General features: G+C 39.7%; 7 protein-coding genes, 1 long non-coding RNA gene and 2 other non-coding genes across 13 annotated transcripts; 3 read left to right on the top strand and 7 right to left on the bottom strand.

The window, feature by feature from the left end:
- Positions 1 to 12,399: 12,399 nt before the first annotated feature.
- Positions 12,400 to 25,357, bottom strand: rbm26 (RNA binding motif protein 26). 3 transcript variants are annotated; one of them, XM_084714918.1, is made up of 22 exons: positions 24,874 to 25,349; positions 24,593 to 24,711; positions 24,341 to 24,459; positions 23,595 to 23,686; positions 23,231 to 23,502; positions 22,076 to 22,348; positions 21,736 to 21,978; positions 20,808 to 20,948; positions 20,553 to 20,693; positions 20,205 to 20,313; positions 19,914 to 20,070; positions 19,209 to 19,406; positions 18,374 to 18,475; positions 18,203 to 18,271; positions 18,004 to 18,102; positions 17,814 to 17,888; positions 16,957 to 17,124; positions 15,890 to 15,994; positions 15,478 to 15,681; positions 14,341 to 14,427; positions 13,708 to 13,821; positions 12,400 to 13,016 (listed from the first exon to the last, which is right to left on the bottom strand). In XM_084714918.1, exons 1-22 carry the CDS (start codon positions 24,930 to 24,932, stop codon positions 12,927 to 12,929), a joined length of 3,036 nt encoding a protein of 1,011 aa, XP_084571044.1. In that variant the 5' UTR covers positions 24,933 to 25,349; the 3' UTR covers positions 12,400 to 12,926. The 3 variants fall into 3 exon arrangements, with proteins under 3 accessions (XP_084571044.1, XP_084571030.1, XP_084571037.1); XM_084714904.1 differs by lacking the exon at positions 12,400 to 13,016 and having other exon boundaries at positions 13,635 to 13,821; positions 24,874 to 25,000; positions 25,205 to 25,357; XM_084714911.1 differs by lacking the exon at positions 12,400 to 13,016 and having other exon boundaries at positions 13,635 to 13,821; positions 18,374 to 18,472.
- Positions 25,358 to 27,677: 2,320 nt separating this feature from the next.
- On the bottom strand, positions 27,678 to 38,994 carry cyp27c1 (cytochrome P450, family 27, subfamily C, polypeptide 1). The gene is made up of 9 exons (XM_084714893.1): positions 38,548 to 38,994; positions 36,841 to 37,031; positions 36,279 to 36,478; positions 34,957 to 35,166; positions 33,358 to 33,521; positions 28,908 to 29,074; positions 28,553 to 28,631; positions 28,157 to 28,360; positions 27,678 to 27,869 (listed from the first exon to the last, which is right to left on the bottom strand). The coding sequence occupies exons 1-9, from the start codon at positions 38,836 to 38,838 to the stop codon at positions 27,750 to 27,752; spliced, it is 1,626 nt and encodes a 541-aa protein (XP_084571019.1). The 5' UTR covers positions 38,839 to 38,994; the 3' UTR covers positions 27,678 to 27,749.
- Positions 38,995 to 42,125: 3,131 nt separating this feature from the next.
- Positions 42,126 to 50,856, bottom strand: ercc3 (excision repair cross-complementation group 3). Its single transcript, XM_084714882.1, has 15 exons — positions 50,691 to 50,856; positions 49,982 to 50,181; positions 49,614 to 49,850; positions 49,454 to 49,503; positions 49,225 to 49,360; positions 48,436 to 48,606; positions 47,647 to 47,851; positions 47,074 to 47,388; positions 45,876 to 46,060; positions 44,912 to 45,114; positions 44,704 to 44,800; positions 43,506 to 43,623; positions 43,266 to 43,384; positions 42,658 to 42,807; positions 42,126 to 42,547 (listed from the first exon to the last, which is right to left on the bottom strand). Exons 1-15 carry the CDS (start codon positions 50,716 to 50,718, stop codon positions 42,410 to 42,412), a joined length of 2,352 nt encoding a protein of 783 aa, XP_084571008.1. The 5' UTR covers positions 50,719 to 50,856; the 3' UTR covers positions 42,126 to 42,409.
- Positions 50,857 to 51,658: 802 nt separating this feature from the next.
- On the top strand, positions 51,659 to 54,064 carry gpalpp1 (GPALPP motifs containing 1). The gene is made up of 7 exons (XM_084714849.1): positions 51,659 to 51,883; positions 51,998 to 52,115; positions 52,197 to 52,301; positions 52,395 to 52,653; positions 53,026 to 53,190; positions 53,312 to 53,413; positions 53,550 to 54,064. Exons 1-7 carry the CDS (start codon positions 51,796 to 51,798, stop codon positions 53,766 to 53,768), a joined length of 1,056 nt encoding a protein of 351 aa, XP_084570975.1. The 5' UTR covers positions 51,659 to 51,795; the 3' UTR covers positions 53,769 to 54,064.
- Positions 54,065 to 54,808: 744 nt separating this feature from the next.
- Positions 54,809 to 62,049, top strand: LOC146332751 (general transcription factor IIF subunit 2-like). 2 transcript variants are annotated; one of them, XM_084714862.1, is made up of 9 exons: positions 54,809 to 54,957; positions 55,676 to 55,749; positions 56,209 to 56,233; positions 56,625 to 56,763; positions 58,754 to 58,813; positions 60,132 to 60,213; positions 60,380 to 60,479; positions 60,895 to 61,038; positions 61,221 to 62,049. In XM_084714862.1, exons 1-9 carry the CDS (start codon positions 54,892 to 54,894, stop codon positions 61,341 to 61,343), a joined length of 813 nt encoding a protein of 270 aa, XP_084570988.1. In that variant the 5' UTR covers positions 54,809 to 54,891; the 3' UTR covers positions 61,344 to 62,049. The 2 variants fall into 2 exon arrangements, with proteins under 2 accessions (XP_084570988.1, XP_084570997.1); XM_084714871.1 differs by lacking the exon at positions 58,754 to 58,813.
- A 1,245-nt stretch (positions 62,050 to 63,294) lies between these two features.
- Positions 63,295 to 65,349, bottom strand: LOC146332748 (uncharacterized). Its single transcript, XR_014771252.1, has 3 exons — positions 65,215 to 65,349; positions 63,904 to 64,098; positions 63,295 to 63,566 (listed from the first exon to the last, which is right to left on the bottom strand). It is a non-coding gene; the product is annotated as an uncharacterized LOC146332748 (long non-coding RNA).
- LOC146332750 (small nucleolar RNA SNORA31) lies at positions 63,298 to 63,430 on the bottom strand. The gene has a single exon (XR_014771360.1). It is a non-coding gene; the product is annotated as a small nucleolar RNA SNORA31 (small nucleolar RNA).
- On the bottom strand, positions 63,684 to 63,820 carry LOC146332749 (small nucleolar RNA SNORA31). The gene has a single exon (XR_014771350.1). It is a non-coding gene; the product is annotated as a small nucleolar RNA SNORA31 (small nucleolar RNA).
- Positions 65,350 to 72,078: 6,729 nt separating the features above from the next.
- Positions 72,079 to 124,931, top strand: LOC146332747 (protein TANC1-like). The gene is made up of 26 exons (XM_084714838.1): positions 72,079 to 72,172; positions 73,677 to 73,807; positions 80,169 to 80,469; positions 81,523 to 81,804; positions 91,317 to 91,436; positions 92,259 to 92,549; positions 94,750 to 94,877; positions 100,384 to 100,615; positions 101,480 to 101,646; positions 105,853 to 106,161; positions 108,665 to 108,865; positions 109,091 to 109,194; positions 110,117 to 110,225; positions 110,593 to 110,715; positions 111,835 to 112,071; positions 113,069 to 113,281; positions 113,487 to 113,568; positions 116,297 to 116,430; positions 116,506 to 116,629; positions 116,722 to 116,897; positions 117,754 to 117,886; positions 118,305 to 118,334; positions 118,419 to 118,510; positions 119,563 to 119,709; positions 121,870 to 121,970; positions 122,137 to 124,931. The coding sequence occupies exons 2-26, from the start codon at positions 73,727 to 73,729 to the stop codon at positions 123,500 to 123,502; spliced, it is 5,283 nt and encodes a 1,760-aa protein (XP_084570964.1). The 5' UTR covers positions 72,079 to 72,172; positions 73,677 to 73,726; the 3' UTR covers positions 123,503 to 124,931.
- A 1,037-nt stretch (positions 124,932 to 125,968) lies between these two features.
- On the bottom strand, positions 125,969 to 141,498 carry wdsub1 (WD repeat, sterile alpha motif and U-box domain containing 1). The gene is made up of 12 exons (XM_084714826.1): positions 140,956 to 141,498; positions 138,723 to 138,910; positions 136,921 to 137,007; positions 135,395 to 135,488; positions 134,488 to 134,521; positions 134,343 to 134,383; positions 131,096 to 131,202; positions 130,945 to 130,962; positions 130,400 to 130,426; positions 129,430 to 129,609; positions 127,631 to 127,765; positions 125,969 to 126,637 (listed from the first exon to the last, which is right to left on the bottom strand). Exons 1-12 carry the CDS (start codon positions 141,351 to 141,353, stop codon positions 126,486 to 126,488), a joined length of 1,461 nt encoding a protein of 486 aa, XP_084570952.1. The 5' UTR covers positions 141,354 to 141,498; the 3' UTR covers positions 125,969 to 126,485.
- Between the last annotated feature and the right edge of the window lie 1,593 nt (positions 141,499 to 143,091).

Genomic DNA, 143,091 nt, shown 5'->3' with positions numbered 1-143,091 from the left:
TAAAGCATCAACACCATTTCATTAGACATGATGGTTAGAGGAGGGTAGAGGAAAGTGCCTTTGGCAGGGGACAGATGTCTCATGAACTAATAATACATATTACTCAATGCTTAATTCCCAAAATTCTCCATAAGGTTTGGTCACATTTCGAATGGATCAGTTCACCCAATTTAGTAAAAAGCATCCACTTCCACTGACTTTAGCCATTCAAGTACTTTTGGTTTTGGTTGCCCAGATTTTGAGATATGTCTGAGACTTCTGCGACCAGACCAATGTAATGGAAGTGAATGTAATTTAATTTGTGGTGCTCACAGAGCACAAGAATAAAAGTCTACAGCATTGGTCGTTGGTCTGTGAGCCTGTACTGATCCTTTGAGCTAACATGCTGATGATAAACAATAATGTTAGTTCAGTCAATGTAACTCAAAAAAGGGTTCAACCTAGAAGAAACTGCAATAGTAACATTTCATAGTTTTTATCAGACCTAATACTCTCCTGCATCATATATTAAAAGTATAACTTCAGGGTTTTAATGGAACATCCTTTTTTGAAGGGAAAAATCAAAATTTCAATGTTTTAGAGTGATATGGTCTGGGAAAATGGTGTTAATATTGGAGGGTCAGTTTACATCTATCCAGCATATTTGGTGCCTTGTTTTTGGGATTAGTCTTCCCAATAAAAACACTTTTCAGAGGATATTCTACTGTCTTGTGTTTGGCTTACTACTACCCTCTCAACACTCAATTTGTTTCCATATTCACCACTTAGTTTGTGCCACATTGTTCCTATGGGTGTATCTGCATCTAATCTGGGTGTAAATTGTTCCTTAGAGCCATATCTATGACTTTGATTTTCTCTGCCATCTATCTAGGTGACCTATGGTTTTACCTATAAAGAGGCTAAATAATGCTCCAAGGTAAGGCTACATTTTGGCAAGGGGAAAAATGGCATTGCCAGTGGGTCCCTTGACCTCTCACTTCAAGATATGTGAATGAGAATGGGTTCTATGGGTACCCAAGAGCCTCTACAGACATGCACACTTTGTGCTAATCCCATGCAGTCATGGGCAAAAACCATACAGTTTTTTCATGCAGGATAAATGTTAGCATTGTATATTTGAATATTCCTGCATATTGGGGCCTCACCAACAGTATCTTGATATGTTAACTGTGTTCACCATCTTCATTTAGCATGTTAGCATGCATTCCTTGCTAATCAGCATTCAACATAAAGTCAATCTGATGGGAATGTCATTACCTTTGCAGGTATTAAGTCCTAAACCTAAGTTTTAGACATATTTGTATTTTGATTTGAAGACGGTGGCTAATGAAACTTTTAGGACAGTAGATTTATTATCAGTCTGATGGGACCATGAATGTGGGTACCAAATTTCATGGCAATCCAGTTGTTGTTGAGGCATTTTATTCAAAACACAAAAGATGAAAAGCCCTAGTGGCTTTGGTGATCCTTTGGTGACCCAACCAACAGGCCAGCAATGCCACACATAAAGCCATGCAACTACCATGGATAAAAAATGTTTGCAGCAAGGTCTTTAGAGTATCCAGATACTTTTTTTTTTTTTTTTTTTGGCATATAGAGATACTGATTAAACAGCATGATTATTACACAGGTGTGCTTTGGACTGGTCACAATTAAAGGCCACTCTAAAATGTGCAGTTTTATCTTGAAAAAAGACATTTATTAAGCACTGAACTATCAGTATTTCACAAAGGGTTGCATATACTATTTTTTTCCCAGGGGGGAATGACACACACTACTCTGCCTCTGACTGGCCAGGACTTATTGCCTTTGGATTGGTTGAGGCATGAGAAGTGTTTGGTTAGGGTAAGATTATCAGGATATACTAACCAGAGGCAGAGTAGAAATAAATCTTTTGTGCATAGAAGTCATAGATCTTTTTTTTTTACTTCAACTAATGATGACGTGAGCAAAAACAAAAGGGTAGTGTTTATATTTCTGTTAAGCGTAGATGTTAAATTATATTTTTTAAAATGTAATGTTTTAATGCTGTGAAGACCCTAAATGAAATGTCACCGCCACTGAAGGCCTTCTGTAGCAGAAATCTAGATATCTCAAAACCTGTGCAAATATAGCCAAAACTATTGGAATGGATAGATGCCATTCTGGGTTACAATGGGGGTTTGTTTTGCAATTTTGTGAACTTACCCTTTAAAAAAAAGACAAGACAAATGTTCAGAGTTCAGAGTTTGTTACAAATCATGCAGGTCTTTAAGTCAGGATTATGTTCAGTTTTCACAGGACGATGGGTAGCTGTTATTTTTGTTATTTTAAATGCTGTAAGCAGTGAAGTGTGTTGCTCCTCTTTCCCCCGGGGCTTAGCAGAGACAGCTAGCACACCATACCCCACCACATCTGACAACTTTCCTTTATTAACCTCATATTTTGCAGATTGGCGCCGTATACATTTGACTTGTAAAACAGACCTAATTACAGGGCCTGTAGTATGCAAGCCACACATCAAACAGTAAGTTACAGTAAAAGCCTATGATCTCAGTCGCCGGCTCTCCCTTTTTTTCTCTCCTCCCTTGCCTCCACACACCAGAAACACTGATTATAACAGGGACATTAAAAGGGAATTACAGCGAAACAATTTACATTTAATGTAGCAGTCATATGAACAGGGAAGAAGGATGGACAAAGATATAGCAGTATTAATAATACATGCTTTAATTAAGCAGCTGGGAATGCATAGAGCGGGATCAAGGCACGGGGAAAGACGTGAAAGAAGACGGGGGACGCAGTGAGAGAAAGACAGCTGAAGGAAAAGAAGAAGTGAGAATAAGAGGCCGAGTGACAGAGAAAGTGTAAAACAGAAGAAGAGGGTGAAACACAGAGGAGGGAGGAGGATCGGAATATGTTGCTGTGGGTTTTCTGCGCGCTGTGATTCATGGGCAGTAAATATGCAAAGCCTGATGGCCATAAGGCAATCAGAGGAGCGCCACTCATCTACATGTTGCACAGTGGGCTATAATCCATCTGAGGGGCAAGGAATAATGATAGCAGGAAGCAGGAATAAGAGCAGGGTCTGTTTATTACCTCAGACAGATCCATAATGCATACAGATGTGAGGGCGGCACACAGCAGCCTCTGGCCACAGAACTCCATTGAAAAGTACAGACAGTAATATTGTTTTTAGTGTAATGAAACAATCTGATTTAAGCACCTATTAAGGCTTATAAGTCTGCTGTCATATAAAGTTTTAAAACATGTGCTAGAACTATAATTATCACTGACAGAGAGCAGGACATACAGAGAGTAGGAAGAGTTAATCTGACACCTCAAAGGGAGTGAGGTCACCTAAAACACTGGTTCCCAACCTGGGGGTGAGGAGCTCAACCAGGGGTCGCCAAAGCTTCACTGGGAGATCGCAAGGCCTTCTTGATTTTGAGGGATGTGAGAAATCTTTTATAAATATACAGTAGGCATATATCTTAGCAGCACATATGGAACTGGATGATGTAAGAACTCACCAAAAGTGACACTAAAGTATCTTGATCTGGTGACCTGGTGGCTGATGCTTTATAGGTCATGAACCCCGCCTCATCCATTTCGTTAGATAGGACATGGACCAAACTAAAACATCAAAGAACTCGTCCAATAAATTTTTCCCAAAGATGTGTTGTCATTTTATCTAAGTCTTCATGCTGATGTTTGTTCAAGTGTTGATTTTTCTGATAAGTTTGGTTTTAATTAGTTTTCATGTAATATAAGCAGGTTTTACATCATGATTGACAGCTGAGCTCTGATCACAGTCAAGTGGAGCAGCTGTGTGGGCGGGAACTCAAAAGCATGGCTCCAACTCTGTGCAGACATTGTCTCCAAATGACACCAGTGCAAAATGGCAGCACTTGTGTCTGGGATATTTTGGCTTCAGTTGGGGCACAGCGTCCATCTTTATTTATGTCAATGATCTCAGCAATTCATTCAATTGTTTTACTTAGATTGAAGGCAGTGTGCCAGGAGTCTAGCTTGGAGCATATTTGCATTGTATAACATAACGAATATTTTTCAAAAGACTCATGAGTGACATGGATCAAGACAGCAACAGAAACTGCTTATGTACTGGGCCTAGAATTTTGTGCTACACTCCTGCATTATCTATTTGGGTAAGTTGTACAGTTCTGTACTGTTAATGCATTAAATATAATATGAAATATCTAAAATATGTCACTGATTAGTCAGGGATTATCATTTTACTCAATGATAGAAAAGGGGTCCCTTAAGAAAAAAGGTTGGGAACCACTGACCTAAATGATATGAATACTGCAATATTTGATCTACACTCATGTATAGTGAAATGTGAGGTTATAATTTGGTCCAGATATGCACATAAAAGACCACAGCCTTCATTAAGACTAGACCTGTATGGATAAAATATACCTCTGACAATAAAACTGTAATTTCACTTCTTGGTGTCATTGTGTTTACTTTTCTTTATTTGCAAAGAGAAACACATAAACACACACATACACACATACACACATACACTCCAACACAAAGACCCTGCTTCCCTGTCTCCTCACAGAGGACATTAACACCAGGATCCTACTGGCGCTGGAGTATGTAATAAATTGTGGTGAACATTGATAAACTAATGCAATTACCTGCAGGGCAAGCAAGTCAGCTAATTTAAAGATACCAGGTTTGTTCATGTGGTGGGAGGCCCCGAATAGGCCCCAAGGGTGAGAGATGGCACCTTTATTACATCTGAGAGGTCAGCCTGGTAGCACTGTATTAGGATTGATCTTTTGATCCCTGCCTGGAACCCCCCATACTGTACCAGCCCCATCTGGCTGAGAAAAAAAAACGCTTATCTGGCGCAAAGGGTTAACTCTGCTAGCCAGGCAGCCTAATTGAGCACCACACATCTCAGCTACACAGCAGAAACAGGAACCTAGAGGGTCGTAACAAGCCAGGCGTGACTTATTCACATAATAAACCGAGCAGATATCTAAATGAGCCATTGAGCTAGCCAGAGGGAGGGAGGCCATTAGGGCGCGTGGACCATGGGTACATATTTGTATATCTACAATTGCCCTATCATTTGCATATGTGGCCGGCTATAGAAATGTTAGTCGGTGCTTGTACCCGTGGGCCTAATGACACAACAGAACAACTTTGTACTCATTCATGGCATCATAAACAAGTCAGAGACACATTACTTTTATCCAAAAACAGAAAGAGATGTATGCAAGGAATCATTTAGGTTATATTGAAAACAAAGCAGCTGGAGGTCTGCAGTGCTCAAATACCCTCAGCATGCTGTGAATGTTGAGGAAAAAGAAGAAATTTAGAAAGGAGAGAGGTTTGAGTGGATTCTTCGGTGTGCATGCTTATTTATTTATTTAGTTAGTTAGTTATTTTCATTTAAGTGACTAGGAAAGGGTAAGAAGGCAGAACATCTGTATATATATATATATATGTATGTATACAGATGTGGTGATATAAATAAATGAAAAGCTAGTTAGGATGCTTGACTTCTGATTTCAGAAACAACTGATCCTGTGTCAGTTACCTGTTATCCTGCACTCATATTTGTGTGTTCAGTTTTTGTTCATCTCAAAGAATAACACAGTGTTGTCCCTAATCAGCAGAGTCTTGTGGTAACGGGTCAAGGGTCAGCCTTTAATGTGACCTCTGACACATAATTAAATTGCCATCTTTAACCTCAGTTACAGCTTGTCACAGAGCATTGGATTACATGCTGCAAATCACTCCACCAATCAATGACAGGAGGGAGGGGCCTGCTGCGTCCAGCCGTGTCTGCACAGAGATTATCTTTAATGAAGTTGAACTGTACAGTGATCATGTTAGTGTATAGGCTAATTCAATTCTGAATGACGAACAGCAATAACGCACACTCGATCTAAAAGGAAAGACGAGACTGTAGATAAGGTATCAGAGAGCCACTCGCACTGTCCAGTCACATGACTTGTTTCCACTTGAGCTGTAAGTCATGGAAATATATATGTATATGTGAAAGAAGATACTTCAAACATAAGTCAAAGGAAGGCTGCTGCATCTCTGGTCAGCAGATTTGTCTTTATACCGTGTACTTCATACCACAAACAGAGTATTACTTTCAGCTCTTGTTTTGATTGATAAGGCTTCTTCACTGAAATGTTACAGTAGGAGCAAATGATAAAATTAATGATGGTTGAACTACGTGTCGCTGCTTTACTTTCAGGTTACTGGGGCACTTGGTAGCACACACCTGCGCTTTTCCTAGTATGCTGATAAAAATGCCAGTTTAGTCAGCAGTAAACCTGCAATAACTTATTTTCACACTTGGGGTAGGGAAACAAGCTCTGAACACAACATTGACATACTGTCACCTTTGCAGTTGATATGGTAAATTTGTCAGCAAACAGTTGTTTATTCACACATCCAGCAGTTATGGAGCAACAGTATCATTCATTTAGAGCATGGGTCTTCAACGGGGGGTTCACGGCCCTTAGATTTACTGCATGGGCGGCTCCAAATTATTGATAATTTGATAAGTTTTTTTGCAACAAAATTGAAATACGTCTGAAATGACACATTAATATAATTCTACCATACTATTAGCAATGATAAACTGGCATATTTGTTTAAAAACAACAACAAAAATAATAATTTACACAACACTGACAAACAGCTGCCCATAAATCCTTGTGCAATCTTATCCATAGCAGTGAGCACGAGGAAGAGACTCTGATATATCCTCCAGGTAAAGCAAGTAAGTGCAAATGAGAGAAAACCTAAAAATATTCAGTGCAATATATATAAGAGGGAGTCACGGAAGATGTAGATTGATTGGACTGATAAAGTCCAATACTCACTGTATTTTAGCACTGCTTTTGTTTTCCACCAACTTCTGAGGGAAATATCTGTCTCTTTAGCTGCTCTGTGCTCCATTATGTTCATCAGCTAGATGCTAACTTTGTTTGCCTGCTGTTTAGTGTTGAGCAGGTAGTGTACAGTGGGTTCTAGAGTTTTTTTCACAGGTAAGGTCTGCCTGAAAACAACACTGAGAGTGGTGACAGTGAACCAAAACAGTGAAGTTTCAGTCTGCACAGCTAAACAGTAAGCAGGAGCTGCAGATTCAGGTGATAATTCACCTTTCACATCGTCACATTGTTATTTTAAAAAAATAACAAATTATAGCAACTTTAAGTATAAATTTGAAGTACTAATTTATTTGAGCAGTTAAAATTTTGTGCCACTGCATTAATATAACTGTTTTGGTTACTTTTCAGTTTCAGATTTTTAGATCTGTGGGTTCTACAAATATTTATCCAATGAAAAATAGTATTAAAGTATGAAAAGACCTTGTGACTAAACCTCTTAACTCCTCTGGACCCTCAAATTGTCGGCAAAGCATCATAACCTAACCGCACCTTAAGTGCCACACACAGGAGTTGGTTAGCCTTCAGAGCTTTCTGCCAGAGAGACTTCCTGACACTTTGTAGTAGCTGTTTGTAAATGCACCAGAAAATAGTTAGTTGTCATTCCCAAGAGGTCAAACACCAACATTTTGGATTGGTAGCGTGTCCTGAGCACAATAAGATAATGAGAAAATAAGGCCTCTGCACTTCTGGTGGGTTGTGAGTGATGATTGAGAGGGACACTATGTGTTGCATTTTGGGTGAAATCCAGCATAATATGCCTTCAAAGTATATTTTGCGTATATTGTTGTTGTCATTATTTATTTTAGGTCATAAATTTAGATATAAATTGGTCAGTGGTTGTGAAACTGAACTATTTCTCAATTTCCTTGGGGCCTGTCTGGAAACAGCCAACTTACATACAGCAGCGTGCATATTGCAAGAGAGTCAGAGATAAGGAGAGTAAAATCCCCTCCAAAAAATAAAAGAAGAAGAAAAGAATAAAGTAAAAGAACTAAGTATATTCCAGTGAGACTGAAGACAAAAAGTACAAATTCTAGAAGAATTGGCTCCGAGCGTTGCCATGTTTTCAGTCGTAAACAGATTATCTGCAGCTCGCTGGTTGCAGCATCATGACTGAAAGAGATTTATTGTGATCTACAGGTTCAGGGTGTCCATGTCTTGATTTATTGATGGAATTTCCCTGCGAGCAGGGTTAGCTGGGATCTGTGGTCGGTAGACAAGGTTAAAGGGCTTTGTTATATCTAACACAGCAGTATTTCCTGACAAACTGAGGATGACGGAGTGGCTTTTTAGAAGAAACAAGAGTGTTTTTGTCTGGTGGCTGAGTGATAACAAAGATTTCTTTTATGCAACACTAAATTTTACTGGTAAAGCTTTACAACCATCCTCACCTAGGCACCGACTCCACACCAAAACTGCAGCTGGTGTTACAGAAAAAAATGCGTCCCCAAACTCAAATGATCCTGAATGACTATGCTGATTATGATGTAGAGGCTGCTAGTTTTGTTTCAAACTGTGCCTTGCTTTGTGGCCGGGGGCCCTGTGTTGTTTAAAGGGTTGTCGGGGTATAAATACTAAATTAATCATGCTTTGGCTCAACTTGCTGGGGACTGAAATTTGCTTATGGAGGCCCATGATCACATAAAATATTAATGGCTTTACGGGGAACTGGCATTGTAGCGATGGGGGCAAGGCATGTGAGAGCGAGGAGCAGCGTGCAGGGAGGGGTCACTGCTGATGTGAGATCACAAACACCTTCCTTATATATATCTTCACCTTAAATAGTAAAGTGACGTACAGCAAGTGACCAAAACACTGTGTTGTTGCACATTATCCATCCATTAAGATGGATTTTGTACACATTATTCTACAAAATTGGTTAAGTGGTAATTGGTATTAATTGGCATGCAGCGATGTTTTTGTGTTGTGAAAATGTGGGGTTAATATTCAAATGAATCTGAATGAATACATTAGAAGTGTGTAATGATATGCATTTTCCTAGTTGTTGCATATCCATATGACCGACTTCTTGAGGCCCCAAGGGCGTCTGAAAGAAACTACGATCATTTTCAGACAGACAGCAAGTCTCAAAGTAAACTAAAGTGAGAAGCTGAACACACACGTTTTGTGTGTGTGTGTGTGTGTGTGTGTGTGTGTGTTTCCAGAGGAAAACTGATTGGACTAATTTCAATTTCAATTGTATAGAAGCCCATTTCTGCCAATGTGATGAAAGAAAGTTCCTGTAGGCCATTATAATGATAATAATAATCAAATAATGTGTCTATCTCAAAATAATGAGTTAGTTTCTTAAAATGATAAGTAGATTTTTCAAAATAAGGAGTTAGTTTCTTAAAATTAGTTAGTTTCTTAAAGTAATGAGTTAATTTCTCATTATTCTGAGATACTAACTCATTCTTAAGTTTCTCATTATAATGGATTACAGGATACTAAGTCAAATTAGTAAATTCCTAAGCCATTATTTATAGTAAATTATTTTGATCAAATCAGTGTTCCCCAAGACAGTGGGCCCTGAGGACCGGGATTGGGAAACACTGGATTAAATATTTTGAGATACTAATTCATTCTTTTGAGAAAGTTTCTCATTGTAGTGGCTTACAGGATCTTCATTCATGATCACATTGGTGCAAATGGGCTTCCATACATCTGCCTAGTTTATACACAAAAGAGAGGGGAAAGAAAGTCAACATTATTACGGCTCATTCCTAAATTTCATGCCATTTGTCTCCTTGACACAAATCAGAAAGTAAGGATTTATATAATGGATGACACAGATGTTTTAAACTTGTTAGCCCATATTTTCTGAGCTCACACAGAGCATATAAACATCCTCTGCCCACTGAGACACAAAGGGGGGCAGGCAGAGCTCTCAGACAGTCCTGCATGCTGGTCACATCGCCACTGAAGACAACGTGCTGCCCAGTCTTAAATTTTCTGTTAGACTTTTATTTGTGTAGTCGTTGCACAAAATGCCGCTAAACAATTGTCAGGAAACGTGGGTATTTGTGTCAATCAAACCAGCAACATGACAAATAAAACTGTGCAGGTAAAACTGCAACAGCTTGTTTGATCACAAACGATGCCGGTGTGAGTTGTGTGAGTTTGGGGGCACCACAGGAGGTAAATGAGGTGGCAGGAGGGGGCATTTAACACTCCCACACTGAGAGACGGAGGGATGAGGGTATTTTTGGTGGCAGTGGCGCAGGGGAAAAGGGCTTAAATGATAAACAGCAGATATTCTACAAGAGCAAATCTGATTCCTCACAATTATCTCTGCAAGCCTGACAGGCACCAGAGGTGGGCCAGGAACACTGAACTGGTAGACACTGATTGGGTTATTTGTCCTCTCTTATTCGAGACTGAGGGATTGTGGGAGCTGAACTGAGGAGAGCCTCTCTGCAGGTGTATACCAACCCCTTACAGAAATCAAAACCCCCTTTACCTAAACACCAGAAAGCAAAGAGTGACCAAGGTGTATGTTAAAGGTCCAGTGTGTATAAGGGAGATCTATTGGAAGAATATGGCAGAAACCGAATGTAATATTCACTTTTTAAAAAAATTATTATTAGTGTATTATCACCTGAAAACTAGACTTGTGTTTTAATTACCTTGAATGAGTTGTTTATATCTACAGAGGCCACCATGTTTCTGCAGCAGAACAGAACAGCTAACGTAGGTTTTCCTACATGCTTGGAAGGGGAGACTGAGGCAAGCAGCATTCAGTTGGTTGCAATCTGCAACCTCACCACTAGATGTCTCTAAATCCTACATGCTGATTCTTAAAACCCACGTTATACTGGTAGGCAGTGACAGCTCAGAATTAAGAGACAAGTCTTTTACATTGGAGATATAACGATCATTCACCTCGTAAAGATGTCTGTATGATTGGCTCAGTGAAGATTAAAACACTATTTATTGAGAATAAAACATTCTCATTAAATTTGGGTTGAATCACATCAAACAGTGGTCTTTGTCTGATGTGAGGCACCCATATATTTTGTTTTCAGAGACCTTTCTATAGACAGTGCCAAGTCAGATAAGCAAATAACTCAGAAAACTCACTTCCCTAGTCGTAATTACTAAATGCTGGGTTAAAAATTGACCCAGTGGGATCGATATAGCATCAGTCCAGTACAGACAGGATGTTTTGACCCAGTGTTAGTGATATTAACCAACTGTTGGATCAACAGATCAAAACAACTCTTCTGTTGGGTGGTTTTCTACCCACTGGTACTGGGTAAAATTTACCCAATATTGTGATGGTCCTATATTGACTTGTAATTATAATAACTCCAGTAGAAAGTTTTAAAGGCCCTGAAAACGTCTTGTTAATCAATTAATAATTTTCTGCCTAAGTTTAAACATGTTTGTTTGCTTCTCATAAGTTGATTTTCATGATGTCTGTTTTTGTCACTGGATTCAAGTTGGTGGGGTTCAGAAACAGTGATGTCAAGTTACTGTATATCCCTGCACCAATCAGGATTTTGGCCACTGGTTTGGGGTTGCTGGCTTATGCTGCCTGGTTGCTGTCAAACAAATCTGATCAAACCCCTCCTACATGGTCCCGATGACAACGACCAGCTGAGTTTGTAACTGTTTAACTCACAAGAATTAGTTAAAATAGATCTCAGCTTTGATTTGTGCTTATTCAGTCTCCAGTGCTTCATGTTTAGAGAGAAACACATTTCAGAAAAAAATATTTGGGGGTCAGAAGGATCGACAAGGATCCATCTTACCTGATTTGTCACCAAGCTTAAATCACCAAGACAGAAACCTTTAGACATTCTGTCTAAATGTAGAAAAAGATGTTCATTATCTTAAATAACAAGTTATTGTTGCATTTCATTAACCCACAAGTACAAGACGGCTGAATAACTTGTGTTGGACAACTTTCACACAGCAAAAAGATGATTAAAAATATCTTTTAATACAGCAGCATTTAGTTTGGCACCACATAAATAGTTACAGTGAATACATGATTATATTGTAATTATGAAATGTTGAAGCCTCTTGGAGAAATGAGTTGATGATGGGACACTCTGGACAGACGGCTCCTGTAACAAAAAGAACACAAGTGGTCTTAGTTATTGCTGTATTAGTACATTTATCAAATATATTACAGTCAAGTTACATAAATAAAGATTATGGTTAAGCTATGCAATAATTAGACCTCATTTTAATATTCAGCAAAAAATATGTAAATAATATCACAGTCTTACCTCAGCATGGATATCAGAGTTATACATTAGGTTACCTTACCGATCCACCAAAAAAAAAAAAAAGGTAGGAACTTTTTTTTTAGGAACTTTGCTCTTTAGGGGAAGAGGAAGGTTTTTTGTTTTTTGAAATGGTCTTTTCTTTCAGCTCTTTTAGGAGTGATTTTTTTTCACTGCCACAACATTTTCTTTTCATTTTTTTTCTTTTTTTTGTCTTTTTTTTGGTTTTTGGCAGGATGTTTTCAGACCATTTCAATTCTTTATTTTTTGTACAATCCAAAGTAAAGCCAAGAACTGAGAAGCCAAGCTTTCATACAAATCATTTAAACTCAGACATAAAATATTTACACATGAGCATTTAAACCAGTCAAACTAATACTATTCTGCAAAAGCTACAGTCTGTCATTCAGTTAAATTACAACACAGGTTTTGTTTTCTTAAACTGACAGTTCAACAAGTGATCATCTGTCACATGTCCAGACAAACTATTCGTGAACCAAAAATAAAAATAAAAAAAAAATACAGAACTATTTCTACATTAAGAGCATTAAAAAAATTCACCATTGTTAAATTGTTAAAACAATGAATCAAACTTGCACATGGTTCTTCTGCCAGTTACACATTTGTGAGGGAAAAAAAGTCTAGCCAAAGTGAAATGTGCCTTGTTGATTTATAAACAGGCATTGAAATCTTATAAAGTTGCTGGATTGTTGGTTGTCCTCCGCAGCAGTGCAACCTGGGAAGAGCGGCAGACTGATCTTCATCTGCGCCAAGAGCGAGGCTCGTTGTCATCTTCTTCCTCGTCGTCGTCCTGCAGCAACGCATCGTCACTCAGGGACTCATCCGGGTACTGAGAGAGAAGAAAACAAAACACTGAGATTAGTGACTCTGTAGATGATTAAAAAGTGAACAAAAGTGGAGAGAACTTCTATTTTGAGCATCATCGGAACTCAACTTGCACCATAAAAGGTCTCAAGGGGAACTAAATCTTCAGCATGAGAGTATAATGCTGCACACAGACAAAATATTTAATGAAAGTGATCATGCAAAAGCCACATAAAGGTAGTCCTTCCTGTAATGTGTAATAGCTCCCTCTTGTGTTCTCTAAACATAACACAACAGGAAAGAAGAAATTTGTAAGCCTTTCTGATGTGATTTCTAAAGTAAGCATTTCCCAGTGGATCTTTATTCAAGGATCAATGATAGTGCTGAAAAAAAAATAAAAAAATAAGAACAACCCTACCGTACCTACCTAAACCTCTTTCCACTCCTTTAAAAGAATGCCAAAAACACCTATCCAAGACATATCCAGAGTAGACTGAAAACTGTTCTTGAACCATTTGACTAAAAGAAGTTTCAACATACTAAATACATTTTTTTAGGTGGAAAGCCCAATGGGACTACCTATTTCAAAATTCAAATATGAAAACAAGATAGCCACAGAAAATTATTATTTACATGTTTTTCGTTCTGTCACTGGCTACACAAAGTGCCAGTCATCCATACAATCTGTTAAGAAAAAGCACAGAACGTCTACAAACCTCATCCTCCTCTGGCTCCGCCTCATCAGTATCTGCAGTACTGAGAGTCATGGCAGCCTTATGCCAGGCCAGGCGTAAAGTCTGGTTGTTGAACCTCACTCCATGGAGTGCCGCCTACAGGTGGACAGAACACAGAGAGCAGAGGGGAAAATGCAGAGTTAGAAGTCAAAATACCGAACACATATATTTGTACAGCAAATATATGACACGACTGTACACAAGCTGCGACAGAAACTCTTTCAACTGTTCCAGGCTCATAAATAAGTCACTTATAACATTTCTGGAGTCTTAAGAAATCCAAGAAGGGGAAAGTATTGAAAAATTCTTTTATAACAATTAAAATGCCTTTATTATCATGGTATGGTCGTGTTAGATCTTAAAACAAACTTTAAGACATTTTTTCTCTCATTCCAAACACATTGAGGACACAAAATCCATTGAATTTCCTTGTGTTGCAATTTGTATGAGGTTAACTCACACTTTTGGGTAAAATTCCTGAACTATAGACAGCATACTGTATATGCACATGAGTCCAAAAACTTCTAAATAGGTTTTACTGTTTGAGTCTAGAGAGAAACAACATTTCTGTGTGTGTGTGTGTGTGTGTGTGTGTGTGGCTGGTGGTTGACTCACCTGTTCTGCCTCTGCTCGAGACTTGTACGTGATGACTGCAGACAGGTTGTTTTCATCAATCTGACAATCTTCAATCTCTCCAAATTGCTTCAAAATCGTGAACAAACAAAATGTTGGTCAATTAACAGCTCACTCCTGTGCAATTCCTGAATTCTCGTATGTTATGCAACTTCTGTCACTGCAAGCACCTAATTAACAATTACTGCACAAATTTTAGGGGATATCTTTTTTGAGGTTCTGTTTTTTGACACGTTGCTTTTAGTACTGTAGCTGCCTGACCTCATCCTTATTAAGTTTAATGTGACATGACGTGATTGTTGTCAGTATCATAGCTGTTAAACTCAGCTGTATTTATAGTACTTATACTCAAACATACTCAGAATTCTGGATGGACTAAGATGAACTGGTACACATTATGCAAAAGCACACATAAATTACATTTTAAGTGTTACTGTTGATGGTTATAGTATTTTTTTCTTGAGGTGAAGGAGCAGTACGTGTGTCACTTTATCACTGTTTAATTTGTATTTAGACAAACTGAACTGCAACTATGTGTTGTGGCACCACTGGTGGTCAGTCGCATTTTGCAGTTGTAACCACCAGAGGACACCATTGATTCTTTTTGCTACAGTGAACAACAGTAATAACTCAATGGACATGGTACTGTTTTACTGTGTGTAATAGAAAATTAATATTAGAGGAGTTTAATTATAGGTTATTTCTTAATTATGAAGTTAGTTCTAGAATGTTTATTGTTTTTAATCAAATCCTTGGTTTTGTTATCACTTTGGGGTTTTAATCCAATTATATTGTACATGTGTAGTAAAAAATGTATATGCGTATAATATTCAGGCTGTTGATGTTTAGATGTTGTATTTTTTTTTGTTTCTATAAAACCTCACCATACACAGCCTTCATCCAAAGTAAGATGTGAGAACAGCTGTAAGTTTTATTTATCATGTCCTGACTGACCGGTGAGCAATGAGACTTTCCACCCCCTCGACAGTCAAGCTAGCAGTGCCCTTTAACACAGAGTCGTCTGATCTCCCACCTACAGCCTCCATCAAAAGGTCACATCGGTTCAGTTTTGGATAGCAAATCCACTTTTCTCTGTCATTTCGTTTGTGGCTGACTTACAGCAAAGTGTGGCAGCAGGTCTACACGGTCCGTCTCAGCGAATCCAGAAATCTCCAGCGCTCGTGGTCGATGGTCCACGACTGCGTGCAGCGGCACGCCTCTCCCCCGTCCTCTGGCGCCCCTTCCCCGTGCCCTGAGAGCACCACGGCCCCGAGGGTGGACGCCCCTGCCTCGCCCTGGTGACAGGATTCCCCTTTTAGCTGCCTGGGTAAAAACAAATACAGGGGTGGAAAGAAGTCAAGTGGGGAAACAAAAATTTGGCTGATACACCAAAACACATAATTAGAGTTGAAGAGATAAAACTCCAACAGAGCATTTTAAGTTACAAGAGCACAAGAGCCCTCAAGTGGCAGGGAGCATTTTAGAACTTGATTTTAAAAGACAGTATTCTCTTTCAAGATCAAGTCATTACCTCAATCTGCAGCTGGGTGTACTTGATCTTCAGCATGGCAGTGTCCTCTCCAGCCTGAGTCTTCTTGTACAGGTCCAGCTCAGCATCCAGCAGCTCCTTCTGTGCCTGAACAAGTTATTAACTCACATCAGTAAAGACGCTTAAGATTACAAGTTGGAAATAAGAAGCCAAAGGCAACTGGATCGACTGAACAACAGACAGATCAGCTGCATCTGACTTAGTACAATTAGATGAAAAAAAAGAAAAAAAAAAGTAGAATGAAAGCAAGTTAAATACAAATCTAGAGCTATAAACCAATCACTGGTTACCTGCCACTAACTAAAAGTACAAGGGAAAGCAAAGAAGCATATACTGTGTATAACTGATTGTGAGAGGACGTGTGGGTGTCTGTTACGGCTGCACAATTGATCAAACATTAATCTTGATTAGCCTCCCAAATTTAACTAAACATGATCAACTGTGATATTGGCATTCAAAATGCTTCACTCACAGAAAACACTAAATCATGCATTTCCTTAACTAACCACACATAACAGTGCAAAATTTATTGGATGTTGCAGGTGGCACCCATAGTAGGAGAGTAATATAAAACAGCAGGTGGGCAAAACAAAAATCAAATGTCTGGAGTAGATGGTTAGTCTCTCAGAAGAGATCATCACCCTTTTAGAAATATGTTGGATTTGGTGCAAGTGATGTGATCATATGTCAAGAGTGCATGAGATGTGTCTGAGTCGCAAAGCAACACAACAAACTTGTTCAAACACATGGGAAAAAAACTCAACAAACTGCAGTAAGACAAACGCAAAGAAGAGTAACGTTAATAATGTTACCTCACTGCATCCCTGTCCTTTCAGTACAATTTTATTTCTATTTTGCTTTAACAAGCACATGCACTGTGAATAAGGACCAGTGTTATTGTGATGCACAGATTTGTACATTATTAGGAAAGTAGCAATTAATAATCGTGATCTCAATGTTTAAAATAATCAATCAATCATAACCATTATTATTTTGACCACAATTATGCAGCCCTAGTGTCTGTGTGTTACATCATGTCAAAGCTCTACCTGGGCCTTGCTCTTGGCTGTGCGGAGTGGGTTGTTGCTGCTTGAGATTCCCTTTATCTCCTCTTGCAGTTTGGTGATGCTCTTGGTTAACATGCCTAAAGTTTCCATGATCTTGGATTTGTCCTCTGCCTTCATTGCTTTGTTCTTCTCAAGTTTGGATATCAGAAGCTGCAGAGCAGGAAAAAACACACACACAAAGAATCACAAGTTTAGCTACTGTTTGTGCCACTTACAATAGAGTACTTGAATAATTACAAAAAACACTGTCAGCCACAAGTCACACAGGACGGGAGACGGAAAGATTACAACTGTGATGACAACCTGGATCATTTTACTTAAAACATTAAACTGCTTTATTTCCTGTCATCCTCAAAATGTAGAAATAATAAAGCATGTTGATACATGATCTCCAACCTCTGACTAAGATTACACAGTAAATGAGTCACAGATCTAACACAAAGCTTTCAAATACTGTTGGTACATTTACACAAAACACTGACCACATGCTGTTCACACAGTGAATCAGAACTCTTTTACAGCTCTCTCACACACACACACACACACACACACACACACACACACACAAAATAAATGGTTAGAAGGTGGGTTCATTATTAAGTTTCGAGTTGCCAGGTCTATCAAACATCCCCTACGCTTATCCCAACAACTGTAGCTGATGTCCACAGACCAGCTGCTGCTATTTATAGCTGACACCTTCAGTTTATAAAACCACGTACACTGTTTAAGTACTGATAATGGCAGGATGATGGGTAAGTAATGGTGTATGTCTGAACACTGTGTAACATCAGTAACACCTACTACTACTGCTGCTACAAACCTTTTCCAGATTATCTTACCTTCTGAGTCTCAATGTGCTTCTCCAGTATTTCCTGCTTCTTCTTCCTTACATCCTGCTGTAGCTTTAGAGCTTCCTGTGAAAGGAATTATGGGAAATTATTATACCATGCCTTCTGTTCTTAACATTGGAATCCAATTTACTTGCTATCCATGTATCCAGTCCCGTTTTTCTACCATTCCCTCCATCACCTGCTTCTTCTTCAGGGCTTCCTCTGAGGTTTTCTGAGCTGCTTTCAGGGCAGCAGGATTATACACAGTCTTTGTGAGGCCCATTGATGTCGAAAACACCTGAAAAGGGGAATAAGGTAATAAAAATGTACATTATTTTAAAGAGAAGGAGAAAATCCAAAAGTAAATCAGTAATTCTGAACAGAGAGTGGACCCTTACTTTTTCAACAGGAGCTGCTGGTTTGGCAGAGAAACCCAAACGGTCCTTCACTGACACTTTGGAAGGATTCTGTACCAATGGGGGAAAAATACGTAATGTTTATACACACCTTCTGCAGATTTGGTCAAGTATATGCGAAAAAGCACACCCTCTGCACCATCACACACATACCTGAGAGGCTACACTTGAGTCTTGGGAGGGCTCAGAGTTCGCAGTGAGCAGGGGTCCGAGACGATCTTTGACAGACTGCTTCAGAGACGTGGCTGACGGCTGCTGAACGACAGAAGATAACAATCCCATCATGTCAGGGTTAATGCATTAGTGTATGTCAACATATTAGCAACTGTCAGACGACAATTATTAAAATAGCCTACGACGACTTCAGACAAGAGACAGACATCAGACGCAAAGTAGGCTTACTACTTACTTTAACCCTAAACCTAGCCCTTTTTCCTTTATCCAAAAAATTATCTAATCTGTGACTTAAAACCATGATACTATCTCAACCATACAGCTTAAATTGTATGTAAACCTTTTAAAACGACTCTCCAACTAGTAGATGTGTTTAATTCTGCATCAGAAAAAACAATTAACACTGTTAAAACAGGAATGTTAGTAAACTGGTCTGATGGTGCAAGATCAAACACGCATGATGTTATTCACATTTGGCTAGTTATCCATTCGCTTGAGTACAACACCACAAATAACAAAATGTTGCCAGAAATGCAAGGCTCTTTGCAAAAAAAAAAGTTTAAAAAAGGACAGTTTTCAAAACCAATTTAGTCTCTCATTTGTTTTCTTTTAACAAGACAAAAAAATTCTCAAATACAAATAAACAAGTTTCAAGAATCACAACAAATTGACTTGTTCATTGTAAGGCACATCTTATTTCAAGATATTTACCATTACTGGGAAATTTGACTCAAGTGAATACTAATAATTGTTTGGGTTAAAACAAATTGAGAACCACATGTTATGAAAGACAGTTTTAATTTTTTGTTTCTACCATAGCTGGCTGTGTCTGAGGCTGCTGCTGTGAGTGAGCCTGGCCCTGGCTCTGTGCATCACCCCCATCATCACGAAACCAGTGCACCCTGATGAAGCGGTTGTTGAGAACAGCCTCAGTGCTTTGCATAGCCCGCTTGGCCTCGTCCGGAGAGGCAAACTGGATGAGTGCACCTTCTGGGTCATTGTGGTAGGCAACCTGGAAAATGAAATAAAAATTGTACAATGAGACAGTGGTGCATATGCTGTAAATCCTGCAGTTGATAGTGGGATAAATAAATTATATACTTGAAAATATTTATTTAATAGAAGTTGATTCTACTTTTGATTCACATATAAACACAACACTTTTTGAAGGTTTTGTTTATATCCTCTCCTATTTATCCAGCTCAGTCATCTGAACAGAACTTTAATATGAATAATTCACATAACCTGAGCTGAGTTATGGTCAAATGATCATTTTTAAAAACATTAAGCATTCAATCTGAGCAGATAAGTTTTTTTTTTTTGCTGTGGTACTGAAAGAGGTATTGAGTATTGCTTTTTTTAATTCTAGTGTTGTATCAAAGATTAAAATTCTGGTATTGTGACAACTCTCAATTTAAACATTCCTCAACTTTTGACTTTAAGTTAATGGCTTGTCAGATGGTATAAGCCCTAGTACCCGTCAAACTTTTATATCTTACAGCACAACATGGGGACTGACCTGTAGGTTGACGATGGTGCCAAACTTGCTGAAATGTTCATTGAGTTTGCTGATGTTGTTGAGCTCGGGGGGAATTTGCCGAACCAGCAGCTTGGTGTTAGGAGAGAATGGGGCTCTTTTGTGGTAGCCCTGGTGGTTGGGTTTGTTGAAGTTGGGCCTGAGAAGAGAAGAGAAATCATTCCACAATTCAGTGGGGATGGTATTAAAAATACTTCTGTCAAATCTGCTTAATCCATGAGTTTAAAGACAGCATATTACTTATTTTTACATTACAGGAAAAGGATTTCTTACTTGTCCAACCAAGGCTTCTTGGAGGGGAGGCCTCCATCATGGGAAACAGCTGATCTCTTCCTCGAATCAGACTCCATAACAATCCTCATGCTGTTGTTGGGAACCTTGTCTGGTGAGGGACAAACACTGACAGGTCAGTTCAGAGACTACAGCAAACAGCTCAGAAAAAAATATTTAAACAAGTAGCATGTTGTACTAAACCACTGGTATTCTCCTTGTTTCTAAAGCAGCAACCAGCCATCACATTGGCCAGAGTACCAAAGCATGTTAATGGCAGGATGGACAGTATGTGCCTATTTTAAGACAATCTATTCAGAGCTCAGATTGTTCAGTTGATGTGAACAATACCTCTCTGTGGCTGGTCCACCTCCCCCATTGTGAGGCCAATCAGGTTGGGTCTCTGGGCATTGACCCGGTGGCGGTAGATCGGTCTAGAAGTATTAGTGATGCTGGGAGCCTCAGGATTGTACACATCTGTCTCATAATTGTCTGGTCAGGAGAGAGAGGATACCTTAACTCATAAAACAGCACAGCAAGGTACAGTTACATTGATTTATAAAGACAAAATTAAAACTGTAACATTAAGAAACACAAAGCCATTACCGGAGGTGAAGAGTGGCACTGAGGCCTGGGGAATTGAGGAGCGCATCCCCGAGGTGACAATGGTGGGAACAGAGCTGGTGATGGAATTGGGAGGAGCATCCATGCCTGACGGTTGCAGCAGAGGAAGCGGAGGAGGAGGACCTGTGTCAGACAAAAGAAAACAAAATACAGAATCTTATACTGGAGCTGAATCTGTGAAAAAGAAAACCTCAAGACTCACATTTTGCATGTTCTTCTTAGCTGGCTGCTCTTTTGTTGAAGTCATTTCTGTCTTGTAAGTTCTACCTTCTTGCTTGGTTCTTTTCAGCCTGTTTGGTATTTTTGTGCAAAATGCTTTTACTGTCAGGCACTGCAACTTCTTCTTTGTTTTAAAAGCTTATATACTCATAATCTCATTGAGAGGATGTGAAGACATGCAACAGGATCGCCTCAGTGTGCAAACTCTTCCCACAAACTAGCTTAGGTTAAACACAAGTTACAGCAGCACAGCTGACCTATTCAACATCCATTTTACACAACACCACCACTTTGTTAACATTTTCTTTTTCCTAATTAATCTTGTCTTTTAACAATTTCCTGTCATCTATATTTGAAATAGTTGCAATATTTTAAAACCAATTTGCAATATTCCTCTTATAAACTCATTGTTGTATAACTCACCTGTAAAAAACATGCCTTTAAAAAAATGTTTTGTTTTCATGTCTGATCTCATTTATTTTTTTTATTTTTTTGCACTAGCTGAACTTTTCCCCATATTCACTGGATGATTAACTCTGAAACCCCCAATGAAAACAGCTGCAAATAAAAAAAGTAGATATACTTAACGTTTTATTAAGCCCAAATCCACGTGTAAGAAAAAAATGCACTTAAATTTCAGATAACTGTCAAAAAATACATTTGAATTTCAGAGAAATTTCTGAATTCTTACCTGCAACAGGTGGAAGGCTGGGTGGGAGGGTGCCTGGTGGGGGCACAGGGGGCCGAAGGTTCACGGGTGGGGGGTTCATGAGAGGAGGTGGTGGTGGGAGGCCTGGGGGTGGCGGTGGGTCCACGCCTGGGATCGGTGGAGGTTGGAAGGGCAGCATATTGGGCAAATTGACATCCTCAACTACAACTGGGTCACTTCCATGGTCGAAAGGACACATGTCCCCGCTCATGCAGAAGCCTTTTTCTGGAAAAGACAGCAGACACGTGGAGAACATCACATATACAAAAATACAACAATAAAAATCTACCAGTCTAAGAAAAAAATAATCAGCTTTCCTTACCATCATAATCCCGACATCTCTTCCTCTGCTGAGGGGGTGGTCCCCTAATAAAAGGCCCATGATCCACAGGGTGCTCAGAGCGGAAGTCTGACCAGCTCTCAGTGGTGTTGTTACTGTGGTGATGTGTGGGGGCGATGACTGTAATAGTGCTGCTCAGCGTTGGCACGGGGAAGTGTGTCGTGGCGGCAGTGGAGACAAGGGCTGCTGGGGTGTAGCCATCGCCACTCTCTGACCTGTGATCGTGATCGTACTTCAATTTCCCAGAGTCTCGTTCTGCAAACAGACAAGAACGACAATTAATAAAAGTAAAGTAATTGTCATTATGGCATGTACCTGTGGCAGGACATTACACATTCATCCATTCTTTGTTTGTCTGCGTTGTGTACTTATGATCAGCTGTCTGAGGTGCTATCACAATCAGCTGCAAGTGTCACAATTCTCCAAATACACAATCCAATCTCACTTTTTATTCTAAGAATTTTCTACTTTTCTTTAGCACTGGTAAGCCGTTTTAAAACTATGAAGTCTTGAGTTGTAAAAATCAACAGATCATTGGTTCTATGCCATGAAAACGGCCATTTACATTTTTAAATTGTTCTTTAGCAGATTGCATATATGGTATAAAGTGAGACATAATAGCCAGTAAACTACGCTGTGTCACATTTGAGGAGTTAATATTTATTTTATAAATTCTGGCACCCCTACTGTTGGGCTGTGTCAGCTCAATGCTCATAATGTGCAGTAACTATTTGACCAAACCAGAGCTGGTGATTGTTGGAAAAATGTTAACACGAACCAGGATGATTTTAGTGAGTTTTATTTTGTTTCTGCCAAGTCTGAATGTGTGTTTTATGATCAGAAAAATGCTGTTTCTGTGAACAGAGTCTGGTAGCTTTGAGGAGAGCAATAAATCTGCAATTTCTGGCTAAACAAAAAGGGTCTTCTGGTCAGCTGTAATCTGTCTGGACACACAAAACAGGGCCATAGTTCAAACAAAGTGAACTTTGAGCACATTTCCAGGTGTAAATATGTTTCAAAACCCAAGTTTTGGCATCACTGTTCTCTCAACAGAAAAACAATGATAAACTTGCATTAAGTAATCCTGCCTATGCAGACCGTCTTAGATAATTTTAGATCTGTCAGTAAGGTTCTTACCTCTGCTCCTGCTTCTAGACCGACTCCTGCTGTGTGACCGGCTCCTGCTGCGATCTCGATCCCTGTCTCTGTCCCTGTCTCTATCCCGATCCCTCTCTCTATCGCGGTCTCGGATGCGATCCTTGCTCCAACTCCGGCTGCGGCTACGACTGTAACTCCGACTGCGGCCTCTCCTGCGATTGTAGCGCTCTCGGTATGAGTCCCTCCTTGGTGGGTTGCGGTCATAGTCCCTCTTCCTAGTACGGTCGTCCCTCTTACGATCATCCCCTCTCCTAAAAATGGGGGCAAACGAGGACATGATAATTAGTGACACTGCTGTACAGACAAAATGAAAGAGAAAGTGGAAACAGGAAGTTTCACACACCTGCCATCTCTGCTGTAGCGAGAGCTTGATTGCGGAGGGCTGTGATTCACTCGGCGAGAAAACTTCTTCTCCCGTTCTTCTTCACGATTTGGCTGAACAAAGAAAAAAGTAAATTCAAATAAATACGGTTTATCTAAGATGACCTCTGAAATGGCAGGTCTTCCATTTTGTTAGGTACCGTTTGGTGCACGTGATGGAACTACAACATTATTTAAATAGTTATCCTGTGAACAGAAGTGAGAAGTAAAGAAATGCAAATACTCTGTCAGAGTTCTTAAGTAGAGTTTTCAGGTATCTGTACTTCACTTGAGTATCCATTTTTCTGACTTTTACCTTCTGCATTTTAACAGAAATATCTGACTTTCCACTCCTCATTACAGTCATTTTGATGCATTTGCAAAGAATTCTTGATTATTTTTTACTGTGCATTATTGCACACCGTTTTCCCAACACAAAGACCAACTTCAACTGAAATGGATGGGACAATAACATAGATGATTCCTTGGTGTATCCATGAGTGCACATCCCGCACGACAGACATAAGATAAAAACAACACACTTTTTTATATTTATACATTTCAGAACTTGCCCTTTTTACCTTTTTCTTGAACGAATTAGTTGAATCAGCTTATCTATTACTACCAGGCTTTCGTAACACAAATATCTGTACTTCTACTTGAATAATGAATGTGTATACTTTTGCCACCTTTGCATGCTAGATATTCTTGACCTTTAAAGAAGATTACCTCATCTTTTTTTGTCTCTTCTTTCTCAGCTTTGACCACAGGGGCTGGTTGCTCTGGCTGCGGGAGGTAGCTTTTGTTGTTAATGGCTTCAAAAAGCTTATCCACAAATGGCTGGGTCTCTGAAAAAAGGTAATGGTGTAAAACTAAGATTATATATCAATACACAGATGAATAACAACACATGCAGGATGACAAGATATAAGAAACAAGACTTGAAAAATAAAGATTTCATGCAAGAGGTGGATTAATTACCTTTCTGAAGAAATACATCCAACTGGTCTATACACAGTGCTTTAAGTTCCTTCTCACTTTTGTCTTTCTTCACCAAAGCAACAACATACTTGGCGAGGGCAGAAGGGTCTGCATCACAGCTGGAAATATTAAGGGAAAAAAAGACAAACGTAAAAAAAAAAATTCCTCAGTCACGGATAAAGAGTGTCAGATAATTGCTGTCACCCGTGCACTGGGTGAACTGTGTGTTTGCTTGACTAACATTAGCTTTAGTTGTGTCGCTAACAGCTAACGATACTTACATAGGCTCGAGGGTGTCAGACAGCCATGTTTTCAAGGCATCAAGGTTTTCAATGATCATTTTAGATCCAGCCGAACTTCTCCTCCACCACGGCCAGAGTTTACGCTAGCTGGGGCGACGTTATTGGTCTGTTCGTAAAAGGACAGCCGAGATTAGCAGATGAAACCAGCCACTTGTGGTCTTTGGCTAGCAACGTTAGCGAAACAGCCGCGTTAACGGTGGCCAGGTTAGCCACGTTAGCATACGTCTTTCCAGGCCCCAAACGTGCTGCACGATTCCTCTGCTCTCGAAATGTGTTTACTGTGGAAATGCACTCGGAGCGAGTCTTTTACCTCTTAACGTTTAACCAACGAGACCTGAAGGCTGCAGATTATTTTTATCCGTTAAACTTTGAGGAGCATCCACGCTTCACTTGCTATTTTATCCCCTCTTACTAGCTAACCATGCCATGGCGACTATTTACTTCCGCTTGTGCTCTCGTTGGCAAAATATCGCGAGAGGGTGATGTACAGTCTGTACTCATACGGTATAGTCTGTACTGCTGTACCACAGACTTAAAATAGGCTCACAAGTTTCTTTATAGTAGCTCGACAACAACCAAGGCCAGATATTATTCTCATTTATAATCAGAAGTTTACTAAATACACAACAATGACGCGAAGTTATTACAGTTTTTTTTTTCTCACATTTAGACATCCCAGTCTCAGTACACATATTCACCAATGTCTCCTCATGCTTGTTGTGTTGACAAATTTGACCACATTGACAGAGACTAAACTTTACTGTCTTTATTTTGTTTATTAAGTGTAAAATATAGTTTCAATTAGTTTTTCTCCTAAAGTCTAGTTTTTATATTTCAGTTAAGTAAAATGTGTGGGAGTTTTTTCTATTGTGTCACACCTAGTTTTAGCTTTTAGTGTAGTTTTAGTCAACTATAACAACCTTGCTAATATAAACTAAAATGGACTATGGACAGTGCTATATTTTCATTGAAACTAAATCTAAAGACCATTCACATAAAAATGAAAGAAAAAGGATAAACATGCACCAATAATAAGGCAAAATGTACAAACTTTTAATTAAAGGTAATTATATCTTTTTTTAAAATCAGTGACTGAGTTGTGATTCAAAATCATATTTTAACAAATATTCCAGGGACTGTTTCCAAAAAGCATTTTATGACTGGGATACCCTTATCTTTGTCCCATTCTATGTTCATCGGTTAAGATCAATTTAGCTTAAAGATGCAAACTATTAACATCCCAGCAACTAAAGTTGGATTAAAAAATAACAACCATTAGTTTGACAGTACAGTTTCTTTTTCTATCAAGCTACTGAGTGAACTATTTAAATCAGAGACATGATATTATGTGGTATCGTTGGACACCATGGGATCTTCACAAGGAAGTGAAATGAAAAAGCTGTGGTTTTGAACAATTCTTGGTTGCACAATATTTTGAGTCACTGAAATAATTCATTTATTGGCAAAATCAGTATGAATTTACATGTACCTAATGCACCCAGGAACTTAACTCTCAAAAACTATTCAAAGTATTTAGCTTATTTAGTTATCCCTTGTTTTCTTCCATTCCTTTGTTTGCAGCACCTGTAAATGTCTTATGAGCATGAAGGACTTAAAGGCCTTGACAAAGGACAGCACACAAACAATGTTTAAAATAATAATTTGATCATTTTATTGTTTTCCAGTTTCACTGGAACTACAGTAAAAAGGTACAGAAAGACAAAAGAGCAGATAAATACAAAGATATAAAATGTTTCCTTTTTCCTCCATGCAAACCAGTGTGATCTTTCATAATAATACAATCCATCCACTGACATCCAACAACTTGTCTCTTCCCCTTGCAAGAACTTTTCTGTAACATACATGATCTTTCTCAACAAAATCACAATGTAACTTATGTTCCGGTAAAAATATTTCACACAAACAGCATATAAACCAAAAATACTTAACACATTTTTTGGATCCAAACATATTGTGTGTAAAAATAGATATACATTCCATTACTTGAACAAATATTCTACTTTTAGATTAACTTCTTGGTGTTAAGTTCCACAGGATGATCAAATTACTTTATTTAAAAAAAAAGCTGAAAGCCCTCTTCTTAAAATTATACATTTAAATTTGACAATATTATACACAGTTTTTTTTCTAATTAATGTTTCATGGATATACAGTACATGGATTAAAATCATGTAATGCCACTTCAGTGATGTAAATGTTCTTCCTCGGTGTGAATAAAAACATTGTGGTGGCAGAAAAAAAGAGCGACCTGCAACAAAATTTTGTTTTGTGATGCAATCTTAAAATAAAGCTCATTATATACATACTGTACCTCTTAGAACTTTTTTTTTCCCAGTACATTCATGGTTGCCCTTCAACATTCTCAGTGAATTTCTCTCTCAAACGTAGGGAGGAAACAGTGTGATTATGTATTAAAGTGTGTGCACACATTATACATGCATACATGCATGCACATGAATATAAAATAATATAGTTTGAGTACATAGATTATGTTCATATTTCCCACTCACTATTTTGAATAGAATGAATGGAAGGAGTAACAGTCCAAACTGCAGTGGTTTTCACAAAGTACAATCAATATACATAAAAGAACAGCTTTTATCTTTACATCCTCAGTCCAGTACTATTTTTGTGTCCTCATCACTAACCAACGGGAGAAGATGAGACATTTCTTGCCTGAGTAAAACCTCAGTCTCTGCTCACTATCTACAGTCTAACAGTGGAAGGTGTACTAAAAGCAGTGTATTTAAAAACAAAAAACAAAAAAAAACTAATAATGAACCAGCGCTTTAAAAACATACAGTACAGTAGACCTTATGGAGAGGAGTCTGTGTCTAGATTTCCCTGTCGATGAACTGCAGGTGGATGGGGGCAGCAGGGCAAAGCAGACCGTGGGTTTTGGCTTTGACATCATCAGTTAAAGGAGACACATCGATGTGGAACCTCTGAATGAGCTGCACAAGGAGGAAAAAAGACAGACAGAGCTAAGTTGTATGCATGCCACAACAATAAAAAAAACTTCATTCATTCATGAAAGTGGATATATTTACACTCAATGCCCACTTTACATATAATTAAATTCACACATCACCAAACACTGAATAAACTTTGAGTAAGTAAAATTTACAGCAGTTCCGTTGTGCAGAATTGCATTAATTGTACAGGTGTACCTAATAAAGTGACTGCTGAATGTATATCAGTAAGTTTGAAGACAGCCTCTAACTGTGGATTAATCCCATACCCTTGTGAGAACTAGATGCATCTCTAACTCTGCTATCCTCCTGCCGATGCAGCTCCTGATGCCGTAGCCAAATGGAATGGAGCCAAAGTTGTCGACGCGATCTGTGGAATCTTTCCTTATCCAGCGGTCCGGCCGGAAGTCTGAGGCATCAGGGAAGTTCTCCTCATCCAGAGATGTGGAGTAGTGACACAGGGCCAACTGAGTCTAACAGTGTGAGAAAACAAAAGAATGTCAGTTGTGTAATGAAAACAGCTGGGCTATTGTACATGCATCTGTACAACAGAGAGATGAGTAATGCAGGATCATGTTACATCTGGTTTCACTGTAATGTTTTTGGCTTATGCTTTTTCTTCAGCACATGCACACTCGCATCTATTATGTCTCCATCAGTCTTACCCCTTTGGGGATGAAGTATCCGCCCACTACCAAGTCATCCTGGGTAATCCGTCCGTTGCCTGGGAGAACTGGAAAAAGCCTGCTCCCAGGGAGGGGCGCACAAAGACTGTTATTCAACAGCACTATACGTTAATCTTCTAACAAAGTTTAATTCTAAGATAATTGGACAAGTGACAGCCACACACTGAGAAAGATAATGAACAAATTAAGGATACTCAAAGATGACCCCTACTTTTAAAAGTATATTAAAATATTGCAGAGCTGTTTCTCACATTGCAAGTAACAGCAAACCAAAAATTATCAACAGCTAGACAAGAAAAAGCTGGGAGAGTGTAAATATCTATGCAGTCTGCACCTGAGTGTCTCTTTGACCAGCCCTCTGATGAGAGGCAGACGAGGGATATCGTCAGCTGTGGCAACTGTTCCAGGTCCCAGAGTTCTCGTCACCTCTGTAAAGATTTGCTGCTGTATATGAGGGTGCCGCGCTAACAGGTAGGAGGCCCATGAAAGGGTGAAGGATGTCTAGGAGAAGAGAAATGGGTACATTTTAAAAATAACTCTTACATAAAATCTCTGTGGAGATGTTGCCTTTTTTTTCTTGATGTTTTGCAACAGGTTTGACTGCAATGCTCACTGATATAAGTGTGTCTGTGATGTTGCGCAAGTGTTGGGAAACAGTGAGGGGCTTTGAGGGAGAGGGGGCTAATTCCACGTGCTGAGCAGGCACTCGAGGCCACACCACCACCAGCTGCACTCTCAGCCCTCTACCGCATCTTACTTCACTCAATCCTTTCATCCATTCTCATCCAACCATAACTTGATTAAAGGGACAGTTCGGATTTTCTGAAGTGGGGACTGCTTATAAATAGTCAATGCATTACCTACAGCAGATGGTGCTACATGCTCCCAGTTTGGAGAAGCAGCAGGGGTACTAATACTGTAAGCTAAGCAAGGTCTGGCTGTGGACATTACAAGTGTACTCTATATTCAATACTTCTGTTGTTTCATTTCGCTGTCAGCTTTTTCTGACTGGAAATTGCCATTATATAAGCCAAATACCACTTTTTCCAAAGCAACTCCTTTGGCAAAAATAGAATTGTACCTTGCAGAACAAGAACAGCTGCCTCGATCAGTTAGTTTGTTTGTGTTACTGTCCCACTGAGCAAAGATACTTCCAAAAGATGTCTTTTGAACATCTTGTCATACAATGAAAAGACATCCCCTGAAGAGTGAGAGTTACAGTTTTTATGATGTCTTGTCTTCCGCACATAAAACTTTTGCACATGCACTTTCTCTATCTATCATTCATGACTGTCTTGGCAGTCTTGCATGTCTACAGACCAATGTCCACTGTCAATGCCCAGGAGGGTCTTTGTCAGACGTCCAGATAATGAACCTGATTCGCACGTCACGCAGACATACACATATGGTGCTGGAACAGTGCAGTATGGACATGATCAGCATGTCTGGCACATGTCTCATGTTTGCAGGGCTGTGACTTCAGTGAATCCAAAGTAAGCCTTGAAAACCAACAAACCAACCGATTGACGCAGCGACAGACCAGGAACTCCAGTGTTCTATGAGGTAAAATTACTGTTTTGCCAATGGAGTAGACCGGCAGTTTCCTGTTGGAAAAGGCTGTCTGATGGCAATGTCAAGCAGTGAAAATATTCTAAATATGGTGTACACCTTAAACTGATATTGATTTTCTTAGGTGGGTCTTTTTTTAGATGGATGAAATATGTTTTGCTGTTGGCCCTGTTCGCAGCAGGGGCTGTATGTTGTACATTGCTTAGTTTCCTACACTAGTACTCCTGCTGCCTCTCCAAAGTTGGGGAGTGTTCACCACCATCCAACATAGGTAATACAAAAACAATGGATAAGTACATCATACAACCCCACTTCAAAAAATCCAAACTATTCCTTTTAAATTCACGCAATTGTGCCCCACACTGAGTAGCATTGCAGTTTGCAGTTTACCCCAAATTTAATGAGGATACACAATTTATAATTTAGTAAATCAGACAAATGAAATGGAATTTGAAGTTGGTTCTCCCTCCCTCTAGTTTTAAAATTTCAGATGTATTAGTGCTCAGTCTCTTCCTCCTCAGTGATCTCCCTCTGCCCACACATCTTGTGACACACCCTGATCATTTTCATTTCCTCTTTCCTTTATTGCAACCACCCCATGTACTCATCTCAGTCATCCCCTGCTCTCAGTCGCCCCAACTCTTCCTTTTTCTTGCACGTCATTGACATTTTCATTGCAATGACGTGGGCAGATGAGCAAATGATATGAAAATAGGTTTTGTTTTTCCTGTATTCACATCATATCTTGTCTGTAACTGGCTGTACTGCCGTGCTATCCAAACCCAGACTTTACTTCTTTCCCTGGCATCCTCTCCATCTTTCCGTCCTGCCTTCTCATTTTGATACCCACACATGTTATGAAATGCATCAGTGGAAGAGGGGCTGCCATGTTTTTGCTAACCTCACACTGAACATACAATCAGTCTAAGGTCAGTATCTCTGAGTGGACTAACTAATGAGTGAAAGAGTCTCTATCCTTGTATAAGCCCTGTCACCCCGCCCCTGTTACCATCTCCCACCTCCTTCTTCCCTTACTTCTTCCTCAGATTCACCCTCTTCCCGCACCTAATCAACCCCAGCTGGGACAGATGCTGGCAACACCTCAGACAAAGCCAGCGAGGAATCATATGACAAAACCTCATCCAAACACTGCTCTTAAAGGCTCAGGCCTCTCCCCTCTACGCCCCCCCCCCCCCCCCCCCAACCCCCCCCCCCCCCACATCTTCTCTTCATTTTCTAACATCCATCGTTCACCCACTTCTTCTTTCCTCCCCCTTTGTGACGCCAGTTCCCTGATCTTTTGCCATTTCATGACAGCGTCCCTCTTCCTCAGGCCCAGCCCCCTTTATTCTCCCCCTCGTCTCACCTCTGCCCGGTCTGTGCTATAACTCTGGCTGTGGCTAACGTGTCTTGACAGCTCTTGTGTGTGCTGAGTAAAGGCAAATGCACCACAAGGTCAGGTAATGGCTCAGCTAAGTCCACCCCCTGCTAAGACGTGGCCGTTGCAACAAGTTCAACAAAAACACACACACCCTTTTATCCTGTGGCCCCCAGCCCAGAACAAAACACTCTACAGCCATAATTCTCATTAATCTGACAGCACCCCAAACAAATTAGGCAGTAGCTGTGCACATGTGCACACAGTGCGCACACAGATGCAAATACATGCACATGCATGTACCAGACAAGTATGAAACACTTGGAAAATAATTCTTAAGGGGTACTGTACCTTATCTAATATTAATGAGTTTAATTTAAAAAAAAGATAAAAAGAATTGGGTCAGATTTTTTAGTATAAGACTTGCATACTCAGCATTTACAGCTGGTCGAATCAAATTACCCTCACAAAAACAGCACTGGCACAAACTACATGTCTACTACATGTGGGATGCTATTTCTTTTGCACATGTTTTTGTTGTTGCTGTTTTATTCAAATGAAGTTAAAACATTAATAATTATTATAATCATCACTATTGTTATTTTTACTATTAAACTGGAGAACTTTTGTTACACAAGAACCCTTGCTGCACAATAAGTGTCCCTGAGGGAACTATAAAGTTAACCTTGATCCTTCACCTTGAGTTGACTGATACCAAACAATACTAATATTTATTTAACTTTTTATTTTATTTTTATTTATTCTTTATTTTCTTGGTGTTCATTTCTAGAATTGGTTGACATGGGATGTGTTTAATTATTTAACATGTTAAATAAAATATTTAAAATGTTTAAAAATATTCCATAATAAATTAATTTGTTTAAGAGAACAACCTTCTGAGTATAGTTACATTGTCATATCAGTGTAAAATTGGTGCATAATCCAGATAGAAAGGTCTATTTTTATTCCAGCTCACAATATTGGTAATCTGTTATTTTTTCCCCCTCTAAAATTGTATTGTATCTGTCTCAAAAATCCTGCATCAGTCAGACTCTAATGAAAATATTCAACATATTCAGAAAATCTAACTGCACTCTAATTACACATTTTTTCAAAAGCAATCGGGGATGATTATAGTTACTCAATCATACAATCTGATTAAGAAATCCTGATTACATCTAACACATTACTCCCATCCCTGTTTTTTCTGAACATCTTTCTTTTTCTGCTTGAATTGTGTCATGTAGGGGTGTCTAATGACTCAGCGGGCTGAGGCGTCAGCCATGTAAAAGTAACATCCAAATCTGACCCATGATCTTTGTGGTATTTCATGCAATCACCCTCTTCCAGTGTTTCCTTTTTTCGGATTATTTAATCTGCCAATTACAAGGTATAAAATTCCCCCCAAAAACGATACTTCGGTGACATTAAACCAACCGTCTTAGTTATTTGCAAGGGCCATCTAATTAAGTTCTAATGTGGAAACACATGAAGACACAACACAGATGTCTAGCAGAGGGGGAAAAAGACAAAAGCCCCCCTGTGTAGATCTAACAGACAGAGACAAATGACAAGAAACTAAATCTGAGTGAGAACAAGTTTGTCAGTGGGACACTGTGTAACCCCCCGATTCACTGCTCTGACCTGACGCTGGCACAGCTACACAGGCACGGATGTGGCGCCAGAAACCCAACCCTTGAAACTCAACACTGATTCAAACACACACAGACACTGACACACACATGCAACTCCCTCCACCTCCTGCTAAAGCCACACTCACTGCACCCCTACGCTACTCAGATCTCTCCCTGAGACACACACACACACACACACACACCGTGTCGACCCCGGCCAGTAGCATCTCTGTTACGTTGGCGTAGATCTCTTCTATGCTCATCTCCTTGGTAATGAGCATGTGTGTGAGCACGCCTCCTTTCACTTCCTCTCCTCGTTCCAGCTGGGACTTGATCTCCGTGAGCCTCTTATCAATGTGAATACAGCCTGAGATGAGACAGACACAGAAAAGGTGGGATGAATGGAAGGGGGGGTGGTGTTTAAGATGAGGGGAGGTGAGGAGGGAAGGGGAGGTGAAGGAGGGTAGTGAAGGAAAGGAAAGAAAGAACTGGTTATGTAACAGAGGGACCCCATACTCCCACAGCCCCTTGGTACAGCAGCAGAGATTTATATGCAAATCAACATTCCTTTCTACTGATGCCAGGCCATTTATACAAAAAAAGAAGTTTGCAAATAGTTCACCAGACCTATGCTTTACTATTTTGTACTTTAAAAAGCACCACAGAGAAAGAGCTGTCTAACAAGTGTACAACTTTGAAGGCTTCGATTTGACATCCAGCAATTCCAGAAAACCTGTAACATGGTACTTTACTTTTTTGGATAATGCAAAAAAACAAAAACAAATCAAAACTTTTTATGTCACAATTTCATTAAAAACCCCTGTGGTCACTTAAAAAAAGGACAGCATTACATTACTCCTAAGTCTGTGAAAACAATAACTCCAGAAGCTTTCTGGTTGTCTCGACTTGTGCTTGGAGACTACAAATACATCATAAGGCCTCCATAGCATCCGGTGTTTTGGAGCTTGAGCCTCACTAGGGACAATAACTCAGGAGAACTCTGCCTCCTCTGCTTTAATTTCCATTTTTAAAGATGGAGTTGGTGACACCGGAGAAACCAGCAAGAGTAAGCTAGATTTTTTAAGTATCCAACCAAAAAAATCCCCCTTCTTCCCTTCAGGCCTCCCTTCAAAGACACTCCCCCCAAAACACCCGCTAAGTTGGGCCAGTATCACAGTAAACTGGGGTACTAAGACATCCATACACATTATTTTCAATACCAAAAAAATGTCTATTAAACTGATCTGGATATGCTGTATTGTAGTGCACAGTTCATGCCACCAGAGGTCAGTCTCTCTTCTGGTGGACAAGGTAGAGCAGATGAGTAGAGAAACATGGCATCTGAAGGACTCCAGATCTCAGGACTAACTACTAAAAAAGAAACTGCCTTTGTCCAGGGAGTATTTTGGGTTTAATCTGCATTTTCTCTCCTCTGCAACTAACTCCTTAGAGCTTTAATAGTACATCTGCATAGCTTTGTGGCAGACTCTGGTCATGTGCAATGAAGGCAATGGCAGAGTGCACACAGGTAGATAGGCAGGTAAGCCATCCAGTCATTTCATTTGGCCAAATGAACTGAACCAAATATACAAAAATGCTTCTAAAATACAAAATAAATTTGAATCTTTCTTTTTCTAGTCCACCAATTTTTTGAAAGAGCAGTACTTCATTGCTAGAATAGCGATTTTATATAAAAGTACCCTAGTTACTGCAGGCAGACAGTTCATTAGAACATACAAGTATACCAAAAAGTATTTATGTGTCCCCCCATGGTCAAAAACTACAGGCTTTAAACCACTTACTGAATCTGAAGAGACCATCCCAGGACAGACAGAACTCCTCCCATGGTTTGGGGATGACTGGTCGGAGCCACTTGGGGATTGCCCCGGCATACATGGTTGTCTTGAAGGAGCTGAACATGAGGTGCAGTGCATTGATGTAGTCTTGGGTTTCCTGGGGAACCTCATTTTCCAAACAGCCTAGTCGGCACTCATATAAAATTGCTGCCACACCTGTAAAGACAAAGGCAAGGAAGAAGACAGAGTTTCAACAACATTTTCTGTACAGTTGAAAAGCTGAGATAAAGATTCATTACCTACCACTTGTTTCTTGTTGCACTAGAACGTAACAAAGCTGTGCATCAATGGTTTGTACATTTTAGCACAGTGGCAACTTCAGTTGCTGTTGATGGATTGTCAGGACTTGACAAGAGCACCTTGTGGCAAATATAAATTTAAGAGGATTAAAAAATATAGTTTACATATTGTTCTTTTTCCGCTCTATTTTCTCTCTGCAGGTCTAGACTGTACTCTTTATAATGCTATTTGCACACCCAACAATTGACTTTTCCTAAGTCCCGCCCCTTTTTGCTTTGTGTTCAGTTGAGCAAGCTTGGTACACAGTGGAACCTCAGTCAACTCTCAAAATAATTTTAGCAAAATGCTAGCTAATAATTTATGTTGATTTGCTGGGTAGCTAGTTAGCATGCATTTGGTTAATATTAGCTACCAGATGTAACTAGCTAGCTAATGACTGATGTATATTAGCTAGTTATTTAGCTAACATGTTGCTGACATTAGCTAACTTAAGATGTGACTGCGTATTGCTTTCACAGGTCCCCCAACAACATCTTTTAACCATCTTCAAAGTTTGGTTTTCTTTTCGACATAGACAAGCCTATCACTTTCTTTCTCAGGAGAGAAAAGTCATCATCCTGACTCTGATTTTCTAGTACTTGTGGCCCTTGTGTAGTATGGGTCTTTTAGGTTGGATAGGTTTTGGAATATGGAGTGAGACTGGGTAGATTTAGGGTAAGAATATCAGGGTAAACTAATGAGGCCAAGTAGGGCGGGTCATGCCACCATCCTGGGGAGAAAATGTTGCACACAGGAAAAAGGAAAGGAGAAAGCTGATCAAGGTTCCACAAAAAGGTGTCCTAACAAGTACTTGGCAATGGTGGCAAGGAAAAACTCCCTTTAAACAGGCAGAAACCTTGAGCAGAACTGGACTCTGGACTGGGTACATGAACATCTGCCTCAACCAGTTGAGTTGAGAGAGAAAGAAAGCTCCAACCTGCCCAACTTTCAACTCCTTCACAAACAACTTCTGTAGGATCTTCACCAACCTTCCATGGCATATTTGAAGAAGAGGTCATTCACATTGAAGACAGTCGCTCTGTCAGACCCCTGGGTGCGCAGGATACAAACTCTCTTGATCAGGTCGTCTACCACTTTGTTCACGTCATCAGAGAAGACTGCCACGTCACGTGGACGCATGATGAGCTGTCTGAGCACGCTCCTCATCTTCAGCCAATCTTCTCCCTCACTGGAAAACAGGAGACAAGGTGAATTTTTGGCATTCCCTTGTATTGTCTCATCTTAATATAAGACATTCACAGACATATAAAGGAAACAGCCTTGTTTTTATGAAGAATGATAGCAGTGAAGCTGTTGACAAATGGCTAGTATTGATGTCAAATGGGGCAGGTACAGTATTTCAGATTTTATAGACAGAAGCAGGCTACTGAGAAGTAAAGAGAATGCAAACTAGATGTAGCCTTGACACTAAGTTTTGTTTTCTGCCCATCTACATGTGAAAACTGAAGTGATTATCCTGTCAACATCAAAGTCAATTATTTCAGGAGTTCCTTGTCCAGTCTCAAAAGTCAAAGGTTGAAGTGGACTCACGCTGAGATGAGGCCAGTGGAACGACCTCTCATGTCTCTGTACTCCTTCCAGGACTCCATGTTTGCTCTCTGAGGGGCCACGCCCTCGGCCCGCAGCACCTCAGCCACCAGGTCACGGCCCGCCACCGAGACCACCAGCTGGGGCCCAAAACGGGATTTGAAAATTTTGCCAAACTTCTTCCTGTGGTCCATCTACAAAGCAGTAATGACACCCATAAATTATTATACTTATTTCTTGTTAGACCTGTAATGTAATGCAGTTCATACTGGCCATTAGTTTAAATCTATGATTTAACTTAGAAATGTACAAAAATATTCTAATAAAAACACATTTTGGATTTTATCTTATTGATGCAGATCAAATAATTGTAATGGCATACATTTCAGCAGAATGGTGTTGTATACCAGCCATGCCAGTCGTGTCACATCTTCAGAAGAACCAGTCTGTAACAATGGCATCATTTAAATCTTCAATTACCCGCCACTCAGAAATAGGCTAGCTTTATTTATCACTAAAAGAGGATATGTATATTTGAATGCCGGCTGCAGTTCTTGCTGTCAATCAAATTAACCACTACTACTAAAAGTACTATTAAAGTACTGTTGAAGAAGACTGCTTATGTGCCATAATCTATTTTTGCTCTGATCCTCAGTTATGACTTTTCTCATTTAATGATGATTTAAGTGGAATTTCTTTAGATATATAAAATTTATTAATAAGCAACTATCCAATCTTATGACTTGTGACTAATTTGTAGATCAAATTAATTAACTATCTCTAAAGGAAGTATAAAAAAAATCCTATGGTAACATGACTATGCATTTTCTATTTTTAAATGACCGTATGTAGTTTGTAAACAAGAATATTCACTTGAAGAGCTGGAAGTAACAAAGAGTGTTGAAGAGATTTTAATAGAGACAATTAAGTAAAACTTTTCTTAAATGATCATGAAGATGAATGAACACAAGATCATTCACAATTAGGCTACTCGTTCTAATGTAAAAAAAAAATACACACAGGGACTTATTTTGTCTTGTAGTTTTAGGGCTGGGCAATATATTGATAATATATCAATATGAAATTAGACATCTTCTCAGACAGACTGTTCTAGCTGTTCTATCATTTGCATTTGCCCACTTAGTCATTACTTCCACATTACTGATGACTATTTATCAAAATCCTCATTGGATGAAAGCATCCATGTCCATATCACACAGCCTGAGATACTTTGTATACTGTGGGGTAGTTTAATCTACCTCAATGCATCATATTCTATAAGATCATAATATGTTTTGCACTATTTGAGAATTCATGGTATGTTATTTTAGAAAAAAATGTGTCTCTGGAGATATATATTGTATAACCAAAAAGTAAATGATTAATTTTGCACATCCAGTGTCTTAAATTCAAACATTTAAAAATTTCTACAAAGAATTCTGTAACAAGATTATCTGCTGAGTTTTCAGTCACAGAAAAAAATAATTTTAGAGTGCCCTGTAACTCACGTGAGGACGATTACAAAACTCACATCTTGGAGTGGAAAGCTGACCAGCAGCCAAACCCCTGGTGCGCCTTTACGCAACAGCCTGTGCCATTTTACGCATAGGTGGCAAATTTGGCTGACGCTGACAAGATATGGGCTGACTGCCATTAGTGGGAAACACCAAGAGATGATTCCATCGGCCAAGTAAATAATTACATAATTACCTGAATTTCATGAATTCTGCTAAAGCCGTCTCTCCAGAAGAACTCGACCAGGTTGGATAGGGTGCTGGGTCCAGGCATCTCGCTCAGGCTCTTGATCCTGGGTTTCTCGCCGACATCCGCCGGTGTGATCAGTCTTTCGGGCATAGCTTCCTCTCCAGCAGCGGAGATCCCGAAAGCCTCGCTGGCTGCCGACTTGTGTAAAGCGCGAAAAATGAAGAACAGCTGCTTGTTTAGCCGGTCGCCCTGAAGATTCCTCCAGCACGCTGTCGTAAAGTTACTCAGCTTAGCCATTGTTTGGATACTTTTCGGCGTTAACTTGAGCAAAAACGATATGTGAGTCTTCTGCAAAGTCTAAACGAGGCGCAGAGTTCACATCTGCAAATGCACGTTCCTGGCATGTGCAGAGCGCAGTGTGTGGTAATGTAATGTTAGATGGGATTGTATTGTGGAACGCTTTTAAATAGTTTGCTTGTACAACCTCAGAAGTGGAAGAGGATTGGATGTTCGCTTCAAAGGAAGGGAGGGATAACTCTGTATTCGGCTGTGGGCGTTTCCCCCAAAAATGCTGCTGGGATTGACAAAGAGCGCATTACAATGTGCCAAAACACAGTTACATCACACCAATCAATCAGCCTGCAAACACACGCACACAGGCACTGAATGATTAATGTTACATGAAGCCACATTCCATGTTTACATTAGCCATAAAACAAAGGAAAACCACTCCCACATTTTGTCTCATGTAACCATGTGCACAAATTATCAGCTGTTTACACCTACACATGTAAGAGCTCTGGTTTGTTAACGTTCAGCAGTTATATATTAAGAAGTACTGACAGACTGTGGAGACAAAGTAAAGTTATCCAAGTCTGGAGCTCACAGAGACACGAGATTTATATTTCTCTTGATCTTGAGAGGTAATTAAACCTTTCCAAAAAGATAAATGGTATGCTCGGGCAAGATGGCAGCTCAGCAAATGCGAAATATTTGCTCATAATTTATGCCTCCGTTTCAGAGAGTACTCAGAACATACTAAACTTTTTGCTGTAAAAATAAATAAATAAATACAGAAATATATTTGAATCAACTAATCTTCATTTTTTCCTTTAACTTAATGTAAATATACAAGTTGTATTTGAACAGAACTCCCTCTGCAGAGCCAGTCTCAAGGATCAGGTGCTGGTCGGCCTCAGATAAAATCATCAACATAATCCACTGCACACTGAACAACACACAGCTCAGTGTCCAATGCTTTACGTTGATGATTTATACAAGTTGTATTTATCTGAGTTAATCAAACATAAAATTTCTCTCTGTTTTCAGAGCCAGAAATCAGAATTATAGACTTGAGTCCTCTTAACGTGAGGTCTTTTGGCTTTAAATTATGATGACTCAGCTCATTAAATTATGTTACTAAAGAAACAGGATCAACATTTTAGCAAACTTCTGTGCATGAATTATTTGAGTGTTTCTGAGACCCTTTTCTCTTATTGTCTGAAGAAAACGTGTAGAGAACGTGCTGTGTGTCTCTAAAACACATAAATGAAGGGCAGTTCCGTTCAACTTTCCTGCGATACATCTTTTTATAGTTTGAAGAAAACATACTAAAACCTGCAGTGTTGGTGTTGATCTTCTTGTCCTTAACATATCTTGAAGTGGAGGTTCAAACCTCAAACTCATTACTCTTTCAAATTTATGATTTTCTTTTCCATCTCTCCCAGAAATTAAAACACTAAGCTAAAGCAGCCATTTTTGGGTGTATTTGTAGAGAGGTTACAGTTACTGAACTCACAAACCATCCATCAATCATAAAGATATGAATCAGCACACTTCATATCCTGATGTGTATATTTTTTTCCCTTCTCCAGTGTGATAAGATATACTCTCTCTTGCTCTTCTGATCTCAGCAGACATGTGAATTCAAATTATCTTCACTACTTTTGGGTCCTTCCGAGGCAATAAGCCTCAAATCTCTAGCGGACACAAAACAGGGATTAAACCGTCCAGGCCACAGATGGGGCCACTCAGAGGGAATAGTGCCCTGTGGTCTGGTGAAGGGTGGCTGGGCAGAGGTGGGTATTTTCCCACACTCACCACTTTGGCAGCTCACACAAGGCACCAAGCTCTGCATGTCGTTTTTTTGGAATATCTTCAAGTCAAGTGGAGGAAGTAGACCCCCAACCCCTCATCCTTCTCTAGCCCTGGCTTCTACTTGTGCCAAGTCCAAATAAAGCTCAAAGTTTCCCTCCTTTCAGTCTTCAAGAGGGACGAACCTTGCAGCTACGCGTTCTTTATTTGGCCAAACCAAAATAAACTGGTTTACTGGGAAACAAAATGTGACTTTAGCCAATAGTGACTATAGTCTTTATTAATTGCTGACAGGAACAAGTATTTATGCATCTTGTGTAGTTTTACTGTAGTTCTGCACCAAATGCTTTCATATTGCAAGAATGTTCATGTTTATGTTTTATATTTATAGTCAGTGCCTCCTATAGCTTGGCAAGGCACACTAAATTTCATTGTACATGTACAATGACAATAAAGGTATTTGAAAACATAATTTCAATGCTGTCATGATCAAATTCGCCATATTGTTGTGTGTTATCTACCACTGTACTAAATCATTATTAATTTCCTAGGAGCCTAATGTTCATTTCAGCCTCCTGCAGTTACTGATAGGGCAGGGCAATATGGGTTAAAAGTAATATTTCAATATTTTTAGGCTATTTTGTAAAATAAAATCTTCTCTAATAATGCAAATACATGATCATCTTATGATGCATTGCTGGAAATTAAAACTACACAATAGTAGGGTAGAAAGATACAGACAAAATCAAATGTGACCATATGTTTAACTAAATTCCTTGAAATTGTCAAAATATTGTAAAGACAGTCACCAGTAATGAGAATATACCAACTAAGTGGGTTAAGGAAAATAATGCAACAGTTAGAACAGTCTGGGCAACACCTATGCCATATTATGATATAACGATATCCAAAATCTAAAACGCTATTTAGTCTCATATCACCATATTGAGATAATATCAACATATTGCCCAGCCCGAGATACTGATGTAAACAGCTTTTCCCTTATGGCTTGCAAAAAAAACCCAAAACAAAATATTTTTTCCATTCTTTGAGAATCAGAGCTGGAATCAGGAAAAGGACATTTCAAAAACATTTCTTTTACTAAACAAATTTAGTAACATTTTAAAGAAGGTAAATCGAGAATGAAAAACACAACTGAAAACTGTGGTCAGTGAGGCTATCATGAACAGATTAATGTCCACTCATTATGTGGGTTTAATCTGCCATGTTTTACATTTACAAAAATCAAATATACATCCTTGATTTTCCTCCTCACGTACAGGTGTCAGTGAAGTAACCATTAACAGTACATAAGACATGTTGTTCTTGTCCAGCCAAATGACTGAGAGCTGATCTTCAGCTACTTAAATTACAAATCTGTCATGGTCCAGCACCTCCAGATACAGACGTTCGTGGCTGAAATGAACTGATAGAGTTTGCATTTCATCTGCAAATGTTGTACATGTAGGTGTTTGAGGAAGCTGGAGCTGAAACATTCAAATTTATCACATAGGTCAGTCGAGTCCTGCAGGCCTCATTCACTGTATTATTAACTAGATGAAGGGGTCATTTAAAACATCTTCAGGTGCAGCTACCAAGAGGAAGCCATGTACAGTATATCATCATTAGAGTCAGTCACTGCTCTGCTCTCCACAACAGCTAGAATAGCTGAACCTGCTGCTGGTAGCCCGGCCCTCAGCTTCAGTATACAGTTTTGTGCACCAACTTTGTCCTGTTGCTGCAAAGTACGTTTTCAGGGTTCGAGTCAGTGCATCTACTTTCTGAAGCGCTTGAACAATGGATGAACGCCCTTGTTTGCTGCGGCTTGTTTGCTGCCTCGACTCTGATATTCCATGTAGACGGTGTCGTCTGCACCTGACATGGAGCTCATGGTGCCTGCTCGCCTTTGGAACTGGTAAGGAGAGAGACAAAATGCGAGAATATTTAAATATGCAATAGAACAATTGTTAACATGCAAAGGCAATTATGTATATATGCGCCAAGTTTGGCTTAAATCCTCACCTGTGGCCGTGCGCCTATCTCCCCTGCCACCACTTCCTCCTCAGCATCCATGTCTGAAGCAGCGAGGACCTTCTGAAGCAACTGCTGTTGATCATCTCTGGAGGAGAACATCAAGTCCTCTTCTTCCATACCCGCCAACTTTGTGATCACCTATGGAAAAGGAACATGACAACTTAGAGATGGCATTTGAAAATAGGAACATTTTATGTGCTTGATCCTCGGTCTTCATTTATGTTACACCTGATTCTTTTTCTGTTTGTTCTGAAGGATTTGTCACAGAAAAAGTATCTACAAAAGACCAGATGGAGTACTGTGACTGGAAGATGCATTTATGAGACCAGTTTCTTTTCTGGCTTTTTCTTTGTTTTCTCCTTGTAAAGCAAACTTCAGCTGTTGCCAGAATAACTCTCAGATTCCAATGTTGGTGCGTCTTGGACCGCTTCACATCACACAACGCCAGCCAGACTGGATCTAATGAAACCAAACACTTTTGAGTACATAATATCAGGGTCTAACTAGGGCCAGGGCATCCAGAAACAAACCTAACACTTTTCACAAATAAAGGGAAATGGTGTAGAGAAGATAAGATGCTGCAGGAGTGAACAAACCTTAAAGCTGTATCCCTGGTCCACCAGGAACCTCTGCCTTTTGGTGGAGTAAGCCATCTCCTGGGTGTCCTGGGACACCAGTGAATAGAAGTATGCATTGTACTCCTCTGCTACCATTCCTAAACAAGCACACAGGTGGAGTGAGGGTAACTGTTTTTATTCATGAATGGAGGTAGGCAAGACAGTTACATCAGCGTGTGTCACACATAAGCAAAGTGTTTTTTTAGCAGACAGACAGACCTTTCTTGGCTCTTAAAACTCTTCCAAGCCTCTGGGCTTCCTGTCTGCGTGATCCACCATGGGAGGAGATCTGTATCAGGACATTGGCTTCTGGCAAGTCAAATGAGGTGTCTCCGACCTGTTTAGCAGAAGGGATGTGGCGCAAATTCCCAGACATGAAATATTACTACCATATCACTGTTTCAGCATGCCTTTACTGTTCTCTGACACAAAGATCCGAATCCCTGACAAGGTGCAAACTGAAGACGAAGAAAAAATAAAATGTCAATATGAACACAGAATGAAAAAAACACCATGGCATACTGTCAACCAGTACAATATATTTACATGCACACTATGTGCAGACGAGATTATTGCACAGAACCTTATTCTGGTAAAGCTTTGATTTTAATATGGTTAGTTAGTTGTCCAGAAAAACTGATGTGCCCCCTACTGGCCACAAGGGGGCGCATGTTGCCTGAATGAGTACAGACGAGACAGAGAGGGGGACATTACAGTGGCTCATTTGTATCATACCGTAGCCTAAATGAGAATCTGAACAATGTGACCAAACTTTAAAACTGTTTAAAATTCATGATGATATGCTACTTTGTTTCTTATGAAGAGTGCAGTTGTTCTGATCGAATTTGACCGCATACAGGAACAGTGATGATACGTGCTAACTGGTCTCCCAGTGTCATGACATCTCTGCGGGTCGGGCGACATGTGGCTCTGTACTCTGCTGTCTGACATGTTTTGGATAAATGATTTGCAGCAGTGTTTCTCTTCTTTCTTATGAAACCCAACACAGTTGCCTGTTACGAAAGGCGGTATGACACGGTGTGATGTCAATTTTTTTACTGTCTGTTTTGAGGAAATGAAGAGGAGAGACGGGGGTTGGGGGGCTTGTTTTGTGTGAGTTAGGCAGCAGGCATCCAGCGAGAGCGGTGCAGACAGAGGCAGGGGGAGATAAAACAGAGGAAAGTCACAGTGGCAATTCCTTTATGCCAAAAATGAAACAAAAGCACATCCCAATGAGATGTATTGACATGCTAGTGCTGCATCGAGTTTTTTCCCCGATTCAAATTCAGCTGATACAGGCCGTCTGAATCGGTGCACTCATCTTACACACTAAGGCTGATGCATTGGATGCATGAGTGAATTGTTACACCTCTAACATATAACATGCAGGAAATCCATTATAGATTGATTGATTTACCTTGGAGATGAAAATAGTGTTGATCTTGGGGTTGTGTTTGAAGTTCTGTAAAATTTGCATACGTTCCCCCTGAGAGGTTGGACCGTAGATGTAAGGCCTTGAGAGGATAATGAGAGAGTAGAATTAAAAACATAATAAAATCTTATCTGAACAGGCAATTTGCTCAAACATTCAAGGCACTGCTCTTTTAAAAAAATAAATAACTTACTTGTTGAGGCGAATGGCGTATTCCTTCAAGGCAAACACGTTGTCAGCAAAGACAATAATCTTGTCGTTACGCCGTTCGTGGAAGCGAATGAGAAACTGGCAAGCACGGAACTTATTAGGGTTCATCGTGTAAAGCAGGATGCGTTTCTTCGTCTTAATGGCCACATACTCTCTGTAAAACTCTGGAGACATCGGGCACCACACCTGAAACACAGACATGGGTAAAATATTCAATTAGCTTCATCAATGTGGAAAATGCTCACTTGGTAATGTGGCAACATTAAAACAATGGAAATAAGAAACAAGAGGGGAAGTTGTCCTTACAATCTTTAACCATTAATACAATGTGACAAGAATAAAACACTATACTCAAGTTGATCTATAAAAATATTAGATTATTCATAAGTACATATCCCAGTAGATTTTAACAATATATTAAGTTTGATTTGTGCTCTGTGTAGTACAGTTCAGAGGGCTGCATTAAATTGCATAAATGTTTAAAATGATTAAAAAGATAACCTAAAATAATCAAAGCAAGCTCATTAACATGTTAAATTGACCTTTGACAAATAAAGGTCACCTTTCAGATCTCTATGAGGTATGAGGTCAATAATGGAGGCTTGTCTGCAGCTGCAATAAAAAAACCTTGACATAATATTACAATCATATGATATTAAGTCTTATACAACCACAGTGCTACACTCTTTGTTCACAAAGAAATCACTTGTGCATTGAGTTGAGGCTACATGTGAGGGTCCAACATGTCCAAATGATTAACTCTTTGCACGTGGCTTTACACAACTCTGCAAGCTGCTGCCTGACTTCAGTGACATAAGACAGTTCAACATCTCACACGAACTTAGTCTACATAGACAGAGGGACACACAATCAAAGCTGTCTAATTCATGATATATGGTGTTTATGTCCCTTTATCTTATTTTCTGGTAGAATACTGAGAGACTCACCTCTGCACACTGGACTTTGGCGATGTAGCCGTTGTTCTGCAGTTCCATCCAGTTGGCCTCAAACAGCTTCGGCCCGATCAGGAAGTTGAGGTCCACAATCTTGTCATCCTCCCTGACCAGTGTGGCAGTGAGCCCCAGTTTGCAGTGTGCCTGGACAATGGTCAGAACACGACGAAACATCTTGGCTACAGAGAAAACACAGAATTATTATGTTAGCATGTAGATTAAAGGGATAGTTTGGATTATTTGATCTGGGGTTATATGCAGTACTTATTAATAGTTAATGTATGCAATGTATACGTTACAGTAGATGGTGGTTGGTGTGCCCCTAGTTAGGAGAAGCAAAGAGGAGTATTACCATGGGAGCTGGGCAATGAATTCCTGCGAATGGGCTCAACAACTAAATGTATTTCAGCCACTTAAAAAAAAGGTCCATCAAAAAATAGAAAATCATCAATAGTTTAAGTGTATGCTTAAGTGTATTATAATATTTTCACAGCTTTATTTTGCTGTCAGTCAGCTTTTTCTGACAGCAAACTACCGTTATAAAAGCCAAATACTGCTCTCTCCAAACTCCATAGGTGAAATCAATCATTTTATCTTGCAGAACACCAGAGTTTCTGGTCTTCCACTGCCTTGATCTGTTAGATGTTTTTGTTATTGTGTGACCTCTGTGAATCCGAACTATCCTTTTAAAACACAGAACTCACAGAATAGCACAAACAAACGGACAGATTGTGGCAGCAGTTGGTAAGAAACTCCTGTGCAAGATAAAATCATCGATTTTGCTTATGGAGTTTGGTTGATTTGAAGAGAGCCATAATTTGGCTGATATAATGGTGGTTTCCAAAAAGAAAAGGCTGTCTGAGGGCAAAGTAAACCAGTGAAAAATGCTAACACTTAAAATGATAGTTTTTTTGTGGACCTTTTTTAAGCTAAAATCCTCTTCTTGCTGACCCTGTTTACAGCAGCACATTACAAGGCTGGTGCTGCTCGCTGCTTGTCCAAACTAGGGGTGCATCAACCATCATCTACTGAAGGCGATACACTGACTACTGAGAAGAACATTTTAAAACCCCATCTCAAATAATCTGAACTATCACTTTGATATTGCCCAAAATATGTGCCTATGTGTAAATCCAATTGTATGCTAATGCATTACTTCAAAACAGTCATTCAGTGTACTATAACAGCTCACCAGGGATTGTGTGCACCTCATCCAGGATAATGAGTCCCCACTCCTGGCTCCGCATCCACTCCATCACCCTCTCAGCCTCCCAGGAGCGCTTGGTGGTGTGTCCAAGCATAGAGTAGGTGCTGATTGCCACCGAGCAGCCGATGGGCTTGTCCTTGGCGTCGGAGGTGAAGCGGCAGATCTGGGAGTCGTCGATGGTGGACCACATTTTGAACTGAGCCTTCCACTGCTCCACTGACACTGAGGAGTTACCCAACACCAGGCAGCGTTTACGCACTGTGCAAGCTGCTGTCACACCCACCAGAGATTTTCCCGCTCCTGGAGGCCAAAGGGGAGATGAAATAATTAAAACACATAAGATTTATGCTATAAAAGAATTACTAGAAGCAAGTAATATTTTTAAAGATAAAAAAAAATCTAATATACACAATGTCTGTTTAAGATTTGATATCATTCATCCTTTCATATTTAGATTCTACCACTTTGTCATCTTAAGCTTGTGTTTTTATTAGGATGAAAAGCGTTGGTGGTCTACTTTCTGTTTTATCCTTCCATGTTCCAAACCAGCTGTCTCACCGCAGGGCAGCACGATGACCCCGGAGCGAGCACGTCCATTTCCAAACATCTTGCGCAGACTCTTTTCCTGGTAGGGCCGCAGCACAGCGGTGGGCTTCAGGTCTATGTTGATGTCTGGGTTCACTGTATCGTTGCGAAAGTCGTACTCTGCCAGGAGGGGGTACTCCAGCTGAATACAGCGCTTCTGCAGCTCTTCGATCATCTCCTACACCACATCAGAGAAGGATACAACAGTTTAGAGACACTCAACTTCAGACTACACCAAATACATAAAAAAGGCATTAATTAGCTTCTGACTCTGGAAAAGACAGCAAATTCTCTGTGTCTTTTTAACCAAATCATACACAGTCAAGCTATTCTGTGAGATTTCCTTTTGATAAATAATGTAATATTCATTTCCATTCACTGAGCATTCCCTGAAACTGTTTGGAGCCCCCCGGTACCTCCCACTTTGAAAAGCTCTGATGTAAGCCATTTATCAAGCAAAACTGCAGGACATTTACTGCCATTTTTCCTCTCTAATGTGAGGATTTGCTTCTTTTCTTTGTTTAATATCCTTAAATTAAATATCCGTCATGCTTTAGGCTGTTACAAAGTTAAAACAACAAGTTGAGGATGTTACCAACAAACAGATTAATCAATAATAATCAATTAAAAACAAATGATTGCTGTAATGACCTGCTAAACTGAAGTCTGTTTAATGCTGTGTGCTTTAAAATGGTCAGCAGTATTGTGAACTAAGTAGAAGTGAAAAAGCAAAAACAAAACAGAAATAAATCATGTATGTACCTGACGAATCTCAAAGGACACTGTCTGAGTCTCCTCCTCCTCCTCTTCTTCTTTATCCATCTGCTCATAGTAGCTGAAGATGTCCTCGGGGACCTGCTGGGTGGACGTTTGTCCATCGCCGGGCTGCTGTGAGGTGGAGGTGCCTCCCTTTTCCTGAATGGACTTAGAGATCTGTCAGAAGGAGATACAAAGGGACATTTATAATTGTATGACTAAAAAAATTTACAACTCCTGCTGGGCCTCATTAAAGTTATTTCCAAAATTTGACTTGTTACTGCTTTTCAGGTAGATGGAAGTGTCATTTATTTAAAGGGCTTATATGACTGTTCTGCTCCTGCATAACAAGACATCTGACTACACACAGGTTGAAAATCCTGCTTGTGCTGCCATCTAGCTGTAGCTGCACGATCTCCCCAACCTGTGAAGTACAGCACATTGCAATACACTATGGTGCAACTCTACATCACACTTCAGTGTGATTTTAACTGCAATATCAGGTGTTGCCAGACGTGTAACAGACACTTCTGAATGTTTAGGGGTCTCTCCAATAATGCCTCTCACTCAAAGAAGAATTATAGTGGCGTTGGGAGTAACATAACGTCATAATTATCTTAATGATCTGGTTGAAAGGTTTAAGTCTTTTGCACCTGTGCCTTGACACATCATTGAGCAGGAAATACAAATATTTAGGTCTTTAAAATGTGCTCAAATTAATTGATTTTCTAAAATTAAAAACAACACATGATTTTATAGGTTTGTGTAAGTAAAGAATTATGTTGGATCACATACTGCTGACTTGCTATGGATGACTTCAGTAATAAGCTCCGTGTCCGCTCCGTCTGCAGTACGGAGACGACATTCACGGATCACGCTGTCCTGCAGAAGGCGCTGGATCACATCAGGGAAGGCGCTCTCAACAAAATACCTGAGGGAAAATAGGCAGCATAGTTTAAGAAGAGTGCTGAAGGTATGATTAATGATGCCAAGACGGAACTGATGGTTGTTGAAATGACTTTACCTGTTGTGCTTGAGCACCAGCTTTACTTTGCCATAGCTGACTGTGCAGAGCTGAGAGAGGGACGCAGATTAAATGCAGTGATTAAAAAAAACAGATTTTACACATGACATTGATCTTCCAGTCTCTTCCCCCAATCCACCAGTTACTCTCTCATTCAGACCTTAATGAACTGCACGATTCCTTCAGGAACAGATGTCTTGCTGAGTTTCTGCAGGTACTCCACTATATCAGAGGTCTGCAGCCCCACACTGACGGCCGCATACAGGGAATAGGCTGTCAGCTTGTACTCATGGATGTGGTTGGGCCTGCACACTGGCTCTGCAATGGCCACCAAGAAATCCTGGGCGTACTTATATACTGGTGAGAAGGCTTCCAGAAAGATGTGTCCATCTGGAGCCTGCAGGAAGATGAGAAAGAAATATTAAGAGACATATCTTGTAATATCGTGTAAAATCAGGAAGAGCATCAGAACTCTTAAATGTGTAAAGTGTCTTGAGTGAGGAAAGCAACTATCTAAACATGTCTTACCACCCAGAGGGGTCGTGAAGCGTGATCATTCTTCAGCAGCATCTGAACACGGTAGTCTTTGGCTCCATACTCGTCCAGTTTTGTACTGGACTCATCCACCTGTTTCCCCGCAGCAGCAGGTATGGCCTCCTGAGACTCGCTGCCCCCCACTTCGTCATCATCTTCATCTTCTTCATAGAAACGCTTTTTGGACTTCTTGTCTGTAGAAAAATAGTATGAGTTACAAAACATTCTCAGTAATACAGGTGGACAAATAACTGCCAGAAATATAACATTGTAAATGATCTTGTTTTAGGAATTTAACACTCTGCAGACAATATTACAGTTTATATTGACTCTTTTTCAAACAAATACATTAGATGTTTTTTTTTTTTTTTTTTTTTTGCCTTTTTGCGAGAATGTATATGGCATTTTATCATTCATCTGAATGCAATGACAGTACAAGAGACACAATGAATGGCTAAACACGTCATAATATATTATCAAAAGAAGTACATGATAAGTTTTTAGTAAGAGGAAACAGCCAAGATCTGTCATTCCTCCATAAACTACCCTTTCACTACTGTAACTAAGACATAGAGTAAACAAACTAAAGTCAAGTGAAATACTCCAGTGTGGTTAGTAGCACACAGCAGGGAAATGTGTCAGTTTGTCTCAGTTAGCTCATAGCTAACGGTAGCTAAGTTAAACCGTAACATTAGCAACTCACCCCGATCTCCTTTATCCCGTTTACCCATTTCACAGTTTCTTCAACAGGTATTATCTTTCCAAACACATCGGGTATGTCTTCTTCTGCCTGGTGTCCTCCTGAAATCTCCCAAACAGAGAGCGTGTGTAGTTTGACTGTGATGCGAAAGTTGCTACGACACAGTGAGTGTCGGTGTCGAGTACGATAAAAGAACATAGGAACAAAACTTCCGGCCTCAGCCTTCAAAATAAAATCTCGCTTCAGGAAGATAAATTTTAGGCGCACTATCATTGGAAAAAACATGTATTTGAGGGGTCTGGAGCCATAAGATGGTCATAAAAAAATAAGAATAAAGCTGGACAAGAATAAGAAAATAACTGTATACATTTAGAGAGTAAACACAAATTAAAAAGGAAATCTAAAAAATAAACAAAATGATGAATAAGTAAATAAAAATGTGAAGTTATAATGATAAAAAAATGAACAAATAATAAATGTGGAAATATTATAATTATGAATAAATATATATCCTTTTATGACACTCCTGTGACTACATATTGGGACCGTCTGAGATGAAGTTTGTAAAAATTCGTTTTTTTAATGTTTTTCACAGAATATGTTGGCAAAAAAAAAAACAACTTGTGCACTTGTATGAAAATGCATTTGCTCTGTTTTATAAGCAAAAACTAGAGTGTTCTTTATTCGGTTATTTATTTGACAGAACAAAGATGTATTACAAATAAAGGCTAATTCTGAAATTTGATAAACATGACATTGTCAAACACACTAACTTGTCCCACATATTAACCTGTAATGGACACCAGAAATTCACTACATGGCTGCTTGTCGAACAGAAACTGGCAACCGTCTCATGGTAAGTTATAATATTATCAAATACAACAAATAGCATTTCTTGTGCTTTTATTCTTGTAGCACTACAGCTTACTTCCTTTTGTCGTGCGGCTAACTCTAGCTAGCTTGACAGAAGACACGGACACTTCACTGTTTACATCCGGGGGGGAAAGGTCAAATTCGTCCATCGAGCTCCCTCTTGTTCATGGGACAGCTTTTTGTTATTTTGATATAAATTGCTGAAACTACGTGACTGAAGTCATCAGTGTCAAATATGTCGTCTGATAAACTAATCGGACCTGCCTTACCCCCGATGTTCAGGAAGAAGGAGAGTGATGAAGACTCTGATAATGAAGAAGGGTGTAAGTATAAGACAATCAACCACCTTTACTTTCAGTCAAACACAATATAAATCAGTAATATTCGTATAAGGTTATTTATTCCTCGGTAGTTAATAGTTTTTCTTCTTGTGTCAGTCTCTGGCCCTGCTCTCCCTCCCGGTTATAAACGGGCAGAACCGTCGAGCTCCTCGGATGAGAGTGATCAGGGGTTGGCGGTCAAAAGAGCAAAGACAGGACACACAGCTGCAGAAAAGTAGGTTCATTAATGGACTAAAAGTTACAGAAAAAATATCTCAACAAACAAACAAACAGTAACAGGTATCTTTTTAAACAGGACAAAGGAAAAAGATGATGATGATGATGATGATGATGATGATGATGGTTTCTTTGGACCAGCTCTGCCTCCGGGATTTAAGAAACAACAGAGTTCACCAGAAAGGTGAGCATATTAATTCCAGTTCACTTTAATAAGTGTAAACAAGTAGGTAAAACAGTTAATTATGGAGGCTGTAACTTCATAGTGTTTCCTCAGGCCACCTGTGCTGGGACCAGCTTTGCCTCCTGGGTTTCGCAGAGCAGCTTATGATGATGATGATGATGATAATGATGGTGAAGATGGAGAGGGTCTCCCAGGTCCTGCCCTACCTCCAGGATACCAGCGAGCTGAGTCATCCAGCAGTGAGGACGAGGATGTGATCGGACCCATGCCGCCAAAAGGGCCCGTTGAAAACTCTGTGGCTCAGGACTTTGAACGTAGAGCCCAAAGAATGAAAGAGAAGCTGACAGGAGACGTGAGTCCTCATTTTCCCACAAGTTTTGTCTGCATAGTCTTTATTTTACAAACACATTAGTCAAATGTTTACCTCTCAACAGAGATGATCTTATAGGTTAAAATGTACCAGTGCTTGGTTGCGAGGGCGGGAGCATATGACCATCTGCATACAGATGATACTTGCAGAATTTGAGTTTGTCACAAATATTGTCCATGTAAACTAGAAAGAGCAGGGGTCCCAACACTGATCCTTGTGGAACACCCTTATTATCAATAACTGGATGGCATTTCCATGAAATTTCTGGTGCTGTTGCCTTTTTATTTAAAAACATGGTATGTTTTCCTCCCCTGCTGTCTGGCTTTATTCTCGTCTGTTTTTCTGTGTAATCAGGACACTCCTGAGGTGCTGACCAGGGAAACATGGATGACAGAGCTCCCACCTGAACTGCAGCACATTGGCTTGGGGGCTCGAACTTTCAAGAAGAGGTCGGGCCCAGAGAATCGGGACCGCTCAGTTTGGACGGATACACCAGCAGACAGAGAGCGCAAGATGAAGGTGATTACTGAAAGATAAATTCTCTTTACAGTTATTGTTGTTAATTCTTATCAAAATGTTGTAACCTATATATATTTATTATGTATTATATGTATTCCATGGGTGTATTCTCGCCCAATAGGAACGCCTAGAGGGAAAGAAGAAGGGTGAGGCAGAGAAAGACGATGGTCCAAAACTCTCCCGGAAGGACTTGGAAATGGCAGAGAAAGTGTCAAAGTATAATGTAAGTGATTTTACCTTGTGATTCTTTTTTTCCCCTAAAAGTCAAAATATCTAATCAATTTCAGATATAATGCACATTTCACAAGTGTTCAGATTAAACTCAGGACTAAAATGTCTCACCCACTCCCTGTTATCAGGACTCTAAACGTGCTGAGTCTTTGATGAGTTTGCACACAAAGACGATGAAGGAAAAAGCAAAGGAGAAGGCTGACAAACCAGTGGAGAGGAGACCATTTGATCGGGATGCAGACCTGCAGGTGAATCGCTTCGATGACGCGCAGAAGCAGCGGCTGCTGAAGAAATCTCAGGAACTGAACACACGGTTCTCCCACAGCAAGGACCGAATGTTCCTGTAAAAGTGTGTTAGAACGTGCAAATTTCCTTTTACAGCTGGGGACGTTTCCATTCAGGGTTTGTAAAATATGGACTATGTTTCTACGGATGTGTCACACATTGAATTTTATGTTGGTCTATGAGGTAAACTAAACTGGACATGGAAAACATGCCTATTTAAGGGAGTTCATGTCATTGACTGGGTGCAAATGTTTTGAACAAAGGAGCAGTCGGTGGAGCATGTATTTTTTTAGAGACACTGTATTAAGGCTGATGATACAGAAATATTCAAATAAATGAAATATTTTGCCTACATTGATATACAGTTTATTAAGTTATCTTTTAAGATTCATAAAACCATTTGATAAATTTAAGTTGATATTCATGCTGTTGGGGGTCACATTGGAAGTAATTTTCTTCTGGTATATTAAAATAATTAAGCATTTACACCAAGAAAACAGCAATCGCTAAGCATTGTTATTTTAGATATAATTGGCATTACAATTCATAATATAAAACAATCCCACTACACAATTATGATAAACAATAACCAAATGGTATCAAAATGCTAGTTTTTAATAATATTTAACAAGCCTGTCAAAGTTCAAATTGTTATTCTTATTCATGAAGCTACAACACTGATGTATAATATATGAAAACTTTGGAAACAATGCTTTTTTTTTTTTTTTTTAAAGAACCTGATTGTTGTTTGGCCAACCAGATCAATAAAAAAAACTTTGTCCCTCAGTGCTCAGCCCTGCTTATAATGTAGGTCTTTTTAAAAGTGGTTGATGTATTTGATTTTATGTAAAGTCTTTTTCACAGATTGCTGTGAAATACATTGTTATGTTGCGTTACCATGAAGTTTTGCATCTCATGTATCCAATAATCTCATTTTTCCTCTCTTTTTTTTTAAAGTTGATTAAACATTTTTTTTTAGCCTAAATGTGTTATTGTCGTATCCATGAATTCGTATTTTTTATGCGCATATTGTTCAAATTTTATTAATTATTAATTATCATTCGTCAGCAGCGACTGTACGGACGGGTATGGACCTTCAGAGTCGCCGTACATTTGAGTTTCTTTTGCGCGTGCGTGTGGCGGTTGTATTGCACTGATAAGCTAACAGAAGCATCACTTCAAAACATGTCAGAGAAAGGAGAAGTGGATTTAACTGGTGCCAAACAGAACACGGGTGTGTGGCTTGTAAAGGTGCGTATATAACCCTTTTACTAACGCTAGTTCATGAACTACAGGAGCACTTCATAATTTAAACACAACTAATAGTAATGTAGCTTAGCATGTACCGCTACAATGAGAGAAACCGTGCGTTGTAGCTAATGTAGGCTAACTATTAGCTTGCTACAACTACTACTCATAACGTCTGTTTTGATGTACAACGCGCCATAACTGTTTGATACAGCCAGTTAGAGACCATCGTTTGGCAACAGAAACAGAATAAAGAAAGCGTAGTCAGAGTGATAGTGAAAGCGATGTCGAGAGAAAGATGCACTTTGTATGGAAATATGTTTGGCAATTGTCTGTATAGAACTAGCTAGCTAGTAACTGTTTGCACAGCCAAAGCAGCTGCTAAAGTAATTTTTTTTTACCTAATGGTGGTGATGTCCTTAAATTCTTTTGAAGTTAATGTCATGTTATAGTGCCAACACTTGGAGTAAGGTGAATTAGTGTATCCTCAGACACATAACACAAATATATAGCTCTACATACCATCACTTAGGCACTTAGGGTTACAGTATGTTTAACACGTGTAGGATTATTTACACAATATTATCATGAGTATTATTAACATGATATCAATATTTCAGGGCTTTTTTCAAGAGAGATTTTGGTTATTGTTCCGGTATATCACGACACCACTTTTGTGAATACAGCCCTTATAAAAATATACCCATGTGTTTTTACGCAGGTGCCCAAATACCTCTCTCAGCAATGGGCAAAAGCCACTGGCAGAGGCGAGGTCGGGAAACTCCGAATCTGCAAGTATGTGAAACAACTGAGCATCAATAAAATGGCAGAGGCCAGCTAGTTTAAGCTGTTTATATGAATGGATGGACTTTATTGGTTTCAAATTGGGGAATTCTTGTGTTGCAGCAGCAGGTTGTTCACCTATTGCACGGGAACAGTAAATGCAGACTAATAATATATGTAAACATAAAAAAAGAGAAATGTATATCAAAATAAACACAAGTAACAAAATGAAATCATAGAAAGGGTTTAGCATACCCTATAGATAAGAAGACAAACATTTATAGATTATCTGTCTATTTATGTCTATGTCTGTCATAAATGCAAGTGGTGTAATCTGTGCAGGAAGTGGTAGACTGAAAATTGATTTTTTTTTTTTTTTTGCCTTTAAAGGGTAAAATTATTGTGCTGAACTAGTGTTTTATTATCCTTGCCAATCAGTTAATCCTACTTTTGCTCATTTTTATCTCTAAGGAAAGGAACGCAAGGAAAAGCAGAGGTAAGTGTTATGTTTTTTAATGATGAGTTATGACATGTGATATTATTGCATACATGTAGCAAGTCATTTTACTTGTCCAATGAAATTCTGCTATTTCTAAACTCTTGGCAGTCTTTGAGAATTAATTATTTTGAATATGATATATAACAAAACTTAGTTTTGAGAGTATTTCACCTTAATATATAGTCATATTCTCAATTCTTAAAATAAAAAAATGCATTCGCCTGTTTGGTGATTTGTACTGTACAGATTTTTGCCACCTTCATAAGTAGAATAAGTGAATATATACTATTTGCATGTCCTGTTAAACTGCTGTACTCAGTACAGGATAATAACTGTAAGATTAAAAAGTTGGGAAAGGGGCTGAAAAGATTAAATGTGCTCTCTACAGGTGTCTTTCACTTTGAACGAAGAGCTGACTGTGATTGAGGGTATAGAAGATAAGACGGTGTCTGCACCTCGGGAGCACCCATTCACCATGCAGTCGGTGGGAGGTCAGACGCTGGCGGTTTTTACAGAGACTTCCTCAGGTGAGTTTCTCTTCTCATCTGCTAAGTGTCTGCCACGGCTGCAAGATGAAATGCTCATAACAATCCACAAACTTTGTCTGTGATGTGAAATATCTGTGCGAAAGCCCCGAGGTAAGTTCTGTGTGGTCGAGTGGTGGAGGCGCCCGTCCTGCTGCTCTTTGTACAGCTTGCTGTCTTCTTCTTGCCTGCCCTGCTTGTCTCTGTGTGTTGTGAGGTTGCCCTAACACAGTACATAAGAAATGTACAGTTCACAGTGAATAAGTGAATACTCAATGGCAAATTGAGGAGAGCTGTGGTCTGTTGGAAATTTGTCTGGTCTATTTCTTTCTCTGTGTATGAGGGAATTTTATTTTCAGTGTTTTTATCCTCTGTCAATCATTTGTTTGTGGTTTGACCTTTTCAGTCCCTTGCCAATCACCTCAGCAAATTGGGCATCTGATTCGGCACTAATGCCCCATGTAACATAGAGTAGATTAATATCAACACAAATCATTGCTGAATTTGGCGTTGATTTAATTTGTGCATGTGTTTCTTCTGGTTTGGTTTGAATTTCACCAACCCCGTCTGCCCTCTGAATGTAATGTAGGTGTTTTGTTGCTCTGGGTGCTGGTGAGCTTGTGCTACTGTGCTTACTTTGGGATACCAATTTGTGTATGAGTGAGTGTGTGTGTTAGGGCTGCACAGTTGATTTTTCTTTTTAACCATAGACATTTAAGTAGTACAACTTCATATGAAACCTCTTGGGTTTGGGGACCTGGGCCTTGTACTACTAAGCAAGTTCAATATACCCAGGGTATCTTTTTGTTAACTGGATTCACCAAACCAAGAAAAGCAATCAGGCTATTCAGTTGCATGATTGTGGTTATCAACTCAGTACATCAATCCAGGGTTTCCCAGTCTAGTTATAAGCACATAAAAGGGGTGGTCTTTGCAGGATATGACCAATCCAGCATACACAAGTCCACTAGCAGCAGAGTGGCATATTTTCCAAATGAAGAGCAAACTGTAATATTAGACAAAAAAAACAAACCAGCTAAACACATAATCCAGGTTTAAAACAGCAGCACAATTGAAACTGCCAAAGGCTTATTTTCATATTTTACCTTACTACAAGTACAAGGCTTTAATGCTTTAATCAGTCTCTGAAGGATATCATGTAAGCTGGCCTCAAGTTGGAATGGAACCCATGCTACTGTTCAGGCCTCAGTACATGAGGTGGATGCTTTACCAAGTGAGGGCAGTGTGACACACCTCAGGGTCACACTATTTTCAGATTTACCTTGTCTGCGTTTTTTTACCAAGATATCGCCTTCACTTTGTTAATTGCAGCAGTGTTGGCCTTTTTTCATGATGAACCCTTTATATTCTTTATATAGTTTGATCTGATGGATTTGTTCTGCAGCTGAGAGGAAAACTGCTCTTGTATTCTCTTCATTTTGTTACATCTTATCCTCTTTTCGATAATCTGCTATTCTGGGCTGCTTCTGTTCTCTGTGCATGCTCACAGTAGCAGTGGAACGGCTTAAGCCTCAAGTGGAAGTTGAAGTTAAGCCAGACTCTTTCCACTTAAGCACAGACTTAAGCTGCGTTCAGCACAAGTTACCACGGTGATGTGCTGTGCTGTGAACCACTGTCATATGACTGAAACTGTGTCATATTCTTAGTACAGGCCCCTGGTCAAGAAGGCATCTGCTTTATTTTTAAGCAGATGCTTATTATTATTTCAAATAATAAGTTCAGTGTTTGTGCAGCCCTGTTATGGAAATCTATTTGTGGTGGGACAGGGGGTATCTGTGCTCGCTTGTTGTAAGGACATGCTTGCTTTGCTCAAACGCACGCGTGTGTAATTGTGCAGAGAAGCTCTGTGTGGTCAAACATTTATCGTGTGCGACTAAACCCTGGGTGTGGTTCTTATTGTTCGATCCCCTCCTCCCTCCGTCTTCCATCCCCTGTATTTTCATGTTCACCATCCCTCCCTCCCTTCCTGTAGGCCAGTCAGAAGAGAGATCTGATGGCAGCAGCTCAGGTTCGGGGGCAGGGTCGGGTCCAGGTGAGTCCTCCGTTTCACCAGTGAGTGACCAAGTTGCACCACTAGGAATTCGGACACACTGACGTGTCTGTTATTTTTATTACTAAAAAATAAATGGTGTTTGTAGTGTCATAATAGTAACCCGCATACATGCTTTGGAAGATGCATGTATTGGTATCAAAAAGGTAAACACATTCTCCTCATGTGGCGCCGACTTGTGCACTGACGCAGTACATGGGCCTCTGTGTATCATTCATATGGAGATTCTACACTTAGTTTGCACCATCTTGGCTGGAGGATGAAAATAAGAGTCAGACCATGGTCTGACAGGTCGACACTGCGCTTGAGCAGAGTGTTACCTGCTCGTGGTGATGATTGTAAAGCCAGTGCAGTTGAAATGTTGGCAAAGAGAATTAATATCTGACTGTTCTAAATGTTAGCTCATTCACTTTAAGTTTTGAAGGAAACTTGCTAATGTACTGTAAAGTAGATCTAAACTAAGATTATGTGATCGAATGACACTTTAAATGATGTGGTAATGAACTGGGGAATTTGACTGATTTGATTCTTTTTTGTCTTTTATCTACTAAGTGTATTTAAGCCCAATATGTGTAGAATCATCATTCACATGGTTTTCTTTTCAATTGAATCTAATAAAATCGTTTATTTCCGCAAATGCACAATAACAAATAAACAGCTTCACATGATGCATATACAGAAGCAGTATGAAAGAAATTGCAGAAACAAATTTTGAAATATTATGTAATTTAGTTTATGTAGAGTGGGACAGTGCAAATTAATAAGTACATATGATAAATACACAAGAACAATGCCAGAATTAGCCAAAAGACAAATTTACTGTCTGTAGTCCCCTAGCCAAGGTGTTAAAAGGCTTCATGAAATAGTAAAATAGTTATTTGCTAGATTTATAGCATTTATAGAGAAAAGGACAATTGTTCTGTAATTGGGAGACTTTGGTAGAAATTCACTGACTCAATAAGAATCAACTGTGGAAAGAATAATGTTTATAGCGCACTCTATTATGGAGTTTCAGAAACCCTTGGTTGCTTTAACATCTTTCTTTTAACTTTAGGAGGGAGCCTGGACTGAACTAGATTCATGTAACTAGCAAAAGAAAACTGTTCCATCGGTGTACTGTTTTTCTCTACACACATTACCCAGTTGCTCACTAATAGTGTCTTCTGTCATCCCTTCTTTTTTACACACACGTGCAACCATTCTCCTCTTCCTTTTCCAAAGAAGTAACCATGCACTAAAAATGAACTGGGACATGTGGATTTGAATTGAGTTTGTAATTAACTCCTCTTTTCTTTTCTAGATAAAATAGCCTTGGAGGGAGTCGTAGTGCAGAGAGCAGAGTGCAGACCTGCTGTTAGTGAAAACTATATGAGGCTGAAGAGGTGAGTATTTTTTCAAAACTGTCCATTTGCAATGTTAGATGCATGAAAGTAGATAATGTTGAGTCTATATTATATATATATATATACATGCATGCATGCATGCATACATACATGTGTGTGTCATGTATTGTAATTTGCAAGTAAAGTAACTGTCCTTGTCTAACAGGATACAAATTGAAGAGTCTTCCAAGCCAGTCAGGCTGTCACAGCAGTTGCAGAGTCCTGTCACCAACAACTACAAACCTGTGGCCAACCATACATACAATGTAAGAAGTACATCATGTACAGGATTGTCTTGTTTCATTATTTTGTCAGTGTAGCCTGCACATAAAACAGTTTATTGATGTGTATTTATCATAAATCCAAAAGCTCATGGAAATTCTGTTGTATGTTTATAACTTCTTATTACAAATCATGTATACTTCATGTTACTACTAATCATATTTTTGTCCAAGGGATGATTACCTATTTCAAGCAAATGTCTAGTGTTTTCATATTTACATTTCTACAAAATGAAAATGATTGCAAACTTAAGGGACTTAACTTTGTTTTATTCATTAGAAAATGATTGTCATTAATTCTAATGAAAGAGTTGTTACCTGCAAAGCCACCAGTGTAGCTCTGTGATGCGTAGGCCTATGTGTGACACCTGACCTGTGTCCGTTTACTTTTTTTCTGCAGCTTGAGTATGAGAGGAAGAAGAAGGAGGAGGGCAAAAGAGCAAGAGCCGACAAACAGCAGGTGTTGGACATGTTGTTTTCTGCTTTTGAGAAGCACCAGTACTACAACATCAAAGACCTGGTGGACATCACCAAACAGCCTGTGGTAAGACCAGAGGGCAACATGAGGGCTTTGGTTAAAATGGACTGATTTCAAACAGTGCTAATGGCCTCTATGTGCTGCAGCTTTTTTGTGATAAATTGTTTATTATATGCAGTTATGCTAGTTTTGAGTCACACAGAACAAGACCATTATATTAATCTTTTCTCATATTTGTTTTCTTCCAGATTTACTTGAAGGAAATATTGCGTGACATCGGCATCTACAATGTGAAGGGAACACACAAGAATACCTGGGAGCTCAGGCCAGAATACCGACATTACCAAGGCGAGGAAAAGACTGACGAATAGTTTCTGACCCTCCCAAGGCCGATAACACCACCTTTTCATTGCTCAGGTGATCCCTCCCTGACCAGGCCTTGGTTGGACCTCAGAGCTCTCGCCTGATTTCCCGTCATCAGGTCTCAAGACACACTGGATCATGAGGTCCAGGAAAGGTCGACTTTTACAGGGAGAGGTTGTTGTATCTTGTTATTTTGTAGGACAAGAAGTGGCATTGGGAAATAATGAGGTTTTATGCTCAAGTGTGCACCATCTCTTTTTGATGTCGTTTCTGAAAGAACTCCAGCACACCCTTAAGGAAAAACCCACCTGCGTTTGAATTAGTTGTTCTATCCATCAGAGGCACCAAGTGTAGCACTCTGCTTCTTAGCAATGAGTTATTTTAATGTTTTGAAGCATATCCTTAGGTAGGGATGTGACATGGTTAACGGTTCACACCTCCTAAGTGGTATGTGTTGAACAAGTTTTCTTTTTGTAGACATTTTATAATCTTGACTTTTTTGAAATGACAGAGGTGGTGCCGTTTTTAAAAACTGAACAGGTTTCTGAGCCATGACTTGGGGAAAATTCAGCCCGAACTTGTGTTGATAAAATTTTAAGTGCGCCACCATTTTTATCATCATTTCTAAATTTGTTTCGGTTGTCTCCGCGTTCACTCATCTTCACTGTAATTTTTAATTGTCAAATTAAATAAAGGTGTTACAATGGGAAAAAATTGAAACTTTTACTTTGTACTAGAGTAGCATGACGAAACAACAACAGCAAAGAAAATCACAGAAAAGTAGTTATAACCAGCCATGCTTTAAAATCTGCGGTTTGAGTCCATACTGCTTTGTTAAATGTGTTACTTCCTCCAATTATGCTGATTGAGACAGCATCAGAGGTTGAAATTTCCTGCCTGTAAAAAAAATAATTTCACTAGCAACAACTGAACCCTCAGCAGTTCAATCTCCTTGCATAAAGAACACAGAAGAATAAAACCAAAGTGAGAAAGGGGACATATTTTATGATTGTGTAGTACAATGCAATGATTCTGTGTTCTAGGCTACACTTAAGTTATTTTAATGTTGCATTGAAAAACTTCTAGAACTACAATGCTATTGCTATTTAATTCTGTTGTATTGTTTATTATAGACCTTTAGTCGTCTTATGAATTTTGGTGTATTTTGAGCAGCAACACTGAGTAGCATTCCATTTAATTTTTTCTAGTAGAGAAAAGACAGAAATTTGAAGTCGCAGTTGTCTTACTTTTCAGCCAACTGTACCACATTGCATGAATATGCGTATTTACCACTGCTTTAAACAAATTATTGATCTGCACAGTGTTATGGTTTCAAGTATCGTGTGACAGAGTGTATTCTGATGGCAAAAGTAGCTGAAAATAGGCACCAAGTTTCCTTGAGCTGCTTATTGTAACACGTTTTAATTACAGGGTTCAACATTATGAAACAAATTCAAAATTCACAAATGCTTCTTGGACAAAATCATGTCAGCTTTACAAACTGTGTCCACAGAATGACAATTCATACAACTTGGATGTACTATGTGCAAGACAAATGCTGCTGGCAGGTGAAACCTGTCAGATACAGCAAACTAAATACAAACAAGACAAGTTTGTTTGGCAACAGGAGAACAGAAACAGTATTCCACTGGTCCAATCTCAGACGTTTGTAGTTTTGCTTATTACCTGCAAGTCAATGAAAAAAAACACATTAAGAACAAGGCAACACAGCATGTGCATGTCACAAACAGTCCAGAAACAGTTAAGTTGTAAAATATCTTTATAAACTGCCAGCTAAAAATTGACACAAATATTTGACAATGTTTTGACTAAACCTCTTCAGACTGGAACATTAGTTTGATGTACTAATACTCTAAATTTCTGCTGTCTTGAATGCAAGAGCAGTGCGCAGGAAGCAACTTCTAAATTTAGTGGATCAAGCAAAAACATCCAGCCAGGTTAACATGTATTCCTCAATTCAATCTGTGCTGCTATAGAATTTAGCAGACAGAAAGCGCGAGGAAAGCTCAGTCTAGCATCTCTATGCAAACCCAAAAGCCAATGCAGCCTGCTTCAGGTCTATCAGTGGATGCAATCTCAAGTCAACCCCAACTGTAGACAACATGTCATGCTTACCTGCAAAGTCTGACCAACACTGCTCAAACAGGGTCCGTTACTGCTGCTGGAATATCTTCTCTACAGTTTCATTTCCCCAAGGTTGGATTTTGAGACTGGAAGAAGGAGAAAAATACATTCAGGCTTGTGTCTGGTGTAGTTGATACAGATAAAAATGTCTCATGTCTAGAAGCAAGTGATGCAATATGAAGCAGTTCAGATTGCTATTTTGGGCTTATTCTCCCCTATTCAATCCGAGACGCCATGGAAAAGAGGCGGGCAGAAAGCGCAGGGACATTTTAATATTGCATCTGAAATAGTAAAACCCAGGATATCTCACAGCAGAGAGCCCAGGCTGTCAAAGATGCAGCTTGTGACCAGGCTAAAAGGCTTGATCAGTCAATTGGTTGGACTTAAACATGTGTCACCACAAATTAAACACATTTTACTCACTTTTTCCACATGACTTGATGCAGATGGTAGCTGTCCTCTTGTTTCTCAGAGCCATTTTCTCAACTAATTACACTGCCATGGCAGACTGGTGTTGGCAATGACACTGTCATCATTGGGGCTTTCTGTGGAAGCTCAAACACAGCCATCATCCTCCATCTGGCTCATACAGGTGTCCACCACATGGCAGATGATCTGCTAGGAAAAGAAGTGCAGAAGGGGGGTTATTTGCCAGTTCTGCCTAAATAAAGCAGATATTTGTGTAGGGGTAGATGATTTGGTATGAAAGTCATATTGCAACTATTTTGACTAACACTGTGATACAATTAGTGGAAATAATCAGTTTTGCAGTACATTATTCATGTTAACTGATACCCCCCCCCCCATCAAATCATAATGATATGGCATTTATTGAGGTCTGTACCAAATAAACATGTTTTCTTTTATCCGTAGAAAAAGATTTTCTATGCATCACTGGAGTACCTCATTTATGCAACTGAGAATCTAAGACTATGGCATAAATTGAGTTACAAGTTATTTACATTTTTTTAATTAGTTATCACATTGGTGAATAAATTGCTGAATTCATTGACATAGTATAGTAGTTAGTATACAGTATAGGCTACTAACGTTAAGGATGATTTGAGAAACAATGTGTCAGCCTTGTTAAACCTCAAATGTACGTTAACGCAAAAAAAAGCTAATGTCAAGCCCAAGTTTCTCATTGAAATGGTATGACCAACTGTGCAACTTGATTGAATTAAAAGGGAGTCCTAGACTTGGTGGACTCTCGCGATATTTGTATGTAGATTTTTTTTTAATAGTTAAGGCTGTTCAAATACCTCATGTTTTATATCGAGATATCGCTCTAGTCAGTATCGAACTGGGTTTCGTGACAAAAAAACAACTTCCGGTTATGGTTAGGAAAAGACCATTGTTCATGAGTCAAACCGATCACTCTCGCGAGATCTTCTGCGGGTCTGAGGTTCCCTTCTAGACACGAGTCACTGGCAACCGAGTGAAATCAAACAAACCATTTCAAACAGCTAGTGTTAAGATATCAGGTTAACATCAATTTCTCAGATGGCGTCGTGTATGATTATCTACTTCGCTAACATAACGCGTACTGTTAAGGCGGGCTAATGTTCCAACGCTAGTAAGGTGTACGAGACACATTCAGACGGTGACACAAAATGGCACCAGCCCATTTACACGTGTCTATAGATTGAGGCTTTACATTTAAAACTTAAAAACGCTCCGTTAACGGTTACTTTTGTTTCTCTTAACAGTGTCAGACGTAGCGAAAATACTTACAATTGAGCATGACGGTTGAGATGATTGAGCCGCTGAGGTTGTTCTGCATTATGTGCTACAGATGACTCCGTATCCCCTTCCAGTGAGAGTACCGCCGGTGAAAAGACTGCTAAGACTTCTGTCTCCAGATTAAATAGGTTATGACTCATTACCGCCCCCTCGAGGACAAAGAGAAAAGGGCCGCGCTGTCGCCCTCTGGTGGTCGCAGCTGGAAATGTCTCGGTACAAGTCGCGCAGGTAACCTGTTCCCCATGGAAAACAGTGTTAATGTTTGGATTCAGCGTATATTTTTGTCAAGCGTAGATGCAAAAAATGTAATAGTAGGTCTATATGGTTTATTTGCACTAACAATAATAAATGAGAGCCACCTTTTGTGTAGCCTACACGGGATTTCGTTGTTCTCAGTATACTTACACACAACTTTGCGAGAACAATTTACAGGATAGACAGAGACATACAACTAAAATCACGAATAACAAAGCAAAACAAATATATGTAAACAGAAACACGATTTAAGGTGTAGCATACAATAGATGAAAAAACAGCAATGTACAATAACATACAGGTCAACTCATACTCAACTAGTTTTTGTAAACTTCAAACAACAATACAGTAATAAGCTGCGATGGTGCAGAGTGGGCCTGCTGAAAAAACAATCTGGAGTGATGAATGTAAACGGGTTACTTTACATTTGCAAATAAATAGTATTTAACCCTTGAACAGATTTGTTACGTTGCTACATGTTAAAAACAGTATTTAAACTGTGAAATATATCATTTCTATGCTAATTTATTGTAAGTATTTTAGGCAAGTATGTCGGTATTTGTTTTTTCAACACTTTCTAAAACAAACATTACATATTAATAAAATGGTCAGCAGCAGATGCCTACAGATGTTACAATAATCACAATTTACAAAAAACAAACAAACAAAATTCTTATTTCAGTTGCCCCGCCCTGCCCGTACCCAGTCTTTGGTTGTATTGATCATTACCAACATTTTATTTCAAAAACTCCAAGCTTTCCTTTGATAATGTAAGTTAGCTTTTCCATGGCAAGTATGTTAATGTTGTCATTTAAAAAGGCTACTATAGGTCAAAAGAAATGAACGGGTTGATTAAATATTAAATCATGAAGGGCACATCATCAGATGTGGAACATAAGGCAGACAAACACGCATGTGCACGACGCGCGCCCCCGACTCTTCCTCCAACACTGCGAGTGACTGAGGAGCTGCAGCACTTCTTAATTGGACTCCTCGAGTTTAAATGGTCTCCTTCCATCAGACTCCTGTGGATTTATGTGCAGACATGCAGGCATCAAAGAACACTTAAGAACAGGTAACTTCAGGTTTCATTTTAAGATAACATCATGTTTTTATGTGTGATTACCCTTATTTGTATTAATGTTTAATGTAAAGAAATGACTCATTACCATAAATAGTTATTATAGTCTAAAAAAAAATGGTAATTAACTCTGGTTCTCCAGCAGCTGAATTAAGAACTAACAGTGGGGGTAATGGTGCCTGAAATAATGTGCTCCTAATTCAAATTAACATTTTGCTTATGGTCTTCCACAGGCGGCAGATAGTGAAGCAACAGCCCAGCTATGTTCAGAGCAGTGTTTGGAAACAGGAGAGAGGGAGGAGGGAAACGAGGAGACAAGAAGAACCAGAGGCTTCCAGGTGAGAAGAAAACTACCTGTGCAACAAAATGTGGAATGCATCAGCTTCCTGATAAACCAATATTTTATCTTTAGTTTGCTTTAATGACATTTTATGGCAGTTTTTTAGCATATGGATTATGCTTTTTTTGGTTCCTTGTTACAATTATGTATAAATTATGTTTTGTGCACACATTAGGTCTTGCATTATTTGATGGCAATATTCAGGTTCTCTTCTCTGGGGTGATTTAAGTAGAGCCATTTCAATTAGCCTAATTCATCAGTGTGTTCTGTCCTTCACACAGTGTCCCGCTGCTTGCATTTAAAGTGTGTCAGGAGAAGTTAGAGTGGGTTAGGCAAACACCCTGACCTACTAAAAAACATACTGAATTTCACATGAATTTAGGCTATGAGTGGGCTTCGACTGACTGAGATGAATCTGCACATTTATTAGAAATGTGTTTGCTCTGAACAAAATGCACATTTTGTAGTATTGTCTGTGAGAAGTGAACTGAAGTGTTTGCTGAACAACTGGAGCGTTTTGCTGTTGAAATGAAGCTTAAGATGTGTGTATTTTTCACAGGGGCAAACTTGTCAACTTGCTGCAGCAGTACAGAGGAGATTTCAGACTACGCAGTGGAGATAGATGAACATAAGTAGAGCTCAGTATTAGAGCAACCATGTTGCTCATTAATATTTAATAATTTGCTGCTCTGGGAAGCAAGAACAGAGAGGAAAGATGGAGAAGTGTGTCAGTCTCATTAAAGTGATATAGTATGTTTACAGTACATCGGGACGGCTCTGATCATTTGCAGGGAAGTATCACTTCTCCTCAAATGCTTATCATGAAAGGTTTCAAGGCAATGATTCCTCTATGCTTTGGGGAATTATTCAGTAGTATATCATGTGGATTTGCAATATTAGATCATGGACCTCTGAGTTCTTGCAAAAACAGACTCATTTGAGGTAGAAGAAAGTGAACGACTGAATCATACCACAGGGAAAACTACTGCAATCAGCTCCAACCAATATAAGTGGCAATAAGGTCTCTGCAGTAACGTGGCTTTGTGAGTTCTGATGCATAACGTTTGTTTAAAGACATGGTTGCAGTGACACTTTATTTTTCAGTACGCTAATAAGATGAAACAAGATGTACTTTGTATTAAATTACACCAAAACTAGAAATAATGTGTTCTTTATCAGACAGTAGTAGACTCTTATTAGACTTTATTAGAGGGTAATTTGGGACACATCACAAGAGAACTGCACTGTAAACTTAAGTGTGTTATTTCCCACTGTTAGACCCTTATTAGACTTTCTTACAGTGTAATTAGGGACACATTACAAAGGAACTGTAAAGTGTATTTTTTCCAACTGTTATAAAGTAATTTGACTTTCGTAGAGAGTGATTTGGGTTACAACAGAACTGCACCATAAACTTAAGTGAAACCACATAGCTGCTACTTCCCCGTTTAAAAAAAACAATATTAAAATTACAGAGGTACAGGAATATTTTATCCATGGGTGACTTATTATAATACTGTAGGAATATAATGTGATTTAATACACTCTAGTTTACAGTACAATGTGTCCCTAATTACACACCATTAAAGTATAATAAGGGTTTGATGAAGGGTTTAACACTGTCTAATAAAGAACATATCATTTCTAGTTTTTGTCTAATGTACTGTATAGTCTTAGTATGATATCAGACTGAATTGTCAACTAGTTACACTTTGATTTCCATATTCTGCCAACTCAGTGGGCGAATTCGAAGGTCTGGATCCAGGCTAGTATAGTATACTGTAAAATAAAGTGTAACCATGGCTGCACTGAGAGTGAACGTGAAAATGGTTCAAATATTGAATTGAAATATAATAAGTGCAGCCTCTTTATTGAGTGTGATCCCATTCCTTTAAATAGATGTTCTGGCATCGACAACTTTCCATTACCTCATTCAGCAATATGCCTCCAAGACAAGATATGTTCACTCTGTCGCAGCCTTATGTGAGACATATTTTATACAGCTCTCCCTGTGATATGGTACGTCTGCTGTGGAGCTGCAGCTCTGTTGAACAACTCAGTCTTTTTTATCTCTGCTGAAGCTTTTTAAATCATGTTTCTTTAACCTGAACACACTCCCATCTTTTCATGTGCCGCAGGTGGTGAGGTGTACACTCACAGCACCTTGCAGAGGGGAAGCGGCGGCCGCGCCAAACACTTCCAGGGCCATGACAGTGGCTACACCAACAGCCCACTAAAGCTGATGAGACTGACTAAGGGCATGTCCATCTCTTTGCCATCCTCCCCACTTCTCCCCCGCCAGGCCGACATAGTCCCCTCCCAGTCGTGCATCAGGTTCACAGGTGGGTTCAAGTGAAGTACTGATAAAAAGAAATCACGGTCTCATTATGAACAGCTGAGAGTGATAAGAAGCAGTCATGCATCAGGGAATATGGCTGCAAAAATAGCAGAATGCTTTCATGGGTTTGCCTTGATTAGCTGAGAGCTTCTGTGCGTTCAGCTGTTCCATACATGTGACAGCAAATACAAGAGCATACAGACTGTACCCCCTGGGCCCAAAACCATGTGACAGATTGTCAGAGTAAATGATTAAACAAAATATCTTAAGGGAAGAAACCCCAGTTAGGAGGAACGATTCTGAAACATTGTATTAATCTGGATAAAGTCGTCATCAAAGATAACTGCTAATAATATAAAATAACTCAAGGTCGACTTTCTAGCTTTTTTTCTTTTTTTCTTTTTTTTTTTTTACACCATTTGTGCCAGGTTTCTCAAACCAAATGCTGTCATGCTCGAGGTTTTAGATGTATCCATGCAAGTGTGCCATGATGCTTTTACCTACACAAATAGTCACAGATTGCTGATTCTCTGCAGTCAACTGTTGAATAAACTCAGAATGACAAAAAAGGGATCATAAAAAAATTGATTACCTATAGTCAAACATCACATCTAATGCCTCTCCCTCATTAAATTGAAAAGGCACCATTTTTATGTGGAAGTCCAATCAGTGTTGATGGGATGTATGGTCAATTTAAGCAATAAATTCCTTATTGTGTATATTGACCGGGAAAGTTTAATTGCTACAAAATCTGTTGTTTTTACTCCAGTGTTGTCACAGTGATGTAACTGGTGTAAAGGAAGAACTACAGGTTATTTCAGTTTGGATTTCTCTCTGCCTCTGGATAGACAGAGGGTGTCCTAGATGAGTATTTTTGTTTCCCAATTCTATGTTTTGGCCAACAAAGTAATAGCTAATGGCTAGGGTGGTGATACATGGCAAAATGGGCACGGGGATACTAGGAAGCTTTATGCATCCAGGCACTGCCACCACACTTTTAACAATCCACAGTCTATGAATATGCAAATATTATTAATTTCAAAAGTTTTACTGCTGGACTCCTTAGATCTCCTACTCCACCAAAATAGTCCATTCTCAGTGTATGTGCACTGGATGTTTCATGTGTTCACATCACACGTCTGAAAGTTGTATTCTGGACCATGACTTGTCTCCAGACTAGTTATAAGTAAGTCCACACAACCTCAAAACAAGGTCTTGGGTCCCAGTCCCAGTTCCGGTATGGCGTTTATGTGTGGAGTTTGCATGTTCTCTCCACATTTGCATTGGCCTCCTCAGGCTGCTCCAGTTTCCCCCTCCATAAACACACACACACACACACACACACACACACACACACACACACACACACACACACACACACACACACACACACACACACACACACACACATAGAAAAAACATGTATATTAGGTTAATTTCTCCTGTCATTGCCCTTGACCAAAGTGCTGGAGTTAGTCCCTGGGCAGTACACAGTGGCTGCCCACTGCTCCTAATGCTGAGGATGGGTTTAAAGCAGAGAATATATCACATCATTATTTACATCGCACTTATAAGATTATCTGTGTGATAAATAAAATTGACTTACCTTTAACATTACATGTGTTGAAGTCAGATGTGAAAAAACAGCACTCTAGTGTCAAACTTTGCACATATCTGCCATATTCTGCCAAGTAATCACCCTAAATCTCACACACTGGACCTTTAAATTCCAAGTAATATGACTGTAAACAAAACAAAACTTTGAGCGGAGGATGACTTTAATAATTATAATAAGCATCTTCTACATCATAAAGGGGTCAAATTTAACATTTTCTTCAATGTGCATACTGCTTCTTGAATACTGAATTATTTAATCAATCTAACACATTTTTGCTACAACCGTGAGCACTGTAACTAATAAACAAACAAACTATGTGAATGTTGAAGGAAATATGAATTTGTTTTAAAATGTTTTCACCTAAAACAAATACTTCTTAAAGTTTTGTGACATTTGTAATAATGTATACTATTGTATACAATGTAATGTATACATGTTTACCTGGTGGGGGCCTCACTTAAAAAAAAACAGCACTAGGTGGCAGTGTCCTGCAGCAAGTACTGCCATTCAGAAAAAAGGTGCTCTTACATTTCATTGCATGCAGCACTGCCTTGTTTTTCACCCAGTACACAGAACGAACATGACAGGGAAAATTACAGCAAGTAAAAATATATCCTGTCATGTCATCTTCGTATTTTTAGCAGTCATACAAAATCACACGTCGAGCTCTATGTTAAACTGCTCAGAGTGTCTCTGAGTGGGTCCACATGCGTGATTCAAACACTGAATAACCTTGAATGTGAAAATTCTGTGCATTTTAGTCAGTGTACACAAACATGCTCATCTCCAGTCCTAAAGAATCTGTGCTTCCAAGAACCCTCAGATGTTGTTGCATAAATTGAGACACACCCACACACACATCAATATGAGTGCACCGCTGTCCCTGCCATCTCATATACACACACAAACACACACACATGCACACACATTAGCAATGTTAATATATTATAGATAAACACCCACGGTACAGTGGATATTGTACTGTTTGCATGCATGCCTCGCACTCTATACATACTGCTTTATACTCCTGGGACACAATTCAAATTCTGCACCACAGATCTCATCTGGGGAGGCTTAATCTCTCCCTCCCTCTCTCTCTCTCTCTCTCTCTCTCTCTCTCTCTCACTTTCTTTCATATCCCTCCTTATCTCCACCCTCTATCCCTCCCTCCCACCCTGCCTGCTCTCCCTCCCTCTCCTTTCTCCCTCTCTGCTGTGGCCGAAGGACGGGTAAGGAAGCTGGAGTGTGTGGATGGCTCTTCCAGCGGGAGAGAACCTCCTGTCTCTGCCTCGTGCCGTGGCAAGACAGACCACAGAGGTGAGAACGGGAGCGTGTGGGCGTGTGTTCAGCATCATGTCTGTTTTTCCAGGTATTGATCAGGGTGGCTGAATGAGAATGAATGGGGTGGAGGTTGAGGGGAGAATGAATGATGAGATATATGAGGGAAAGTGAGTGTGTGGTTGTTTTCTAAAGGCTTTGCAGTAAGTTTGTATGTAGAGACAGTGATGCCTGTGTAATCCTCTGTGCATTACTGAGAGTAGGTTTGTTTTATCACAGTTTCTCCGGAGTCTTTGCTCTGACTTATCTGCATGCAGCCCGTGCAGTTAAGGTTAGATTAGAGCAATAACAGTGCAAATACTCTCATCTCAGCCAGCTTTCTTTGTATTTCTGACCACAGGGCTACCCTTAGGCTAAACAGATTTTATGAGGCATCTTCCATCCTGGTTGCCAGGCACCTCTCAGCTTCCCGTTTCCAATGGCAACTGCTAGGTGGTTTGATGAATAGTACTGGACATTCAGTTTGTCCTCATGTTACTCCAGATTGGATCTCAGTGCACTGCTGACTAGATGCAAAGTTTTCTCTCTTCCCCCTCTCTCAAACACACATTCACCCTTCTTCCTCCCCGAGTCTTCAGCAGCTTTTCAAGCTGTGAAGTGAAAAGAGTATCGACAAAGGCTATCACCGGGGCGCCGTGTGGAACAAAAGTTACCAGGCTTGGCTCTCAAAATTGACCTTGATCCTCTCAAGGGCTAGGCTGAGCACAATTGGGTTGAATGTAAGAGGGATGTGATGCAGTACCTTTAAAAAGGAGAGCGTGAGGCAGCAAGACAGAATGAGAAAGAAGCAGTGGAGGGAGTGCGAAAATGAACGCAAAGATGTTTGTGAGGAGGAGTGAGCTGTTCTTGTAATCCGTGATGTCCTGTCATGCTGTTAGTATGCCTACTCAATATGCATGTTACTCAGCTGATAGCAGCACATAGGTGAAGCGTGAGAATGGAGGAATGTATTGCTCAGCTGCTGCTAAAGCCTGACTCCGCAGAGGTGAGCGTGGACCTGAGAGGAGCCGGGGGTTGGAGGTCAAAGCATCAGGGGAGCCTTAAACAGTGATAAATGAATGCAGCACATGGCCTGTGTCAGCCAATCTCTCCTGGAGCAACGATGAAGGCAGAGCCAAGGCACTCCTTCTCTCGGCTCCCGAGTCGACACTGAGCTCATTGAAATTCACAACCCGTCTCTTAACCGAGAGCACCTGGCAGGCGTGTGCACAGGCAAACTCACAACCTCACACAACCTCTTGCTGCCTCAACCAGGGACTGGAAAGCCACTGTCTGTGCATTCATAATCAGGGCAGCTGGGGCTGTGCTGACCTGTGGATGCATGCATTTCTCTCAGTCCACTGGCGATGCTGCTGGGTGGGAACCTTGCGAGAGCGAGCTGAGCTGAAACGAAAGCGTCGATTTAGATAGCGATTTCATCGGGGCCTTGGCATGTTTCTATATGCTTGTTAATCGGTGTGACCTGAATGTGTGTGTCTTCCAGATCTCCACGTGGAGCCCCAGCTGGGCTCCTCCCTTTCTACCCAGGAACTGATGACCAGACTATGCTTCTTATTGGGAGAAGTACCATCCGGCACTGCTAGCTCTCCTATGGAGGACAGGAGGGAAAAGAAGGTAGGGCAGCATATTGATTCAGTGGCCCTTTGCTGTCATGTCATATAAAAAGGCGATGGATGGTTTGTGAAACGACCTTCTGTTTTTAGCCCTCATAATACCATCAGGATCTTAGTTTCTGCTTTACACGTTTAATTATTTCTTACTAAAGATTAGTTGATTGAAAATTAAGTTGCATGCAAAGTAGGGATTTGGGGAATTGGCATCATTTTAAATGACACTGCAATTGTGATATGATTGTGATATCAGAGGGAATTATAATTTTTACATTAGTAGATGCCAGTTGGCACAGCCCCAGTTTGGAGAGGCAGAGTGGACTACTGACAGTGAAGCTAAGAAATTAATTGCTCTGGATGGTGTCAGCAACAACAGGTATTTTAGCCACTTAGAAAAGCTCCACCAAAAACAATATATATATGAGGTTAAGTGTATGCCATCTTAGAATATTTTCATAGCTTTATTTTGCCATCAGTCAGCCTTTTCTGATCAGAAACCGCCATCATATGAGCCAAATATTGCTCTATCCAAACCAAGCAAACTCCATAGACAGATAAGTAATTTTACCTTGCAGAACGTGGGAGTCTACTGCTGTCTTGATCTGTTTATTTGTGTTATTGTGTGACTTTGGTGTGTTTAAAGGGTTAGTTCAGTTTCATGAAAGTCAGATAATACCACAAACAAATGAACAGATTGAGGAAGGGAAAGCAGCAATGTCTGTGTTCTGTGAGGTAAAATTATAGATTTTGCCAATGGAGTTTGGTTGACTTGGAGAGAGGGGTATTTGGCTTGTATAATGTTTCCCATTTCCCACAGTGAAAATATTCTAAATATAGCATAAACTTAACCTTTGTTTCTTTTAAGTGGACTTTTTTTTGGACTTTTAAGTGGTTAAAATACCTGTTGTTACTGGTGCCCCTCTTCACTTCTCTTCTTTCTTGTTCTCTTCTTTGCAATCCAAATGCCATCTACTGACCATTGATAAGTACGTCACACAACCTTACATCAGATAACCCAAACTATCCCTTTAAAATAATTATGTGGCTTTTGTGAGGATCTGTACCAAACAAAGATGTTTAAGTCTGTATAAATGATTTATAGGGAAAGACATCTCTGCAACATGACAATGGTATTTTGACACACATTTCGCCTTTAAAGCTATAATATGTAACATTTTCTGCATTAAATTTTAGAGTTAGATTTCATCTACAATTCAGCAGATACACACAGAAGCCATAAATGTTCTATTAACGCATGAAATCTAACAATGGTTATGATTTTGTCGCTTCCAGATTGATCAGCAACTTAAAAGACAATAAACAGTGAAAATCTAGAGGACATTGGGGCATATTTCAATGTAAAAACACATATTTGATAACCCATTAGCTACCATTCATCTACTCCCAAGCTAACATGACCATTTGATAGTGTTATATGGCGCCATAGGTAGCAAGGCGTAAATGAGTTCTGAAATATCAATGCACACATTATAGAGACACATTTATTTAAGCCTGGACGTAAAACTCATTGGATGTAATGAGGCTTGTAACGTAGGCTAACATTAACTGTCTTGATCTGGCCTTAGAAATCTTCTGGTTAGCCTGAGTCACTCACATTATGTGACATTTTGCTCACTGGAACACATATTTCTGTGTAATGTGGATTACACCCAACACAAAAGTATGTTAAGCACTTTTGCAGTAAGTGTTTCGTGTGGCAATTATGATGGTAGTTTTGTTAGCTAGGAAGTGGCTGAATGCTAATGTCTCTCTGGACTCTGACTGTCCATTCAGTTGATGGTCAATCGGGAAGCAGTGAAATGATAATTTGTCAGATTTTTTAAAGTTTGTGTGACTTGTAACTATGAAGCAGTGTGACATTTGAGCTTCTCACCCTGAGTGTGACGTCAGACGAAAGTGGTCGTCTTGTGAATATGGTGAATTGTGGTTGTTTAACAGTGACAAAAACAACTCCCATGATCCTGCGCTACTTCAAGACACAATTAAATTATGTCTTTTGCGGTTCTTTTGATGTGATAGAGACTAACTGCAGAACTTCCTCATTGTGGGAACATTGTGTTAAATACTGTGTGAGATTTGAGCACCCAAATGCCCCTTGGAAAAATGGATCGATATATATTTTGAAACATTAATAATTGTGTTGCTATGCCTCCGCAGGGCTCCGTTTCTCAGTGCCCTATTAGTTTAACCCTTCTGTGTGAGGGTTATTGAGTGTGCTTATGTCCCTGCATCTCTATGCCTTTGTATTGCTCAGCCTTGGCCCATTTTCTCAGCCTCATTCCACCACCTGAGCTCCAGATTCAGTCAGTTTCACAGAGATAGCGAGGCTCATATGAGGAATGTGGGTTGTCCTGGCTAAGATAGATGAGGCACTGGTATAAAGGGAATAACAGTGAGCTGTTTCAACTCTGCTGCCTTGTCTCCCTACAGTCTCTGTGTTGCAGAAATGTTGCATCAGTAATGAGGAGACCTGAAATGCACGTGAACAAACCGCAAGGATAAGGAATATAAAAGAAATACTACATTTTTTCTTAGAAAACATGTGCATTTATTAACACAGATGTCTTGATGTTGTGAAAAGAGTTTGAGCTCTTATAAACGCTTCTCATCTCTTTTATCGCTGCCCTCGTTGGTAAAAGGCCACCTACATTAAAGGACCATTGTGTAGGATTTATTGCAATATAGTGGTGAGCTTGCAGATTGCAAACATGTCGTCTCCCTCTTGACTTCCAAGCGTGTAGGAGAAACTATGGAGGCTGCGAAACTCGTGCAAAACATGAAGGGCTGTGTTTGGTTTGGCTGTTCTGGACTACTACAGAAACATGACGGTGCAACATGGCAGACTCCGTGGAAAAGGACCCACACCCTCTGTGGATATCAACGGCTCATTCTAAACACAACGATTCTTATTTTTAGGTGATTACGCTGTAACGAAAACATACTTATAAATATTGTATTCCATTTCTGCTATATTCGACAAGCAAATGCCCGTAAATCTTACACATTGAATAAATGCAAATGTCAACAGTGATTCAAAATATTTTGAAAGGCCAGTGAACAAATCCACTTTAAGAGACATAGGTAAATTCCATACATTAAAATGTATTAGGAATTAATTTGTAAAAACAGATCAACACCATTCTTAAGATGAATAAACCAGCACCAGTTTGATTGATATTCCCCTGAGAGATACCCATTTTTGCAAAAAACACTAATATTTTTAAGCACTGGCCCACCAGTTGTGGGCCAAAGTTGTGTAAAACAATACAGAATCAATGATTTAACACAGCACATTCTTCCTTGACTGTGACATTTGTGTTGTTCACTTTTCCCATGAATTGTGGTGTGATTTTTCCTGAAGGCATTGTTTCTGATGAAAATGAGCAAGACTGAGGAAATTAGCGGCACAAACTGTAGTACATTACAGCCTTAGATGTGTCACATTCAAGCTACTTAAAAATCCAGTGTGTAAGATTTACATTGACCTATTTGCAGAATATGACAAAAATTTAATATAAAATTCAGAAGTATGTTTTCATTAATATATAATTGTCTGAAAATAAGAATCACTGTGTTCACCTGAATGATGCTACAGAGGGCGTGGGTCCTCTTCCATGCCATGTTGCACCGCCATGTTTCTACAGCAGCCCAGAATGTACAAACCAAACACTGGCTCTAGAGAAAGCCATTTATGCTTTTCACAAGTCTTGCAGACACAGTAGTTTGTCCCTCACACTTGAAAGGGAGCAGTATTCAGTTGGTTGCAATCTACAACCTCACCACTAGATGCCACTAAATCCTACACACTGGTCCTTTAAAATATATGTAATATATATGGGAAAAAAGGAAGTCATTCTTCCGACTTTGGTGTGTTCATGAACTTTTAAGTCATAATGTGGAAAAAGCATGGATGCTGCACCATTATATTCCCTTAAACTACTAAAATATTGCTTTACCTGACTAGTTATTAGAGGTAATGCTAATAAATATCTTTTCCAACTAACCTAGGTCACTCTGTGACTGTGTAATTAATACCAGTCTACACAACAACAAACAAAATTTAAGACATTAAGCCTCATAAAAAGATGATTTATTGAGGGCTGCTATAGTAGTCTGCAATACATTGTGCAGACGTTCCTTGTATAATGTATAGGCCATTTCTCTTCTCTCGAAAAGTGGACTTAGGTCAAGGCTCTTCATCAGTAGGTGTGATATTGCTGAGCTGGAACTGTGACAACTTTTTGAAAAACCATCTCAGCTTCTTTCAACCTGATTCTTATTTTTTGAGGCTTTTTCCACCATGGTGATTTACTGTATTCAAAATTACTTTGTATTTTGCTTTTGCATGCAGTTGCTCCACATTGCTACCCAAAACACACACAGTTCAACTCGAAAAAGCCACGGAAGCAGGTCCTTTTAACACAGTGGCACACACTGTAATGGTACTGTCATCCAATGTCAGATTCCCCAAGCCCTGAGACTTGCATATATTGTGGTATTAGATGTTTAATTTGAACTAGTACCCTCATTCAGGCAATCCGATGCTGTGTTCATTGGATTTTCAAGTCTTAAAATGCATCCTGGCATCTGTGAAAAATGTTCACAATTCATTTCCGTCTTTGTGAAATCATCCCTGTGTGGAACGGAAGAATGTGTGCACAGTGACTTTTGCACTAAGTGTCTATAGCGAGTGATTTAGTTTTGAACACAGCCAGCCGTTATTATATAAAACTGGGAAAATGACAGCCAGGATGAAAATAACTGGAATTATCATTTCATTTCCCATCTGTGTGCACACAAGCATGCTCAATCACAAACACACAAAACAGTGTGCATGAAGGCAAATACTGTCATAGCATAGCAGCGTGGAGTACTGTTACAAAGGGTGACAACTGACACTGTTCATTTACTACACTTTGAAGATAGAAACGCTTAGGTATGTTTCTTTTCTTTCTCTCCTGTTCCTCTTTGTGCAGCGTTGATCAAGTTGAGCGTGTTTAGACGTCTTTAAGGTAGAATAAGCAGGATTTATCAGTTGCTGTTTGTAAGCACACAAGAAAGATAGTTGATTAGCAGCCGGGTGGCTTGGTTGGTGGAGCATTTGCCCATGTGTTGGGGCTGTGGGTCCTCTGCAGTGGCCATGGGTTCAACTCCCACCTGCAGCCCTGCCAGTAAGACCATGAAAGGGCCAAATGAAATTTTAAAAAAGTAAAGAAAGATAGTTGATTATCTAGTCTCATTCCCAGATGGCAAATATCAACATTTTGAGTTGGTAAAGCATTCCAAGCGAAGCAAAATAATGAGAAAATAAGAAGGTACAGGCGGAGGGCAGGCTGCTCTGTGGATGCAGATGCTGTGGGTTGTGGGTGATGGCTGAGAGATTATTTTTGTATGAGTCTATGGATTGCTTTTGGGGAAATCCTGCAGTTTGCCTTCAACTTCAGGTCACGTTAACCCTCTTGACGACAGAGGTGTGGACTCGAGTCACATAACTGAGACTCAAATCAGACCCACAAATTACTTTAGACTCAACAAAATTAAAATACTTGCAATTTGACTTGGACTTTAACACCAGTGACTTGTGACTTCAATTGGACTTGAGCCTTTTGACTAGAACATACTTTCTACATTCCCCACAGAATGTAATAAGTGCTTAAAACAAGGACAACAGAAGATAGGGCATTAAAAAAAAGCATGTTACAGGCCACTTGAGTGAGTATAGTCACACACTTGATTGTCTTTTCCCTACTATCACAAAGTAACTTACTCAAGGAACTTAGTTGCAATGTAACTTTTGCAACATACCAAGTGAGTTGTTCTAGAATGTTGTTGCCAGCACTTTTTTTTAACAGTCCCTGTGGCCCACCACTGTGCAGCAGTCATTATACAAAGTGCAGGGAACGTCTTGCAGAGGACGTTGAAGGGATGTTGCAAAAATACCATAGAATACCTGTTATGTTGTAACATTTCAACAATGTAGCAGCAATGTAACTAATGGTAACATTGTAACTGTCATGTTGATACATCACGATCACAGTGTTGCAGAGACATACTGTGTTTGTAAACATGATTTTTTTTTTAAATGATTTAAAATCTTACAACTTCATTTAACATTTGAAGTTGCACAAAGAATGGAAAGTCAAGGCTCTGCTGCTTTGTGCTCTTAAAATGGCATTTCATTTGGTGAATAGCACATTATGACTTTTTTAGGACTTGAAACTCAAATTTTTCAACTTGGGACTTGAGTGCAAAGACTTGAGACTTACTTGTGTCTTGGAGAGCAATGACTTGATCCTAATTCTTCTTGGTCATGTATTACCATCTTTCTGCTCTCCCTTTTCCAGTGTGATACCTCCGCCCAGGGGGGGAGTCCCAGCTCCACTCTGACCTGCAGCACTGCCTCCCCCTGTTCAGAGAGCCCCTCGTCCACCTTGAACACCAGTGCTGGAGGACAGTCTGTGTCCCAGCCTTTACCATTACCTTCACCGCACTGCAGCTCCAGCACCAGCCCCAGTGGCACCCTCTCCAGCCCTGTACCCAGCCCCGCCCCTTGTCCTGCTCCTGGGCCCATCACCGGGAGCAGTCCTGTGCCTCCTTCTCAAAGTCCGACCTCCACCCTGGAGAGCAAGGACAGTGGAATCATAGGTGAGAGTTGCTGCTGTGTATCTGTTGGTTAATCTTGACCAGCTTTTCAAATGACGAGTTCTGATTGGTTTTCACACTAGGTGAAGCATGTCCAGTGATAGCTACACAGACCAACCATTAACGTTAGCAACACAGACCAGGCAACAGAGACTGGAATAAGTTTATGGCAGTTTACTTTAAGTTTGGCCTACATTAAGTGCACATAATAACCATGCATTTGCACACAACAAATGAGAAAATAGCTAAACAAACAATTTATGAACCTACATCAAACTTAGAACATATATAAATATATATTAGGCTAATCATATGACCATATTTGGTACTGATGACTGAATGTAGTCAACAGAAAGTAATCAAGTTACATTACGTTATTCTTATGGTACTGACTACATTTTTTGACACATAATTAGCAACTGTATCAGAATATGTCTTTAATCCCCCCAACCCTGAGTATGACCATTCAAAAGCAGAGTCATGCATCACTAGAGGAAAAAAAGAGCTAAAAAAAAACCATCCACGGCCTAATTTAACGCAATGTGGAACCACTTACTTTATCAGAAATCCCAAATCTGTCTGATGTCACTAAAATGCCACACCTTCCTCGATTGGAAACTAGATGCAACATCACTTGAAGTCAAATGTGTACCCCTACCCCACAGCTAGTTTCTCTTCATTGCCTGTGCCACTTCAGCCTCAAGGCTTCAGCTCCCTCCTGTCAAAACTGGGACACTGCTGTCTTTGTTGCTTATGGGTCTGATTCTCCTAAAATAGGACACTTTTTTCTCCCTAAATAGAGTTTGTATTTATAGTTAAAATAAAAAAGTGCAAAGGGCTCATCAAGTACAGTAAAACTCATTGATTGATGAGTTAAATAGTTAGGTGTGTTTTCTTGTTGATTGAGTAAACTTGATTAGTTGAAGTCAAATCCGTTGCTTAGATTTGGGTCTTTAGTCAATTTTAACTGATAAGAAAATGCAAGTAAGCAATTCCACGCCATATGTTGTGTTCTTGGCTGCCTCACCCAACCCATATTTTCTTGATGCTCCTCAGCAACCATCACTAGTTCCTCCGAAAATGAGGAGCGCAGCGCCTCCAGTGAGGTTCTGACTAAGGATGAAGGCCTGGGGGGCAGTGGTGCTGTAATGGGCCATGCAAGCGAGGACCGCCATCCTGGGCCGACCAGGGACAATCTAACAGCCCAGCCAGATGAGGCCTTACCTAGGACTGACATCATGGAGCCCAGGACTCCACCAGCTCCGAAAAGACCCCTCCCACAGCACCACTTACACAGCACATCCTCTCTGGTGATGCCTCGTCCAAATTCTGTGGCAGGTACAGTTGCCTTTTTGCCTTTGTTTACCTGTTACTCTGCAGTTGACCCGGCCTAAGTCCTGCCCCCTTTGGAACCTCTGTCAGCTTTCTCCTTTTCCGTTTCCTGTACTCACATATGCTTGGCTGTGTGTTAGGTTGGTCTACGTTGAAAAGAAATCAACAACAACCTGTAAAAGTTAGTTAGTAAGTTAGCTAATGTTAGCAAAACGCTAGCTAATGGTAGTCAATTTCACTATTGATAATGGGAACGGGACGGGACAGGAAACAGGTGCAGGCAGGAGCGGGAACATCAGCTTTTGCCGGCACTTGACTGTGGATTGGTGGGAACAGGATGGGATGGGAGTGAATATCCACTCCGGTGTCATGCTCTACCAGTTAACTAGCATTTTGCTAACTTAAGATGTGTTGCTTTCACAGGTCTCCTAGCACCATCTTCACCATCTTCAAATTTTTTTTTGACATAGACAAGTCTAGCATATAGAATTTAATGAGAAGATCAATACCACCCAAATACATGTCAATTCAATATGAAGCTAGTAGCATAAAGACTGGAAACAGGGGATAATGCGGTTTGGTCCAAGGTTGTGTCTGGAAGGGAACTCTTGAATTGCAAAACTCGAAAGATTTGTACTCATTATTTCATATAGAAACTCATGTTTTTAATGTGACAACACAGGGGTTGAGATCTGGATAGGTTTAGGGACAGAAAAAACCTGGTTATGGTTTGGCAAAGATCATGGTTTCAGTTAAAATGGTTACTCTCGTGAAATCTTTCACGGGTCTGGGGCTCCCTTCTAGACACAACTGGTCCAAAGGGAACAAAATCAGCCTACCAGCACCTCTAAGCTCACTTATTAGCATATTATATTTCTGAGAAGTTACTGTTCCAGGCCATACTAGTTGATGGAGTGTCTGTAACATCACCCAAAGGTTTCTGAAGAACGGCTGTGAAGTTCACAATATTGTGTCTCTGGTCATCACCATTTTGGCAGAGCTTGGCTTCATTAATGCCTGGCTAATCCAAAAATAGTGGAAAATGGGCACAGCTGAGGTTGGCTATAAAAATTCACCCCCTGTACAGCTGTCATTAACAGGGAAATTAGCTACAGAGACCAGAACCGATTTCTGTACCAAGCTGTAAACATGTTGAGTTCTGCTAAAGTTGGGCATTTTAATATGGAAGTCTATGGGGATTGACTCACTTTTGAAGCCGGCTTCAAGTGGCCATTTTAGGAACTGCAGTTTTTGGTGTCACTTTTCAGCCCCGGAGATTGTTGGTTGGTGCTGGCCAAGAAATAGTCCCACACACAAACCCCCGTAAAACCACAAGGTGCTGTTTGCACACTTCCGTTTTTTGTACAGATTAAACAAATGAGCATAATGTGTTCATTTGTGAGCTAATGAGAGAGTTGCTAAAGCTTGCATTATTTTGTAGATGAAGAAGGTTAATGAGAGTTTGAATGTGGCAGCTGTGACCCACATGATGAATTAATGGACTGATAAATATTGACTGAATGACAAACTGATTGGATTGGTTGTTGACTTGCCATTTCCCAACTATTCATCTGATCCAGAGAGGAGCATAAATTTTGCCAGATCTCTGCGATGCAGAACTAAACTTGGTTGAACCATGTGCTGCTGGTGCTCTACTTACCACAGAGGCTGGATACACACAGTGAGCAGTACCAGTTAAATGTCCTGGGAGGCCTCCAGTTGTCATAAAAATACCCCCCTCCCTCCCTCCCTCTCCAGTCACGATCTTTGCTGGTGCACTCGGCTCTTTTTCTTCCCTTAGATGTCAGTTCATTTGTGGTGGGAGCAAAAGAAGAGATTCCCCAAGGAGTGGATTCACAGTAACGCCTGCCAGTTTCTTCTGTCAGCTGGTGCTTTCATTTAGGCACTCTTGATGAAATTCAGAATAAAGATGAAGCGAGCCACATAGTACTGTAGCCACTAGAATCTTACACCATATTCATGAAAGATTAGACCATAAAGTAACGGTGTACCTATAAATTATGATAGACAGGAGACAAGAGGTAAAATTAAACTTTAATTATTCCATGATGGAAAATTTTGTTGTTCTCTCAGCAATATTTTCAGACGACTACAAAGAAAAACACACCGCATTTAATACTAAAATAAATAGAGGTTTTATAGTACTTTAAATTTTAACGCAAATACTATCTCAGAAAATGTATAATGTATTATGTGTAATGAAAATGTAGCCTGTACAATACATTGTATATGTAAAACAGAAACATTAACATCAGCAGAGAAAACGAATGAACACAGAATATGTTGATTACAATCTGAGCATATTCCATATATATTAATATGTGTAGAAACACAGCTGTTCAGGTTTAATCTTGCAATTAGTCGATGCATAATTTAAAATCTAGAATAGATGGAGGCCCCATCATCCTATGTGACCATGTGCACTGTGCGTTCTCATTAACATGGAAGTAGCACAATGTTCTCAAAGTTTCCTGAGATAAATGCTGATTGTCGCAAGCACTGGAATACAAAAGGTAGTCCACGTTACCTGCTTCATCACCCCCCTAGTGGGCTGAGACTGGGGCCATTTTGGCAGGAAGCATTGTGCAATCTGATGGCTGTCAGCAGAAGGAGTGCCGCTTTCTTTGTGAACAAGTCAGAGGCTGATGATGCGTAGTAGCTGCATCAACTACAGATATGATGTTTAGTGTTTGTTTGTGAAAAAAAATGAAAAACACATGCATCTCCGTGAGCACAACGGGATGGGTGCTGGATCATAAAAATACCTGAACAGAGTAGGAGCGATCCGTGCACCAAAAAGCTCCCATTTAAGGTATTTATTTGTGTTATTTGTGTGACGTTTTGAGCTCTAGGCTCTGCAGTCTGAGGAAGAGCCTGGAGCTCGAAACCTCACGCAAATAAGGCAAGTAAATACCTTAAACAGGAGTTTTTTGGTGTGCAGATCTTTCCTTCTCTTTTCCAGTGTTTGTTAGTGTCCATGCTTTCAGTGTGTTTAAATTCGCGAGTTGAAGGAGTCTTTCACTAGAGGTCCAAGAAGCTGCATTGGCAGCCTGTTAAAGGTATTTATTATGAGAGCGGTCAGTGCCACTGACCTATAAAGGCACTGGAGCATCTAGTTTTTAATAATGAGACAATACAAGAATTTTCCACAGTGGAGGGACCAGCTTCATATTCTAGGTAAAGGAGAAATCTGTGATTTATGTGCTGTAATACATCATAAAATGACAATGATATGTCATGGTCAACGCTACTGCCATGGTATCCTCCTTTGAAATTTCTGTTCTGGTCCTTGGTCTGGTAACTTGTGTTTTTCTTTGCCCATTTCATGCTAATTAGAGTTAAAATTAATGCTGAATGTTTGCTGAACGAGTTAGTGTCTGTGTATGAGTTGTAACAAGTCATCAATAATCTTTTACATAGATGTTTATAACAGTTAAACTGAGAAATATGTTAATTGAGTCTGACAGGCAGTAAAACAGGCAGTCACTGAATTTAAACTCCAGAGTGTGTATTTGCAGAACAATGGGCTTTTTCAGGATAAAGGGTTTAGTTTTACATTGATATACAATATACAATTATAAATAGCTGATCAACTGACTAAATAGGACTCATCCTCACTTGTCATTGTCAATTTAAGATTTGGGCTCATGCAGTACTCCTGCAACAACTCATCAACCATAGATCATATATTAAATAGGATTTCAACCCATACTTTTTATATGCCTCCAACTCACCATCTGACTGCTGTACTCATTTTTGGATGCATAGTTGCTACATATTGGTCCTTTAATGGATCAGTTATACAGTTTGAGAAACATGCTTGTTTGCATTCTGGATTAGAATTAGATGGCAGCATTGAGACTCTTATCTGTCCATGAAATGTAAAGTTACAGTCAGCAGGCAGTTAGCTTAGCTTACCCAAACAACTGGACACAGGCGGAAACAACTAGCCTGGCACTGTCCAAGAAGCTGCCTACCAGCATGTGTAAAGCCAGCCTGGTTTTACCAAATGCTGTATGAATAACATGCCACTCTTGAGTCATTTTGCCTTATTTTTGCTTTTGCTGTGTCAGTTCATGTCATGCAGTCTGTCCTGACTTATGCAGTGATGTCGTTTTATGAGTGAATGTCGTGACAAAAAAAAAAAAAAAAAGTCAGGTGACAAAGACAAAGTCTGCATGAGCAGGAGGGTTGGGGTGGATAGTCGGGTAAAACAAATGCTTTCAATCGGGAGACCGTATTTCGTATCTCTACAATTAATTAAGTTTCATAATGTCCTTTATTTATTTACTTAATTAACATACTTATTTTATTTTATAATCTTTTCCTAGACCTAACCAAGTAGTTTCGCAATGTTGACCATGACAAAAATGACAAAGATGATCACCTGATTATGATGGTAAAGGTCATCTGACTTTTGTTTCCATGTCCAAAATAAAATGCACAGGACTAAAGAGCACTAAGTGACACATGAAAAGCTTAAAATGTGTAGACATGCCACACAAAATATCCTTAAAAGCGGCATGCAAAATACACCATCCCATGCAACCGCTAAGGCTCATTAACAACTGTTTCTATCTTGTTTGTTTAAGGCTATAGTTAGTAAGTTTAAAAAAAAAAACATTCTTGATATATTTGCTGAAACTGTCACTATATTCTGAGAGTAGTACATGAGTCAGATATGTGAAAAAAATCAGGTTTCTTTGGCTTCTCATATGGAATCCATGGAATCGAAGAATCCACTGCAACAATCAGAGCCAGCTTGCAAACTGAAACGCCAGTTTTTGATGACCTCAGAATGAGACTCAACAATCAATACACCCCAAAACAGCGACCTTGGATGCTTCTCTGATTGGCTGTTTTTGTTCAGGCTTGATGGATTCTTACAAATGCCACTAGGAGCATTATGATGAACCAGAGGAACTTGATTTTTTCACATTTTTCTCTCTCATACTACTGCAACGATATAGTGAAATTTTCAGCAAATGTGACAAATGTGACAAATTTTATTTTTATGTAAGTTACCAACTGTAGCTTTAATCCTTATAAAACCCGAGTGTTACAGTAGGTTGTATGCTGGTCCCAGACAAGAAATAGTGACATATAACCCCAAGTAAAATAGTGTATTATTAACTTCTACACTTTGGTTTTTGCACAGATTAAACAAAAATATATAACTTGTATATAAATGAGCTTTAGAGGTCATCCAGGGCTCAACATGTCTGGGGAAAGTAAAATGCACTGTTGGGCTTGTAATTCTTGGAGCTCACTTGTCCGACTGGGCTACTGTTCTGATAACTGATCAAGTTACTTAATGCAAAAATGACAGAAAATGCTGTTGTCAGCCTCTCAGATGTGGAGGTTTCCTGCTTTTCTCTCTTTATTATTGTTTATTATTATCATCTTAAACTTGATATCTTTTGGACTGACAAAACAAGACATTACAACACTTTGGACATTTTTCACTGTTTTCTGACAGATGTTGCAGCACTAGATTAAATTTGACTTTAACCTTTGTCGTTATTTGAAAATCACTTGTAAATAAAACAGTTTGTAAGGGGGCAAGTAAAAATTGACATTGGCCAGGTAGGTAGCTTTTATATCTATGGAGAGAACCAGGCTAACTGTCTCCCACTGTTTCCAGTCTTTGTGCTAAGCTCTGTTAACTGGGCGCTGGCTGAAGACTCATGTTTAACAGATATAAGAGTGGCATCTATCTTCTCACCTAACTCTCCACCATGAAGCTAATAAGAAAAGGGTATTTCCCCAAAAATGTTTAACTATACCTTGGAGGTTGAATTGGTTCTGTAGAATCAGCGTTAGGTGGTTCGCTCCTGAAGTGGATGCTGTTAGGGATGCTGGAGGCTTGGCCCAGTGTTGTGGAGTTGCCCTTTAGAGTGATGAAGGATCAACAATGGTTGTAGGATAATCAAATACACTGAACATAAAGGTAGGCAGTGAGTGTAGGATACGTGGTGGTGAGCAGTGTCCCATCAGGTCGGGCTGTCAGGGGTGGAGGAATGAGCTGTCCTGGTGTCCCTGACGGTGTCCAACCGACTGAAAACATGTTTTAACTCATTCACTGTATCCTCGGTCCACTCAGCCATTTGGCCTGGCTGTCTTTAGTCAGCAGTCTTTCTCATCCCACTCCACACCTCCTTCACACTGTTCTGCTGCAGACTGTTCTTCATCCTCTCACTGTGGATGTTCTTTCAATCCTCGATTTTTCACTTCAGCTCTTGCTTGACAATTACGGTAATTTCCTCCACGTCCACCTGCCTTAAAAACCCTCCTCCACCTGTTGAAAGGGGTCTTATGTTCGTAGTGTTCCAAGGTTTATTATACGCTCGTCCCCAATCTATTTTCTTTTATCATAATTGCTGTCTTCACACTGTGATTGATTTGTTTTGCATCAAGGGGCCTTTCATTGTCCACTGGGTACTCTATAGAGCAGGTTCCATGTGCTCTTAACAGCCCTCTAAATTATAATATGGCCTCAGTAGCTTTCGCCCACGCTCTCACGCTGATGCTGCAGGATGATGGACACATGCAGGGAGGCTAGATGTATCAGAATATGATCTGATCTAGTGCTGAAAGGGTGGTGACACTCGATGTACCATGTATGTTGTACAAGGAGGTTCAATGCATCTGTCTCTGTTGTTTTAGATAAAGAAAAAGGGGTGACGGGCCAGAATTGCACATGTAATAAACATGAAACATTGGTTAAAGGAGCGCAAACACACTTCATGTTGTGTGGCTCACGTCTGAGCGTAGACCGATTTGGTGATTTGTCATGACGAAGGATGCTTAAGGACGTTGCTGGCCAGTATCTTCAGGCTGTGACCGTAATTGCTGCTTTAAAGCTTTAAGCCCGTAACAGCTCAGGGATGTCATGCAGCTCCCTCTGAGATTACCAATGTCCAATGCATTTATCATGTATGGTACATGATTATTTATATGAGCTCATCATATGTCCAGAGGATGCACACGTTCTTGTCTTCAGCCTGTTTGACTGGTCTCTATCAACAGTATTTTAAAGATGAGTGCAACGTGACTCAGGCCTTTTTTATATCCCACTCTGAAGGGATTAGAGGCAGCAGTAATGCCAGATTTTCAGATTTTACAGAGGATTTTTTTCATATTACAGCAATGAATGAATGAAATAGACCAGTCTGTAACTTCCCATTGAAAGCAAACTCATAAAATAAGAATAGTTCTTCTGTCAGACTCATTTTCCCATGGGTCTCGATTCTTATTTGGCAGCAATAATATATATTTCAATACTATTTGCTAAAGTGTGGTTCACACAACCCATAAATACAATCAGGAGCAAACCAATATCATCATAAACCAAGAGTTCCCAATAAGCGTAGACACTTCCGGTTGCAGTGACTCTAATCTAGTTAGCTGGTTCTCTGCCATGCCTGGATTCATAAACCACTTGGATTAGATTCCCCTTCATTAACAGACAGAAAAGGGAACTCAGAAAAGCCTAAGACTAGACCAGAACAGAGGTTTTTGACCTTTTTACTTGCCAACTGCCGCAGCGACAGATAAGCAGCTGACCAAGAATGACATTTTCCTCTAGCAGCCTCAATCTGAGGAGGGATGCTTATAATAAATCAAGCTACAGAAAAAGTTAACTTTCCAGGGCATTCTGGCATGTCTAGTTTTTGAATTATATCCATTTTTGTTGTATTTTATATCCATCTGTGTTCTGTCTCCTAGGTAAATCCTGGCAACAATTAAATAAAAGCAAAAGCTGGCAAAACAACAACAACAAAACAAAAATAATGAATAAAAGTAAGATGTAATGCAATGTAATTAAATAGCCCTGAAACTAATTCAGCCCTAATTAAAATGTTCAGTTTTGCTGAGACTTCTTTACATATGACATGTGTTAAATGGACAAATAGTGACCTGCTGCCCTTTGTCGAATGGCCCATGAAGGATTTTTAGCAATAGACTTAATATGAATATGACATGCACTGTATAGGCAGTGTTTTCCATATTATTGGCCATCACCTTTGTTAAAAAGTATGACAAAAATGTAAAGGCATCATTCTTGTCTTGCCTCTTGTTTTTTTCCCATCATGCAATCTCTGTGCCCTTTTGTTTTATCAAAAGAAAGTAGAGCCAAGAGAGTGAAATGTGCACAGACAGACTGCACAATCTGTCTTTATGTTGATTCATGTGCCAAAATAAACACTGTCATGTGTCACAATCACCTTGTTGTTCCATCTTGGATTAAAGTCTAAATCCTTATGAGCACTTTCACCTGTGAAATTGTGTGTGTGTGTGTGTGGGGGGGGGGGGGGGGGGTCACTTAAACACATGTCACTCTAAAAGGTGCACACAAACTGTGTAGACCACACATCATACAGCTTTTGCAACCTTTGTCTAAAAAAACAACAACAAAAAAACAGAGAAGATGCTAAAAAAAATAGGTATGTAAACCATGTTTACATGCATTTACCCACATGACTTGTATTTTCCTTTATATGACCTGCAATCAAAAGAATTTGGACTGTTTTTGGACATGTGGTTATAGTGATGTAGGACTGAACTGCAAAATCTAGAAATATGTTTGTTATATCTTGTCTACAACTTAATTTGTCCAAAAGATATTAAAACATTTTTTGTCCACAAAACATTAGAAACACTTAACAATACAGTACAATCAAATTCAAAACCACCAGACACTACAGACCCAATAATGACAATAGAGTTGATTCAACACCACCAACTACAAGACTTTTGTATTGCGTTTCATTTCAGTGTACAGAGCTTTCTATTTTTGTCACTCTGTGTTTTGGTGTTTAATAATAATAGCAGAAATAGATTATTAATTTTTGCAGAGGACTAAATTTAAGAAGATGCTGATTACATAAAGCCCATTTCTTTATTTTTCACAATAGCCTCTGATAAATGTCTTAAAATCTGCAGAAAGTAAGCCAGGCTGACCTGTAAACTCTGTAATCTGAGTGGGTGGATGGATGGGAGAACGTAGGAGTAAACAACTCTTTCTTTTTGTTTCTTGCCCTTCTGCATGACATGTTTTTTATTTTATTTATTGTGTTGGCTTTTTACGAGGCTCATTTAGTCATTAGAAGAATGTGTCTAATCCTGTTATTGACAGCTGATACATTTTTGCATTACAGCCGGCCATGAGTTTCCAGTGATTATCACCAATTTGGTGTCCTGATGTGTGAGACAGTATGAAACATTTGGTCATTTCAGACTCTTGTTAGCTCGAGATTACACGACGTGAGATGAGTTGTTTTCTTTTCTTTTTGTCTCCTCTTTTCTTCTCTCCTCAAGGGCACTGAGCATTTATCTTTGAGAGCAACAACTGTTTATGTCGTGCGTCTCCATGGATACAATAATTGACTCGAGCAATGAATTTGACACTTGTGTGGTATGCATGTGTATCTTTGCACATTTCCTGCATCTCTCTCACACCCTCAGTCCGTTCCCAACCCGCTCTCTCTGTACAGCAACCAGCTCTACTCGCCTGGAGGATTTGAGTTATCTGGATAACCAAAGGGCTGCTGGTGGACACAGGGGCTCCGTCCGTAAACACAACACAGCTGGACGCACAAATGATGACTCCAAAGGTATTTTGTGGCTTATCCTCAGGGGGGTGGAATCAGTGTAAATATAGTTTGGTGCAGAAACATCTGCAGACCTGTGTGGCATGTGCATGCACTTCCGCAATGTCACCGCTTAAAGGGATAGTTCGGATTATTTGATGAAAAGGAACTTATTCATAGTCAGTGTTTTACCTGCAGTAGATGCCAGTTGACACACCCCAAGTGTGAAGCACAGAGGAGCACATGCGCGGAACCTATGAATTTGAGTCTTTAGGCATTTTTTTTTTTAAGTTGTTGGATGTCATGTACACAACACAACACAAATTTTGCGGCAATGCACATGGCTGTCTTAGGGCTAAATGAGATCAGAAACAAACGTCCAAATGTGGGATAAATTTGAACAGAATCTGAGCAACCAAGCAATGTGTATTTTTGGACAAAATAAAGACCACAACAAGCCAAACATATTTAGCACAAAAGACAACATTGAAATGATGTCAGGTGCTGGATGGGTGCAGACAAGGTCAGCAACAAAAGGCAGTTTAACCACTTAAAAAAGGTCCATCTAAAAAAGTTTAAATCATTTAAAATGTGCACTATATTTAGAATATTTTCACTGCTTTAACTTGCCATCCACAGCAGTACATTGCTTAGCTTCCATGCTGGTACCCCTATTAGCTTCTCCTAACTGGGGGTGTGCCTGCCAGCCATCATCTTATATAGCTCCTACACTGACTGATAAGTATTTTATAGACCCCAACATTAAACAACCTGATGTATCCCTTTAAATTACACGTAATTAACCATCCTCATATACCCTTAACTCTTTCCTCTCACTCTGTCCAGGGAGATTGGTGCCATTCAAACAGTCTGACATCATGCTAAAACCGCTGCTGTTCGAAGTCCCCGGCCTCACTGCGGACGCACCTTTCGTCGGCCGCGATTGGCTCTTCACACGTCTGGAGGAGGTCCTGAGGAAAACAAGCAGCTGTGAGGGACGTGGTGCTGTCATCGTGGGTAACGCAGGCTCCGGCAAGACCGCTATCATCTGGCGGCTGGTGACGCTCAGCTGTCATGGAATGCGCACGCCGCAGGGAGGTCCCAGCATCCCTCACAGCCCCGGCTCCTCCCCTAAATGTAAGACTGCTATCTTTTACTCACAGCAGCAGTGTAATTTGTTTTTGTGTTTGCATCTCAAAACATTAATGTAAGTTGAATTCACACATTCTCCTGCATGTGCTCCAGTAAAGCTTGATTCTTGCAAGATACTGGAAGAAATATCGCTTTTTGAGAAGGAGTTGGTAACTGGGTCACGCACTCTTCTTTCAAGTTCTCCCCTGAGGTTTCTCTGCTGATTGCAGTTGTGTAAGGGGACTGAGATTGTTGTTTTTTTCGTATCATGAGTGGCACTGGAAGTGTTCTTTTGTCTGGAAAAAAAAGAAACATCTCCCACAACCAGATTTTGCACATTAAATGCATGTAGCACGCTGTGACATGCTGTTGAGTTTCGATTTTCGAATAAAATGTGACACACCTGGAGCAATAAGAACAGCCACAAATATAGATTTGTTTTGCATCACCTTCTTTCACCCTTCTCCTGTAGTGCAATAAAAAAATATTGTTAAGATTACAGGCTGAGGGCAAAGCAGTACAGAAAAGGCTAAAGCTTAAACAGTGTTCAAAAAGAATACCATAGAAGATGAGTAGAAGGCAACACACACACACTTGCTTGGTTTCTTTTGTGGTGCAGAGAATCAAAGCCCCCAAAAATTCACTTCAAAGGAAAAAAAGTCAGTTCCTGCACATACTTATTACCTCTGCATTGATTTAGTGAAAAAGTGCTGATGTTTCAGTCACAAGGACCTTTCTCAAGACGAAGCAATTATAAATTGACATAGTGTTTAAATGCAGCCCATAATTAAATTAATTGAATTTCAAAATTATTGGGATTTATATACAAGACATAGCCTAAGTCAGTGTTGCCAGGGTCTCTTTCTCTCCCTCTCTTGCACTATGCTGGTAGGCGGGAGGACGGTCGTGTCTTGAAGGGAACCCAAGACCCACGAAAGATCTTGTGAGCGTGGCCCTTTAACCTAAAATATATGCTGCAGGAGAGGGAATTCAGTTGTATGAGTGAGTGAGTGCGTTTCTATGGTTACATTGACACTCTTGCTCTGAAACTTTATCTGGACTGAAAGTTTTCAAAGTGCAACTGAGCCTCTCTCACTCCTTTACTCCAGATTAGGATCCTAAAGCTTGTAAATCTTTTGTTTATCCTGTACATGTCTAAAATTCTAAAAATCTTCAGATGTCTGGATTAGGATGGTCCTATATGGAGAAATAAAAGATAGTTCACCCAAAAATGAAATTTCAGTCATTATCTGCTCACCCTCATGCTGATTTGAAGGTCAGGTTTACTTTTTTAGTCCACAAAACACTTCTGGAGTTTCACTAGTAAACAGTCCTGCAGACTCTCCCAAACAATTGAAGTAAATGGTGACCAGTTTTCAAATGAAAAAAAAAACAACTGGAAAGAAATTAATAAATAAATAAAATAATATCAGATGCCCCCATACTGCTCATCTGGTGTAACCTGAGTCTCCTACAGCCATTTGTATGTGCACACCATCACAGCACACACACAGTTCAGACGATGTGCACATGAACGTTGCCTCAAGCTATGGACCTACAGTGAGGATTTAGGCTAAAAACTTGGTTTAAATGACGTGTCTCAAGTCAACTTGGCACGTCAGGGTTTTAGGAGACTTGGATTACACCAAACGAGCAGTATGGAGGCATTTTGTGGCACTTTCTATGTTTCAAAACTGGTCACTATTCACTTAATTTGTTTGGCAGAATCTGCAGCACTGCTCTCCTGTGAAACTAGATAATGTCCAAGGTTTAATTTTGGGGTAAACTATCCCTTGAAGTGCTTTGTGAATGCTAAGTGTCTTGACTAGCTGAGGATCTTAAATAAGTGAGCTGCTGCATGTGGACAATCACGCAAATATGGGCTGGCAAAAAGAGTACTGTGATATTTATTTTTCAGCATCATTGCATTATTGATTGATATCTGTGCTGTATGTTGTCATTTTGATTTAACACACGGTAGAGCATGAGGTGTGCAGGAATCCAGTCTTTGAAACAAACACTCTTGCTGCCATCTAATGTGGTTTTGCACAGTCTTGCTTACAGATGCACTAATTAATCGCAGCAGATTAATTGTGTTTCTTCATAGACTTCACTCCTGACATTCCCATGCGTACACCAGAGACTTCATCTAACGAGTGTAAATGGCAGCTTTGCGTTTGTTGTTGTTGCTTTGTGCTCCATTCAGGTGGGGATAGGCAGGGAAAAGCAGCCTCCAAACAGCCAGCTGACTCCCAGCCCAACCAGAGTGCTGCTGCAGGAACAAGTGATACTACAACACAGAGGAAGGAGGCTGTCAGATGCCTCGCTGCCAAGGTACCTCAAAACACACACACATTCGTTTGTATTGCTAAACTTGTGAGGATCCGTAAGTACAAAATTCCCTCTCTAGGCCCCAACCTTAAAGCAATGGTTTTGACATTTTGGGAAATGCACTTATTTGCTTTCTTGCAGAGAGTTAGAGGAGAAGATCAATACCGCTCTCATATCTGGACGCTAAATATGAAACTAAAGCCAGGAGGTACTTAACTTAGAATAAATACTGGAAATAGGACAAATCACACAGCCTAGCTCTCAAACTTTATCTACCAGCAGTGTTGGAACAGTTACTTATGAAATGTAATATGTTACAGATTACTAGTTAAAAATGTAATGTGTAATGGAGCTATTTTATTTGATTACTTTTTAAATTACTTTTCTAACAAATGTTTTAAACTGGACAATAAAGCTTGAAAAAAGTCCTAAAACAATAAATTCAAACCAGGCAGAGTAAACCTGAAATTTTATTGTATGAAACTTATTGCGGTTACATTAAATTACCTGAAAAGAATATTCGGACAGAACACCTTTGTAATCACCAACATTTTTATTAGTAACTGTAATTTAATAACCCTTTTTTTCTCTGCAATAGTTAACGGATTACAATTACATTATTTTGTTTTTTTTATTATTATTATTTTGTAATTTCACTACATGTAACTAGCTTTCGTGTGAATGGTTACTCTCAACAATACCAACCAGCCCGTCTACAGCTCACTAGTTATTACTTTATAGCTTCTTTCTTTAATCCGTGTAAAAAAGACGTTTCTTTGTTTTACAGGTGGTTATTCTCGGCTATGAGCAGTTGCCAGGCAACCAGCAGAGAAGAGTAACTTTGGCACATAACAAAAATTGTTTTAACACAAGAAAGATACAACATGTAAATGAGCTTTAGAGGTGCTAATTACCCCTGGACAGAGTGAGAGAAGCTGTTTCCCTCTGTTTCCAGTATTTATGCTAAGCTAAGCCAAATGGGTGCTTGCAGTAGCTTTATATGTAAAGTCCCAGTGTGTAAGATTCAGGGGGATCTATTGTCAGAATATGGCAGAAATGGAATATTATAATATTCATGACTATGTTTTCATTAGTTTATGATCGCCTGAAAATAAGAATAATATTTTCGTTACCCTAAATAGAGCCATTGATATCTTCCACGGACCCTGCCATGTTTTTTCTACAGTAGCCCAAACACTGGCTCTAGAGAGGACCTTTCCTGTTTATGGGGAGTTTCACAGCCACCTACAGGCTAGGAAGGGAAGGGTGAGATAAGCCGTATTCAGTTGGTTGCAATCTACAACCTCACCGCTGGATGCCACTAAATCATACACACTGGTCCTTTAATGAACAGAGTGTTGTTAAACGTCTCATCTAAAACTCCACAAGAATGCAGATAACCATATTTACCAAAATGTCCTTTAACCATCAGAATTCCATGCCTTACCCCTGAAACCAATTTAAATGTTAAGCTCGAAAACAAACCTTATTAACAGCTTTTTTGTAGAAGTTAGTACTGACCAAAATGTCCACTGTCAGGTGCTAAAATAAAAAAAATAAATAAAAAAAACTTGGTTTGGTCCTCATAAAGGCTACTCACACAAAATGCACTTCTTTTCGTATTTTTTTATTTTTCTTGCTGCTGAGCAGGCTGTTGACTCACCTGCAGTTATAACAGACTAAAGAAAGAAATTATGTTTACATTATAGAAATGCCCCTGGATTTAGCTTCTTTTTATGGCTGCTTTAATAGCACTGGATTTTTTTTTTCCTGCACTTCTCTCACCAGATTTGTGAGTAGCGTAATATAATGGAGCATCATAAACGGGACTGTAGGGAGCAATGACTGTTAGAAGCCTTCACAAAAGACTGAAGAGGGATCAATTGAAAGCGATAAACACACATCATCGTTGTTCATGTTTTTAAAGAGCCGTGGGGCTGCACATTGGTGACACAGGTTTTTAATGTCAGACTGTTCCTCTCTCTTTTTGGGCACATGTAGAACATGCTGCTGATTGCATCACATAGATGACATGGAAGCTTCTAAATTTACTAACTTGGCCTCAATAAGAGTTTCCATGGGAACTACTCAGAGTACTTGTGATGGCGAGGATGTTCGCTCAAAAGTAAAACCATTGATAACGTTAAATATGTGGACATCTCATGGTGTAGGATGGGACCTTTCTGCACCCTACAAAGAGTGAGCAAGTGAATGCTATTGGGAATGTATATTTTTGTGCAAATTTTCTTCCAGTAAGGCAGGTCCAATTCAACTCGGTGTTGTTGTATTTTATGCTGTTTGAAAAAAACAATTTGTGTTTACCGAGCGTGTTTTGGAGTAACTCTGCAGTAATATGTTGAATGAAGCTTTCATTTTTGAGTTTTATGAGCAGAGCTTCTGTTGTGACTCACATGATCTCTGCAAATTTCTGTGTTTATATCTTATATCTTGGTGCTATTTTATTGTACCTGTGATTGTTTTTATATTCTGTGATATTAGTCTTAGATATTGGTTTTCTCCTTTTATGTCTTTTTTTTCTAGGGATATGAGCAGATAAAAAGCTCTGAACAGATGCTGTAAAAATGTCATCTAAATTTTTGCAGGGATATTTGTTCCCCCCTCTTCTCCCTTACTGACAATTCACCCAATTCACAAAATTTACCAAACACCACAGCACCTCGTCTAAGAGTCATAATCAGTGTCGGAAGAAGCACTCACATCCTTTTCTTAAGTCAAAGTATTAATCAGTCAACTAAAGCTCAACTAAACTAAAGCTGTCAGGTAATTTTAGTGAAGTTAAAAGTACAGTATCTTCCTCAGAGATGTAGTGGTGTAGAAAAATAAAGTGGCATGTAAAGAAAATATTCAAATAAAGCACAAGTACCTGAAATGTGTACTTAAAGAGAAAATTCTACACTTTTCATGTTCATGCCTAATCAGTGTTGATGGTAAATGAAGTCAATTTAAGCAACAAATTCCTCAGTGTTATATTGACCAAGAAAACTTCTTCTTCTACTCAGGAAATGTGCAAGTAGTGACTACCAGGATACACTGCATTCAAGCTTCTGGTGGCCACATTCATGTTCGTTGGCCAAAACATAGTATTAGACACCAAAAATACTAATTTAGCACGCCTCCTGGCTACCCAGAAGAGAAGACTAGAACATTTTCCCTTTAATTACCTGAGTGTACATTAGTCACATTCCAGCACTGGTCATAACTTAGTCAAAGTGAAACTGCAATCAGCTGACTCTTTAGAGTGACGGCAAGATGTCTATCGAGGATAAACTTCCCCAAATTATGTTTGAAATCATAGAAAAAAAGGCTTGTATTCATCAGGTTCAGGCTTTGTCCTCAGTATCAAAGTAATCTAGGTGGTTGATGTCTGTTCAGTGTGAACAGGAACTGCTGTAGACAAAGCAGCTTCATGTCCATCGCCGTCCCAGTTGTAGTTGAGCAGTTATGTGCTCCATCATGTAAACATGTCTGATTTTGTAACCATTGAACAGTTGTAGTTTGGTTTGGTTTCATCCAATAAATAGTAATTATTTTTCTTGCAACTGTCAACACAATATGCAGTATATAACACTGGTCTATAGTAAACTATCACAGTCTTGGGGTTTATCTGGTCATTTCCTGTTTTTATTTTGTAGTTCTGGTCCATCCTCGTGTGTCTTGACTTCACTTCCTATTTTATTTTGGTATGTCTTCCCTTGTGTGTCTGTTGTTTTTACTTCCTGCCTTTGTCTGTTTTCCCACTCTTTTTGATCACTGATTCTTTTCACCTGTTCTTGATTGCACTAACCTGTGTCTTGTTATTCACCCGCTCCCTAGTGTAATTAATCCTGTGTCTGTCCCTGCTTTGTTGGTAGTTTCTTCATTGTGTGGTCAAGGCTCCAGTGTTTTCTTTTTTGGACTACTTGTTGGACTTTGCACACTTTGGACTTGGTTTGCCTTGTTGCTGGTTTTGTAAGTTTTTCCTCTGCATTCATATTAAACTTTGGATTTCGCCTTGGATTGTTGTATGTCTGCATTTGGGTCCATTCTGTTGTAACCCTGCTTGACTGTGAAAGTGAACAGATACTCATTTCCAATAAAAACAATAGTAAGTCTTGGCTTTCACTTTTTTTTTCAAAAGTGTTTGTATTTTTAGGCAGAGGTGTAGATGAGTTTAATATTCAGACATCTTGCAAGGTTTATCCTCAAATTTTCAGTAGTTGTATACCAGACTAGTTGTGTTTTTACCTCATGAGAGGATATTGAAGCCTGGCTTAAGTAGGCGGAAACTGGCAGGTGGAAGTCTCAAAAGTGTATGCAAAAAGGCTGAGAGAGCTTTTCAGTTCTTTTCTCTCGATAGCTTTCTCACGTTTTTTCATAGAAATTTCCAAACCAACTAAACATTCATGTGAGGTTCCTTCCATTAGACACACCACCTCCAGTTTTTAAAGAAAAATTAAGCAATTCTGACTTTTCCCACTGTAATTCCTGTAATATTTAGTATTTTGCCATTAGTGTGTTATCACCTGGAAATAAAAGGCATTGCGTTTTTGTTACCTTGGAATGAACTGTACAGAGACCAGAGGTGGTCTTCCATGGATGCCACCATGTTGCACAGCCATGTTTCTACATGCCCAGAACAGACAAATCAGTCATACTGGATGTGGCAAATTGCATTTTGTGTGAGTTTCACAGCCACCATAGGTGCTCTTACATGCTTGGAAGGGGAGCAAGAAAAGAAGTGTTTGCAATCTGCAATCCACTCAATCCTATATACTGGCCTTTTATTTTTTTAAACTACAAAAGGTTTTACATTTGCAACAAATTCCATGGACCTAGAAAAGCTATTTTTATGTGCATGACCTCATCTCAATCTAAAATCTGTTGACTGTGTGGGTGGGGTCGCATAGAGCAGTGTTTCTCAACCCTGGTCCTCAAGTATCCCTGCCCCCTTGTCATCAAGCCTCTGCAGAGGCCTGACAACAAACTGATCATTTGATTCAGGTGTGTTGGAACAGGGAAGCATCTAAAACATGCAAGGCAGGGGTACTTGAGGACCAGGGTTGAGAAACACTGATGCAGAGAAACACTAATCCACATGTGCAGTGGTCTGCGAACCAGGCGGTTTTTGGAGAAACCAACAAAAAACCTGAACAATGACTCTAGATACAGCCTTTTACGATTTTCACAAGTTTCGCGGCCACCATAGGTTCTTCTACACCAGGGATATTCAGTTTGTGGCCCATGAGCCAAATCTGTCCCCATATGGGGTGCCCAGTGGCCCTTGAACCATTTTCTAATTTACAACAAAAATTAATTGATTGACCCTTTTTTTTTTTTACAGGAAAGTGGTAGCACACTTTTTTTTTCTTTTTTTTACTGGCCTCTGGCCTCCTGTCATTCAGCAAAAGTTGAGTCCTACAAACCGGTCCTTTAACAGTTACACAACATTTAGAGCCAAATATGTATATTTTTGTGTATTTTCAGTTTTTCACTTCTTTTCTCCTGTCAGGTGGTGGCCTACCATTTCTGTCAGGCTGACAACACATATACCTGCCTGGTGCCAGAGTTTGTGCACAGTGTCGCCGCCCTGTTGGCCAGAGCACCGCAGCTTGCCCCCTACAGGGAGCTGCTGGTACAAGAGCCTCACCTCCAAAACACACTCAGCCTGCGATCCTGTGTCCAAGACCCCATCGCTGCCTTCCGAAAGGGTGTCCTCGAGCCCTTAGCCGGCCTGCGCAAGGGTAATGAAGTCTACACACACACACACACACGCACACACACACAGTCACATTCGCTTTAAGACAAATGTGATATTCAACTTTAAAGACATTTTAAATTTTAAAATAGTATCAGTTTTAAGGTGGAAAAATGTCTGCTTCCCTCGCCCTCCAATTAGGAAGCCTGCTGCCATATCCTGTGTGAAATAGCTCATTAATGACTCCATGATGGGTCCATAGATTATTTTCCCTAGTTAAGGTCAATGATTTGAATCACTGTGGAGTGAGAAACAGATGTTAGGTCATTTACATGAGGAAAGGATGAGTGTTATTTTTTGCCCTGGTGAATCATCAGCATCCCACAGGATTTCAAGGTCACAAAACACTCCGGAGAGACCGTGAATGTTACGGACACATTAGCCCGCTCAGTTTCTCATGATTCAGGCAGTCAGCTAGATTGATGTGTTATTATGACCAGGCCCTCCATGGTCTGAGCAGAGGAGTGTTTTGTCTACTCCATCACTATTAAGCAGGTTAGAAAAAAATGGAGAGCCCTTGTGCTTGAGTGTATGAGTACTCACAAGCTTGCAGGGATGCACTGACAGCTTAGATGATGTGAAACGTGATGGATATGTCCTGTTACGAGCTAATAAACAACAATGGCCTCCGGCCCTTTTCAGCAGAATATAATCAATATCAACAGTTGGTGCTTTTCTCAACATATCCTGTGCTGAAAAACAAAGATGGAGCCATGAAAGGCTTTGGATACAACTATCATACCATCTGTCTTTGTTTCCTTATTATGTGGTCTTTGCGAGGCTAATGTAATACAGTATGTCTGGTCTTATCTCATGGGCTTCAACCTCGTTTTTCTCTCTGTGTCTTCAGAGCGCAGGCTACCTGAAGAAGACTACATCATATTGGTTGACAGTCTTAATGAGGCAGAATTCCATAAACCAGACTACGGGGACACGATTGCCACTTTCATTACCAAAATAATCTCCAAGTTTCCAATCTGGCTGAAGTTGGTGGTCACGGTCCGGACAGGCCTGGTGGTGAGTGAGATTATTAACATTTCAGCATTATAGAGACCATAACCATGGTAACCTGTCTCAATGGTTGGTTCACCCAAATTACATTTTTTCACTTATCTCTAGTAGTATCTAGCCACTCCAATACAACTGAGGTGGCTGGAATTTTATTTGTGGTCCTCACATCATTGAAATAATACATAAAAACATGCAGCTCTGGTTAATTGCTGGCTCTCAGACTGTCCATACGTGTGATTGCGTGTGTGGCTGATCTATATTTATTACATGGCTTTCTTGAATATTGATTCTGATTGGTCAATCACAGCATTCTGAGGTCTGCTGTTTCCTTATAGCAGACTGTTGCTACGTATAACAGACTGTTGTTCTGAAGAACAGATCGTTGCTATGGACGCCGTTCTGATCATAGACTCTGGAGGAACAGTAAAATCATTTTTGACCCATGGAATAAATGTGTAACACTGTATATAACTGTTGGATGTGTGGATATGTATTCCCAGACAAAATGTCAAGGTAGCATTATTCTCCATAAACAGGAGTCCCTGTGACGCCTAATAATCCACAGATCTCACTGTGAACAATTTTAATTGGAACTGCTTTCCAAACAGATTAATGAAATAACAGGGACTCTTTTTTTCTTTATAAATATTTTGCTTTTTAATTATTACTGTCTTTAATTTGTGTTTATATTGTGTTTTTTCCATCGCCCCCAGACTCATATAGGTAAGCAAGAAAATAGCTGAAAATATAATTGAGTTGGTTCTCTATCTGCATGACTGAAATAATGTCAGTCAACCATTTCTGGAAGGAAGGGGGAGAGGGAGATTTCCATTTCTTCAAAATGATTCTTTTGGCGATAATCAGCCTTCAGCATCAGGGACTGTTGGGTGGCTTTAGGAAAGCACAGAGTGGATTGTGAGCAGCCGGAGAAGGCAAGTCCAGCTTCCTTTTGGATGGCCTTTGAGTACCAATTGAATATTTTGGGCCAAAATCCAATGAGTGAAGGACAGACAGTGTGAGACAATGTGTCCTCCATCACTTGACATCTGTTGCCAGTGGTGAGACAGAGGGGTAAATCTTGTGCAACCTGGATTTAGAATAGGGATGACGGAAGGCAGCTTTGAACTGGATCGCTTTTGAATTATTTAAATGTGATTTTTAAATATCACAAATGAAATTCCATTCATCTCTGTTGGATCGGCTGTAGACTGGAGTGTGTGTGTGTGTGTGTGTGTGTGTGTGTGTGTGTGTGTCAAGTTCTTTTTTGGCACCTCTTCTTATTGCCCTTTCAGCACCTAGCAGAGCCTTTAATGCCAGGGGAGCGCAGGACACTTTTTGGGATGTAGGCAGAAATCTCAAAACCTGGGCATATAGAAGGATCTGTGGCTGGATACCACACTGTTAGCACTAAGGGTTCTAAATGGGTTCTTTCTGAAGGTCTGCGGATCTCCCCAGAACCAATTGCTTCTGAAGAAAGGGTTCATCGGGTTCTTTTTGTAAGAATAAGGGTTCCATTAAGAACCCTTTGAATCCAGAGGACTCTTTTTGGAAGAAAGAGTTCTTCAAGGATTGTTGAAACTGTTAAAGAATTTTTTGTTGAGGGTTCTTTGTACCATTATTGTAAAACGGTTCTTGGGAGAACCCCATGGGTGAGTTCTACACATAACCCTAGGAATATAAAAAGATTCTCAAATAAACTTCCTGGGTGGGTTCTAGATAAAACTGTTGTAATTCTTGGTAGAACCCCATGGGTGGGTTTTTGACAAAACCCCTGAAATATGAAAAGTTCCTTAGTAGAACCCCATGGGTTGGTTCTAGATAAAGGCATTGGAATATAAAAAGGCCCTTGGTAGAAGCCCCTGGGTGAGTGCTAGGAAAAAAAACCTATTAGAATATAAAAGGGTTCTTGGTAGAAAACCTGGTTGGTTCTAGATGAAACCATTTGAATATAAAAGGGTTCTCTGGATTCCTCAATAAAAAAAATGTTCAAATGTGAAAAGGTTCTCAGTAGAACCACCTGGGTGGATTCTAGAAAAAAACATTGGACTATAAAAGGGTTCTCTGTAGAATCCTGTGGATGGGTTCTAGATGAAACCCTTACAAAGTGGAAAACCTCTATAGAGCACCCAGAAAGGGTTCTGGGTGGAGCCATTACACCATAGAAAGGTTCCCCGTAAACCTCTCGTAGGGGGGTCTGGGTAAAACCTTTCACAGATGGTTCTAGGTATAACCCTTCATGTTGGGTTGGGTATCTTGGGTTCTAGGTAAAGCTCTCTGAAAGGCTTCCAAGTGTGACTTTTATAAAATGCTCTACCAGAAACAAAAAAGGGTTCTCATATGGGGCCAACCCAAAGAACCCTTTATGGTTAGAACCATTTTTCTTAAAGTGCACTAGCGGAAAGTGAAGTGAGAAAATAGGATTTTGTTTTGTGGGTGAACTCTTGAAGTTTCACTTTGCCTCATGTTACTCAAACCACAGATGTTTTCGCAGTACCTGCTTCTTTCGTCTCAGCTCCCTGCGCTCACAGTGTAGTTCAGAGTTGTGCTTTTTACTGCCATGGTATAGACACTGTGGCTTTTGGCAGCGCTGCTCTCTCTGGTCTGATGTATTTTTTCAATCCGGTTGTTAATCCCACCAAACAGCGGACGCATCTGTCCAATGCCAAAGCCAAGCCTCCAAATGCTGCATGGATTACGCCTTGAATGGATGGTAATACTACTGGGAGTCTGCTGGGAGTCTGGAGCTTGACAGCCAGCCAGCCGGTTACATAATTTGATTAGTGTTTGGGAATACACAAAACACATTTCGGGTCATTTTCTTCATGATTCATTTGAAGTCAGCAAGCATTAAATACCAAAATTTAAAGACAAAGAGTGCAGCTATTCTAGCCCCCTCCCAGTACCCCCACTTCCTGATTGGATCATCATTCACCCTCTCCCCTTTCACTAGACATTTAAAAGCTTACTCTTGTATAACAACCTGAATATTTCACACGCTGTTGAGAAAGGGTTAAGTGGAGCACGGTCCACGACCACAAGTCAATTAGTTGTCGTTGAACTAAAATGTCAGTCGTCGTTAATGAGGAACTGAGCTGCAATAACAGGGTTTTAGCTGGTTTTGGCCGGTGTTGAGCAGTTGAGGATGGCAAGAGAGGAGATGAAATGTGACTCTGAGAGATGCCTGTGAGCAATGTTGGAGCTTGAGTCATTGTCACACTATTTACTGTACTGTATCCCATGGCTCTGCGTGAGTCAGAGGCAACAGCATCTGAGGAACGGGTCCTGATTTTAGTGCTTTTAATTTGTCCTTAGCTAATTCATCAAAGACATGCTGCCTACTATTCTTTTAACAGTGAGGTGTTTGTGCCCCTGTGTGGTTGTAAGCACCCATCCATCACCCATTTATCTGTCTTCAGAGGCAAGAGTACACACATTCTCAAGTAGACGTACAGACACTTGTAGTACTGATTCAACTTCTTTTCTCAAGTGAAAGTGAAAAAGTATAGGCTCTGAAATGCACACAAAGCATACAAATAAAAAGTCTCCCTCTGAAGGGCATTTCTGCTGACTGTTTCTGTGCAAAGCTAACTGAAGCTCACCTTTTCTCTGCGGTCAAGTCTCCCTCTGTCTCATCTGTCATGTTACATTGTTGTGTTGTCTTTTTTGTCTTGTTGTGTGTTTTATTTTGCTTTGTTACATTTTTTTTTTTTTTTACATCTGTTTCATCCAGTTATGTCATTTTTGGATTGTTACACTTTTTCATCTTGTCACATACTTTACGTTGTTTTTGTCTTGTTATGGCAGTTTTGTCTCATTATGTCTTTTTTTGTTATTGCATATTTTAAGTTGGTTTCAGCATTTTAATCTTGTTACGTCCTTTACATAATGCTGATTTTGTTATGTATTTTATGTTGATTTCTTCCTGTTACATGTTGTAACTGTTTTCATCTTGTTAGGTCTTGTTACATCTTGCATTGATGCAAAATAAAAATAATCAATAATTTCCCTCAAATGCATTGAAACTACAATAACAAGTCTGTTTTGAAAATGTAAGGAGTACAAGAACAGATATTTTAAATGTAGGGAGTAAGAGTAAAAAGTTGTCAGAAAAATAAATACTAAAGTAAAGATATCTGAAAACTCTACTTAAGTACAATAGTGAAGTATTTGTAGTAGTTACCTACCACCTCTGTCTGTCTTCTTCTCCTGCAGGAAATCACCACCCTCCTTCCCTTCTCTGGCATCTCTCTGGACATCCTGCCAGACAGCAGCGACCTGGGAGCTGACCTGAGCGATTACATCCATCACCGGGTCAACAGCAGCACCCAGGTCGCCGCTAACGTCACCACGCCGACAGGCTCGGCCCCCGATCAGCTGCTCCTCAGCAAGTTCAGCAGCCACCTGTCAACGCGGAGCCACGGCTCCATCCTGTACCTTCAGCTAACCTTGGATCTGTTCCACAAGGGCCACCTGGCTCTGAAAGGAGGAAACTACCTGGTGGTGCCCGTCTCCCTGTCAGAGGTCAGACATGTAGAGCATTGATTCACAAAAAGTAAGGGGTATTTGTGCAGTTACCAGGGATAAGTAAGGCTACTAAGATCAGCTAATTGTAAAAGATAGAAATTTTGATTTGATTAAAAACTATATAAATACACATATTGAGTCAGTTGTTACACCTGAACACTCATCTGGCATCGCTTCTTTATTTTTGATGTACAAGTGTTGTAGTGCAGACCAAAATGCCTCCGGTTGAACACTGTTTCGAGGAAACAATCTCGAAACCGTAGCAAGATGGTGCACACTGTTTTCAGATTGAACATGCCCCAGGATACCTGAAGTGAACACAACATGTTGCAATTGAGCATTCAGGAAAACTAGGAAAACCAATGTAGCAAGCAAGCAAAGGCGTTTAAAGAGTTAGCTAAAAATAATGGATAAACAGTTGAATAAAAACAATGAACAGTGGAAGTAAGTAGCTAAAATTAATGGAAAAATGATTGAAATAGTTCCCATAAGTAGTTAAAATAGTCAGCTTATGCAATAATGGATTTAACAGTGGAAATGGTTAACTAGGGTGATGGATAAATGGTTGAAAGGAAGAGCTAAAACTTAATAAAATATTGAAATTGTTACACCTGGTAGTGTGTACAATTATGACAAAAAAAGGTTACAAACCACAACCTTTCATTAAGTCATCAGTTCACCTACTACGTCAACTACAGTGCTAAAAAAAAACCCAACACATTTTACCTTAAGTGTATTTTTGGACCTGCTCTCGTCATCCTCATCTGGTCAGGTTCACAGTCTAACACTTAACACTTGTCAGTCACCCTGGTGAGCTGTCTACTGTGAAATGGCATCTTGCCTGAGGCTGAATTCAATCAATGCCCATAACATCCTCACACGAGGTACACATGGGACAGCCATTGTTCAGGCATGTTTTTCACAAAAAAGAGAAAGTGTACTCACACACACACACACACACACACACACACACACACACACACACACACACACACACACACACGCTACTCAGATAAATAAAAGATAAAAATGACAGCATCAAAGACTTTAAACAAAGTGCCAAAAATAGTCCTCAGTGACTAAAGTAAATGACAGATGCATTTTAATGTTACATAATCGCCAGTGTAAAATAGGACAACAGATGAGCAAGTGTTTATTATACACACAGAGGACTAGTAAAGGGATGATTTAATGATCGGATAATGGATGTGGAAAAGCATGCATAAAAAGGTGAGCTAAAAATGTATAGGCCCAGGAGAGGTTGTGTAGAAAAACAGTATAGATCATTTAGTAGAAATCCCTATTTAAAGGTCCAGAGGAAGATTTAGGGGCAATCATGTATTCATAAGTATGTTTTCACTAGTGTATAATTACCATCCGAAAGTAAGAATAATAGTGTTTTTGTTACCTTTTAATGAACCAGGGCTGCACATTTAATTATTTAAAAATTTTCCATATGGCCAAGTGGAAATTCCAAATCACAGAAGCTACAGTTTTACAATAAATTACAAGGAAAAATGGATGACAAAACAACATTTTAATGAAGTACTGTAGTGCTGTAGAGATGCCCAGGCCCACAAATCCAGGTGTAATAAAACAGGACTCTGAAAAACGTAGTATTTCACCTGGATGGGTGTGGTTTTACATGATGTAGCAGTGCAGGCTTTGGTTTGCTCTGCGACTATCTTAGCCTGTGCTCTGAGTACACGAATACAATGTGAGATCATTTTATTTAACACATGAAGTATGAAGACATACAGAACATATTACTCTATTTAAGTTTTGCTATAATTTGTATATTTGGTCTCACACCTACGTGCATGGAAATCGATAGTCTGCCTTGTTGCACGGCCATGTTTCTACAGTAGCGCAGAATAAACAAACCAAACACTTACTCTAGATGGAGCCTCTCGCACTTTCATGAGTTTTATAGCCACCGTAATTTCTCCAGCTTGGAAGGGGAGGGTGAAGTCAGTCGGTTCCAATCTGCAAGCTCACTGCCAGATGCAACTAAATGGTACACTCTGGTTCTTTAAACTAGATTAACTCCAAATGATTCGAGTTTGCCAGAAATCTAATGAAATTTCTGAAATGCTTAATCTAATGATTTTGTTGTATACTGCACATTTAGCTTCACCCTTTATGTGGAAATGTTTTTTGTTTTGTCCACAAGATGTACTACTATTATAAGTTAATGTATGTCAAACTACTACAGCATTTCTTGCACTCGACTGGCACAATCCGGCTCAATGCTGCCAGCATACACAGAAATGATGCACACCCCAAAGCATACTGTACACCACTGACATGCCAACTTAGACGCACAATCACAAATTGACTGACTAATTAGATCAATGTGTAGGAGTTGTTTGTTAGGTTGGTATAATGTTGCATGTGTTCTTACTATACTAAGCTGTAATCAGTTTAGGAAAACTGAAAATCCCTTCTAGTCTGACGACAACAACAACAACATCATCAACATGTGCTAAATATCTGTTAGGTGTACCTGCTGATGTGCCGTGTGAGCTTTCCGGATAAAGAGGTCTTTGAACGGATACTTCCGGTGCTAAATGTGGCACTGGCGTCTCTGCACCCGCTGACTGATGAACAAATGTTCAGGGCGCTGAATGCAGGCAGTGTGAGGGGGGAGCTGGAGTGGAAGGACTTCCAGCAGAGATTAGACAGCCTGGCTGGATTCATGGTAAGATTCACGATATGACTGCTTGGTAGGGTACATAATGATTCCAATGGCTTGAATGTTGTGTTTGTTTTGCTATAATTTGCACTGACACCTACTTATTTAAAGGTTGTCTTTATCTAAAGGGCTTAGAGTATCTGGGTGGACAAAAGGAGACAACCCATCTATCATGCCAAGTAATTGTACCTTTACATTTTAAGCGATTTCCTGTGTCATTTGTGTTTGAAGGTGAGACGCAGGGATGGCACGCGGATGCTCCGTCATCCCTCCTTCAGAGAGTGGCTGGTTTGGAGAGCAGATGGAGAGAGCACAGACTTTCTCTGTGATCCAAGGTGAGACTAAAAGTCAAAGGTCAAACGGCAGAAGAATCTTAAATGTCCAGTGTGTAAGATTTAGAGGGAAAGACATTTAATATAACATTAATATTCATAATTGTGTTGTTGTTATTTTACAATGAGCCATTTACATCTACAGAGGGCACAGGTCCTCTTTCACAGAGTCTGCCATCTTCCCAGGGACCTATGTCCGCTGAGTCCTATGATCCCAGGGCCCTATGTTCCCTGGGTTGTGTGTTCCCAAGATCCAATGTTCACAGGGTCCAATGTTCACACGGGTCTATGCTCCAGGGTCCCAGGTTCCCCAAGGCCCTATGTTCCCAGGGCCTTATGTTCCTAGGGTCCTATGTCCCCAGGATCCTATTTTCCCCAAATATATATAGCACATAATGGGAACAGGACAAAGGATGTTATGTTCTCCAGTTTTACATATGTGCTCTCCTAGGGTCCTACGTTCCCAGGGTCCTTTTGGGTTAGTGTTAGGGTTAGGCAAAGAACATAGGACCCTGGGAACATCAGATTCTGGGAACTTAGGATCCTGGGATCGTAACCACAGTGTTCTCACATTATAAAACTTAATTAGTTTGTACAATGTGCACAGTTAAAGAACAGTGCGTGCAGATCAAGAGTTTTTAGGGTTTAGGGTTCTCATCTTGACACAACCCACATTTTGCTTGAGTTCACAGCCGCTGTAGCTTCTCCTACACACTTGAAAAGGCAGGATGACACAAGGGTTTTGCAATCTGCAAACTCACTGCTAGAAGCCAGTAAATCCTACACACTGGTCCTTTAAGATGCACGTACTATAAGTCAGTCGTGAATAAAGTGTGTGTAAACGTTTGTAAATTCTTGTCAAAATCAGTCTTTCTTAGCAGAGTGGAACATTTCTGATTAATAAGCACTATACACGTGTCTGCAGGAGTGGCCACGCTCTCCTGGCCTTCATGTTCTCCAGACAGGAGGGGAAACTGAATCGGCAGCAGACTATGGAACTAGGACACCACATCCTCAAGGCTCACATATTCAAGGTAACAGAAACTGTGATACTGTGTATATAACTTGTTATGTAGGCTTATGACTAGAACGGATTGTACCTAAACCCGTCTGGTGCTTCTCGATTCCCAAAGGCTTCATGCAAACAAGATCGTGCACTGCATAGAAACACACTAAGCCACACGCAAATAAGCGTTAACCCCTGTCCCATCATCACCCACACACATTAGCACTAACCATATAGATAAACGCCCACGGTACAGTGAATATTGTACATGCATGGCTCGCACTTTGTACATACTGCATTACTCCTGAGACACAATTCAAATTCTGCATCACAGCTCTCATCTCAACAAGTTTAATCTCTCTCTTTATCCCTCTGTCTCTCTCACACACTCGCAGGGTCTGAGTAAGAAGACAGGTGTGTCCTCCAGCGTTCTGCAGGCCATGTGGGTGAACTGCAGCACAGACAGTCTCTCCGCTGCGCTGGCCTCCTTGAGGAACCTATATACTCCTAACATCAAGGTGACATGCACGTGCTCTTCATCAGTGGTTCTCAAATAGGGGTCCCAAGCACTCTGCCAAGGCATCTGGGAAAAGTTTTCAGATTCATTCAAGTTATCGTGATATAAAAGTTTATTTATTTATTTTTTTTCCAAAAGGTTTCATAGTTCAACAGATATTTTAATTTTTAAATGTAAACTAGTTCATACATTACATTCAGATTTAACAATGTATAACTCTTAATGAATATATTTATAAATATTCCTCCCACTAGTCAAGTTTGCCTCCTGTTAATGATGGAAATTGACACACTCTATTATATATAAGTCCCAGGCTAAGTCTGTTATTGTTCTTGTAATGCTTTTTATTTAGCCTATTTTATACCTTTTCTATTTTATATATATTTTATAGACATATAATAAAATATAGTGACATAAATATACAGTGAGATGCTGATGAGGGACGAGCACTGAAAGATCAATAATCCTCTCAATACAGTTCAGAAATTCTGGTGTGCAAAGAGCAAGGCGATAATGATAATTAAAGGTATATATAATACTAATACAACATAATGGGTATAATAATAATGATAATAGTGTAATATATGAAATATAATATTTTATATACATGCATATAATATAATGTAATATCAAAAATAAAAATGTCAAAAATATATATCACATATGATATAATAGATATTTACTTATAATAATAGTTGTATAAAATATCTAATAATAGTCGCACAGCAATAATTTCTTGTATATTATATAAAATAGTCAGAACCTGCATTTGATAATATGTATAAACTAAGTTTGAAACACACTCTGTTGATGTGTGTATTTGTTATATTCTGTGTTGACATGGTGCAAATATTTTTGATGCATTTCTAATATCAAATCGATTTAAGCTTTATTGGCATGTTGTTTTAGATTAAACATGTTGCCATATCTAATATCTTTCTGCTAATTTTTTCTTGTGTTATTCTTTCATATAATTAAATAGAATTGCAAAAAATAGGCTACATTAAATTATTCCAAGGGACATACATTAGGGATCCCTGGTTTATTTGATCTTATAACATCCAGAATATATACATATCTTCTAAAAAGAGATCGACTTTTCATCTTTTTCATCCTGTAGGTAAGTCGTCTGTTGATGCTAGGTGGCGCTAGTGTGACCTGGTGTACAGAGGTGGTGGGACACGCCCCCATTCTGGCCGTCCACGCCCATCTGGGGCATGTGGAGATGGTCGCTCTGCTGCTTGAAATGGGCGCTCCTGTAGAAGGGACGACTGACAGCGGTATGACGCCGCTCTGTCTGGCCGCCGCTGCAGGACACACAGACATCGTCAGCCTGCTGTGCAAGAAAGGGGCCAAGGTCAGTGTCATTTCTGTGCAAAGAGGAGGAGAGAAAAATTTGGGTTTGGATGACGAGACCAGACAATTACTGTGGATAAATCAGATCGTTTGAAGGCATAGTTTGAATTATTTAAAGTGAGGTTGTATGAGGTAGTCATGAGTTGTCAGTGTACGTACGAACAGTAGATGGTTGAAGTTTGGAGAAGCAGCAGGAGTACTGGTATAGGAAGGTAAACAATTTACAGCTGTGGAAAGGGTCAAAACATACTTAAGCCATGTAAAAAATCAAGATCAGTTTGAGTGTACACTAGGTTTACAATATTTCCACCACTTTTCCTTGCCGTTAGACAGTCTTTTCTGATGGGAAACTACCATTATATGAGCCAAATACCGCTCTCTCCAAACCAACCAGACTCCATGAGTGAAATCAGTCAGTTTACCTCACAGAACACAGGAAGTGTTTGTCCTCCGTTGCCTCAGTCAGTTTTTGTTTGTATTATATGTGTGATTTTAGTATTTTGCGATCTAAAATAACGGAGTCTGGTTGAGTGTGAGAGAAAGCGATATCTGACCATTGGAAAAGACCGTCTGATGGCAAAGTAAGGTGTTGAAAATATTCTAAATGAAGCATACACTTAAAAATACATGGCTAAAATATACAATGCTACTGACCCTGTCTACAGCAGTCCATTGCTTAGATTCTGTACTGGTACATCTCTCTGCTTCTCCAAACTGGGGGCATCCCAACCAGCATCCACTGCAGCTAATACACTGACTATGAGAATTTCATACAACCCCACTTCCAAAAAGTTGAACTATCCCTTTAAATCTGTAACAGAACACTCTGTGTCTCTCAGTACCGCTACACCAGTGATATCCTGGTTTTACATCCACCACAGTTTCAGGATCTATTCTGGGGAGACAGATGACATAAACAGGCCTGATCTAGGCCAGCGTATTCCAGGCACCGGCCAGCACCAGTGTTGTAAGTCCTTCTGTGTGCCCCTCTGTGCCAGGTGGGACACGCTGATAAGAATGGCCAGTGTGCGCTGGTCCATGCCGGGCTGAAGGGCCATGTAGAAATCATCAACATCTTGCTGGGCCAGGACTGGGGAGCAGAGATCCCCACTGACCCACAGCAGCAGCATCACGGCAATGAGAGTGTGACTGGGAAAGCACAGGCTGCACAGCAGGCAATTACAGCTGCAGCCAGTGTGGGACATATGCAGGTACGCGTCAGCTCAAGGTCCTAATGACAAAAACATTTTTAATTTGATTTTTTTTTACTTTGAGCGTTGTGCCCTTGCTCGATAGAGAGGATTTATTAGACACGGTTTGCTGTTTTGCTGTGGTCAAGGTCTATGAGCGCTTTAGTTTTCTTTCTGCACAGCATGCCGGCATTACAGAGGACTGTAAAATTGTGTTTTCCTGCAGGTGGTGAAGAGCTTGCTGGACTTGAAAGATGAACAGCTGGCAGTGCAGATGGACGCTCACGACTCTCTCTGGGGAGAAACGGGTACATTTCTCCTATCAGTCGGATAAATTTAGCTTTCTCACCTCTTTCTGTCCATCAGTGTGGGTCTAGAGTCATGCTCAAGGGCTTTGGGGTTGCATTTTAGGCACACTCCAGCTCCGTGCAATGAATAAATATTAAACAGCTAAGTTACCTTTGAATGGAGCTGCAGGAGCTCATTTACTGTCTTCAGTATTATGATTTTTGGATGCTCTGGTTGATATCAAGTAGTAGATTTGATTGTAAATAGTTTATTTGTTTCTGCCAGAAATGAAGCATCACATTTTTTATCACACCAAATATCTCTCCCAGTCACATTTGTGGCATCTAAAAAGCAGCTGTTATTCAATTGTAATACTTTTACCTCTATCACAGATGCGATAGTGCAGCTTGTAGAATTCTGTTAGGTCCATTTCCTGAGAGCATGTCAGATGAGGTCTGTATCTCTGCCTGCAGCGCCATTAGAGCCTAATTCTATTACACAGTCCCCTCCAGTGCTGAGATAGAAAAAGTGAGAGCACGAAACAGCCTCTGAAACATTCACCTTTGCATGTACAGTACAAGGGCTTTTCGTGTTTCATGTGTTTGTTTAGTGTTAGTATGATTGGATTACAGTCCATTTGCACAGATAAAATGATCAGTCAGGGATACAAGCTGAAGTCTGGTTACTTAACAAGGGATTTGTACTTTTAAATTACCCAAGTCAGTAGTGCATACTGTGTATCACAGCTTTTAAAATACTCTTTTTTTCATAAGAACATTAACTCACTGGTTGAGTTTGTGAATTTAAAGGGAAAGTTCACTCCAAAATCAAAAGTACATATTTTTCTTCTTACCTGAGGTGCAGTTTGTCGATCTAGACTGTTTTGGTGTCAGTTGCTGGATTTTGGAGAAACTGGCCTTCTCTCCAATATAATGGAATTAGATGGCACTTGATTTTTGGTGCCACAATCTTGTTGTGAGCAGTTTTATGTGAGAACTGTTTTCCTTCTCCTGAACAACACCTACCAACTATATACCAGCACTGGCTAGCTCAGTGTTGCTGGTGTTACATCTCAGTAGAGGAGGATCAAAGAGAGCAACTCATCTGGGTACTTTGCTCATGCATAATGCAACCACTCCTTTTTTGGATGAGAACAACCACCCTAACTTGATCGATGGTCAATACAAATTCCAAGGTCTTTGCCAGTTTAAGCACATAAAATAAGTAAACTGTATTCGCTGTTTAAAATCCTGTGGCCTGTCAGGTGAGCAATTATTCTATCGATTTGTCGATCAATGATCTGCCTCGTTACATAGAAAAAAATTGAAGAATTAGAGGTCCTATCAATCTGGCTCCATTAAAGTGTACAAACCTGATGCATACAACTACCTTATTGAATCTTCGGGTAATGCATTTCAGACATCTGTCACTTTTTATATCATTAATATACTTTATTTTGCTGGTGATTTGCTACTGTTGAACCAAATTCCTCAAGCAGGAGTTTTACGGTAAGGTAATTTTTTTCACCATACAAACTTTGATTCCACCATTACTAAGATTCTTCTTTGATTCACTTCAGTCTACAGACACAGTTGGCACACGTCATTTACTGAAGAACATCATGAACTAACCTGTGATGAAATGTTTGACACAGACAAACATACTGACTGGCTGCTTTTTCAGTGCTAATTCTCAACCCAAATAGGGGGTGTGGCTGTTCTTGAGACAGTGATATATGGCTACCCTCAACTCTGCCATCAAAGGGCGGGTCTGTTATTTTGTTTTTTAGGTTTTTTTATTATTCTGTAACTTCCCGGCATTGTTCCCTATGTATTTAAATCTGTACATTCAAATTCTGGTCTAAGTATGTATGTTTAGGGTCAAAATGCTATTTTACCAAGTCCTTCTGGAAAGAGACTTTGCTGTTGAGAGTTTTATAATGAATGTTTTTGGCATTTTGCGCACCACAAGCTGAATGAAAAGATACGGGTTTCTCCAAAACTCAGCAACTTACACCAACACAATCTAGATGAATAAATAGCACTTCAGGTAAGAGGAAAAATAAGTATTTTTGATTTGGGGGTGAAATGTCCCTTTAAGGACACAGCTTCATTGACCCTATTACTATTTTGTGCAGCTGCACAAAGACACCTTAAACAAAAGGCCTACCAGCCAGGTGTTTTGTTTTTTCTTTGTCTCATATATGACGATAACTTCGCAGCATTATGCAGTCGATTTGTTCACTGAAGCGTGTGGCCACATGAAACATGATGTCATTAATCAAGAGTACTAAGAGGACGTTAGAGAATGACATCAATACTTTGCCTCTGTCCCCAGATGCTCAATTAGCTGAAGGACTCTCATACTAAAACAAGGTCCAATATCCATCGTTTGTCAGAGTAGCCCTGGCTGGTTAAGGAGGGTGGAACTTATCTAATGTGAAGAATAATGATGGGAAGTAATTGGATTTTCTTTCCTCTTGTTGTTGAAGAGGGGGAATAAGAAAGTGCAGGTGTCTTTGATCAATTGTCAGACATCTAGATTTGTATTGTTAGAGAAAATAATGGTAAAATAATATAGTCCAACAAATGAAGCTAGGATATAATATGAAGAGCTACGACAGCTGTTAGAATCCAGCCTTGTTTTTCTATTTCTCACTCCTGCTTCTTCTTCTCTCTCTAAAATGTGTCAATTGCATATTCTCCGTCTCCGCCTCGTCGTTTCATCTCTGTGCCGACCCTCTGTCAGTGCTGAGCGCGGCGTCGGGGAGAGGGAGGCTGGAGATGGTTGCGTTTCTCCTGGAGCGGGGGCCGGGCCTGGAGATACCAAACCGCAGGGGCATGGTCCCCCTGCTGAGTGCCACCAAACATGGACACACACAGGTGGGGAGTCTGGTCATTGGTATAGGGTTTTCTTCATTTAACCTTTTCTTGGAATAATTTTCTTCCCTTTCTCAGGTTGCAGAGTTGCTCTTGAAGCAAGGTGCAGATATCAACGTCAGCGACAAGCTGGGCCGCACAGCGCTGATGCTGGCTGCTTCTGAGGGCCATGTGAGCACTGCTGAACTCCTGCTGTCGAAGGGTCAGAGTCCCCACCTTCCCCACTAATATCTTAACATGTTTGCTGACTGTATTTGGACTGCAGAACAATATCTGTATTGTTTGTGGCTCCAGGTGCCTCTCTGTCCTCTGCTGATCAGGAGGGGCTGACTGCACTGAGCTGGGCCTGTCTGAAGGGCCAGAAAGGGGCAGTGCTGCTTCTGGTGGAGTCCGCCGCAGACCTGAACCAACCAGACAGACAGGGACGGACTCCTCTCGACCTAGCCGCCCTTAACGGGGACGCAGATACAGTGGGTGTCATGCTGTTGTCTAGATGACATGTTGATCATGGAAAAAACACTTAATTGTTTTCATTTACTTGTAGATTTTCCTTCCCAAAAAGATGAATTTTCTTTTCTACCTTTGAGCAAGGTGCATTTTTTTTTTAAGGAAGCCCTGAGAGGCTCGTTAGAAGAATAATCTAGTGATCCATCCAGTGTGATCTAAATATTTTTTACAAAAAGGATTCATGTTTTCTTACAGGTGAGGTGGTGGTTAATTGCTGCCTCCATTGGTGAATTTGGTTATAGGCTATTTTGCATTGAGTTCCGGTGTGCCTTGAGATTTTGGTTTATCCTTTAGTTTACCTCGGGCATCAAAGGTTTGACGACCACAATCAGAATTAGAAAATGGATCGCAAGACAATACTTTATACATATATATTTATAGAACTTGGTGGAGAAGTAGCAAAATATTGTTGTTAATAATTGTTAAAAGATGATTAACATAGTACAATTATATAATTATCTCACTCACAACAACACTTAAAGCTATTTTAGGCAAATGAAGTAAATCATAATTAGTAAAATAATTATAATAATCATTTGCAACTACAACACAGGACGTCAATTTGCAATCACAGTTCATGGGGAGTAAAAAAAATCCTTGAATCTGAGCATTTTGCCTCTCATTTGTGTAATCTAGTTAGCAGCAGGACAGTAATCAAAACTACTTGATGATCAAAAACTGTAGGTTATAAAGGAGCAGACAGCTGTGTTCTTAATGTAGTGAAACATACAGTGTCTAATCAACCAAATGATTGAAATATCAAACAACTTTTTCATTGCTCAGCTCTTAAATTTAACTACAAATGTTGCTATTATTCAGGTGCATTGTCTGGTGGATCATGGTGCAATGGTGGAGAGATCCGACACCAACAGCACCAGAGGTTCAGACCGGACGACTGGTTGCCAGAACCCGGCCTTGGTGGCCTCGCTGCTTAAGAAAGGATCCAAGACGGGTATAAACACCACGTTTACCATAACAGCTCTGCAGTAAATTCCACTTCCAGGAATTTTACACTCAACACAAAATGTTCCAAACGCCATTTAATGTTATATGACACAGTTAAACAGCTCCACAAACTGCAGGGCAGCCTTTACAATAAGCATAAATGTTGAACCTTTCTGGCTGAACTCACTTCTGCATTCATATTTGCATCTGACTTCAACCAATCGAAGAAGACTCGGCTCACTTGGATAGATCTGTGTTCTGTGCATTACTTTTGCACCTGCACGCTCTGCATTTCTTACTCTATTGCTGCCTATTTTGCATCTGTTCAGTATAATGTTACTCTCTGTTCTGCAGGAGCTGCAGTTTTACATCCACGTCTCTAACTCCATCTTCTCTTCTTTCTCTATCTCTCCATCATCTGAAAGGCTACAGAACGGCTCCACATGATCGATCAGGTACATGATTTATGTAAGGCACAGAGTAGAAGAGACAAGGCGAGACAGATAACAGAAAGATAAATATTTGTACCCCTCCATCAGGTCATGCTACGTGGGCCATGGCTTCCTCCAAACCAGACATTCTCCTCATCCTGCTGCAGAAGCTGATGGAGGAAGGCAACATACTTTACAAGGTGTGTTACAGTGAATGTTAAAGATGTGTTGTGAAGGTGTTTTCATAGACTCTGAACAAGGTGTTTTTGTGGATTACTTGTCAAAAAAATTGATAAAACTTTATAATAACCATAATTGATAAATGGTGAATTGATTAAGGCTACAACTAATGATTTTTTTTCCTCAATTAATCAACTAAAAATTACAATCAGTGTTTCCCAAAGCCTAAGATGATGTTGTCAAATGTCTTGATTTACTTACAACACAAAGATATTCAGTTTAATGTCATAGAGGAGTAAAGAAACAAATAAATATTCATAATTAAGAAGCTGGAATCAGGGAATGTTTTGACTTTTTTCCTAAAACAAAAATAAAAATACTTAAAATCAATTCACTGATGATGAAAATAGTATTAACAGTACAGAGAGGGGTTGTTTAGTTGAATCTGTTGGTTTGGTCTGTCTGACTCACTGATCCGACCATGGCCCTGAAATATCTAACTGTGCTATGCATTGATAAATCCATGGTGCTGTCCGTGGCGCTGAAGTGACTTGTAATTGTGCTTTTGCTTTTACGTATTTTCTATTTTTCTGTCAGTTTTGTCTTGGATCTATAATATTTTCTAAACTATTTAGCTACATGGACCAAAAGAGCCGTTCATTAGTCACGGATGAATAAAATGAACCAGGTCCATCCCCCCTGATAAAAAAAATTAACAAATCATCTGCCGTGTATAGGGCCACTGATTGAGCTGCCGTAATTGACGAGTTGGGAGTGAGAATGTGTTGTCTGAAAACATTATCTGGATGGTTCTTATAAAGCTGCCACTGATTTTTATAACACTTTGTAAATGGTTAATAAATACTGTTTTGTACATCTGTAAACATTATTTGGACGACCATTATAAAGTTGCAACTTATGTATATAAAACATTATTTGAATATTAACAGTAAAACAACTACTAAGTTTAATTAACTATCAAGTTACCATTTACTGATGATATTATAAAGTGTTGTTTTCCTTTCTCTTTTTCCTCTGTTCTTTTCTCTCCTTCTTCCTTTGTGTTTCTCAGAAGGGACGCATGAAGGAGGCGGGCCAGCGTTACCAGTACGCCCTGAGGAAGCTTCCTCGTGAGGGGCAAGGAGAGGAGCTGAAGGGGCTCAAAGACCTACGGGTCTCCCTCTACCTAAACCTTTCCCGCTGCCGCAGGAAAACCAATGTAAGGCCCACAGCTGTATCAAACTGCTCATGCAGTATTTAACACTGGCAGGTTTATTAGAGACTATGGGGATGGCAGGAGAACTGGAGAGGCAAGGTAGATGGTTCCTTAAGATATATAATTTATCTGTATCAATATAAAAAGATAGTGTCAGCAGCCATATATCTCACTGTAAAAATATCTCAGCTTTTCAGATCTAATTTCGTGTCTCGCTGGTAAACAAAATGTACGTGTAAGACCTGGAAGCAGGTGGTGACAAAATGAATAAGTGTGTGCTGTTAGTGTAGAGATAGATGTGTGTGGCCTGCAGCCAGCTTTGGAACCCACCCTGGTGATGACAGACGTCCTAACAGACTGTGTAAAAATGCCATCCTTAGGGTCACTGTGGCCGATGAATAATGGAGCAGATAATGTGATGTGATAAGGTCAGTGTCTCTCTGGCAGACCAAGCACACTCTCCTTCTCTGTGTCTCTACAGGGGGTTATTTACAGTGGACGTGCGAGTGGGCTGCCTAAATCCACATATTATATCAGAATGCAGGCAGTGAGGGCCAGCAGAGAGACTACATGATACCATCATTAAACATTCAGCAGCAACGTTCACAATCTCACATTCAAGGCTGCCATTTTGACCTCACTCTCAAGGACAGAATCACAATGTGTTGGTGTCATTAAATATTCACCTGAGAGTGATGATGAGAGCAGTAAAAAAAAACTGGCAGAAAAACAAGCTGCTCCCTGTCTGTCTCTCTCCCTCTATCTTCCTGGTCAATAAAAATGATCGCAGTGTGAGTTCTGTTTCATTAAACACGCTTCGATCTTCAGATCCATACAATGAAGGTGCAAACACAAATGCTATTTCTATTGGATTTGGCTCAGATTATTTCTGCAAAGCAAACATTTTCCAGTCTAGTCAGTTTGTTTGTTAATGTGCTGCATCTAATATTTTAAAAGGTCCGGTGTGGAAGATTTACAGGCATCTATTGGCAGAATATGGACTATAATATTCATCTGTATGTTTAAATTAGTGTACAGTCACCTGAAAATAAGAATAATTATATTTTCGGTTGCTTAGAATGAGCTGTTTATATCTACAGAGGGTGCAGTATTAAGAACAGGATACCAAATACAAAAAAGGTGTGTGAGAGTATCTCTATAAACCCCTAAAAAGCATTAAAACTATAATCAGAACATAGAAAAATGCCTTGAATTGAGAAGAGTTATTGAAATGGAATGAGCCTGCGCTCAGAAGCGATTATGTAAGAGTTATTAAAGAAAAAAAACAAAGGCAAAAAACAAGGCACAAAGTGCAAGATGCGATGGCAGCAGATTAAAGCCTCAAACAAAGCCTCGAGGAGATGCTGAAGCAAATGAAAGACCAATGAGAACTGCTCTCCTGGTGCATTCGCCAATTCATTACAGCTGAAACAACTGGATGGTGAGACATAATGAAACAGCAAAAACGTGTCGTGTTTACGTTCCAAGCTAGGCTACTTCTTGAGTTTTGATGAGGATGACTGAGCCTAAGCAACTGCAGGTTATACAATGTGACAGACACACCATGGCTTGAAAGCTGAAGTATGGAAGCATTTTGGGTTCTGTGAAGTCCAAGTGAAAAGGGACCTTGACAGAAGCCACACTGTATACAAGTTGTGTCAAACTAAACTAATTATGGATAATCACAGATGCTTTGTTATGTCTTAAAAGTAGCAAGAAGACACACAGCGAGAAAAAATAAATCATGTAAAGAAATAAAAAAATTGGAAAAGAATCAAATCCTGATATGCCAAGAGATTCCCACCCCTATATTTTTTTGAAACAATACCATGTGGCCACTGGGTAAAACTGGAAGCAAGGCTGAGTGGCAACTCTGTGTCAAGGTTCGATATTATTCATCTATGCTCCTCTTTCATGGAGTCCGCCATGTTGCACCGCCATGTTTCTAGCCCAAAACCAATAAACCAAACACTGGCTCTAGATAGGACCTTTTGTGATTTTAACCATTTATGCGGCCACCCTTGGTTCTCCTATTTGCTTGGAAGGGGAGGGTGAGATGAGGTGTTTGCAATCGACAAGCTCAACACTAGATAACACTAAATCCTACACACCGGTCCTTAAAATATTCGAAAACTAAATGCACTTTCCTATCTGAAAACACAGGATTTCGGCATAGCTGAGGAGTTTGCAACAAAAGCCCTGGAGCTGAAGCCCAGATCTTATGAAGCGTATTATGCCAGAGCACGTGCCAAGAGGAGCAGCAGGTACAACCACATTAAATGAAGTATATGATTTCGAAGCAGAATCATTTTGCTAAATGGAAAGTTATTTTTGCGAGAATCAGCAATTCACTGGGATGGTACATCTCTGCGGCGGTGTAAATTAGGTATTTTTTAAAGTTCCTTTGTTCATTTTCTCTGTACTCCCCAGGCAGTTTGCTGCAGCGCTGGCAGACCTCCACGAAGCAGCACGACTCTCCCCATCCAACCGGGAGATTCGGCGCCTGCTGGTGCGGGTAGAGGAGGAATGCAAACATCATCAGAAGACATCCAGCAACAGCACAACACAAGGTTACAACAGGGACCCTCACACCCACCACCATCAGGCCACAGAGGAGGAGACAGACGTCTATTCACAGGGAAGTCTGGAGAGGCAAGTCCCAGCAGAGCAGACTGATGCAGAGAAGGAGGAGGAGAAGGAGGAAGGCGAGGAGGTGAGCCTGCAGTGTGGCAAAAGTCCAGAGTTTTGGCCTCTGAATCCGTACGCTCCCAACAGGACTCTCCCTGGAGGTGCGGCCTTTGGTTTAGCAGATCAGTCGCCGTCTTTCCCTCAAGAGGAATATGTGCAGAACCAACTGTTTGTGGACCTGCCTGAACCTGTCCCTGCGATCAACAGGCAGAGCCAGAGCAGCAGGACTCATCACCACTGCCACTCCCTCCAGTCAGGAGGCAGGGTTGGTGGCAGGCCTCTCTCTCTGTGTGGGCCTTCCAGCCCTCTCCCAGGAAGACATATCTCCACCTCCCTGAGGCCCGCACCTGTGCTGGGCATTGATATAAGCCCTGGATCAGGCAACGAACACTCTGGACACAGCCCCACCGAACACTACCACCCCATGTCCCCCAACAGCTCCTCCCCACCTGGACCTCTCCACATGTACCAGCCCCGCTCCTCCAGCTTCTCCAGGGGCTCTGACAGACTCTCCACCCACTCTGTGGCTCTGGACGGCCTGGCTCTCGCTCTGGGCTCTGGTATGGAGGTCAGGAGGGAGGGTGGTGGAGGAGGAACAGCAGGCTCGAGGGGCTCCAGCTCCAGTCAGGCCTCAAGTGGGAACCTATCAGACGGCGGCAGGCAGCAGGTGCAGGAACCCCCGTGCCCCATTAAGAGCAGCGGCAGCTTCAAGACAAAACCTGAGCTGAAGCCGCGGCCCTTCATGGGAGTAATGGACAAATCAGTGCGAGTCCAAGGCCAGCAAACGTCTGGCCTGAGCCGACAGGGGCAGTCGTCACCAGGAGGGGTGGAGAGTTTCAGCATGTCGGTGATGGAGTTTCAAGGGTTCAACAGTGATTTCAAACGTGCTTCATTCCAGGAGCAGCTCTCTACAAGTCAGGCCGGCAGCCAGCAGCAGGGCCGGGACTTCGGAGAGCGGCTCCACCAGCGAGAGGCCAGAGGCAACGCGCCCTCCCAGCTACGCTTCCCCGACGGGAGGCACAGACAAGCGAGCCTTACGAGAGACAACCCGGCTCTGCACATGGCTCCAATCAAACCCAAACGCTCATTTATAGAGTCCAACGTCTGAGTAGAGTTTATCGAAGCACAGATACAGGCTGTTTTCAACAAACTACATCACACGTAAGGTAGCAAGGGAGACTTGGTTTGACAATGGCTCCCTTCCCTGAGCCTGTTTTGTAGATTTATGCTGCTGCACTGCATTTACAATCTAGAACCAGTGTTCAACTCAGGCTACAACGCTTTTGCTTACATGTCTACAAGCTACACTAGTGTATTCAAGAAGACCAGACATACCTTAAGTAGGGATTTAAAAAAATAAGTAGTTTATTGTCTAAACTTTTAATTTATTCTATCAAATATAGAAGTCAGAGAAAGCTTTGTGCACGAATATAAAAAACCCCTCATGCTATTAGTTGCAGGATATGACCATTTCTATTGTCAAGTGTCTTTTAAAAAACATTTATATTTGTACGGTGTACACTATATTTGCAGATTATATATTTACCTGTAAGTGGTTATCCGTCGGCATTACAGGCTTAAAAAGAAATTACTTTGTGTACTTGAGATTCTTTTTCTTGGTACATTTGATAAAAAAAAGGCACTGTATATGACATTGTTGGAAAATTCTTGTCATAATCTAATAATGAATTGACTGCTTCAATATTCACAGTATATGTTATTTATTTTTGCATAGCAGAGAACATATTCATATGAAGTGTTTATTGGTTTATTTGGAAACAGAGAGAGAGACAAAGAGCATTTACACAAGTAACACTCGAAGATAACAAACCTTAAGAGACTTCTTACGTTGCTGTATGTCCATAGTTGTCATATACCCCTTTTCAGAGTCATACTATGGATTACAGAATGTTACCACAGTATTATTGTGGTATAATAAAATATTAATGAAGGAATACATTTCTACATCTACTTCTTTCACAGTATAATCCATAAGATGTTGGTTAACTTTCAGAGTGTGTATGGATGATAAACGTTTTTGTCCTTTCACAGAACAAGTTAATTAAACTAAACAAGCCATCAACATAAACTACTTGTATGACAATGTGGACATTGCAGTTTGTGAATGTTGCAGATGTGTCTTCATTAATGTCATTAAAAGCTGGTTGTTAGCTTATTCAGGGACATAAACCCTGAACTACTTTGGCCAAGCACTATTCCCACAGGGTTTGTAATAAGAAAAGCCCCACAATGTTCAGACAATCTGTAAAATACATATGTGTATGTATTTTATGTAAATGCTTACCAGCAGATAGTGCAAATAGTGTTTTCAGTAGGCAGTTGTTTCAGCAAAATAATCAACATTACATATTTTTAATTAAGGCTCCATTAAGCTGTATTTCTATGGGTCATTGGTACTACTGATCCAGCTGTGAATCAACACCCCAGTCTGGAGCTCTACGTAGCTTTCAGACCCTGTTTTTTGATTATTCAGTAAATTAAAAGTAAAATGTAATAAATAATGCGCACAACACTAATGGCCTTTCTACGTTTTTGGGTTTTTTTTAAGTCACAAAGCACTTTCATTCAAAAGCATTTTTTATGAATATTATCAAGTCAACTAATTTTAAGAGTAACAAAAAAAAGTTGGCTACCTGTGTAAGGTAAGGGTAGCTAGATCACCTGTAATATTGAACCTGATGAAGATTAACTAATCCAAATGTTGTTCATGTGCATTTTTATACTTTTAAATTAGGAGTCTACAGTGTTGTGGACATGTATATTTTCCGTACAGCACTTGCTGTATGGAAATCTTTTTCACCTGAACAAACCAGAAAACATGGTCATTATAAGCCAAAAGAAACCACTTGTGCGCTACCTGCTTTGTGCTCAATGACCTGAAGCTAAAGAAAATCGGTGACTGGTGAGGAAAGTCATTTAGCAAGGCAGAGAGACCAAGCTATGTTTCTGAGGAGTAAACAGACCAAGCCTGGTTCTCAAACTTTTTCTGGCATGCCCCCCTTAGAACCTGAAAAAAGTTCATAAAAGGAAGCAACTAATAAAAATGTATCCATGTTGAATATTAGTGTAATAGAGGTCAGTATGGTAGCATCAGTTTTTTTTTTCAATTCATAAATCCCTTCATAAATCATATTCATTTAACTTATATTCACTACATATTTTCCCCTTGGTCATCCATGCCCCTCCCCCCCACAGTGGTGCTATTTCCCACCAGGGAAGGCCACCCCCCCAGTATGGAACCCACAATGGAAGGCAAGTGAATGTTCAACCTGTGATAATTTTTTTTTTTTTTTGGCCACTTGGGGGCAGCAGAAACCAGCTGTGAAAACAACATTGACATATCGGCACCTTTTAAGCTGATAAAGCAAACTTCTTCTGAAGCAGTTGCTTAGTTACACACCCAGCAATTACAGAGTTGTGTTTCTGTCCACCTGGTAAATTAAGTTCAATATTCATTCACTTTTAGCTCTGTTTTTGGTCTCTACCACCTTCCAAGATATATATCTAGCTCCTTAGACGCTAAATGCTCCACTATGTTCGTTACCTGTATCTGTTTTCCATTTGGTGCTGAGCAGGTAGTGTACAGTGGGTTTTTAGAGCTTTTCCACTGAAAGTGGCACTACAAGAGCAGTGAGGGTGAAACAAAACAGTAAAGTCGCAGGCTGGCTGACTAAAATGCCCTGGAACCCGCTATAAAGCTTTGTTAATATAACAATATTGGTTATAGCCACTTTAAACTTACATTCCTCAGGTGGCCAAAGTGAGCACTCCTCTGGGATATGCATAATGCTCTGTACTGTATCTACTTGATGTGTCAGCAAGCAACTGATTTTGGCCAATAAAACCTAATAAGCTGAAAGTACATTTACCGTTGCTATGGTTTTGCCTTTCTGCTCCCCAGCAGTCAAAAATTACAGCTTTACAAATGATAACACCCACAGTGTGGCAATGCCTCAAATGCAAGAAAACCCAGACACACCTGTACCTGACATGCGGTGGCGTCCCTGAAAGCAGTGTATTCTGGTTTCTACTGTAGGAGAAACATTTAGGACACTGAAGTCTTTCAGATGCTAGCGGCTGGTCTTCCAGCGGCCGATAGCCATCTTCAGGGTGTGGTTTGGGGTGAGCAGTGTGGTCAGTAAGGGGAGGTTGGTCATGGGGCTGGAGCGGTTCTTGGTGTTGATCCAGCTCTCAATGGCCTCTCTTTCATATGAGTATCCATCTGTTGGGAAAAGTATACTCAAATTACACTGCTAGCCAATCCATTAAAGGGATAGTTGGGATTTTTTGTGGGTTTGTATGAGTCAGTGTGTTACCTACAGTAGATGGCAGTCGGCACGCTCACAGTTTGTTGAAGAAGAGTGGAGCACAATGTAGGAAGCTAAACAATATACTGTTGTGAACAGGGTCAGCAGCAAGACATATTTTAGCCACCTAGAAAAATCTGTATCAGTTTAAGTATAAGCTATACTTTGAACATTTTCACTGCTTCACCTTGCTCTTTTTTCCCCAACAGGAAACCACCATTTTATGAGTCAAATATCGCTCTCTCCAAAGCAACCAAACTCCTTTGGCAAAATCAGTCATTTTACCGTGCAGAACACAGGAGTGGCTGGTCTACTGCTGCCTCGATCACTTAGTTTATTTGTGTCATTCCTATTATATTAATATTATTTAATTATATTAAAATTACCAAACTCACACAATAACAGACAAAGCAATGGATCAAGTCAGCAGTAGATGAGTAACTGTTGTGTTCTGCAAGATAAAATGACTGACTTTGCCAAAGGAGTTTGGTTGCTTTGGAGAGAGTGATATCTGGCTTATATGATGGCAGCTTCCCTTGGAAAAGGCTGTCTGATGGCAACGTAAAGCTGTGAAAATATTCTACATATACCATGCACTTAACACTAATAATGATTTTTTTTAGGTGGGCCTTATTTAAGGTGGCTATAATATGTTTTGCTGCCGACTCTGTTCAAAGCAGCACAATCCTTAGCTTCCTACACCAGTTTCCTCTCTCCTTCTCCAAACTGGGGTCGTGCCAACTGCCGTCTACTGTAAGTAATAGACTGACTATGGATAATTAGCTCATACACTTCAAAGAATCTGAACTCCCCCTCCAAAACTGAAGAAACACGAGCAGCCTCTAACTTTTGTGTTGTGTCATTATATGGAAACTGCGTTAAGTGGACAAGGTCTGATCTTCACTTACCGGCAGCGATGACTGGCTCCCTCATCAGCTCTCTGGTGATTGGACAGAGGAACTCATCTGGAATGCCCGAACACACTGCATCGCTCTTCAGCTCCTCCACCTTCCTCAGGAGTTTACTGCGGAGACCAACTGACTCTATACACACATACACACACAAGCAAGAGCATAAGGAAGAGAAAACAGACCAATCGAGACTTTGTGCACTCTCACTAAAACAGATTCTGCTGGAGCGTCAAGTGGAACAAGCTGAACTGATGCCAACACTTACATATACAATAATATAAAGCAGTCCATTAATCAATTAGTTGCCTACTATTTTGCTTGTCAATTAATCATTTGGAGTATTTTGTTTTTTTGAGAAAAATATCCAAATTCTTTGATTTGAACTTTTCAAATGTGAATATTTTCTGGTTTCTTCAGTCTCCTGTGACAGTAAACGGAATATATTTGGGTTGTGGACAAAATTAGACATCCGAGGATGTCACCTTGAGATTTTTCATTATTTTGTGACATTTTATGGAACAAACAACTAAATGATTGATTGAGAAAATGATAAGCAGATTGATCAATCATGAAAATAACTGCTAGTCACAGCCCTACAACAAAATCAATATCAAGGTTTTGAGCTTTTTGTTATTCCTGCATTTAGCACTTTTCACTCTTAGGTGGCGAATGTGAACGTGGGCGAGAGTGAACATGATGGGATCATCATGTCTGGTGACTGTCTGTCCAATTCAAAGCTGAATACTAATCAGGCACTCGGGGGCATTTTAATTTGATTACTGTTGTGTTAATTACATTGTTTAGTAGAACATGACTGTGGGAGAAATTAGAGGCATTTATTCAAGTTATTCAAGATTAACAAAATGAATGATCTCATAAAATAAAGAGCTTGCTACAGCTAAACAAACACACTCTGTAGAGTCCTCAATCATCTTACTGGTACACTGGGTTTCGTTTTGTTATTCTGCCTCTTTAGAAAGAAAACACGCTTTATTGATTTCACTCCCACCTTTGGAATAATATGCCTCTTTCTCTGTCTTTCATTGCAGTGGATTAAACATGTTACTGCTACTCTGTACTGTTCTCTAAGTTAGTTTCTGCTTAAAAAAAGTGGTGCTACGTTACTAAAAACAGAACAATGTGAACACAAGCTGTCACAGCGCTGGAGCTGTGTAAACTGAGGAGTGATTGACAGCGACTGTGGGATGGAAATGACGGCACAGCAATACAACAAACATTTGCTGACAACTACATGACGAATACTGGCCTGGCTGTTAGACATTGACAACACAACACTCCTACTTTAGTGGTTGCAGAAAAAAAAAGCCATGAATATAAAGTCTGATAAGCCAAATTCCCCCCCCCCCCAAAAAAACCCAAACTGACTTGGAAACAGCCAAGAAGGCCTAATGATATTAGGTGTAAATCCACTTTATACCTTATGGAAAATACTGTTTTGGGGATTGGGTTATGTAACTGATGAAGTGCTCCAGATTAAAGTCAGAACTGCTGAAGCCCCAAAGCTGAGTACTTTTGCAGTGCAGCCTAATATTATGTAATCTTGCTGAGTAAAACCCCCATCAACATTCATTCATTCCTTCCTTCACCCTTACTTTAATTTAACGTGTCGCCTTTTATCCTTGTAAATAGGTACAAAAATCCTTCACGTCCGTGTTAATACTCACAAGAGACCAGCCGTGTAATACCCATAAGACTGGGTTTATATTCTTAGATTTTGGACAAGCATCAGGACTGTGAGAGAACTGTGCATTGCACTCGCTGCTTGTCTTCCTCACCTATGTGCAGCTCTGACACCAGCATCTCCTTGGTGAGACCGAGCAGCTCCGTCCCGTCTATGTTGTTGGCCTCAAATTTGGCCACCAACCCCTCGAGGCCTTCCTCCATGAGCCACGCTGACACGTCATCCTCTGACCAATCGCTGACCAACAGCTTCGATCTGCCTGCTGATGTCTTGCCTGTGAGGGTGAATCAAAGCAGGACAGTCAGGCCCTGACAGCTGCAGCACCTTTTGGGAAATTGCCAGATATTCTCCATGCAAGACTATCCTGGAATCCTGCAGACTAATTATTGATCAGGGGGCAGTGGCCAGCACGGCTCGTATGATAACACAAATAAACGTCTGGAGGTTTCATTGATGTTTTCATTGGCACAAGATGAAACTAAAAGGTGAAAAGGAGATCGTAGATTACAAGCAGAAATGCTAGATCAGGCCTATTCAATATCAGTTCATTGTGACATGCAATCTTTCAGAAACACACACATATAAACCTTTTATTAAACTGATTTTTTTGTCTAAATTTCAGTTGTATTCAGTTGAAGAGTACTTTAAACTGGTATGAAGCAGGCCAGATTATATTATATATTTTACATCACGTTGTGGGAGTAATTAGCATACTAATAAAATGGTGATCTTCTAATAAACAACGTAACACCCATAAACTTTGAATGTTAGCAGATTATTTAAATAAAATCAGAATGATATACTTTTTTTCATATCTATAAACAATGAACGAGCCGGATTGAGGTCATTAAATGGCCCGATTTGGCCCACAAGCCACCCAATTGTATAAGTCGGCAACTAGACCAAACTTGGACTTGGCGATTTCTGGCAATAATAGATTATTTTATTTTTTGTGCACGTTTCATGAGGATTGGTGTCTCGTTTACTGATTTTTCCTGGTAGTTTTTTTCCTGGCCTGCACAGTCTGACACTACTAAAGTAAGGCATATTTTCTTCCTTCCTACCATCACTTGATGTCAGAGCAGACTTCTCTGGAACACAAAAAAGGGAAAAGAATAAGGAAAAAAAAAAAAAAAGAAATAAGTCACTGTAAACACGAGCAATGCAATGCAATCTTTGAGCAAACGTGCAACACTTGAGACTGAAGAGTGATCCAGGAAAAGAGAGCGCTCTTGCACACAACACCTGTCTCCTTCAGCACAAGAATAAAAGTAGTTTAACCCATGACATCTCAACACATGGCTGAAATAAATGAAACTCGTCTTGATGTGCGACTCAAGATTCTGCCCACTATGACTGATAGTCTTCCTTAGAGTAGCCACATTTACTAGAAAATATATGTCTTTAATATATATCTGTCTTTTTCCTGCTCATTTTCAGAGCTGGAAAACAGAAAGCCGCCCAGAGATTAAAAGACAGGAGCAATAAAATCTGGTCTGTGAATGCCTGTTTACTGTTATTTACTGTGCATTTGGTGTTATAAAAGCAGCTCTTTCTCTTCTGGTTAAATGTCAAGTGTCAAAAAAGACAAGATAAAAAGAAAACTCACCAGGCAACGACTTGCCACCTTTCCATCGGACACAAGGTGGAGTAATGGAGGCAGACATAAAAATAGATAAGAAGACAAAACAAATGTAATTAATCATCAAAATATAGATGTTACTGTATTGGAATGATGTATGTGTATGTGTTTTTCCCACCACAACCACTGCATCCATCCTCCAGCCTCCAGATGTTCACAGTCTTGTCCATAGATCCTGTAGCAATTAGCGGTGAAGTCGGAGAGAACGCACACGCTGTCACATACCTGCAGCAGAAGACAGAAAACACCTGGATGCTGCTTCTGTTGGCAATGAGGTGAAACTTTCTCTGCATAATAACATAAAAACTAAAAAAAGAGAGAGATATTCATCAATCAAAGGCATTTAGTTTAGCTTTAAAGGACCAGTTCGTAGGATTTAGTCTCTGAGCTCCTGGAGACACTTCTAAATATTCTTGTATTGTTGAGTTTGAGGGGTATCTGCAGTCGTACGAGGACAGCTACCACTCTAATTTTATTGTCTGTCTGAATTACGTTACAGGTCCCATTTTTATCATTGCTTTACATAGCAACTGTAAACACTTTACATCTTCTTAGATGGTACATAAAAACAAACATAACCAATTGCAGGTTATATGGCTACAAAACAAAAAAATAATATATAACAAAAATCAGGGCACACACATTCACAGGTAATTCCTAAAGGTCACTTTACAGGCGAGGCTGCTCGTAAAACAGAAAAAAAAAATGGTGAAGTGCATTAAGACACAATGAAGAAACGGCATGTAAAAATCTCGCCAGAGTTTCACAAATATTCCAAATCAGGAGTTCCCTTCTAGACACAATCCCTCCAAGCATGTAGGAGAACATACAATGGCCACAAATATCCTGAAAAGTCAAGAAAGGTCCTATCTAGAGCCAGTGTCTGGTTTGTCCATGGAAGAGGACCCCCACCCTCTGTAGAGATAAATGGATATTATATTCCTTTTCTGCCAATAGATACTCATAAATCTTACACACTGGACCTTTAATATATCACTTAAAAAGGCAAAGCAAGAGAATTGAAGGGAGACTGAAGGGGAAACTAAAGGGCAACTCCATCTGCCTTCCTTTCTGGGTTTTTCAAATGGAAACTCCCACTCAGACATTACCAAAAAGCATTGACGTAGGTTAGAGCACTGACGCCCTCCCCTCCCTCAAGCTAGGGGGTTTATACATAGGAACGTCATTATGCAGAAACCTACATCAGGTCACATGGGAAAGCATTTGTAGAAAGGCTCGAGAAATAACATTTCGATGCTAAAACATATATACTAATTTTGGGGAGATTTGGACGCGTAAGGAACACTACTGGAAGTTACAGAATGATATGCAAACCTCAAAAAATAATGGAAGATTAAAAGATGAAACTGAAGCAGTAAGAGCTCTGTCTGACGCTGCACTTCTGCCCTCACAGGGTTAAAAGGTGGGCACAATACCAGACCTAAATAGTATAGTAGCAGTGATGGAAATGTTCTCCATCAGCAGGCCAATTCACTGATTGCTTACCAAAGGCTGCACTAAGATCTAAATAAGGATTGAAATCACACTCTCTGTGGATTCAAGGAAGTCAAGGCAACGTTAATGAGGACAATCTCTCTAAAACCTAAGCTGGATTGCTCAGAAATGTTGATCCACAAAAAAAGCAAGCTGGCTTCAACTGATGTCTCTAGAAACCTCCAATAGGAGTTCAGTGAAAGGCAGAAACTGAGACCTCGAGATACTCTGTTATTTTATCAGTTTGTCTGAACTCAAATGAGTTTCCTGGAGGTATTCTGTCAAGTGTTTTGATTCACTTTCTCGCCATTTATCCACTTTTTCAACTTGCCGCATCTTCTTCCACTTCACTTGGTGATTTTCCTCAATGACTTTCATTTGCCCGACGGAAAGGAAGTGAGCTTTCTGCCTTTCAATCACAGGTGGCTTGATGGACTTAAATAGCCTGTAAGTGCGATCATTCAGCTGTGGTTTATATGTGCCTGTATGCGTTGGAGGAGAGAGATACACAGTGGTAGCAGTCCTGCCTTTTTCTAAAAATGTTAACACATGTTTTGTGACCACACTGGGTTACAATCTGTTAAAGGTACAGTCTGCGGTGTCTCTGCCTTCACAACAAGTGACATCTTGTTCACGGTTCCTACACCTTTTTCAATGTCAAATTCAAGCACTTCTCAAGCATTTTTCAAGCAGCACATTACAGCTGTGGTAAATTACATATTTATAGACATATATATCACATTGTATTGGATGTTACTGTGTCATAAACAACCAGAATTATGCTTCATGATAGTATTCTCCAGCAGGGAGACAACACAGCGAAGTTTCACATTTCAAAATGTGTGGCCTGTCTGTCAGTAGACTTGACATCCTATACATCCTGACTGACCAACTTATTTTATTTCTTTAACTAAAAAGGGAACTATTCAGTCAGGGAGTGATTTATTATGAAAGTAATTGCAATTTCAAGCAGGTTTCAAATCTTTTAAAAAAATTCTTCATTAAAATTCAAGTGTGTCAAGGATTTCCAGCACCCGCACGAACCCTAACTGTTGTAAATGACATCTCATGTTTTGCTCATGTTGCTCATGTTTTATTTAACTGAACAATTTGTGGTATCAAATTCACATCTAATCATATTTGTCCAGTTATCTGTAGAATTAAGACAAATACTTCAAGAGTACTACCAGTATACACTTGTGCAATCATCTAATGGTGAATTTTACCCATTTTATTTTAATCAAAGACGGACTGAACTTGTGTATATTTCTTGTTCTTCTGGAAATGAAAACCACAATAACTCAATGAACTAATTTTTGCTAAAAGACATTACCATTATCAGAGTGTCTATTTGCAGCCGAGTGAGAATAAACACATGGCAGCTATTCAGCTATTTACACCCAGCTGGATGAGTGACTTAAACACAGGAATCGAGACCTGGTTTAAGTCTTGAGCCCATGTGGGACTAAAAGTCAGTGTTGACTTTTAATTTTTAGACTTAGCTGACTCATTGTTTTCTTCTTCCATTATTATTATTATTATTATTATGATGATTATTATTATTATCAGTTTTCAGTCAGTTTGTTTAGGTTTAGTCTACAAAGCTACTTGGTTAGGTTGTGGGAAAGATCACGGTTTTTGTCTTTGCAGCCAATGTGGATATTTACATCGCAGGCACCAGGTGCTAACAGCAGCTGCTTAAATTCTATCATCATATAACTAACTATAAAAAAGACATTCTGTCTTGCCAGATGATACAAAAATATTTACTTTTGAACTTTTAAAATTGCATGCTTCCATTCAGTAAGAAAATCCAGTACACACACACACACACACACACACAAAAACCACACACATAGGTGAATGTTTACCTCTCATGCTGATTCAGTGTGTAAAGCAAAATCGCATTTTTCTGCAAACAGACAAAGTGTAGCACATTCAAAATATGAAGGTTATAATATAAATACTTTGATTTACTGCGACAAAAATCAATAAAAATAAGACTGAGGTACTTACAGCATCATACACAGTAACAGTTTTGTCCACAGAGCTGAGGGAAATAAAAAGATAAAACTGTGTAAGGAACATTTCACAGTAACAGACCACTGTATTTGATGCAGCACGTTCAGATCCACAGTCGCTCATTCAGGAATTAAGCGATCCATGTCTCCCTCCAGTGGTTCCACTGCAGTACTGCACTCTTACAGATGTCTCAATGGTGGCCTACTTTAAACTCCTGGCAAACAATCTATATTTTACATCAATCTCTTGATCCTGAATAGATCAAGACATGGACACTCATCTATTTAAGATCAAGAGACAAATGTTAAATATAGATTTAGCATATGACTTTCAACTCTTTTAAAGGTCTCTGAAATGTGTCTTTTAAAGGGACATACAGGTGATGTTTTAGCACATCGAATATAATTTGTTTATAATTTACATGCCTGCTGGCAGTTAAAGTGTGCCGTGTAAGATGGTTTTCTTATATTACAGACAGCCATTGGTTGAAGATTAAATTAAACGTGCTTGAAACAATTGATACTTACATTACAGTGAACATTTTGTCTGCTTTTAGTCAGAGTTTTGTTATTAATGTGAGACTGTTTTTAAAGTTCTTCCTTGCTGTCGGTGCAAACACCTTTGCTATACTTCCTAACCAGCTGCACAGACAGCTCAGGGAGTGGTACATTTTTTCTACAATGATCCTCCCTCTTCAAAATAATATTACCACGCATTATTAATAGGATTTAGACAAAAATTAAGAATGTGCATACAACTTTTCATACTGCACTAACAGAGAACCTCATCTAAAAACTTGATACAAGCTTTGGAAGATGGTTGTCAGAAATGTAAAGTATATATATGATGTGTATTAAGAGGCTAAAACATTGAAGCTTGGCAACATATTTCCTTAACCTACCCAGATACCAGCAGCTGCCCATCTGGGGAGAAGGCACAGGAAAGGACTGGAGCCGACTGGCCAGTTAACTTGTGCAGGAGCTGCATCTTATAGCCTACCAGACAGACAAACAACTGTATATTTATTTACACACACATATTGCTTACTTAAGCTTATTCTAACTTGTATGTTCTTGTTACAATGCTTTTATTATACTGTCTGTCATGTCATTTGATTCTGGTTTTATTTTGCAGTTGTGAAGCACTTTATAACTATGTTTTGAAAGGTGCTCTGAAAATAATTCCTTCTGACTGATGTCAAACAGACAGGTTTTTAAAATGTCTTTCTTTTTTTCCTGATAATTGGATTGTGCTTTTAGTACCTTCATTAAAAACCCAAAGGATGAGTCAGTAATAGTGGGTTAATAATAACAGAAAGAAAAATCAAGGGGAGCTGTCGAATGCAAAAAAAGTTAAAAAACAATAATAAATTTAAAATTTATGCTAAGTCTGTGCACAAATACAAGCAATAAAATAGCTTAGGAGAAAATGTTTGGGCTCACGGCTATTCTGGATTTGTTTAAAACGAACTTTACTTTCATTTGGCGACACCAGTGATGTGATATACTTTGTATCAGGCAAATTCAGTTCATGAGGGCCAAATTTGAAAAAAGACATCATAAATAGCTTGTTGTTTTAACAAACACGATGTTGCATTTTACATATTAATCATTCAGTTTGATTCTCTTGAAATCTCTATGCTTAAACAGTCTGAGTTAAAACTTAATTTAAAAAAAAAAAAGTGACTCAGGGCAGGATTGAGGTTGTTAAACGAGCTGGATTCGGCCCATATGCAGCCAGCTGAATAGGCGTGTTGTATATGCATTGATAGATTACAAATTAAATGAAGGGTTGTACCTCTGAGGGCTGTAATCAGACTGAAGTTAGTTGATACTGAAACTGTACACATCAATATTCAGCCTCTAGACAACGACTGTATGTGCAGAGTGGAGTTTCTTCAACGCAGAGCTGTGCCTCAAATTATCCACAGTTCAGACTATAACAACATCTCACATATAACAACATAATAGTCAAATTCTGCCTTGTATGGCGTCAATTTAACTGCATCTTATCGACTGAATATACAATGTCTACAGCACAGGAGCAGCGGACACGGATAACTCAGGTTTACAACATCAGCTGATATGTATATGAGGCTGTAATAATGACGGAGGGGATCATGATCATTCCTGTACAAACTGTACAGCTATTTCATTTAAATAACGGTCATACTGCATATTTTGTCTTTTATTGTTTTTGTATTTTTTTTATGTTATTATCAATTTTCTGTTTTCCATTTATGCTTCTTGACTTGCAGCACTTGCTTTTATCTTTATCCATATTTTTGTCATACTCTGTTAATTATTATGCAGCAATAAACCAAAGAAAATTCCTTGTATTTGAAAGCCTACTTGGCAATAAACCTCAATTCTGACTCAGAGATAAGGAGAGCGAGAGAGAACATCATGTAAAGATATGTCACTCCACCTCCAGAGTTGAACTTGTTAACGGCCCATATCTTCAGGTGACTGTCCTGCCCACAAGACGCCAGATGAAACTGCACGACCTCACCACCTAAAAGATAAAAACGAAGAAACAAACTAAAATTAGAATAACCAGTCAAGACGCATTTCACATCAATGTATGTCCAGACTCATATAATACATAAAGAGAAGACTTTGAATTAATTTATTAGAAGGTATTAAGTGTATTTTGGTGACATGGAAGTTATCACTATATTGACTTGCTTCCAGTGAATAATTTTTAGTGAGAAACATGCTGTATTCACTTAGAGACTATTTTTACAGAGGAGTACAAAGGACTGATAGAGAGCTTCAACAAACACGGTGCAACAACAATCACCTGAGGCTCAATATCAGCAAAACCAATGAGACTGCAGTGGATTACAGGGCTTCAAATATGGATGTTGCTGCAAAGAAGCTGCAAATTCTAAAATGTAGATGCATAGATACGCACAGAAGATCTCCACAGTCACCGCAATTTCAAGGTGAGCACCCAAGAGTAGTGTCACCACTTCAGTATCCAACCAAATGTGAAATATGGTGATGTTGACCTTTGACTTTTTGAGTGTAAAATGTCATAATCACCTCATCATTTTATACTATTCAATATTTGTGAGTCCAAGGGGACGGTTTTCTCACAATGTGTTCCTGAGATATTGCTTTCACAAGAATGGAATGGACTGACAGAAAACCTGAAAAACGTAATGTGCCAGCACAGAGGCATAACAACGATCTGATGTACAGCAGACAAATGTCATCCAGCTCAGCTTTGCTCCACTTATCTTATGTGATTCTGACGAGCCTTAGAGAGCGGTGGATGTCAATATAACATTATTATTAAAATTCCACTGTGGACATTAATGGGTTGAGTATGTGTGACTGCTAAAAACCAAGAAAACTCATTTCTGATGCAATATCCACATATCACTTGTTTTACACAAACTTTCTGCAGTTATTATTCTCAGTATTTGGATTAATTGTACAGTTTATCAGTTGTTCTAGGCTGTTATTATTATTGCATTTGAATATGATATGAAATCTCCATAAAATGTCACTTAGTCAGGGGTCATCAGGTGGATGTCAATATTACAGTAAGTAGTAGTACAGTACAAAGACTGGAACGGCATGGTATGACAGAGTACCAGGGCCACCTTAATGGCCTTTGTATATTGCATTTCAATAATAAAGTTGAAATGTCGAGAATACAGTTGAGATGTTAAGAATATAGTAGAAATACAGAGAATAAAGTCAAATGTTCAGTATTAGTGTCGGCATAAGAAAAAATGAGTCATCAATTCTTTATTCTGCATTTTGAGAATAAAGTAAAAATGTCACAAATAAACTGGAAATACAATGTATGGCAATGAATAAAAGCAGAAAACCATTTCAACTTAAATCTTAACATTTTGACTTAATTCTCAATATTTCATCTCATTTTCTCTTTAAAAAAAAAAAACTCCAGTTTTTTCCCTTATACATGGCCCTAATACCCTAATACCTAACAGTAAATATGACAGTGTTTTTTGGCTCAAAACATCTGTGTAACCGTATTAAACTGTCATATTGGAGTAATGTCTTAGTGATTTTTTTTTAAATAATGTATCTTATAATAAGCTGTTGCTATTTAATAAGTTTCACAGTTCAGCTGTAAAATATCCTGCCTCTGTACATGTAACTGTCAAACCTTTTAAGTCATATTTGAGGGATTCTTGCTACAAATACAAGTTACGTGCTGCCAGAAACACCTCACTAAGCCTTTCTTCTCACCGCTGAGGATGTTGGGAGCGAAGGTGCAGCAGGTGACCCCGAGGTCGTGGGCGTTCTTCTCTGCATGGAGCTGGTTCAAGTCCAGGTCCCACAAACGCAGGTCTCCATAGGTGGAACCGGTCATGAACACCTGACTGCAGGGGCTGAAGGAGCAGGCGACCAGCGTTGTGTCGTTCACGGCTCCAGTCCTTAAAAACAACCGACACGTCTTCTTCAGTGTAATTCATCGTTATTGCCATCTTATAATAATTCATGGAACTGGATGCTGTCAGGATCGTGTAAATCATGTCCCTTTGTCAAGATATCAAAGACTTGTACTGTACTGTGCGCCTGTATAATTAGTGGGCCTGCAATTACCAAATTAATTTAATTTTCACTTAATCTGCTCTATATTTTTCCAATTAATCTGCCAATCATTCAGTCTATAAAATGTCAAAACATCAAAAATGTATTGCACAAGGTGTGGTACAGGATAGATGCTGGTACAGTGATAAAAAAAAGAGACAAATTTGAGAATATTCTTCAACAGTCATCCTCAATGACTTGCAAAAACATTTCAACCTGTATTCAACTGAATACAGTACAGTATTTAATGTTGAAAATGATTAACTTGATTGTTTTTTGTAAATAGACACTCATTCTGAATTTGATATCTGCAACAAGTTTCAAAAAAGTTGGGACAGGGCCACGTTTACCACCGCGTTACATCACCTTTTCTTGTAACAACACTCAGTAAATGTTTGGGAACTGAGGACACGAGTTGCTGAAGTTTAGAAAGTGAAATTCTCTCTCATTAATGGTTGATATATGACTTCACTTGCTCAACAGTCTGGGGTCTCAAAATGTGCTTCAAAATGCACCACACATTTTCAATGAGAGACAGGTCTGGACTGCAGGCAGGTCAGTCTAGTACCCAAACTGTTTAAGTGCAAAACCACGCTGTCATAACACATGCAGTATATGTCTTGGTATTACTGAAATGAGCAGGGACATCTGCATCTCATGTCCCTGAAAAGAATCTGGATGGCATCATGTGTTGCTCCAAAGCCTTTCAGCATTAATGGGGTCTTCACAGATGTGACAGTCAGCCATGATGCCATGGACACTTAACACACCCCCATCACAGATGCTGGCTTTTGAAGTTAGCGCTGGTAACAATCTGGTGGACATGATGTTCATGATTCCTGATTCCACAGCACACTTTTCCAGTTTGCATCAGTCGATCTCAGATGGGCTTCGCTGTAGAGAAGCCAGCAGTGTTTCTGGATGTTGTTGATATGGCAGAGTCTTAACTTGCATTTATAGATGCAGTGATGCACTGTGTTCCTGAGCCCACGTAATACCCTTCATACAATTATTATGTATTATATAGTTTTTAATGCAGTGCTGCCTGAGGGGTCAAAGGTCATGAGCATTCAGTGTTGGCTTTTGGCCTTGCTCTGTGGGTGTGGCAATTTCTCTGGTTTCTCTGAATCTTTCAATTATATTATTGATTGTAGATGGTGAAATCCATAAATTCCTTGCAGTTCTGTGTTGAGAAATGTTTTTAACTGCTTGACTATTTGCCCACGCAGTTTTTTGCAAAGTGGTGAACCCGCGTCATCCTCGGTTGTGAACCACTGAGTCTTCCTAGAATGCCACTTTAATATCCAATCATGACAGTGTCATCTGTTACCAGTAAACCTGTTTACCTGTTGAATGTTCCAAACAGGTGTTTTTTGTGCGTTCCACAACTTCAAAGTATTCCGTTGCCGCTGTCCCAACTTTTTTAAAAATGTGTTACAGACACCAAATTCAGAATGAGTGTATACTTACAAAAAATAATGTAGTTTAGAATTTGGAGCATTAAATATCTGTATTAAATCAAATGAAAGTCAAAAAATTACTTGCAAATCATTGCACTCTGTTTTTATCCAAACATACCTCCATGTATACATTTACAGGTCTGGTGACGTACATACAGCATCATGAAATTAGGAATTTTATTGTATATTTCTCTTATTGTATCTTTGAATTTCTCATAACATCTGTAATGTTTAAAAAATGTTTCAGAAACGAGAAAACGTTTGATGGCTAAGTGGATGTTTAATCCAACGAAAAAAGAAAAAAAAAAAGAAAAGAAAAAAAAGAACTATAATTCTAAAAACTCTTAAAACCAAACTTATGCCCTCATAATTGATGGTCACAATTTTTTTCCTGAATCCTCTCTAAGACTGTAAAATGTCATCTTTACCTGCGCAGCTGTCTGGAGGGAAAATCCCACAGAGCCAAAGTGCCATCAGACGCTCCAGAGACCAGGTGTGCAGAGTCGGGAGAGAGTGCGCAGATCCTCACAGGACTGCGACCAGGATGCTCCAGGATGGCCTCGATCTCCCCCGTGTCCATGGACCAGATCAGCGTAGTGGCATCAGTGGAACATGAGGCGAGGAACTGTCCGCACGGGCTGAAGCAGCAGCAGTGGACGCTGTAGCCATGTCCTGACAGCGGGGAGAAGGGCAGCTCTGAGAAGTCCCTGGTGTTGTAAATCCTGATAGTTTTGTCTCCAGAACATGTGGCTAACAGTTTGCCAGTGAAGGCACACCAGTTGACATCGTCTCGATGGTCTTGCAATGTGCAAATCAGAGACGTCATTTGGACAGTCGGTCCTAAAGATCACAGAGAGGCAAAAATAAAAACATTATATAAACAGAAATTATTCATTTTAATCGTGATACAGTAACACATTTCATTTAAGTTTATTAAGCAAAACATTTGCAAGTTCCGGTTTCTCAAATGTTAGAATTTGTGGATTTTCACAGTTTTCTATTTTTTTATGAACTCTTGCCAGACCTGCCATTCTCCATCCATCCACCAGATGCCCTCAGACTTTCCACTGACACCAGTCACCTGCTTTGTACATTCACCTGTTCACTGTTACCCCCAGTCCATTTCCACCTGCTCCAGGCCAGAACCTGAACACAAACCCTAATCTGTGCCTGCCTGCCTACACCTTTTATCTGCTCCATCCCTCTGAATTCCCTTCTGTCTCTGTCTGGACTTGTTTTACCTTTGCCTGTAACTTAGCTTATGTATCATCACTTTACCATTAAATCACTCACAGTAACTGTTCCTGTCTGCATTTAGGTCCTTTTCCTTGCTGCCTGACTAAATAACATCAGGGTAGTGTAACAGCAAACTTATACTGGTACTTTTAATGATTTAAATAACTATTAATTTAATAAAACACAAATAGAAGAAGGTGAATTAAGAAAAATGATCAAATGCACATAAAATTCTACCTGTAAAAGTAAAAACTTTAAAAGAATAAATCTCTATTGTGTTGTGTCAAATAAAATATCAGACAACATATATGCCCATACCAATGCTGTGCTGGGCCAATATCGGGCTGATAACATTGCCCAATCAATATATCTGTCTGACTGTTATTGTGAACAATGAGTACTTTTACCTTTAGTTTTTAAGTACATTTTGATGCTAATACTTTTGTACTTCTGCTCATAGTATTTTACATTGTGCTATTGCTTTTACTTAAATAAATGATCTGTGTACTTCTTACATCACTAACATTTGGCAAATAATAGAATATATATACATATATACACATAAATATACATACATAACAAGTTATATATAATAACAGAAAAGTAAGTTAACTAATTTTTTAGAGTTTGTCTAACCAGCTGTTAGCACGGCACTTCAAAGTTTACAATTGGTTCATTAAAGTTCAGCAACAGACCATGAAACAAAGAAAATTTCCCTTCTTTATCTGGAGTTAAAACATCAGTTTGTCACATCACCTCACTAACAGCAGACAAACAGCAGTAAAGCCACAGGGGTCCAGTCTGTCTGGAGGTAACGGTAGCTAAGGCTGAAGCTAACGGTGCTAACAGCTACATTTCATTTTACTACATCACGTCATCTATTATTCAACAGCGCGGAGAAAACTGTGAAAAAACAACAACCCGAAACAAGCAAACACAGACATTAAACACATTTACATCTTACTTTAATGTTAAATACAGCACCGTTTTGTACGTGTCTCCGTCGTGTCTCCCGTGGTTCCGCAGAATGTTGTTTACTTCCTCATCTACCAGCTGACCCTGACGTAAAGCGGGATTACGTCACCCCCCTGTGTAAATAGTGTGTCTCTGAAGACTTAAAGGGCTCGGAAGTCATTAAAGCGTGTCACATTTCACAGACTTTAAGTGTACGAACAGTGGGGAAACTGTACTATATTTTGAAATTACACTTTCTGTGGTTCATCGTGTTGAACCATAATTCATCACTCTGCACATCTAGTATTTATTTGCATGATTGTTCTTGACTTGCTGATTGGTAACCTCCAGGTGAATTCACAGACGCAGATTGG

This window comes from Lutjanus erythropterus, chromosome 1 (assembly GCF_056507025.1).
Source record: "Lutjanus erythropterus isolate fLutEry1 chromosome 1, fLutEry1.hap2, whole genome shotgun sequence".
Taxonomy (NCBI): Eukaryota; Metazoa; Chordata; class Actinopteri; order Lutjaniformes; family Lutjanidae; genus Lutjanus; species Lutjanus erythropterus.
Note: the sequence above shows the minus strand (reverse complement) of the source record. Positions and strands in the feature narration are given on the sequence as shown.

Excerpts from the sequence above, each read along its gene's own strand:
- rbm26 (XM_084714918.1), bottom strand. The coding sequence starts at position 24,932 with ATGATCATTGAAAACCTTGATGCCTTGAAAACATGGCTGTCTGACACC. Across the intron at positions 21,979-22,075 it reads GAGATGTCGGGATTATGATG|AAAAAGGCTTCTGCATGAGC; the intron begins GTAAGGAAAGCT and ends TGTCTTTTCCAG. Across the intron at positions 18,103-18,202 it reads CAGCAGCTCCTGTTGAAAAA|GTGTTTTCGACATCAATGGG; the intron begins GTAAGGGTCCAC and ends TCCCCTTTTCAG.
- cyp27c1 (XM_084714893.1), bottom strand. The coding sequence starts at position 38,838 with ATGGCTAAGCTGAGTAACTTTACGACAGCGTGCTGGAGGAATCTTCAG. Across the intron at positions 37,032-38,547 it reads GCAGAATTCATGAAATTCAG|ATGGACCACAGGAAGAAGTT; the intron begins GTAATTATGTAA and ends ACTGCTTTGTAG. Across the intron at positions 28,632-28,907 it reads CTGGTCAAAGAGACACTCAG|GCTTTTTCCAGTTCTCCCAG; the intron begins GTGCAGACTGCA and ends CCCTGGGAGCAG.
- ercc3 (XM_084714882.1), bottom strand. The coding sequence starts at position 50,718 with ATGGGTAAACGGGATAAAGGAGATCGGG. Across the intron at positions 44,801-44,911 it reads TACGCCATTCGCCTCAACAA|GCCTTACATCTACGGTCCAA; the intron begins GTAAGTTATTTA and ends TATCCTCTCAAG. Across the intron at positions 43,385-43,505 it reads AGTTTTAAGAGCCAAGAAAG|GAATGGTAGCAGAGGAGTAC; the intron begins GTCTGTCTGTCT and ends GTGCTTGTTTAG.
- gpalpp1 (XM_084714849.1), top strand. The coding sequence starts at position 51,796 with ATGTCGTCTGATAAACTAATCGGACCTGCCTTACCCCCGATGTTCAGG. Across the intron at positions 52,302-52,394 it reads CAACAGAGTTCACCAGAAAG|GCCACCTGTGCTGGGACCAG; the intron begins GTGAGCATATTA and ends GTGTTTCCTCAG. Across the intron at positions 53,191-53,311 it reads ACAGAGAGCGCAAGATGAAG|GAACGCCTAGAGGGAAAGAA; the intron begins GTGATTACTGAA and ends CTCGCCCAATAG.
- LOC146332751 (XM_084714862.1), top strand. The coding sequence starts at position 54,892 with ATGTCAGAGAAAGGAGAAGTGGATTTAACTGGTGCCAAACAGAACACG. Across the intron at positions 56,234-56,624 it reads GAACGCAAGGAAAAGCAGAG|GTGTCTTTCACTTTGAACGA; the intron begins GTAAGTGTTATG and ends TGCTCTCTACAG. Across the intron at positions 60,214-60,379 it reads AACTATATGAGGCTGAAGAG|GATACAAATTGAAGAGTCTT; the intron begins GTGAGTATTTTT and ends CTTGTCTAACAG.
- LOC146332747 (XM_084714838.1), top strand. The coding sequence starts at position 73,727 with ATGACCAGACTATGCTTCTTATTGGGAGAAGTACCATCCGGCACTGCT. Across the intron at positions 81,805-91,316 it reads TCGTCCAAATTCTGTGGCAG|CAACCAGCTCTACTCGCCTG; the intron begins GTACAGTTGCCT and ends CTCTCTGTACAG. Across the intron at positions 109,195-110,116 it reads GACTTTCTCTGTGATCCAAG|GAGTGGCCACGCTCTCCTGG; the intron begins GTGAGACTAAAA and ends ACGTGTCTGCAG.
- wdsub1 (XM_084714826.1), bottom strand. The coding sequence starts at position 141,353 with ATGACGTCTCTGATTTGCACATTGCAAGACCATCGAGACGATGTCAAC. Across the intron at positions 131,203-134,342 it reads ACACTGAATCAGCATGAGAG|GTATGTGACAGCGTGTGCGT; the intron begins GTAAACATTCAC and ends CTTCTGCTGCAG. Across the intron at positions 127,766-129,429 it reads GGTGTCAGAGCTGCACATAG|AGTCAGTTGGTCTCCGCAGT; the intron begins GTGAGGAAGACA and ends ATGTGTGTATAG.